Source organism: Tenebrio molitor, chromosome 1 (genome assembly GCF_963966145.1).
Source record: "Tenebrio molitor chromosome 1, icTenMoli1.1, whole genome shotgun sequence".
Taxonomy (NCBI): domain Eukaryota; kingdom Metazoa; phylum Arthropoda; class Insecta; order Coleoptera; family Tenebrionidae; genus Tenebrio; species Tenebrio molitor.
In genome coordinates, this window is record NC_091046.1 from 35489311 (window position 1) to 35619728 (window position 130418).

At 35.5% G+C, this 130418-nt stretch overlaps 8 protein-coding genes and 3 long non-coding RNA genes across 23 annotated transcripts; 6 read left to right on the forward strand and 5 right to left on the reverse strand.

The window, feature by feature from the left end:
• Positions 1–21097: 21097 nt before the first annotated feature.
• On the reverse strand, positions 21098–21670 carry LOC138127376 (uncharacterized). Its single transcript, XM_069043464.1, has one exon. The coding sequence runs from the start codon at positions 21668–21670 to the stop codon at positions 21098–21100; it is 573 nt and encodes a 190-aa protein (XP_068899565.1).
• Positions 21671–27967: 6297 nt separating this feature from the next.
• On the reverse strand, positions 27968–31174 carry LOC138134909 (uncharacterized). 2 transcript variants are annotated; one of them, XR_011160841.1, is made up of 2 exons: positions 30636–31174; positions 27968–28120 (listed from the first exon to the last, which is right to left on the reverse strand). It is a non-coding gene; the product is annotated as an uncharacterized lncRNA (long non-coding RNA). The 2 variants fall into 2 exon arrangements; XR_011160842.1 differs by lacking the exon at positions 30636–31174 and adding an exon at positions 28204–28528.
• A 301-nt stretch (positions 31175–31475) lies between these two features.
• Positions 31476–40189, forward strand: LOC138134797 (proton-coupled amino acid transporter 1). 4 transcript variants are annotated; one of them, XM_069053297.1, is made up of 9 exons: positions 31476–31634; positions 34116–34214; positions 34641–34778; positions 34974–35124; positions 38714–38923; positions 38985–39257; positions 39309–39487; positions 39547–39719; positions 39774–40189. In XM_069053297.1, the coding sequence occupies exons 2-9, from the start codon at positions 34117–34119 to the stop codon at positions 40016–40018; spliced, it is 1467 nt and encodes a 488-aa protein (XP_068909398.1). In that variant the 5' UTR covers positions 31476–31634; position 34116; the 3' UTR covers positions 40019–40189. The 4 variants fall into 4 exon arrangements, with proteins under 4 accessions (XP_068909398.1, XP_068909414.1, XP_068909405.1 ...); XM_069053313.1 differs by having other exon boundaries at positions 31580–31634; positions 34669–34778; XM_069053304.1 differs by lacking the exon at positions 31476–31634 and adding an exon at positions 32623–32643.
• A 156-nt stretch (positions 40190–40345) lies between these two features.
• Positions 40346–42715, forward strand: LOC138134880 (cilia-and flagella-associated protein 96-like). Its single transcript, XM_069053462.1, has 6 exons — positions 40346–40710; positions 40886–41028; positions 41079–41202; positions 41251–41490; positions 41539–41755; positions 41814–42715. Exons 2-6 carry the CDS (start codon positions 40899–40901, stop codon positions 42039–42041), a joined length of 939 nt encoding a protein of 312 aa, XP_068909563.1. The 5' UTR covers positions 40346–40710; positions 40886–40898; the 3' UTR covers positions 42042–42715.
• A 2918-nt stretch (positions 42716–45633) lies between these two features.
• Positions 45634–48757, reverse strand: LOC138134818 (proton-coupled amino acid transporter 1-like). The gene is made up of 8 exons (XM_069053352.1): positions 48607–48757; positions 47596–47652; positions 47378–47528; positions 47111–47323; positions 46767–47057; positions 46530–46711; positions 45958–46130; positions 45634–45903 (listed from the first exon to the last, which is right to left on the reverse strand). The coding sequence occupies exons 1-8, from the start codon at positions 48645–48647 to the stop codon at positions 45659–45661; spliced, it is 1353 nt and encodes a 450-aa protein (XP_068909453.1). The 5' UTR covers positions 48648–48757; the 3' UTR covers positions 45634–45658.
• Positions 48758–49621: 864 nt separating this feature from the next.
• On the forward strand, positions 49622–52022 carry LOC138134824 (proton-coupled amino acid transporter-like protein CG1139). Of its 3 annotated transcripts, none has more exons than XM_069053373.1 (8): positions 49622–50046; positions 50119–50172; positions 50255–50379; positions 50432–50644; positions 50730–51002; positions 51052–51230; positions 51285–51457; positions 51517–52022. In XM_069053373.1, the coding sequence occupies exons 3-8, from the start codon at positions 50287–50289 to the stop codon at positions 51765–51767; spliced, it is 1182 nt and encodes a 393-aa protein (XP_068909474.1). In that variant the 5' UTR covers positions 49622–50046; positions 50119–50172; positions 50255–50286; the 3' UTR covers positions 51768–52022. The 3 variants fall into 3 exon arrangements, with proteins under 3 accessions (XP_068909474.1, XP_068909466.1, XP_068909482.1); XM_069053365.1 differs by having other exon boundaries at positions 49626–50046; positions 50229–50379; positions 51517–52021; XM_069053381.1 differs by lacking the exon at positions 49622–50046 and having other exon boundaries at positions 50219–50379.
• A 12423-nt stretch (positions 52023–64445) lies between these two features.
• On the forward strand, positions 64446–67251 carry LOC138139362 (proton-coupled amino acid transporter-like protein CG1139). The gene is made up of 8 exons (XM_069059620.1): positions 64446–64721; positions 64775–64828; positions 64882–65032; positions 65085–65297; positions 66131–66403; positions 66454–66632; positions 66685–66857; positions 66917–67251. Exons 1-8 carry the CDS (start codon positions 64681–64683, stop codon positions 67165–67167), a joined length of 1335 nt encoding a protein of 444 aa, XP_068915721.1. The 5' UTR covers positions 64446–64680; the 3' UTR covers positions 67168–67251.
• A 2038-nt stretch (positions 67252–69289) lies between these two features.
• LOC138133843 (uncharacterized) lies at positions 69290–71987 on the forward strand. 2 transcript variants are annotated; one of them, XR_011160543.1, is made up of 2 exons: positions 69290–71764; positions 71816–71987. It is a non-coding gene; the product is annotated as an uncharacterized lncRNA (long non-coding RNA). The 2 variants fall into 2 exon arrangements; XR_011160544.1 differs by having other exon boundaries at positions 69290–71757.
• Positions 71925–72691, reverse strand: LOC138133852 (uncharacterized). Its single transcript, XR_011160548.1, has 2 exons — positions 72120–72691; positions 71925–72053 (listed from the first exon to the last, which is right to left on the reverse strand). It is a non-coding gene; the product is annotated as an uncharacterized lncRNA (long non-coding RNA).
• A 1228-nt stretch (positions 72692–73919) lies between these two features.
• LOC138122332 (proton-coupled amino acid transporter-like protein CG1139) lies at positions 73920–87263 on the forward strand. 5 transcript variants are annotated; one of them, XM_069036582.1, is made up of 8 exons: positions 73927–74140; positions 74209–74262; positions 74325–74475; positions 74527–74739; positions 75624–75896; positions 75947–76125; positions 76176–76348; positions 76400–76716. In XM_069036582.1, the coding sequence occupies exons 1-8, from the start codon at positions 74100–74102 to the stop codon at positions 76648–76650; spliced, it is 1335 nt and encodes a 444-aa protein (XP_068892683.1). In that variant the 5' UTR covers positions 73927–74099; the 3' UTR covers positions 76651–76716. The 5 variants fall into 5 exon arrangements, with proteins under 5 accessions (XP_068892704.1, XP_068892683.1, XP_068892700.1 ...); XM_069036599.1 differs by lacking the exons at positions 74209–74262; positions 74325–74475; positions 74527–74739; ... (2 more) ...; positions 76176–76348; positions 76400–76716 and adding exons at positions 84781–84834; positions 84894–85044; positions 85097–85309; ... (2 more) ...; positions 86752–86924; positions 86976–87263 and having other exon boundaries at positions 73934–74140; XM_069036601.1 differs by having other exon boundaries at positions 74104–74140; positions 74308–74475; positions 76400–76717.
• On the reverse strand, positions 87222–113504 carry LOC138122328 (uncharacterized protein PF3D7_1120000). 2 transcript variants are annotated; one of them, XM_069036558.1, is made up of 14 exons: positions 113243–113504; positions 112697–112759; positions 110403–110544; positions 109900–110064; positions 108561–109196; positions 108134–108250; positions 108014–108046; positions 102911–102998; positions 95876–96058; positions 91173–91370; positions 90911–91122; positions 90491–90851; positions 88047–88289; positions 87222–87903 (listed from the first exon to the last, which is right to left on the reverse strand). In XM_069036558.1, exons 1-14 carry the CDS (start codon positions 113314–113316, stop codon positions 87599–87601), a joined length of 2820 nt encoding a protein of 939 aa, XP_068892659.1. In that variant the 5' UTR covers positions 113317–113504; the 3' UTR covers positions 87222–87598. The 2 variants fall into 2 exon arrangements, with proteins under 2 accessions (XP_068892659.1, XP_068892670.1); XM_069036569.1 differs by lacking the exon at positions 88047–88289 and having other exon boundaries at positions 113243–113502.
• Between the last annotated feature and the right edge of the window lie 16914 nt (positions 113505–130418).

Consider the following 130418-nt stretch of genomic DNA (forward strand, 5'->3'; position numbering starts at 1 on the left):
ACTCGGTACTGAGGGTATTTGAGAGGTTTTGCTGCGACCTCGGTCCGTAACCGATGATACCACGGGTCTTTAGTATCGCTGAAAGACGGATCGAAGTCAGTGACGGCGGTGATCGGAACGGATCGCGACAGCATGTCGGGAACGACGTTGTCCTTGCCGGGACGATGTTTGATCTCAAAATCGTAGGGTTGGAGGCGTAAAGCCCATCTGGCGAGACGACCTTGAGGGTCTTTCAAGCGATTCAACCACAGTAAACTGTGGTGATCGGTGATCACAACGAAATGGACTCCCTCCAGATAATGGCGTAATTTTTCGACAGCCCAGATGACGCAAAGGCATTCTCGTTCCGTCGTGGACAGGTTCCGTTCCGCACGGGTTAGCGATCGCGATAGGTAGGAGATGGGTTTCTCCCCGTCATCAAAAGTTTGCGTCAACACGGCACCAAGACCGTACGAAGAGGCGTCACACTGCACAACGAACTGTCGCGAAAAATCTGGAGAAGACAGGATCGGCGCGGAAATGAGCAGTTCTTTCACCCGAACGAAAGCCGAAGAACACTCTTCCGTCCACGAAAATGGGACGCCCTTGCGAGTCAATTGCGCAAGAGGAGCGATAACGGAAGCGAAATGAGGTACGAAACGGCGATACCAACTGGCAGTACCGACGAAGCGACGGACGTCAGAGACGTTCTTTGGTTCCGGGATCTTGAGAATTGCTTCCACCTTAGCGGTGTCGGGTCTCACGCCGTTGCTATCGACCAGGTGACCGAGATAACGTAATTCGGCGCGACAGAATTGACTCTTCTCCCAGTTACACGTTATACCGGCGTCACGGAGACGATCGAATATCTGTCTTAGGACACGAATGTGAGTGTCGAAGTCGGAAGAGGTGACCACAATGTCGTCCATGTATACGAAGACGTAGGGCTGGAGGTCAGCACCTACGACGGAGTCGATGATGCGCTGCCAGGTGGCCGGCGAATTTATTAAACCGAACGGCATTCTTTTGAAGTGGTACAGTCCCCGTCCCGGGACAGTAAATGCGGTAAATTCCCGATTTTCTGGAGCGACCTCAACTTGCCAAAAGGCACTCTTGATGTCGAGCGAACTCATATAACGGCAATCGCGTAGCTGGTCCAAAATTGAAGATATGTACGGCAGCGGGTAAGCGTCTGGCTTCGTAACGGAATTTAATTTTCGGTAATCCACGCAAAAACGATACGATCCGTCCTTCTTGGGGACTAAACAAACTGGTGAAGACCAAGCGCTTCGTGAAGGTTCAATTATTCCCTCCCGCAACATTTCCTCAACTTCGGTGTCGATTATCTTTTGCTTCGCGGGCGAAACGGGATAATACCTCTGCTTTATGGGGCGGACGTCCGAAGATATTTCTATGCGATGTTGTACCTCTTTCACTTTCCCGATACGCGCAGGCTGTAGTTGCGACTGTGTCCGGATCAACGATCCCAGCACGGACTTTTGTTCCGGGGTCAGAGATGACTGGTCGAGCAATCCGGAGACGTCTCCCAGAGGTGCAACTCTTACGGTCTGGCTCAAGTCCGAGGAAAAATACCAGACGTCTTTGCTTAAGTCGGGGACGACCTCCATTGTCTTCCAGAAATCCTTTCCCAACAACAACCCTTCTGTCAGATCGGGTACTACGTGTATCTCTACGAGTCGAACTTTCCCCAACAGATCAATCGGAGCCCGAACAGAACCTAGGCTTTTGCAAATTCGACCGTCGGCGACCGTGCAGTCAACGACGCTTGGTTGGAGAGGTAAACCCAAGTTCTGCAATTTTCTCCAACCGACACCGCCCATGACGGTACGCGAAGCGCCAGAGTCGAGCAACCCGAGAAAAGGAGTTCCCGCGATTTTTACTCTTAGGTATGGACGCTCGTCGCCGTGTAAATGCGAGAGGACGTAGTCGAGGATGATTCCGGTGCGGTCGATATTAGAAGGAGAACCGGAGGAATGCTCACGACCATCTACTTCCTCCGTATCCCGTTTCCCGAACACTTACCGCACGTGGCAACGGTGCAATCCGGAGCACCACATCGGTAGCAAAACTTCTTCCGGGGTTCAGCGCACGAACGGAAAGAATGGTTGGGCTTGCCGCAGTTCCAACACTTTCCCGATATGGCCTTCACGGGCCGGACGTCGAGAGAATTGGGGGTGGAGCTCTTCGCCGAAGAGGCCTCCACTTGGACGTATGCGAGGTCAGGTTCTAGACAAATCTGTCCGCGGCGGCGCGTTGGCTGAACGTAGCACTCGACGGATGCTTTTCTGGCTTCCAATAGCCTACTCGCCTCGAGCAACTGCTCGCGAGACGTGATCGGAGAGAGACCCAGTTGATTTTGGTAATATGGGGCCAGATTCTTTAAGATGATTTTAAGACGCGTGGCCTCCGGAACTCTGACTGTCACCCGATCAAACATGTTGTCCATCACTGCAGCGAACATCGCGATGCTCTCATCCGGACCCTGAGTTCGGCGACGAATTTCCTCAAACAGTCTGTCGTTATAATCAGCGGGCTGAAACTGATTCCGCAACAAAGCTACCAAGGAGCGCCAGTCGTAAGCGTTTCGGCGAACGGAGCGGAACCACGTCAAAGCTCGTCCTTCGAATAAGTCATTTGCCGATTGGAATAATTCCTCCTCCGTGACGTTTCGCGAGACACGCAACTCTTCGACTCTCATTAGGAAAGCGCTTAACGAAAGGCGAGAGTCCTCACCGGAGAATTTGAGGTTCCACTTGTAAACCGGAACACTAGGTGCCCTAAACGAGGTGTCGCCTCGCGCGAAAGAAGTAGCGGCGGTAGGTGATGTCTCGACATCGGAGTCTTCTCCGCTATCAACGTTTAGCAAACTGACATCTAACGCTCCTAGAGACTGATCGGCGGTAGCATGTCTAACCTTGTATTCCATGTCGGAATTCGAGTTGAGTAAGGACACTACTATCTTCGAAATGGCTGACTGATTAACGGTCTCGGCAGACCTAACCGTATTCGCCCGTCCCAAAGCACACGCTAATTTTGACAGGATTTTCTTGCGACCGGTTTCTGAAATTCCGTCGAAATCGTCCACGAGAGCTTTAATTTCCTCCGCTTTCTGAGTGAGGGCGGCAAGATCTTCCGCGACGGTAAACGGATGAGCCGGATAACTGAGTGGATTGGGACCACGCTCCATACGCAACAAGTTCCGCAAGGTTTTCCGCATCTGTTCTACGGTTCCCACTTCGGTTAACCCTCTAACAGCTAATTCGTAAACCAGCTCGTCTTGAGCCAAACGGTTCACTTCGTACTGCAGACTAGCCATGTTCAACGGAAGTTTGGCTCCGTTTCCCGAACCGAAGTAAATAAAGTGACAGAGTCACGTCAGAGCCAAGAGAAAATGGAGATAGTTAGAAATCGAACTGAATATCAATGATAGTAAGTATCAAACACCCTATCAGCTCGTCACTTTTATTCGCCTGAAGTAAGGTAAATCAAAATTGAAAATCGAAAACTGAGAATAATCGCCTCGAGCCCCACGTTGGGCGCCAAAATATTATGCCACGGTTCAAACTGGCCAGAGGGCACAATACTTGGGCTAGCTCGATCTCAGGGCGCCACTTGCGGCGAAGTCGAGGGTTCTTTTGGTAGCAGGCCCCGCAAGTAGCCTGCTGACCTGGCCAGGAGAGGTGTTTGAAGTTCGCGAGAACGAAAAGAAACGCACAAAGTGTACGTGGCTGGACCTAGGCGCTATTCAAACAGGCGAAACCAAAAAATACAGACGGGCGAGCTGAGGGGGGTAGTATTGATACACACTATGTAAGTGAAAAATTGAATATAATTGAAATGACTGTAAATATTTGAATTGATAAATATATGAATGGATATAAATATATAAATGTGAATTGATATAAATATAAATATGAAAATGTACAATAAAAAGGGGTGGAAACTCGGTTCCAGCAATCCGGCCGAAATAGCTATTTCCGCAGAGCTTTACAACAAGCGAATCTCGCTGATGTCTACGCGGAGATGTTAACAAGGTTATAATGTGATATATTTTATATAACAAAAGTAAGTGAGCTATTTCACTTGCTAGATTGAGTTAGTTTGTAAATTATGATATGGTTAATAAGATGTTAAAAAAAGGTTAGATAAAATGAAATTGAGTCGAATAAGAGGGGTGGCTTGCCGGTCTCCAGGAGCAGTCCGCGCTCAGGGGCCGTAGAGGAGCGTGTCCTTTCCCAGTCGTTCGGGGATGTGGTGGCAAAGTCCTTTGAGCGGAGCTGACGGTTCTAGAGACGAGACTGGAGCCACAGAGGTCTCGGGCGCGTCGACGATGAGCCCGACGCACGGTTTTCTCTTGACCTCGACGTAAGACGGTTGAGGTCGAAGTCTAGGGGGTGGAGATGGAGGGTTCCCTAGAGGAGTACTACGTGTAGCACATTGTCTACATGAAGACTCACCTATACCCTCAGGCAAGGGAAATGCCTCGCAGAAGTCTACTTCGATTGCGTCACGAGCCTTAGCGTTTGGACCAAAATCCTCCCTAAGCGGAGTTGGAAGGGTGCGCTCAAATTTTCCACACGGAGACGATACAGCACACCATCCACAAGGTTTCGGCGAATACGAAGATCCCTGGCACCAGGTAATAAATTGATTTCACTCGAACGAAACGGTCCGCAAAGGCACGTGGCACGGTAGATTCAGAAGAGAAAAAAAACGTGAGTGAAGATTCTCCTGATAAGATGGAATATTCTCGAAGGAGTCGCGCGCGCGCTTGTCTTCGCGCCAGCAAAAAAGGGAATTTTGTAGGCAACCAACGATTCCTGAAGAGGTATGTTGGGCGAAAAACCAAGGGTGACATCTTTGCAATTTTTTCAGTTTTATACCTTCATTTGTTTTCGAGATACAAGGCTAACTTGAATTTTTTTAAATGGCAACAGGGGTTGATTTTATGATTTTTGAAAACAGGTTTTTTTTCTGAATTCAACGATGTATCACATGTAATAATAGTTTACATAAGAATGGGCAAAAACATTTTTTTAATTTTAATTCAAAAATAAATAAACAGTATATACAGGGTGGAACAAAAGTATCAAATATTGGCTGTAACTTTTTAATTTGACAATTTATGAAAAATTGTTTAATATAAAAGTTGATTGGTGTATTATCCTGCATCATCTGGTCTTTTTAGTTTGTTCCTATCTTCTTTTGTTTCCCACAATGGCAAAACTGTATTTATGAATACTGAAAGATACGCTTGTTTGAAAATCACACAAAAAATATATGGGTGCTATTTAAAAAACCAAAGTTGGTTGCCATAGCAGCGAAACAAAAGAAGATAGGAACAAACTAGAAAGACCAGATGATGCAGGATACTACACCAATCAAGTTTTATATTTTTTTCATAAATTGTCAAATTAAAAAGTTACAGCCAATATTTGATACTTTTGTTCCACCCTGTATATATATTCGTATGAAGAAGAAAAATACAATTAAAATTCGAAATTCACAAAATAATTATGGTAAATTATATGTTTTTAATTTGTTGTAGCCAATTTAGGGCGTCTTCGGTAAGTAGATGTAGTTTGGAGAAACCTTGCTGGAATTTAGTAAGGGGACATTCTTCCACAATGTGTTGGATGGTTTCTTTTTCTGCACCGCATTCACAAGAAGGGTTTTCACGAATATTCCAGTGAAACAGCATATTATTGCATTTGCCATGCCCGGTTCTAAAACGATTTAATTTACACCAGATTTTCCTGGGTAGGTGAAATCCCGGAATTTGTTTTGTAGGATCCTCAATTTTTATTGAAAATATCTACTTCTTGCCAGGCTGCTTTCCAATAGTCAGATTTGGAAAATTGTTGCATGAGAAATTCTTCTTTCCAAAGTGGTTTACGCGATTTTAATCTAAACGGTGGTAAATTTGCCATGTCTTGTGTTATGGAGTACATGTTCGGTGAATTTTGAAATTTATCCCAAATTCGTTTTGTGACGTAATTTCTTCTAATATCATACGGAATAATGTGCGCTAAGACATGTAGCCATGGTGTTGGAGTAGATTTTAAGGTACCCGTTATTATTCGAAGTGTATAAATAAACAGTTATCTTTGAAAACAGTTTCTATTATTTATTTTTCGTACCTCCACACGGCGGCACGGCAATTTTGCCGGAGTACATACACTATTACGGATATTACTATCAACTAATAGTGCAGTGCTTGTCAACATAATTACCGGCGTCTCGCCTCCACATTTTGACTTTGTTGTGTTTTATTATGTTCTGTGTCAATGTTAAGCAACTTCCTCACGATGTGACATGAGTATAATAATATACCTTTTTGAATTTCAACTACCAATGTGTTATCTAAATCCAGAATTTTTAAATTAAATTAAATTAAATTAAATCGAAATTTTTTCTAAACACCAAAGATTTCTCATAGCAACGGAGAGCTCTAAATATTTATTAATTTATTTATTTATTACTTATTTATTTATTATAAAAATGCCTTATTTAAGTGAAACCGAGCGGATAGAAGTTCTAATGATGATAGGATATGGTGATAGGAGACGAAGCTGTGCTGAAGTGATGACACTTTCGATGACACACAAAAAATGAAACGGTCATTATGTGATACAGTGTTGAATTAAAAAAAACACTCTTTATCATGAAATTAACCCCTGTTTTCATTTAGAAAAAGGATTTCCCAGAAACCATTCTCGAGATATTTAACTGTTGCCATACTTTGTAGCGACCTGTATATATAACTGAATGTCTGTTTGTTTGTATATTTTGTATGCAAATCTACAGTTTTACTCCGATCTTGATAAAATTTTGTACACTTGATCTTAAAAACAAGAAGAAAATTACTGTCTACTTTAATTTTACAAAAACCAACCCCTACTACCATTTTCAACCCTGTTAAGAAAAAAAGACAGTTTTTTCGAGTTGGAAATACCCTAACCTTCGCCGCTTCACCCCTATTTCATCCTCTGATTATATCGTCACCTTCGCCGCTTGACACCCACAAAAAGCAACCCCTATTATCATTTTTAAGCCTGTTAAGCACAAAAAAAGTTTTTTCGAGTTGGAAATCGCGTTTGCATGATATGTTCAGGTGTCATAGTTACATTTGGTTGTTTATAAAAGTAGCAATTTCGGAAAATGTGTTTGAATGATTGTGTTTTACCGGAAGATGTCTTAAATGAAGCAGAACAAGCTTCAAATAGCTTAATACCGGAAAAATCAAAAGGCAGGTATCTGAAATCAAACGAGACAATCAAACAATAGGAAGATCTAAATAAGGTTACAACTGAAAATAAAAGTGTTATGTTGGCGTATTTTCATGAATTGGTAAGTGATCATAGTGTTAGTTTCTTATCGTATTGATCTTTTTGTTTATACAGGCTGATTCACGTAGCCCGTTCATTAGAAACTTTCTGATTTCCCCAAATCATTTTAATATGAAAATTGGTAGTTGACTATAATCGACTACTCCAAGTTCAAATGAAATATTTTCAAAATGGTGGCACTTCCGGAAATACCGGAAATCGACGCCATATTTAAGTTTTTAAATGGAAAGGCCTCAGTTTGACTTCACATTTCGATTCTACGTTAAATTTTGAGTTTAGAACGTCTTTTTGTCAGCACTTATCTGTCATCGTTTTTGACCTATAGGCTCTGCCATTTCTATTGAAACACCACCTGTTGGATTTTTCCTAAAATTTAGCAATGTGTAACAGGTTCGGTTGGTTGTAAAACGGCTTTTAGTGAGAAATTTGAAATTTTGACATTTTCTAGTTCCTAAAACGTCAAAGCAAATCACTGTCAAAATAAGTATGATAAATTGATAAATCAATGATCTAACTACACATTTAGCAATTATTTATCTCGTCGACGCATCGTGCATTCTTAATATATATAATAATTTAATATAAATGTCAAAAGAAATCTAAAAATTTTACGCCTGCGAGTCCTACCACTACAAATGTGAGTGAGTGGTTATCTGTCGTGGTTAGTGTTTCTGCTGGAAGGTGGAAAGTAAAACCCAAGGGAAACTCAAAGAATTTTAATCGATGAACAAGGAAATTACAAAATCAAAGGATTGGCGCCAGTTTTGTAATCTTGAAGGATTTCGCCTCTTAGGTGTGATTGGATAATTCTGTAGACAGTAATATCAGATACCTATCTGGAAAAAGAAATTGGTATTATGGGGGTATATAGACAATGTAGGATAAGACTGTAAGGATTAAAAAATTAGGAGTTTGAGGAACTCATAATTGAATGAATTGGAGAAAAGTTTAAGTAAAAACATTATTTTGGTTTATTTCAATGTACTTATATGTATGTATTAAGTATTTTTTTAAACTACACTTGCTGAAATGCTTTTTTATTGAATATTTCTTATACTGAAACCACAGAGGATCGACGAAACTAACACGTAACCTCACTTTTCTGCTGTTAAAATTAAATGAGTTATAATAATTAATAACAAATAAAACTGCACTCAAAGTTTAGCTGAAGAGATGAAAATCAAAGTTACAATTAATTCCAATTTAGAACAATAATTTAAGGTGTCCCCTCAAGGCGCATGTGGCGTGTGATAAAAAGTGCGGGATTTAATTTTGATGTTATACCTAAATGTTAGCATTGTTAGCAAATGTAAATACGTTCTAAGCTGAAGACGCTGACGCTTTTTAGAATGATAGAAACACCTTTTTTAACTTACGGAAAAGATTTCTGAAATTTCAACACAAATTTTTCCAACTGACCACATTGGCTGACTTAAATGCAGTTTATCATATAATTTAATAAGAGTTCTCTTCATGTCAGCACCCATAAGGACTCGTTTTTTTTTTCTATTTTGCTCTATTTTCGCGAAAAAACAATAAATTCTTGATAATTATTGGGTTATAATTGAATGAAAGACGCGTTGAGACAAATATGACATGACATTCAACAAAAATCAAGATTGGCAATAATAGTCAAAAAATTACTAAACATATTTGCAGCGTTGCCAAATTGTCAATCAACAGGTGGTGTTTCAATAGAAATGGCAAAGCCTATATGTCATCTTTTTTGCAAAAAAGCGAGGTTGCAGGGCTTCATTAACAAATTTATAACTCTTAAACCATCGGAAATAAATAATTGATTTTTTTAAGTTGAATTCCTAAAGACCTGACCGATCTTTTCCGCCATTAGTGATTTTTTTAATGTTTCATACGCCTATTGAAATTTTTCAAAAATTGCTAATCAAAAAATGTCAAAAACTTTATTTTTTTAAATAGCAACAACAATTTTTGACACTAGATATAAATGTAAAATTTAATTCTAGTCCTACTTTTAGTAACATTGTGTATGCCTATTCCCAGCCGTTTTTTGCGTAATTTCGATTTTTTGGGTAAAATATTCTTTTTTTATCAAACAATTATTTTATTTGAATTTTTATTCAAAAATCACATGCAATAAACAGTAGACAACAACGAAATAATAAAAAATAAGCAAATTAACAAAAAAATATTTTCAATGAAATCATTTAGTACATTAAAATATTTTTTTGTTAATTTGCTTACTTTTTATTGTTTTGTTGTTATCTAATATTTATTGCAATGCTATTTTTGAATAAAAATTCTATAGTATTGCCGTTATAACTTTTTATCTGCTCCGCCCACATAAATTGACCAATGAGAATCGAAGCCAGATTCAATCTGTATAATTTTTCATCACATTTGCCGCGTAAAAAAGTTAAGGTTAGAATTCTGCTGTCAAGTCCACAATTATTGTTTTAGGTTTTAAAAAATAAAATGTCATTAAGGCAATTCGAATGTCAGAATTTTTTTTCTGTGTAAATGAGATTGTCTTAACAACCTATTTGATTGGTAACTAAGAAAATGCAATGGGCGGGGCAGATAAAATGTTACGTTGTCCTTAGTATAATAAAACAATTGCTTATAACAAAGAATATTTTATTCAGAAAATTGAAATTATGCCTAAACGGCTGCAAATAGACATACATAATGTTAATAGAAGTGGCCTTAAAATTAAATTTTACATTCATATCTAGTATCAGAAATGGTAGTTGCCATTTAAAAAAATAAAGTTTTCGACATTATTTAATTATCAATTTTAAAAAATTGCAGTAGGCGTATGAAACATAAAAAAAATGTCGTTGATAGCGCAAAAAAGCCGCCAAATCTTTGGCAAGTCAGTAAAGTAAAAATAAATTATTTATTTCTGATGGTTCAGGAATTATAAATTTTTTAATGAAGCCCTGCAACCTCATTTTTTTGCAAAAAAGATGACATAGGTCAAAAACGATGACAGATAAGTATTGACAAAAAGACGTGCTAAACTCAAAAGTTAACGTAGAATCGAAATGTGAAGTCAAAATGGGGCCATTCTATTTAAAAAAACAAAGACGGCATATATTTCCGGTATTTCCGGAAGTGCCACCACTTTGAAAATATTTCATTTGAACTTGGAGTAGTCGATTATAGTCAACTACCAATTTTCATATTAATATGATTTTGGGAAATCAAAAAGTTTCTAATGAACGGGCTACGTGAATCAGCCTGTATAGTCGAAGAAAAAAGTAGTCTACAGTAAAGTTTTAGTTATTCTTCGTAAAAAGACAAACTTTATATTGAAATTATTGCGTTTATAACAATACATGAAAATAAAAACATAATTTTAAAACATTCTGAAATTTGCGAGCAAGGCCGCGGGTAAAAGCTAGTTTTAAATAAACCACAAAAGCAAGCATATCTTTTAGATATAGCTGTTCCAAATTCACACAATATAACACAGACATACTCGTATAGCACAAAAATTAATAAATATTTAGAGCTCTTCGTTGCTATGAGAAATCTTTGGTGTTTAGAAAAAAATTCCATTTTACCACTTATAATTTCAACAACGGGAATAGTACCGCAATCTCTTTTTAAAAATTTACAAATTCTGGATTTAGGGAACACATTGGTAATTGAAATTCAAAAAGGTATATTATACTCATCTCATATCGTGAGGAAATACCTTAACATTGACACAGAACATAATATAAAAACACAACAAAGTCAAAATGTGGAGGCACTGCACTATTACTTAATAGTAATATCCGTAATAGTGTATGTACTCCGGCAAAATTGCCGTGCCGCCGGGTGGTGGAGGGTTAAAAAATATCATTTTTGCTTCAATTACTTCTGCCATTTTTAAGTAATGCAAAAATTCGTTTAGTGTTGCGACAATTTTTTGGCGCAGTATAGTTTCCAATAATTGCAATCAATCCCAGGAAGTTGAACTTGTCTTGTTTTAATTCAATCGTTGCAATGTCACCATTTTTTCAATTTTTGGTTCTGCGTCAAATAATGTGGCACAAATCGAGCACAAGCTTTTTCTTTACTTTAATTTTTGATGAAAATTGTATATAGATATGTTCAACTCCCTCTTATCCCATTTTATTAATGTTCATTATGTCCTTCATGTTCAGTATTTTTCGATGAATACGAGAACGTCTATGCACTTTATACCATATAAAAACATTTCCTATAAACTTATTTTACCATTTCGATTTCGTACATTTTTGTGGCGAAGTAGAGTGAGATATACTCGTATGTACTATCTAAGTATGTAATCTGAACCTAGACGCACAATGGAATGCATTCAGGAATGTTTCTTCAAAATACTTCAAGCACAACATAAATAGTATATTACGATACAAGTTTAGAAGGAAGCCGCGACGAGCGTAGCGGAGTGCTTTTAACGTCGCAAGTGCTTTAAAGGACCTTATAAACGTGTATCATCCGCTATTTTTTATTATACCAATAAATTGAAATAACTTTTCCGAAGTAATCTGTGACATTAATCGTTGATGTAGAAATGGTCAATTGTTGCTATCATAAATTGTGTATAAATATCTATGTATCATTGTTCAAAATGTAGGGGAATTTGTTGTTACCTAAGCAACCCTTAAAGCTTTAGTGTTTTAAAGGCCCTTTTTCGCACGCATTTTAGTGTCAAAAACAGGGATTATGATTCAGGTATAATAAAATAGTTATGAATGTATTATAAGCACGTAGTGAATATTTATTTAATGCAAAGTCCCAATCAAAATCTACCTTTATCAAAAGAAGAGGGCATTTGGAAAAGGAAAATAGGAGTATAAAATAAATTTTTAAACTGTCAGCTAAAATAGTGTCAAAAAAAATGACAATAAAGCTTGAACTACATCGAATTTTTCAAAACTGACAGAAATTTGATGTACCACTTTTTTTGCCCGCAATAGTTGTACCTACCTAGCGTATCTGTTTATTTTCCAGATTATATGATTGATCTACCAACTTGCTTTATTTAATTGGCTTTCATTTATCAATACCTTATTTCACTTTTGACACTTTTGACATTTGTATTTTGGTACAGTTTTACCTTTGTTTTACCATAAACATTTCATGATTAACTTTCTTACCTTAGCGAGAAAGTTGAATTTTCTCACCTCAATGAGGTATCCACAGCCTACGTTTCTAACCTGTAGGGAAAAAAACATTTTGTGATGTGTATTTTAAAATCTATGCATTAATAGTATATTATGCAACAAGATTTATAAACGGCACTTTAGACACGCGTTTTATGTTAGGCACGAGCGAAGCGTAGCGGAGCGAGTGTTTAATAAACAAGTGTCTAGAGAAGTTTATAAACGAGTTGAATACTATACTTTTTCTACGACCAAATTAACAAATGGAACACACAAACGAAACAAGCAACTTTTTTATTAAACGTTAATTTAAACATACAAACTAAATGAACATATACCAAATAGAAATATATATATTTCTCAGGATACAAACTGTTGGTGGCTTCAGGTCCATATTTGAAAAATACAACGAATTATTCCACTGCAATGACGTTTTCTTTCACGCCAGATGCGAAACTAATAAACGTCAAAATACCAACTTGATCTAGAGCTAAATATGTCCAAAAAATTCAAGCCGTGTTTAAAGAAACTTCGAGCGTGTTGAATATCCCGAAAACGCCCGAATGGACACCAAGTTGTGACTAATGAACAATCGTTTTTAAAGTGACGTTTTATACACTATTTATCAGTGCAAAATGTGACACTTTAGAGAAGGAAGTAGAAAAAAAATATTTTCAAATCTTTCTGCATAAGAATTGATCATAAATACTTTATTTGTTTATCTTATCTTTAAAAACAAAATAATGTGTCGATGTAGTATGTGTAAGCGCCAACAACAAATAGTATTCACATGTCGTTGAGTTGAACTAGATTTAAATTGATGTTAATTAAATGCCCTTCTGAGATTTACAACGTAAAATGTGCAGAGCAACATGGTAATTTTTTAAGTTATGATTAGGTATATGGTATATGTCAAAACGAGAATTGTCAAAATTTAAAAACACAGTTGGTATTATGTATATGTACTGTTATTTATTTTTTACAATCTGCGTCTCTAATAGGTCTATTGTTGTATTCAATTTGGAGTCGTTTATGGCTATCTCTTAAAGCACTCCTAGTTTAATAGATCTCTAAGAAAATTTGTTATCAATATTTTAGTGTACTACTGTCATTTACACCAAAAAACTTCCAATATTAATGTTCAAACTCTACTTTTTAACATATGTTGCAGATGTAGTTGCATCCGTTACCTTGAATTATCAATCAATACAAAATTCCCTAGAATTTGAAAATTTAATTTTTTTATTTAAAAATTAAAACAAGGGTGCAAATTCTAAAAAATAATATAAAAAACTCGTTTTATAAGGACATTGGCAGCACTCGTCCCATACAAAACTCCCCTACGGGTCGTTTTTTACACCTGGGACTCGTGCGCCAAATCAACCCTTATAAAACTCGTTCTTCAATATACATACTAATTCCCCTTCGGCGAAATTGTCCCAAAATAACAGACTTCAGGACTTCAGGTCGAGATCCACTGGAGAGCTCGAGAGTACAAACAAAATGTAAGGGTGGGTGGTGATAACCGGGAGAAGGAAAACTCCGAGTGGTTTAATACAATAGTATATTAAAACATGAGTTTTATAATAGTATATTAAAAGACAAGTTTCATAAGACCAGTCTTGAAGCACGAATTCAAGATTAAAAAACGAGTGGCGTAGACACGAGTTATTTTAAAGAATGAGTGCTTCATGGTCTTATGAAACGAGTTTTTTATAGTATTTTTTGTAATTTGCCCTTTTTGAGCCGTTTTTAAACAAAAATGTTTACTTTCCTCGATTTAGGGATTTTTGTGGCGGTTGGTAATGTCTTAATTTTAAAAGTGAAAATTTGATCAAGTCTTCAAAGTCGCCTTTTGTTTCATCCAAATTTTGTCACAAAACACGAATATGAAAGATAATCTTTCATGTACGCCCGCTGAAATACGTGAAATTGCCAAAAATACGGTCGCGAATTTGTTGTCTGATAAATCCTGATAAATAATTCTTTGCACATTTTGTAATTTAAACTGACACGCATGACGGATCAAGCAATGCCAACCTAAAAATTTTCGTAAAATGTTCCGTGAAATAATGGCTCTGAGGATATCCCAGATGATGACGTCGCGATCGTTAATATGTCTATTAGAGAATCAAAATGGAGGCAAATTACAAAAACTTATATTAAGACACGAGTCAGATTTGCAGCACTATTGCCGCAGGCTGTAAATGACGATGCTCTTAAGTTTTATAAAACGAGTTTTTATGCTATTTTTTCTAATTTGCATATTCAATACATGTTTTTTTACAAATAAAATCAATTTTGGTAATTTAGGGAATTTTGTGACAGTTGGTGACACTTAAAAAAAATTCTAAATTGAAATCTAGGCTAAACCGAGGGCTAAACATAATTGTCATTTTTCGTAAGGGAAATTACAATTAAAGATAAATTATCCAGAAATACGGCAAATAGCAGAAAATACCACAGTCAATTTGCTGCCAGCAATGTGTGTTACCAACTGAAAAAAGTTGCTAGATTTCGGATGTGTTAATAGCTTATTAACGCATTCAAAATGAATGAATGCGTTAACAGCTTTGTTAAAACAGCAAATTAGAAAAAAATATATTCTCACTCCTGCACATGTACTCATTTACAGACCTAATAACCACTTAAGGGGGGAACACACGAGCAAACATGTCTTTCATACATGCACGCGCGTAAAGTTCTCCCAGAGCTGCAGCGGTTTTATGGCAGGGCAATGTAATTATTACGCCTGTTGAAATGCCGATAAGCGACATAAACAGACCCCTGTCAATCATCATTTTCGTTCTATACCTGTCAGTTTACAGGGTAGTACTTAGACGAATTTACGATTAGGGGTTGTACTTGCGGTTTAAACCTATTGTCGGTGTTGTTAACGTTTATACAATGGTACCCTGCCATAAAACCGCTGCAGCTCTGGGAGAACTATACATGTTTGTCAAAATCAGCGTCAAACACTACCGACCTACACACGATCAAACATGTCTTAAGACATCATAGTCTGGATATTAATCAACCTGTTCACACGTTTTCTTTGCTGCCGAGTAAAACGATGTCTGAAGAGTTGTGTTTGATGTCAGTGGCGTGCGCTATTACCATAGTTAAACAAAAATACTGGAAAAATAAAAACCGTCGTAAAAAATGGTGTAAGGATTGGCTTTTAAACGGGAACAATTATCTCATGGAAACCTACTGGAAGAGTTAAGACTTGCCCCATTACACCATCTAAAATCAGGAACCTCTATAGCAGTGTGTGAGCGGTACGACGTACTGCCCTGAATAAGTCTGTGGCAAACAAGTGCGTTTGGAAAACACACGGTCAATCATGTACGTGCATACATCAACGCACGGACTTGTTTTCAGGCAAAGCCAGGTTGAGAAGTTTGACGGACTTTTTGTATGCGCGTACATGTTTGAGGCGTTTTCGGGCCAACACACGGACGTTCATGTTTGACAAACATGTACGCGCGTACATGTATGAAAGACATGTTTGATCGTGTGTTCCCCCTTTAAAAGGAAATTGAATAAAAAAATTCAAAAAAAAGGGGGAACCGAAAGCGAAGTCCGATATCGTCTTCGACGCTAATTTTCTATGCCGATCGGCGGGACCGTTCCCTCGGGCCTCATCTCGCTTCCCAAAAAAAGGAAAATTCGAATATAAAGGGCCCTATACACCTAGCGTTTTGTTTGCAGTACTTGTATGCGCATTCATGTTTCCAATACATATGATGATCACATACTACAGGATTTGATAAAACACTAACATTGTATTCATGCATGATGTCAAGTGTGTGGCTAATATATGTTCTTGTATACTTTATTTTGTATGGAAAGACAAGTGGATTTTTTAATATTAAAAACTCGACCACACACCCAGGAGCTGTCACTTTCAGCGAACATGTGTGACGAGAACGTCAAGCTCGCTTGTATTGCTATAATTATATACTTTGTCCAGAGGGAGATTGAGAGATTTTAAATTGTATTTATGTCAACCAATCTCTCGCTGGACAAACTTTAGCAGAATTAACTGATCAACACTCGAAAAAGTCGAAAAAGAAGAAAAGAGAAGTAGAATATCATATAATATACAATTAATGGAAGAACTACGAAGTTCGTCTAAAGATTATTGCAACTACTTGAGGATGTCTGAAGATAACGTTATAAGTTTGTTGGAAAAAATTAGACCCCTTATCGAAAAAGAGGATACAGTTCTGCGGACAGCTATTACAGCTGAAGAACGGTTAGCAATAACAATTCGTTTTTTGGCCATTGGACGATCATATGAAGATCTTACATTTTCTGCAATAATTTCTCCACAGGCGCTTGCCAAAATTCTTCCCGAAACGTGCAGAGCCATTTATTGAATATTGAAACTGTAGCGATGTTCAACGACTGAACCCGAAGTTAGGCCACACCGCAAAAATATCAGACACGTTTGATAGACTTATACTTGTATGAACATACATTACGGCACTCACTGTGATTTTACTAAATTTTGTTTGAGCAAACCGTGTGCTGTCATACAAATTTTCATTCGTGTGTGGACAAGACTTGTATCTCATACGAATTTACGCAATCAAGTTTGATAAACATGCCAGAAAGTGTGTGTTTCTGACAAACTTGTATCACATACTTGCATGCGCAAGCAAGTCCTGCAAACAAAACGCTAGGTGTATAGGACACAAAAGATAAATATGTACTACAATAAGAACAATTAAAAAAAAAACTGTTATCGGTCTGACCGGCCGTTTGCAAGCGAGGTCACCAGCAGACCGATAACACAAACCCGAACAAAAAAAAAACGTTCTGCTTGAAACGACGCGCTCGCTTCCCGAAAACTAAAAATTTACTTTTATCACGTATCACCTGGCTTTGATCGTCACGGGGCGGTCGACGTCTCTGGAGACCTGGACGTTCCTTGGGGACTTCCTCACTTCTTCGGGCCCACGGTGGACGACGAAATCCGGGCGGTGGAATGTGGAATCTGACTCCGCACTCCGGCGTTTGGTTCTCCGCGAACCTTCCGTCGGGGATCCGTAAATCCGCTCCTCGGCGTCTTGGTTTGGACATCCCGGACTCTTCTTCCAGTCTCACCCTCTTCGGACCCTCGACGTCTCCACACCCTTTCCTCGCCGCTCAACCACTCGCCCTTTCCGCCCCCTTCACAGTCCGCAACCGATCTGACCAAAGACCCAAGACCTCCCCCCTGATCCCTTTCTTTTATAGTTTCGCCCCTCTCAATTCGGATATACACACCGGCAAAATTAGCGGGACACGCAAAAAAATTTGATTTTTTTCCGAAAAAAAATGTATTTATTTCCAAATTTTACAAAAAATCAAAATAATGTCCCATTCTTCCAATAACATGGTTTGCAGCGCTTGAGTAGTTTGGGGCGCAGGAATTCTGGCCGTAACCCTTTTGCCCAACATGTCCAAGACATGTTCTATAGAATTCATGTCTGGAGACCTAGTAGGCCAGTCCATCTTGGTGATCCCTGTCTTGGTTAAAAAGTTTGTTACGCAGCGAGCGATGTGCGGACGGGCATTGTCCTGCATTAAGATGAAATTATCGCCAATATGTGGAGCAAAAGGTACCACATGATCTTGTAAAATGTTTGTTATGTACCGATCAGCATTCAAAGGGCCCCTGTCAACGATTACTAATGCTGTGCGCGCTCCTAAACTTATTCCGCTCCAGACCATAATTGAGCCTCCACCAAAAGGGACTTTTGGAATGAAATTACATTGGGAATATCGTTCTCCTCGACGTCGCCATATTCTTTCCCTCCAATCGATTGTGTTTACACAAAAACGGCTTTCGTCGGTGAACAAAACTTGACTCCATTGGTCAATATTCCAATTCTCATGTTCACGGCCAAAAGCTAGTCGCGCTACTTGATGACGTATCTCAAGTTTTGGAGCTTTTGCTGCTGTGTATGACCCCAGTAAAACTTCCTTGAGCCTTCTTCTCACTGTTCGTTCACATATATGGACCCCCCGGATCTCTTCTAAAGCACTTCTGGTCTGCACTGCTGTTTGACTTCTGTTCCTCAGAGTTTGCAACACTATGAAACGACCATCCCTGACTGTGGTTGACCGTTTTCTGCCCTGCCCTCGCCTTCCGTCATACGAACCAGGCGCTCTAGACCTCAAAACATTGCGATTAATGGTTGATTTTGATGCTCCGAGGGCTCTAGCCACTGCACGATACGTTCGACCACTTTCAATCAACACCACAGCCCTAGCAACATCTGTCGGGGCTAAATCTCTCATATCGTGTTCGTCTTCTTATAAAGTTCAACAGAGCAAATGAACTGACCTTTGATGGGGTACCGACGAAATTAAACCCAACTTTTTCGAAGTTACTGAGATGCCGAAATTCTTAATAAATATTCAAAGGACGCCATGACTTCGTCATGAACGGTTGACAGCTCTCAATTTGGTATCAAATGTTAGTAACAAGGCAACTTGATTTGGAAACAATATCAAACTCAACCGTGATCCAAAAAACCTAACAAAAATATTATTTTTTGTTCGACACTGTCAGAATTTGAGAATTTTCTCCTGTGTGAACGGATTTTGATAAATTTGACAACTTGTCAAAACGAAACGTCAAGCTAATTTTAAAGATTTTTAGCGATTTGGAGCCTTTAACGGGCTCGTCGAACAAAAAAACGTTGTATTCAACTCATTCTTGTGTAATTTGGGCTTTTTTTGGCACTCGTGGACCTTTAAAACTCTCATTCCACTCGAGTTTTAAACTGGTCCACTCATGCCAAAAAAAGCCAAAATTACACACGAACTCGTTAAATAAATAACTATTTTCTGCGTGTCCCGCTAATTTTGCCGGCGGGTGTAGATAGATAGATTGGTCAAAAATAATCATAGTAGAGTTTTTTGTTGTCATTTAATTCAAAATTAAGTTACTTTGACAAGAACCTCAATCTTAACCTCAAATTAAATCACAAATGGCTTTCACCAACCTGGAGAAAACGGATATCATTTTGATCTCTGGCCAATCGTTGTAAACGTAGTGCAGCCATCTTCGGGATTTTGGGCGTTTCGAAATGAATAAGCGCGATCTTGGCCGCTAACGAAAAAATCGTATTGTAGCTGCAGAAGAAGAAATTCTTCATGAAATTGAAAACCAGCTACGAACAAGTAGGTACTTGGCGTCTTGAAAATTACCTGGGAGTTTTTCAATTTGCTCAGGAAATTCGTCAAAACAGAGGCATTCTGAATCGAGTTCAGGTTTCTTGGGCGCGTCGTGCTGAAGTTTGCATTACAAATGATAACAAACGATGGTAAGCATTTTGAGCAAATCCTTTGATGTTTCGTTTTATACATTTACTCACAATTACAGTCTTCTTACTTTGTTGTTTTTAAGTTTGTTTAAGCTTTTGTTGTTTTCTGAATAAGTGGCAGGTACTATTTTATCATCACTTTCCAAATTTTATCAAAAATTCATGATGACACTCAAAAAACTTAAACGATAAAAGTCAAACATAACCTCGAATGACATAGAAACTTGACTTTTTAGGTTGTTCCCAAGGCGATCTACATTTACCAGGCCTGGACACTGGCTGTGTTGCCACATTCCCTGGTAGGCCATTCTATGACCTACGGTGTTCCAAAAATTATGAAACGAATTCGACATTTAAAATAAATTTTGACAAGTCCTTGGTCAAATTCGTCAAACTGAATTAAATGTCATTTAAGTGTTGCGTACCAAATTGCAACTCAAATTATGCGTCTTCTTCTTCAAATTACGTAGGTAGCTAAATACTTTTATTTAAGTTTCCATCAAATGAGGAAACGAAGCCAATTTGGAAGGTGATTTTAAAAATCGAAGAGTGAAGAATTCGCAAAAGTAGCCATGCTTGTGCTAAAGATTTTAGCGGAACAGTTATTTATCAATGGGGACAAAATGAAGCGACTTGTGCCAAACGCGGTTCCAATAACTTCTAATTACGAAGAAATTACACTTTGGGAAGAAATAATCAAAATTAGTAATGACGACACAATCACTCGAGAAAATCTTTTGGTTTTAACAACGAATATTGAAATGAGACTGGGAAGCAAGTTACAAGAAATGGGATGGGATTTAGGCAATGGGGAGAACAAATTGTTATATTTAAGTTGGAAATGCCCACTGAACGATTAATCACTGTTGGGTGGTGATATTAGCCGTTCAAATGATATAGTCGTCTTTGTATAACTACTTAAAAACTTTATTGTATGACAAAATGTTGATGTACAAGTGTTAAGTACCAAGGATAGTGGTAGACTCTGGTTTTTACCGCTATATCTCGACTTAAATAAGGGTGGGTGATTTCACCCCTCTCACAAAGAAAGTAGGCAGGACTACCTGCTACAGTACCTCTTTCTAACAATAACGTTCAAAATTGCATTATTTTGTACATATACCGCCCCCCTTGAAGGCACGGACTTCAAAAATATTGGAATTAGCAAAGATCGAACATGGTTATTAGAAAAAGGATTGTTACATAATAAACATGACAAAAAACATTAAAAAATACAAACATTGAAGTTAATTGTAAAAAAAGGGTTAATGCATAATTATAACAAATATTTACACGATACAAACATAGTCTATTCATTCGCTGGCAGAACGCACACCTTTCGCGTGGCTCTTTTGAAGATGCCTTTGACAGTCTTTACGGACACTACGCGCACAACACCGTCACTTCCGGGATGAAGTTCTACGATGCGTCCCAATTTCCATTGTAGTGGCGGCGTGTTGTCCTCAACTAGAATCACCATGGAACCAACTTCCAAGGCGGGGGTGGACGGTCTGGAACCGGAACCACGGAGCTGCTTGGAACGATTGATGTTTTGAACAAGGTACTCCCTTTGCCAGCGGTGCCAAAAGTGCTGCCTCATCTGTTCCACTCTTTGCCATTGCGTCAATCGGTTGATCCTCGTCGTCGTAAGATCTCTTTCGCTTATAGAAGTTAATGGCTCTCCGATGAGGAAGTGACCAGGGGTTATGGGATTAAGGTCATTAGGATCGTTACTCAAGGGACACAAAGGTCTGGAGTTTAGGACTGCTTCAATTCTTGTTAACAGGGTATACAATTCTTCGTAGGAAAGCACGACTTCTCCAATTGTTCTCTTTAAATGACCTTTAATGGATTTTACGTTTATTTCCCAAATACCGCCCATGTGCGGGGATCTGGGGGGAATGAAATGCCACGAGATACCCTTATTAGCCAGATTTTCTGTAATTTGACTAAATGAAGCTGACTTTAGAAATGTTCTTAGTTCCAGTAATTCTCTATTGGCGCCAACGAAATTTGTAGCATTGTCCGAATAAAGATGGTACACATGACCACGTCTTGATATGAAACGTTTTAGCGCATTCAAAAAGGTTTGAGTCGTTAAGTCACCAACTAGTTCTAAATGAACGGCTTTAGTTGAAAAACAGACAAAGACGCAAATATATGCCTTCACAGTACGCTTACTGCGACCACGACATTCCTTGATGTAAATAGGCCCGGCATAATCTACGCCACTGATTGAAAATGGTCTGGTTGGTTCGACACGGGATTTGGGCAAATTACCCATAATAGGATACATAACGCTTGGTTTGACCTTAAAACATTGCAAACACTGGTGCAAAATCTTGCGTACCACACTGCGTGGAGAAATTATCCAAAAATTTTGACGTAACGCGGCTAAAGTTCCCTGAACACCAGCGTGCAGTTGCTCAATGTGCACGTGTTTGACTAATGCCTTAATCAAATGGTGATCGTTTGGTAGCACGATGGGATGTTTGACATCGTAAGTTAAGGATGAGTTTTGCAACCTACCTCCCGCGCGCATTAAATTATCATTCTTGTCGAGAAAAATATTTAAGCACAGTAAACGTGATTTCTTGTTAATCGGTTTGTTTTGTTTAAGGCAAGCTAATTCATCGTTGAATGCAACTTCTTGAATTAAACGCATGATGGCCTTCATGGAATCTTTTAATTCTTCACATGTTAAAGAACTAGAGATTTGCCTTTGGTTTGGCTTCCTACAATTGTTGATGAACCGTAATACCCATGACATTACGCGTTCAGTTTTTTTGTAATTTGAAAATTTTGTAAGAAGCGGTAGTTGTCTTTCGCGAGAATGAATATTGGTCAGAGTGACAGTTCGCCGTTCTGGAATTTCAATATCCGAAAGATTTACGTTAGATACGGGCCAAGTGTCGTTGTTTTCTGACAGCCAATCAGGACCGTTCCACCACAGTTTATTAGTTTTGAGTTGACCAGGTAAAGCACCTCGGCTTAGTACATCCGCAGGGTTACTTTCGCTTTTGACATGATACCAATCTTTCGCATCCGTTAGCGTTTGAATTTCGGAAACTCGATTTCCTACAAATGTTTGTAAGTTTGAAGATGTAGCGTTTATCCATGCCAGAACGACTGTGGAATCTGTCCAGAGAAATTGCTGATCAATTTTGACATTTATCGTTCGTAAAACTGTATTAAATAATCGCGACAACGTTAAGGCGGCACACAGCTCCAAGCGTGGTAACGTAACAGCGCGAAGAGGAGCCACACGAGATTTAGCGCAAATTAAGTGAACTTGATGATTGCCACTATGATCAGTTGTTCTTAGATAGACAGCAGCGCCATATGCGATTTGTGATGCGTCACCAAAACCATGTAGTTGCACCTGTACGGGGCTTGATTTTATTATGTTTCTGGGAATTTCGATTTCGTTTAAGTGAGCGAGTTCTTGCAAGATCTTAACCCATGCACAATAAATAGTTTCAGGTAATAGATCGTCCCATCCAATTTTCAAACTCCAGCACTGTTGAAGGATTATTTTTGCTTTTACTACTACTGGCGCCACAAGACCCAACGGATCGAATACCTGGGCAGTTTTAGACAGGATTTCGCGTTTTGTTAGTCTTTTCGGAATGTCGCACTGTTTTACCTGATAGCGTAACGAATCGTGATTAGGATTCCAAAAAAGCCCTAACGTTTTAGTGTAAGCATCCTTATCGAAACTGACGTTGAGATTAGGCTCGTGACTATCTGGAATTAATGCAGGATGATTGGCGGCCCATTTACGTAATAAGAAACCACCATGAGCTAAAATTTGAATTATTTGATCTCGTAAAGTGATTAGGTTTTCAAGTGAGTCTCCTCCCGTCAGAAGATCGTCTACGTAAAAATCCTGTTGAATTGCTTTAGCGGCTTCCGGGTGCTGATTTACGTTTTGAAGAGCTAGTTCTTTAAGACATCTTGTTGCTAGAAAACTGGCCGGTTTTGTACCGTAGGTTAGAGTGGTTAATCTATACGTTTTTAGCGGATCTTCGGTGTTCTCGCGCCAAACAATTCGTTGATAGTCACTGTGATCGGGATGTATTTCTATCATACGGTACATTTTAGCTATGTCCCCGTTTACGACGTATTTAAAAGTTCTGAATCTCAACAAAATTGCAAAAAGCTCTGGCTGGATTGTAGGTCCTGCCATAAGATTGTCATTTAGACTTAATGCATCAGCTGAGCGAAATGACGCGTTAAAAACAACTCTTAACTTGGTCGATGTAGAATCCTTGAGTACCGCGTGATGGGGCAAATATGTACAGTTCGGTTTATTTAATTCGCAACCCGGAACTTCCTCCATGTGACCCAAAGAGATGTAATCCCGCATGAATTGCACATAATCTGATTTTAGTGTAGGCCTTTTGTTTAGGTTTCGTTCCAGATTGTTAAAAAACTTTACAGCACTATCGCGGTTTGACTTGAGAATTGGAGGATCATTTTTTAATGGCAGTTTAACAAGAAACTTTCCGTTTGTTTGTCTGCACGTATTTTGAATAAAATGTTGCTCGCACATAATCTCTTCATTTGAAAAGCATTTTTGTTCGGAAGGGCTGCTGCATTGTTCTAGTTCGAAGAATTTCTGCACCTGGTTCTCTAAAATGTCGGTTACCGACGTTAGAGAAAGCGAGCAGGTGCTTGAGCTATTGTTATTGTTCATATTTAGTGACCCACCCGCAATGAAACCTAAATGGGTATTTTGCAGCATTAGTTTGTTATGGTTCTTCAGTGTTATTTCCTTGCGGTCTTGACATAAAAGGTTCCAAAACAAATCAGCCCCGATAAGTAAGTCTACTGGTGCAGTTTCTAAGAATTTCGGATCGGCTAGCTGTAATTCCTTTGGAATATTTATTGCAGACATGTTTATGGTCACCAGGGGAAGATTTTCGGTTATTTTTTCCAGAACAAAACAACTTAAGTTCGCCGAAAACTTATTGTACTGAGACTTGATGTTTACCTGGACGGCCTGTTTGATGTTCGTCGAAATTTGACCAATTCCGCCAACGGTTATATTTACGGCTTTCTGCTGTAGACGTAATTTTTTGGAAAATGATGACGTAATATAACTGTTCATGGACCCTGCATCCAGGAGAGCTCTACATTTATGTGACTTATTATTACGATCTTCTATGAGAACGATCGCGGTTGATAACAAAATAATTGATGATTGGGACCTCATAGAATGAGCGTTTAAACTTTCTACCTGTGCTGGTGTTTCATTGGTTTGCGTGATTTGTCTTTCTTTGTGAAGCAGCGTATTGTGGCTTTGATTGCATTTACGGCATTTGAATTTGGACTGACAGTTGTTAACAAAATGATTGGTTCTTAGACAATTAAGACATAACTTCAGGTTTCGAGCTTGAGCGTTTCTTTCCTCTACATTTAATTTTGTAAATTCATTGCACTGAAAGATTGTATGATCGTCATTTTTACAAAATGTACAATGTAGTTTGTTTGTGGCAACATAAGATGTAGTGCTTCGTTTTTGTGACATATTGTTTTTTGCATTATTGTGATTCGGATTGACGTTCGATTTGGGGTGCAATAGATTTAAGGATTCCAACAACTGACATTTCTTTTCTAAAAATTCGATCGTTTGACCGTAAGTTGGAACCTCGTCGGTTAATGTAGCCTGCCATTCTCTTGCAAGATTGTCGTCTAATTTGTCCACAATTATTACGACTAGAAGAGCGTGCCAAGTATCAATCGGTACTTCTAGCTGTCTTAACGCGGCAACATTTGAATTCAACGTATCTAAAAAACACCTAAGTGACGAATGCGAGGCTTTAATTACTTGGGGTGCCTTTGTGATGGCTATTATGTGATCGTGGACGATCAGCCGTTTGTTGCAGAACCGTTTCTTTAAGATATCCCACGCTACATTATAATTTTCTGATGACACCGTTAATGACTCGACTGCTCGCAAAGCTTCACCAGATAAACATGATCGCAAATATTGGAAACGTTGACAGTTGTTTAGCATGTTGTTTTCGTCTTCAATAATGGATTTAAATGAATTTTGAAATGACAACCATTCCTTATAGCAACCAGTGAAAGATTTTAAATTTAAAGTTGGCAGATTCAATTTGATTGATTGATCACGATTAGAGCAATGTGAATTAGCGCTGGAACAACTACCGTTAGGATTCGCTGTGGCCGCAGTGTGCGGTGGAGGCGTCGTTTGTCTAATTTTTGTTTGAATTGATGATAATACATCGAGATACTTTAAATCAATTTCGTCGCGGTCCTGAGTCTGTGTCTCAATCGCCTCTGATGAAAGATCGAGTGATTCAATTTCAGTCTGTACCTCGTCATATTCTTTGAATATTTGTTCGATGAATGTTTTTCTAGTTTCTAGTGGAGACACATCATTATCATTTGATTGAAAATTAGACACAAAGTTCTGAATACGCGTAATTCTAGCTTTTAATGAGGTTCTTTTCCTTTTTAGAGCCTCTAATTTGGCAATTGATTCATCTAATAAGGATGTCTCGGGCATAATGATTGATTTGATTTACGTGGTCGAGATGAAAATTTGCGAAATTAGGAACAATAGAAAAAGTCGTACGTAGTAATGTAGTTTGGAAGGGAAATTGAAAGGATTGAGAGCCACTAACCTTTGTTGATGTCTTGAGTGATGATCGCTTCGCTGCTACCCAATTCGGTGACTATTCGTGCTGCCCTTTTGCCCTTGCTGAAGGTGACGAAATCGTTGCTGCCCTCTGGGTGTCGAAACTGTTTCTTGAATTGTTGTTGTATTACACTTGTTATTACACTAGACGACCGTCGTGTGATATGGATTTAATCATCCGGCTCGAAGGACCAAAATTATGAACGATTAATCACTGTTGGGTGGTGATATTAGCCGTTCAAATGATATAGTCGTCTTTGTATAACTACTTAAAAACTTTATTGTATGACAAAATGTTGATGTACAAGTGTTAAGTACCAAGGATAGTGGTAGACTCTGGTTTTTACCGCTATATCTCGACTTAAATAAGGGTGGGTGATTTCACCCCTCTCACAAAGAAAGTAGGCAGGACTACCTGCTACAGTACCTCTTTCTAACAATAACGTTCAAAATTGCATTATTTTGTACACCCACCTCGCGTCAGTTTATAACCAAACAGTTTCAATAGTCCGGAACACAGCAGAGCATCTGAAATATTATCACTTATCAGTAATGAGCACCGTTATTTTTCTGTCCCAAAGGTGGTTTTAAACTATATGTTACAATGCAATTACGCATTTTTGAAGTGTCTAAAATTAGATCACTCATATTTGACAAATGTAAATACAATGACAGGTTTAGTGGATTTCGATTTTTTTTACTAAATGTTGGTGAAGCAATGTTGTCAGACTATGGTAGGCCATTCCATAGCACACTGTTTTTAGTCAGTGTCATGGCCTGGTAAATGTAGATCGCCTTGTTGTTCCATATATGTATCTATTAACTACTATATAGGTAACGTGGATACGAGAGTGAAGCAAAGATCTCGAGATACAAAACGCAGTCCACTTATGCGCAGGCTCGTTTTCTGGAGCAACTGATTGGTGGAGGGTGGAGCTGTTTTTCCCACAATCCGCAGCGCGCAGCAGCAACATCCTATATTTAAATTCCTGCCATGCGCACATTATACTTGCTCTTAACAAAGTAGTTGAGAAGATATTTCTATACTGCTCCCACCCATGGCAATGTTTGCTTCACTCTCGAGCAAAGTAAAGATACGACGTTACCCATATAGTAGTTAATAGATATATGGGTTGTTCTTACCTCAAAACTGCCCGCCAAATTTGAAATTTTTCAGCGTTTCCCAAACAAAGTGATTCCATTGATTCTCTTGTAAACCATTAACATTTGTATAAGGCAAGATGGGTTATTCTGCCTTATTTTAACACGTACTATCGCAAGTTAAAATATCTGCACAACTTTCAAAATCAGACTATATGTATAATGAAATGACTGACTGATAACTCAACAAAAAAACATAGTTGATAGTTTCTGAATTTGTATTTCGATTGCGTCACTGCTGACGTTACGCACGATTAAGGTGCTTGCAAACTACCCAACCTCTTTACGCTGTAATAAGACCGTTACACGTCAATGAATGTTAAGAAGTTTGTGAAATAATACGTCGAATTGATAATTAATCTATAATTTATTAGCTGTAGCAGCTACCTGATAAATCACGAGCATCACCCGTGCTCTCCCAAGGCCCACCACAGCTTGGCTGATACTTTCTTCTGCAAATTAAATATCGCCATCGCAATTTGTTGTTACACCTTTTGTTACCTAGAACAAATGAATATAAGATAACATGTTTAGCAGATTAAACTATTGGTTAACAGTCGATAACAAACAGGGATTTTTCTAACCAATTAGATTTTCATGTCGCGAATGGTTTATTACTCTTAATCACCACTGACGACAGATTAAGTCCCAAAAATTCCGGACTCGGATTGGTATTCCTACAATAATATATCGCCAAGGACTTAAGGATATCATTGTAGACAGGTAGACACACGTATGTATAAACAAATTTTAGGTCGAGGTTTAGTCGTATGTTATTCTTTTATTTCAAGTATTTGTCCACACGTTGATGATATGATCAGCGATCGCTGTCAAGCTTTGGAGGTACATAGTACAAGTGAATAGATTATTTATTATTTCATTGTTTTGTCCATATCGTTCATCTTTAAATTTTCCTTACTGTTCCGACAAACGTCCGTTGATAATCTCAGTTAATTAGTGGGGTCCTGAATGACACTCTTAATGAAATACTTAACCACAACTTGGAATACTAAAATAGTCGTAAAATAAAACAAAAAAATTAAAATTTACATCACCTGGAAGGTGGGTGGACCATTAAGAAAGGCACGTTTTAATTCATCAGCTGTTCTGATTACTTATGCTAATCCCATGCTCATAAATGCGATAGTAAAAATTCAGTAAAATTGAAAAATAAAATTTTTAATGGAATTTTAGGAGGTTACATAACAATCAAGAAAAATTGTTCTAGTTCGGTAAATAAAGATAAAATAAACAGTATTTCAAGATTTGAGAAAAAATAATAGAAAAGTATAGTTTTCCCATTTATAATTTGGTTTTATGGCAGTGCAATTGTATTAGTAATTAGTAATTATTAGGAGCTGGGGTTGTGGTTTTGGCAATAGTGAAGATATTGTAACCTGGTCAGACAACAGACCTTCTTTTACAGTTCTAGGATTTATGGCGCTAGTTGCCTATTGTCGGGGTATTTAACTCCCTGACAACAGGGTTGGTAGTAAAACCAAATTAGAAATGGAAACACTATACTTTAACAAGGACTATTTTTTATATCTTTCCAGCCTCTTACTTAAGTACCTATACAGATATCAGGTGTTCATTTAAATGTATCCTCAAACTAGGCGTCGAAGTGTCGATTGCCAACGCACCACGGATTACGGATGATGGATCAGCCGTTTTAACCTCACTTTTTTGCGTTGTTTGTGTTTTTTCTATGTACTGTCGCGAGCAAAAAAAAACTGGTCGTCAAAATCATACTTTGACGCAATGGAAAATGCTCCATTGTAAAGCGGTCGTAAATACCATAACCTATCATCATGTTGTATGACATTAGTTGTCACTTTTTTCTCATATTTTTGACACTTTGTTGACATGGTCATAATCAGGCAGGGAATTTTTTTAATTTGTGACAATCTAACCAAATTTAGAAATGACATTGACGACCAGAATTTTTTGCTCGTGACAGTAGACTGACGAGTGGTTCGTTCACAATCGACTCTTCAACGCCAACTTTGAGGATAAATTTAAATGAACACCCTATATAAACACAAGTTTTTCCACTAAAATTTTATATACAATCAATGCAAAATTGTTGTAGAACAAATTTTTGTGGTGGTGATCTAAGTATGTACTCGTACTATCGGATAGCAAAAAAAAACTGGTACGTTACTATAGACACTTCCAAAACTCATTCAAACTCATTCAGTTTGGAAGTGTCTACAGTAACATACTGTACTATGGCGGCCAAAAAATGTTGGCCGTCACTTTCTTGACAGTCAAGTAAAGTGTAAATAAACCTTTAGGAATAGTAACCCCACTTTCGATTCTTGTCATTTTGACAATCAATTTAAACTGTTTGAAGCTCAGATATTCCAAAAATCCGACATGAATAAACAAAATTAGAGCAATCGTACATAGATAACCTGAGGTAAACGTTCTGTGTAGTAGAAATGACAAAATAATTTTGAGTTTTGAAATTTACCACCCAAAAAATAACGTTTATAATCAAGACGGTAATCATGATGACAATAAAGTACGGATTACAATTTTTTTTTTTTGAATTGACAGACAATGACGGCCAAAATTTTTTGGCCGGCATAGTACCAGTTTTTTTTTTTGCTATCCGATAGTACATATTATTATTCATAATAAAAATTCTTGGATAATCAAAATTTCAAGCGGTGTTGTTCAATACGTCCGTACTTTGTTTTGAAAATCCTACTAAAAATGATGTTTTCTTTTATAATCCGTCGTTAAGACTGTAGAGTGTCATTTAAAGTTTTTAAGTGGGGGCGGCTGGGGACGGGTAAAAGCTGAGTAAAGACGTGACGTTGTTTCCCTATGTGTTGACTCATTCTAAAATTTCAAATTTACAAAGTTAAGAATATCAGAAATAAAGTCATCCCCACTTTTCATTCGGACAAGAGCAATGTACTAAGATTAATTAAGTATTAATAATAATAAAAACTTAACATTAATTGTTGCAAGTTTTAAATTTTAAATTGTTCAAAAACATGATTACCTGTAAATGAAAGCCTATAGGTGTTGGCACAGAATCCTCCGAATATGAATCGCGTGCTGTATGTTTCATTTTCACTTGGAGCAAAACAAGAAACCAAAAAGTGTTTTCGGAATTTTTTGTCACTCGATGTTTTCAATTTACAATTGAAAAGATGGGTATTATTATTTTATTTATTATTTTTTTCCATTGGTAAAAATCGTCATATGGTATAATTGAATTTATAAACCTAAACAGCAAATGTAAAGTTTATTTGTCCATAGTTATTTAGTTGTTTGGTTACATGTAATGTTTGCTTCAGCTACCTATTGCATGGATTTCTATGACAATGGAACAACACCTACGGCCTTCGTTATATAAAAACGGTTCACAATTAAATTATCAAGAACAAACCAACCATGAAATATTTTTAGTAAAAAATATAAATTGAATTAAAAAACAACCGAAAACAGATACCGAAAATTGTTTTGAGCATTTTCATGAACTTTAGAAAACAAACAAATTATGCGAAACAACACTCTAAAGAGAACAACTGTTTCAGATGATTTTGCAAACACTCAATTCAGTTTTATCGAAATTATCATAAAAAACACAATTTAATAATGAAATTCGAGTCAAGTGCGATAAAGATGCGTACCCATTAGGTCTATTGTGTTTTTTTAATTATAGTGGAATATTTAATCCTACAGTGTCACACTAATCAATCACATGTTCTAATTATTTCGTAACTTCATGCACAGCCAGTCAGTCCCACACAGAATCTTCCAGGTTGTTATCAGTTTAAACAAATCATTAGTTTCATTTATAAAAAGGAATATTTTTGCAACAAAAAGTATAAACAATTTTGCGTCTGCATCTGACTTCTGTATCATGAGTAAGAGTAGGGATAGTTAAGCACGCTTTAGTATATCTTTAAAGTCGGCTTGCAAAGGTATGTGCCGTGTCAGTAGTGTGTGCATTGCAAGCAAGATCAGTAATAAATTGTATAACTCTTCTATACAGGTATGTTGATAAACACTGCCATGCGGTCTAGGTGGAACGGCTTTGCTTTTAATTTTTTTTTTCTTTAATTTTCTCAATATTATTTTAATTTAAAAAGTTTTTTTAAAATTTTTTCAAGTTCAATTATTTTTCACTACTGGGACGATGTTAATACTTTACACGCTTCACACATAAGTGTAATAGTGTAATAAGAAATTTCTCAATAAAAATATGATTTTTTCATACACATTTTTTTATAAAATAAATCATGTCAAATTGTACTAGGTATATATAATTATATATAAATATAAGCAATAAAATTAATTACGAGGAACTAATCTGGCTATCTCAAAGTCTAATTTAATCCGTGGTAACGTGCAAGAACATAATAGCTCCATTATTTAATTTATAAAAAAAAGAATAGCGTTATTTACGCAATTACAGCGTTGTTAATGCTATTTTACCTACAAAAATTAATTTATTGATAGCAGTAATTGTTGTCAGTTCATTTTCCTTTGACAATAAACAACTCGGTTATTTTTTATCGCTGCGATTTTCATTACCCCATCGAGATACCTGAGATACTTCTCGAGTGTTTTTTTCAAGTTTGTAACCCAATATTTCTTGATAACAGAAGAGCGGAAATTTTCTGGTATCTTTATGTTAATTCATATTAATAGTTTAGATAACATTTCACGATATGTCACGATATGAAGGTGATAATAAATTTTATAGTTGCCAACAGTACTAATAATTACCCGATTTTGGTACCAAACTTGACCATTTCAAATTGCTGATAAGAATTTTACGTTTAACCTTCACGTCGTTTTTCTGCTCTTCCAAAAAAGAAAACCCAGTAAATGAGTGTTAGTGTCGATTTAGCTGTCGGTGTAAACATCGAAAAATTTCTTCTTCACTATAAGCAGTTTTTCGAAAAATCTACAATAAATGTGCGTAAGTGGTAATTCTTTTTTATCACTTAACAGCGATTATTCATTTTAAGTCCGAAATAATTCCAAACCAACTTAAGGTTAGTAGTGGCAATAAAACATAATTTCTTTCTCTTATTCTTTTTAGTTTAAAAACACTCACTTATCTAAATCTTATTCATAAATGGCAGATGTTCACGCCTTTTGTATGCTGGCTGAATTAAATTAGATATATTAGCTAATTCAAAAAATAAATAAACGGCGAATAACACAGCACCTCGAAACAATGGACACGGTGGTCCTCATGTCTTGGCGTTTAGAGTCTTTTGACGTCATGTGTCTGCACCGGAATTTTATGAGCACCTTTCCGTGCATGTCACTAATTAATATGCTCAAGTTTTGTTGCAACGAGCCAGTTGTCTATGATTGTCATTAAAAAGGCACAGGCGAAACAAGTGGAATTTTGGCAGTTATCTTCTCAAAAAATATCGATTTAGTGCAGATTTGAAAACCATTAATTTTTCAATAATTAGAACAGTAATTTATGACTCAAGTTTCCATGTACATATATCGACTCATCAACCCGAATCCAACAAAAGTTTCCACAATGATTACCGTGTGTTTTAAAATTTCCGACACTTTTTTTTACATTTCTTCTCCATGAGATTGATAATAACGCAACTGCACTTGTGCATCCATTATATTGTTTAACTTAATCAATTAATTAACTTCCTCCAATTGGAAACACTGGACATTTCATGATTTAAGTTGTATATTCTTTATTTCTACGTGTCAGAGACTATTGAATAAATTAAATAATGTTTTATGCAATCTAATATATTGTTGGACCAGAGTTGGGACAGATTTAAAAATACTCTAGTCTACTTTTAGCCTACACGATTATTGCTTCATGAAGTTCCACTTCTTCTTCAAGTCTGGAAGAATGTTTAATGTTTTGATCAAGTTGTTTACGTAAAAAAATTAATATTACGATTAGATTTAGTTAATGTTATCTAAACTTTAGAACGATAAGTAAAATGAGATAACTCTTCAGCAACAAGAAAAAGATACGCTTTAATAATAGTACGGCTGTCCAACTACAAATAGAACAGAGAAGCGCATCTGAGTCGAGTTTATTGCAATTTATTTGTTATGGGAAACGTGGAAGAATAATATTGCATAATACTCAAAAATAAAATTCAAACATCACAGATATTTAGCTCTAGTTTTTTGATATCACTACAAAGACGGTCGAGTACTCCTTAAATGGTTAGCAACTCGTACAGTAACCATGAAGATGTTGAAGGTAATTTACCGACACGTTAGTACTAACAAGAATTGGTTAAATTCTTGGGCAATGTGACACTGACATTTTAGGCATTCCAGCTAGTGCAAATGTTTACATTTTCTGAGAACTTTTTTGATAAAACGACAATTTTATTGTGCATTTTTGTTGCAAAAGTAATGAACTTAAAATATTTGCTCAAGTAAATATAAACTAGTGCACTAGTTATTGCTAGTTATTAGTATGCAAATATGAAACAGTTTGTCCTTTAATATAAATTTTTTACAGTATGGAATTGCAAAACAATTCTAGTGTCCCTTCGAATAACGTGAAGCAACCATGGTATGGGTCAAAGTCAAGTTACCAAATCGACGGAAGAGATAAAAGGTACGAGCGAAATATTTTATTACTGAGGAGTGTTGAACTTGCTAGAATTCGGCAAATCATATATTTGTCAAATTCTCTTTGTAATTTATGCTGTAGACCAGTTCTGCGTAACTTTTGAGTGATCTGAAAAAAGTTTTGTTTACAAAGTATTCTACAGTTTTTTCAATTTTTCCGTTCATAAAGGAATGTCAATAGTTATCTGTGAAAAAAGTCGTCGTAAATAACTTATTGTTGTCGCAAATTGGCAAGCAATTATTAGTTCAATTCCTGGTACCCACCTGTTTACCTTGTGGTTCATTTTATTATGTTACTTTCAAACAAATTGTCGGATGAACGAGCGACCCAACAATGATCCACAAGGTGTCGTCCCTTGAAAATCCCGACTTGCGTCAAAATTTCAAATGACTTTCTATTTCTCTTTTGCAGCAATGAAAATGTATTTATGACTTTTCAGTCTAAGGAACCCATCATTTCCATACCCATGCAAGAAAAGCATCCCAAAGAGAAGGTTCCGGGGAGTGGAGGTGGCCACGGCCATGGTATTTCCGTTGAACATCCTACGTCGTAAGTACGAGGAGGTAATGACTTTCCGTTGATTACCTCTTATTTTCATTATAACTTGCATCAGTTTTTGCTTATTTGTTACAAACCGTCCTTGATAACATATATCCGACAAATACTCTCAAGAAATTCGATTGTGTAACACTTCTCGTGTTTCATGCGTTATTCCAAACTAATTTATGCACTTTTCTATGCAAGATATGGCGAGACCTTGATGCACCTGCTCAAGGGAAACGTCGGATCAGGAATTTTTGCCATGGGTGACGCCATCCGGAACGCCGGAATCCTTATAGGACCCGGGGTCGTCTTAATATTAGGGATCATTTGTGTTCACTGCCAACACTTATTGGTAAGCATCAATGTTACGACTGCGATTTATTCGAGACGTCATACATGAAAACGCCTCGATCGGGTTTGATGACTATCCTTGACAATCTGCACGTGCCAGAAACCTAATAGCACGTATCTATGTTTTAATGTGTATTTCCACGCGAATATTAAACCGCCGATACGATAAGAAACCGAAACCAAAGAGAAAGGTGCAAAGACAACTCGCAAATTTCTAAATACACAGAATCACGAAATTCATGCAAAAAATTATCACGAAGCGCATTATTACTTAATCACACATGACAGGCCTTTGGTACACCCACACCAGTCCAAACGCTAATTCTTTTGTTATTAACGTCGTTCTTGCGAACTAATAACGGGATGACGGCAATTTTGTTATAATTAAAATTAATCCTAAAAAACCAGCGTTCAAGACTAAGTTGTGCGATCTCGGATGTTCCAACGAATTTCACGCTTCAGTAATGTCACACCATACAAAACATGTTGACTACAAATAACTGATTTACTGGGAAGTGTTAAAAGTGAAACAATATATAGCCGACAGATGATGATTGCCGATGCAAATAAAGAGAATCGCTAGCGAAATCTCGCGGTAAAAGTGCAATGTTTAAACTTCGTTTTGTAATCGTCAGCCATAAAATTTTTGTCTTGTTATGAAAGTACCCACTTTATGTGTTTCCTTGTCCGAAAGTAACAATTGAAATAATTATTTTCAGACACCGATCGCATAAAGAAACAAGTCAACAGCGTCCATTTTTATCGGTTTTAGCGTTTAAAATTCGATGAGGGAAAGTTTCTCTTTTTTTATACTTTTATGGCAGAAATCTTGAGTTATTTCGACGTCATGCCTTCGGTATGGTAGCGAAAATCCAGATCGAACTGGATTGACCGCAGCACAATGGTAGCTGCCCCGTGGGCACGCACCTAATTCCACGAGTTAGTAGCAAAATGTATGGAAATCCTTCACCCACACACAATCTTCTCATTAATCAAATAATGATCTCGTTAAATGTTTCCGTGTGTGAATTTTTCTTGTAATTTGTTTGTTTTAGCAATTTTATATGTGACTTTACAACGAATTATGATGATTGCTAAAACACCGTGAAGAGAATACTGATGAGGAGATATCCGTTTTATGGGTCTAGGTCTCGCTTATTAACCAGAAATACTTGATGATGTTTTCCTGGTATTAAGACTAGTGCACACACGTCACATTATCACACCTCCATGCAAAGATCATAAAAACAATCGAAATTCGTTGCTAAAATTTTCGCTGATTTATGCTGTCAAGTGGCACAATATTCCTTGTCACAAAAGGAATGTAGGTATCAGCTAAGGTGTCAGATGTGTTCAATGATTTTTGAGTAGCTGTTTTTCTGTCAGAATTGTACGATAACAGGAATAATACTTATCACAGTACTTGTCTTATAATCAGTCACTGTTTTGATTTAAATGGCTGATTTGATAGACTAACTAAGGAAAAACACAAAGATTCTCTCAAAACCATAGATCTAGACGTGTTTTCGCTTCCTTCATCTAAATTAGAGATTAATTTTGAGTAATGAGATCATTAAGTCGGAAACGTGCTTCTATTTTACGTAAACGCAAATTATTACCAAGGATTAAAGATTTAGCATTGTTGTGGCTACATACAGTCATGGTTATTTTTTGTTTACCTACTTAAGTAGACAATGTCTGCAACCGCATCCTATGCCACATAAATTAGCAGTTTGATGATAATTGAGGTATAACCGAAATGTGTATTAGCAGAATCAAACAATATGTATTTAACATCATAATTGAGATATTTTGCATGGTTAACCGCAGTAAAAATGTTTGGAGGTGTTTTTATCACTACAAAATTATCAAACCAAGTTTTATTGATATTAATTTGTGTTTCAAGATTACCTACATATACCAGGTGATTTTAAATGATTGTAACTTTTTTTCTTAAGTTGGGAACATTTTTCATAAATTATTTTGGCAAACTTGATACCTTAATCAACACATTGGCGTACGTACGTCATTTTGACATTTTATGTATTGAGTCAAATAGGCGAGGACGCCTATGTTTATGTCAACTATCACATTAAAAAACAGAATAACCAACAATAATACAGCGTGATCAACAATGACTGATTCTGTTGGCAATGAAACACTGACCGGCACTGACCGGATTTTTTAACTTGAGACGACATTAAAAACATTTTTGGTTATGCCGGCTATATTTATGCTGTTACAAGAGAATGAACCGTTCTTGATCACACCGTATTACCAACTTATGAAAAAAAGTAACATTAATTTAAAATCACCCGGTATTAACATTTGCTATTTATCGCATTATATGGCTACTTGAAGTAGCTGAGCTAGACCAGTGTAAATCAGGTTAAACGAACTGTATGGTGTGATTTGCGATTTCGTACTTTCTCTTACACATGTTGCGAACAACATCGTATTGTCACGGTTTTAAAATTGTGATATTGCAGAACCAACTCGTTATTTCTTTTGCAAAAAATAATGACTTCATGTATCTTGAATATTTACAAGTCACATTATGTATCTAAGTTTTTAACTTCTTAACTTATAAATATCTAGTGTAGTCACTATTGTTCATCATGTTATCACTTACTTATTACTTACCACATAAATTAGGATTGTAATAAAAGAATTTTTTGTTTGTAATAACACTTGAAATATAATTACTTTTCAAATATCATTCTAATTTAATTGAGTAAAATGCGGTAGCTAAAATTGTCAAAATCTTACTTATTCATACCATAAATAATCTAGTACTAATTTTTATTGCTTTAGTCATGTTCTGTCGTGCATTAACAAACATAATATTAATTATAGCCCAATACATTATCCATGATTTATTTATAAGAGGTATGTACACTATTTTACTTGCCCAGATTGCTAGCAAATGTCAGTTATTGTTTTTTAGGTAACTCAACAAATAATATAACTTTTGATATGCATTTTCATTTTTACTTTTTACGTGCAGGTATAATATAATTGTGTAAGTTCAAGGTTAAGTATTATTTAGAAATTTGTATTTTGATTTAGATAAGGTTTCCACTATGTAACTTTTTATAAATGCATTTAAAATTAGTTAATAATGTAGTAAAATGCAAATTCTTGTTTATAACGTTAGTGATAACTGAAACATTTGGATTTTAGAATAGATCAAATCAGTGGCGGTCCTTAGAGATAAGATTAATGAATCAAGTGGAATCTTTAGAAAATTGGCTTGATTCGGCTGATTAAATTTGTGTGATTTAATTAATTTATTTTGCTAAGCAAGGTCAAGATATGTAAGATTAGGCCTAAGCTATATTTCTAAGATACATTTTTTTATCTATAGTGTTCATTGTTCTCAAAAACTTATAGCTCCTCCGGTATTACATGTTAATATTTATTTTAATTAAATTCGTAAACTTTATTATTTATAATAGAGATATGAAGATTAAAATTATTATTAATAATCACGGAGAGATGATGTGGACGTTTTATTATTGATGTAATTTAGAAAATTGTTTTTTAGTAAATACGAAAACAAGCAATATGCAATTTTTTTTTTATTTTAGCTGTCGGCGGCTAAAAAGATGAAAGCTAAGAGCGAAGTATCCGTCCCTCCCGACTTTGCTGAAACAGTTGAGCTTTGTTTTGCTACAGGTCCTCCAAGGATGCAAAAAATCTCAAAGTTCATGAAAACACTAGTGAATATCTTTTTGTGCGTCACCCAGTTAGGTTTCTGTTGTGTCTATTTTGTTTTTATTTCCGAAAACGCAAAACAGGTAAGGTCGACCAAGCAATTTGTCCGAGTACGTCAACAATACAGCTTTTCTTGACACGCAGGTCTTGGACTACCACGGGTACGATTTGGACGTCCATCTTCACATGGCAATAATTCTTTTACCAATCCTTTGTACGTCTCTCATACGTAATTTGAAGTATCTGGCGCCATTTTCCACCATCGCTAACATATTCATGTTGATGGGTCTGATCATCACTGTATATTACACATCGCAAGATTTGCCATCGATTTCTGAACGAACTTATGTGGCTCAGCCAACTCAATTGCCGCTTTTTTTTGGTACAGCCGTGTTCGCATTTGAGGGTATCGGACTTGTAAGTCAGAGCAAGCAATGGTGTCAATCAGGTATAAGAGACTGCTTGTAGGTTCTGCCATTGCAAAATGAAATGAGGAAACCATCAGACTTCAGAAGACCAATCGGAGTTTTAAACGTAGGAATGAGTGTTGTGACTATGCTGTATATTTTGATTGGTTCTCTTTCCTACTTGAAATATGGCGACGACATCAAGGGTAGCGTTACTCTGAATTTACCAGAAGGTGATATGTAAGTCGATTATACTGAAAGGTGAAGCAGGAGGAGATTGACATTCTTTTACGTTGCAGATTGGCTCAGTCGGTAAAAATAATTATCTCACTGGGAATCCTTCTGACTTATGCTCTTCAGTTTTACATTGCTGTTGAGATTATGTATCCTAATCTGCAAAATTGGTTGGGTCCTTTCAAGTATCCAGTTTTTGCAGAATTAACATTCAGATCAGTATTAGTTTTAATCACATGTAAGAACCATTTAATATTTCGCGTGATTATATCTAAATCGATGAATGTTTCAGTTATAATGGCGGAGGCTATACCCTTTTTGAATCTTTTTATCTCACTGGTGGGAGCCGTCAGCAGTTCAACGTTAGCTTTGCTGTTTCCTCCAATTTTGGACCTTGTTACGAGTTACAATTGTGGAGATTTGAAATTCATCACGGTTGTCAAAAATGTGATTATTTTATTGTTTGGAGTCGTCGGTTGCGTCACAGGAACATACGAAAGTATAAATTCGATAATTAGTGCTTTCAACAAACAATAACTCTAATTTTACACAAGACTGTTAGGCAGTAAGTGACGTTTTACCGGGATAGTGGTTGTATTTTAATTATTAATTTATTATGTACATGTGTATCATAGTCCAGATAAACATTTTACCATAAGTGATTATTTTTTTGTAATATTTGATTAGTGATAAAGATTTTTTCGAATATTTTCTAGTCTTTTACTTTCCCAAATTCCTTCTGTACACTGCAAGAGTGAAGTGTACACTTTTCTTGAGTTAATAGCTCAAAACATCAACATTACGTAATTAAGATTTTATTACTGTTGCGTAGCCGTCAACGCTAATTGTTAATGATACTTTTTGTGCCAAGTGAAACAACATAATGTTAAAAATTACTATTTACTGCTAAATGTTCCGCTAAATACTCTGCACTCTCTAAGAGAATAAATTAAAAATGATTACAACTAATAGTTAAATAATTAATATTTTATTTTGTATAATGATTTACATTCCTGGGTTTACTTACCCTAAATAGCTCACTAATTGTATTCTAATAATGAGCAAATGCCATAACTTGGAATGTTTGAAAGTTTCCTGAAATTGAATAAATGAAGAAATGCACTTACGAATACGTATCTTCGTTTTTTTTTGTGTTTTTTTAGGTTTCTTGTAAACAAAATTAATTAAAATGGCAAGCAATTGGTTTTTAGACACATTATACTAGTTAGGTATAAGAATATTCTGATCATTGTTAAAAACCGTATAATTTAGGTTTAATTAAAATAAAACATATTTGAAAAAATTAAGTTGGAGTTAATTAACCTCACTTAACGTTGTAGTCAAGTTGTGTCAAATTATTCGAACTTGTTTGTCAAAATTTGAAAAATACATAACTTTTTTCAGATCACACAAGAAAATGGCGAAAAAGAGGTCCAATTCACCCGACTTGGGTCACAAATTTGGAAGACCCGATATTGAGAGGATAGGCTTGTTCAGTGAAATGGCCTACTTAAGTGCCAAATCATTGCCAAAGAAGAAGACTCAGAGTATCACCTCTTTTACGCTCTTTACCAGATTTAACATCAACACTTTTTAGGAGAGGGAAGAAATATGTATTGTGAGGGCAGAAAAACGAAAAATGGAACGCAGCACGGATATTTCGAGCCCGTTTTTAAGAGAATTTTTTCTAAGGAGGCAATAAGGGGTCGAGGAAAGAAACCGTAGGTAAATGCATAAGTAAAAACGGTAATTTGCTTATGTCAATTAAGGGTACCATCAAAGTATAAAAATGTTTCGGAACGTCCATTTATGCCTCCAATTGGATTCAAACAACATGCTTGCCCAGGAGATTATTATGGAACTTTCAGCGGCATAATTGAAGCGTTTAGTAATAAAAGAAAACCTAATCCACCCCATAAAGTGGAAGGGAGAAACTTGTTAGGTGCTCCAGGGAAGTTAGGAGGCCCAGGATATGCTGATATAGCTTTAAGTCCTTATCCTGAACATAAGTAACAAATCTAACAAGTTTAAAGTCGCCATTAATACACTTTTTATAGACCTGACCGCTATGGATTGAAACCGAAGTACAAAGAATACGGAAAAAATTTGGGCGGTCCTATGTTAACAGTTCATTATCCCCAGTTCTGTTTCGATAAGAATCCGTATGGAGAGCCAGAAGGTATGAAACCGGGACCGACGTACATTAGACCAAAAGAGAAAGAAGAAAACATTCTGCCACCTGGATATATTGTCCCTACTGGGCCAGGAAAATGGGTAAAGTTGATTCTAGAAAAATCAATCAAATATTTTTTGGTAATACAATATTTAATAGCAAGGTGGATGCCATGATGGATGCTTTGATAAATTTCCTGAGTATAAGTTTGACAGATACGGCGTTCGTATTAAGAAACCTCACGAAGATGCTTTTTATCCTCCTTCGACTGCACTGAAAAGCTATTACAATACGTCAGTCCTCTTCCAAGGTGTTGATGTGAAAGTCAACAAGAAAAATTATAACACTATACAGCCAACTTACATCAAATATATTATTAACGACTAAAATTACTATTCTCAATATTTTATCGATATGCGAAGTGAAACTTATTAAATAGAAAAATTGTACCCAGGATATCTATAAGGCATTCACGATCTTTTTGGGACCGAGTTGGCTATGACCATCTAGTGATTTTATTGGCAGTACCTGGGTGATAACTAAATTCCCTAAAGGAAATTGACACTTTTTGTGTTAGGTTAGGTTGTTTTCAGTTTAGGGTTATATTTACTGAATAGGTACATTGTTGCCGGATCTCTTGAATCTGATTTGTTATTTTTAAATTAAATTAAATCGTTTAATAGAATTTTTTTATAGTATTAAATTATTTTGGCAATTTTGACTGTTCCTTTGACGGAAATTTAAATTATTTTTACATACGTAATAAATCATTTGGTTTCTTACGAATATTAAAATAATAAATCTGGCAATCCGGTGGCAAGAAAATGTCGAACAGACACTGACAGAAAAAAAAATGCATCCGTTGCATCACTGAGTCAGTTAGTCCCACAGACTAAAGATATATATTGGGTATTGGTTAGTCCAACATGAAAAGAAAAAATCATAGCCAACTCGGTCCCAAAAAGATCGTGAATGCATAATAGAAAGAATGGTATAGTAAATTCAAAAAACTCCTGGACTGTCAAAATTAAATTTTAAATAAAATGCTTGTTTTGACTGTACTTGGGTATAAAAAATTTTCACTAGAGTGTACCCACGTCAAAATCTATTTAGTTCCAAAATATATTTAGGTTATGTTTTCCGTTTTAATCATTGAACTAAAAATAAAAACAGACAAACTGAAAACAGATAAAAACTAAACAATAACCAAAATTGAAAATCGCTTCCCATACCTGTCTGTCAGATTCCGCTAAGGATATATTGGGTGGAACATCTCTAATACCCACATAGTTAACCAATCAGCTTTAATTAGGTTTTCATTTTCACAATGCAAAATGGTGTTTCTCCAGAGTTGGGTTAAAATCAGAAACGTTTTTGTGTTGAAGGTATGGCTTTATAATATAATAATTTGTTATGGCCCTCTTCTCTCGCGCCACCATAGTTCTTTTTGAATTTTCCATTTTTACCTTTTTACAAAATACCTATACTTAAATAATTTTGCAATTTATTTGACAATGTCAATTTAAACAAATGATTAGTGTGAAAAATCTAAAAAATCATAGATATCGACCGGGCAACATGAAAATAACTAGTGATTTAACCAACCTAACAACTCCAATTTTGATTTTGACAGTCCAGATGTTTTTTGCACGACCTGCTAGATAGTCAGAGTGTCTATAGCGGCCTGGGCGTAGACCGAAAAATCCTATGTTCTCATGATTCTGACGTTTAGGGTTGATTTCGGGGGTTGCTGTTAGCAACTAACTGTCATGCTATCACATCGTCATGTGCATCGTGACAATTTTGACATGCAGTCCACACACATGTATCTGCATGATGCATGCAGTCATGCGTAGTTGTCCAGTGATAAATGATACATTACTTTAATTGTAATTACAGTTTGGATATTCTAAATGGCAAAAGCAAAATGTTGCGCACTGGTTCGGTTGTGCGGGAGGGACAAAGTTTCGGCGCCGCGTTTTCTGAAAATATCTCGGTCAGTGGCGAGTGCAAATTCATAGAATAATAATTTGCCCAAAATGATATTATATTCAAAACTGTACAAAACGTAAAATATCCTTTCCACTCATTTCCACCAAGAATGGCACGGATTAATTAAGCAAATATAGGTAATTGTTTTGTTGTGGACCCATCTTTATCTGAAATGACCCGCTTAGGAAATAATGTAGGTACTGCAAATCCAAGAATGAGATTATAATTTTAATATTAATCTAGAAATAGGTTTACAACATTACAACTAACGGAATTTGTTGTTGCTGCATTTACCGCAATATCAGTTCTAATATGATAAAAAAGCCAGTTCATAAACACTAACAGCAAAATGCTAAAAACCAGAAACACCACACAGAACTAGCATCAACAAAATTAATAAAATTGTTGTTATTAAAGCTAATTTTAAACTGCGACACTCTGAGTCTTTGACACTGCATTTTGACAACTTCACTGAATTCATTACATTTTTTTATGAGGTTATGATTATTTAGTGACATTCCCCCCTAAAGTGGCGCCGTGGAGATCACAGGCGCTAAAGCTTCGCCCAGGCAGATGTATAGCGAAATATGTCAATCATCAAGACGGCGGTGGTTTTTTGAATAGACTTTATGTCAACTTATACCTGCAACCATGCAACTACGTGATTCAAAAACGAACGCCAGATGTGACATTTCGGGGACTGTCACTGAACTGTCAAATGTCAAATGGAACGATAAGAAAGTTAAATAAAATGTTAGTTTTTAATAACAATTGATACAATGAGTAAAGTTAAACAAGTTTTGCAAGCTTTGCCTCTTTTTGGCAAGAAAAACACATTCTTGTGCTTAAAAATTTCATAATTATTGCTTTCGTCAATGGTTTTTCATGTTCAGAATCAGAACATCCCACAGGACTATGAATTTAGGGTTGGTGGATTTTGAACAATAATTTTGTCCGCGCAAAGTTCCACCACCAAATGTCATATCTCAGCGCGGGTTTACTCTGCCAAAGCCCCAGTGTAGTTTTAAATTTTGTCAGTGCATACGTCCCTAGAAGGACACACAAAGGGATGAGACTTACAAGGATCTGGTATGTGAAAATAACGGGATGTTTTCTGTGGAAGGACCCGCACCCAAATGGGGCGTAGGAATGGCATTAGGTGCTAAGGTTCTTCGAATTAAATTTCACTTTAAAATGCTACCATTAATGTATCGGTCACAAAAATGTTGCATGCAGATAAAGTCTTTTGACCCTAATGTAGTTCCACAGGCTTTACTCCACACTTGGAGCTTTTCTAAGTTCTGTAAAGGAGAATTTTAAAAAAATTGGCTTGGTGTTGTCAGAATGCTGTCAGTTTGACAGTCCCTCGCTACTATGGCGACACCTGGCGACCTGGCACCGGTTTTGAACGGCAAAATGGCGTCGAGTTGCTATACCATTCTTTCTAGATATCTTGATTGTACCCTACAATCGAAAAAAAGATACTTACATCGAGTAAGCTATGCATTTTATGGTTCGCTTGGCAGCGCTGGTACTGCTGTATTTGACAACTGTCAAATTTCTCTATTAAAGGTTAGAGGACTTAAATATGTTTCTTTGAGAATCGCCCTCAAATGTCACATGATTTATATTGGCAAATCACAACTCCGAATTGTTTGAATAGCAACCAATCACAATTTAATTAAGCGGAAATTTTCCCTAGGATATAATTGCCCTAGGGAAAAATTTTTTCGGGCGATTCTCTTCCGAATATACCTCGGGACAGATATATATCGCCAGAAATTTTTTCTTGCAGTCCAACACTCGTGTTTGTCGCTCAAAATTACCCTCGGGCTGAAGCCCTCGTGTAATTTTCTTGCGACAAACACTCGTCTGTCAGGACTGCTCGAAAAAATTTCCGGCAATGTATCTGTCCCTTGGTATATTATATATGACAACAGTAATATTTAGACTAGGAATAATAATTGAAAGTAATCAAACAATCTGATTATAGCCAAGATTGGTAATTTAATTTATCCATATTCTTCTTTGAATTTCTCTACAATGTCGATTATACTCAGAATGGTTCCTGTTAGTGATCCGGTAATACCAATTATAATTATGAGAATGTCCTTCGCGATATAATACCAGGGGAGCTCACCCTGAAAAGCTATTAAATTAAGTATCGGAGGGAGTATAATAGCCAAGAAAGCCCCGGCGGAGGCTCCAATAAGTGATATAAACAGGCCCAAGAATGGAATGATGTTAGCCATTGTATCTACAAAATAAAATTACTTAAATATTTTCACTTGCAGTAAAATTTGTGACGTACATGTTAGCAAAACAGGAATAGATCGGCATATGCACACAATAAGTATACCATTCTTAAAGGGACCATATTTTCTATAGAACAAGGGGAAAGTAATTTCGAATGGTATGTACATATGAAGGGTGAAAGTGAACAATACCGCCACCGACATCATACCGTTTATCACATCCTTTAAACTAAAATATGAATATAATAGAAAAATTTGAAAATTTTGGACTTAGAGAACACATTGGTGGTTGAAATTCAAAAAGGTATATTATTATACTCATGTCATATCGTGAGGAAATTCCTTAACATTGACACAGAACATAAAACACAAAAAAGTCTAAATGTGGAGGCAAGACGCCGGTAATTATGTTGATAAGCACTGCACTATTACTTGATAGTATTATCCGTAATAGTGTATGTACTCCGGCAAAATTGCCGTGCCGCCGGGTGGAGGTGGGATACGAAAAATCCAACTACGCTGTAGAGATACATCTTAAGCTTAAGTGACAATGTTTGTGATTAAAGTGACATGTTTATTTAAAATATTTTTACGGTATATTTTGGACCCACACAGAGCGTCTACTCACCCTTGTACCTCTGTAGTTAAATTTAAGAAAACACTGCTCTCCACGTCGTCGCCATACTTCCAGTAACCCAAAATACCTACCAAAATGTACAATGATGCAACAAACATCATTCCAACATTTAAGACACCAAACGGAGTCATAAATTTTTCTGGTTCTTTCATTTCATTTCGGAGGGGGACTATCTAAATATACCTAAGTCACAAGTCATGATATTATTAAAAAATACAAAAGACAAACGAATGTGATTCCTTCAAATGCATACAGAGCTGTTCCAAAGAATAAAGGCCATGTTCTGTAAGAACTTATGTATTCTCTTTCAGTGGAGTCGGGAAGACCTTCGCATGTTGTGAAGTAAACTATTATCAATATTCCTGACCACATTAATATATTGGCTATCACCGTTAAAGGAAGCAACAATTTTAGATTTCCCAGAAATGTGGAGAGCCACATTGGCATTAAAATGATTGCTAACATTATGTGTTTGCTTGCGGGATCATCTTTAGACAACAAGTCATGATCACTGGCCATCTACAAGTGATTACTCTAATTACAAGAAGTAAATAAAAATGTTTTCAATCTACTTCAACTAAATGCTCAGCGATAAAGACGAAGTAGACACAACAAAATCCTAACTCTGTGCAGCAAAGAAATATATTCGTGACCCATCCAAGTTTTGCTGAATTATTCTTCAAACAAGCAATAGAACTTCCCTCCATCGTGTACTCAACAGCTTCCGCAAAAGTAGGTTTTACTTCATGAGTTTCTTGCCCGGCAATTTTAATAACTGCGTTAACCTTAATGAATTTTATAAATATATTTTAATGGGCATTGTTGGGGTGCCAGCTTACCAACATATGTTGACAGTTCAGATTAACTATAGCTAAGAGGAATAGCATTACTGGTCCGAAAACAAGTCCACTGTTTTTGAAGCCTTCACCCATTGCAAAAATTCCAGTTCCAACGTAACATTTTGCTAAGTGCATAATACTTGTCAAGTAACTAAAAAAATTACCCAAATATTTGTATTTATATTTAAATAAAATCTATATAATTATGAAAAAAATACCCAGTAGGTGGTTTTTTTCCAGTTACATCTTCCGTATGAGCTTCACTTGCAAACTGTCTAAAAATAAACAAAATTATTAATTATGTGCCAGTTATCAACAAGTTCACTAAGTACTTAATTTTATTAGTTATCTTTTCATACCGTACGAACAGTGCAAAACAGAAATGTCTAAAGTAATACTAATAACAGCATAGGAGCTAATTCATCAATATCTGTTGGGGTGCTAAATCGTAGGCAAGAGAGAGGCAGCAGACAAAAACTAAATGAAATGGTATCGACTTTACTGTTTTTTGATGTAAACCTAAAGTGTGAATCTGCAAGGATGGTGTTGGGGATGTCGTCAGCTTTGAAATTTCAAACAGCAAGGGAGGTCATGTGATGCAATCTTAATATTGATTTTTGAGGAAAAGAATTACAAGGGTGTGTGCCATCAATATTCCAGAAATAGTCGAGAATGTGCTTATGGAATGTCAAAATAGATTGTTTTATTGCCAAACTATTGCAGGAAAGATATTTTAAACAATTTAGCTATAGTGCCAAGTTAGACTAATAAACAATATCTATGGATGTTTGCTTTGTCTTCCAAATAAAAAACGAATCTTCATATCTACACTCATTCGTAATATAATTTTGTGATCCAAGACTCAGATTTATTGAATTACAAATTTAACAATACTAAATTTGAAGTTGTAATGCACCACAAATCTTGAAAATTGTGAACTCGTCTTTGTTGAATTTTTTTTACATAGCACACCACCATAACAGAAACAACAGGAAAATTTATATTTATAAAAACGAGCATCCGACGCATCTAAATAATGTATTAATATAAAATGATGCTCTACAGTACTCTGAAAACGTATGAATGAAATGGATTGCAAAAAAATATAGGTAAGTACTTGATGGTGGAAAACCTAAACTTTATAATTTTGAAGTTGTGTACAGAGAAAACAAGATCTGTGATCTGATAAAACGAATTTTTAAAAGTATTCTGATATTTCTAAAGCTTACCTATGGTGTTCTTCCTGGTCTTTGTGCTTTGGTTCTGCCATTTTCAATAGAAAATTTAAAAAGAATAAAATGAATCAATTTAAAAAAATATATGCACAGTTAATTCAATCATCTGTCCAAATGACAATTTTGTACGATTTGTTATGGTTACCATGATTTTTAATTGTCTATAAATTATAACTTCTCAACTTCTCTTTAAACATTTATGTATTTTCATATTTAAATTTAGGAATATTGAATTTTTTTCCCGTCAGCTCTTGAAGAAGAACAGATCAGTTTTATTTTTTTATTTTTCTGTCCCTTCCCATTTCCATATAATGACGTCGTTGCCATTGGTCTACTTGAGTCTTCCTATATATTTGAAAACCGTCTTGACTATGCATGTTACATTCGTTTCTGCGGAGCTCTTTGCGATGAAACCACGTTGAAAACTATCAAAGTTGGTTTTATAAACGTACGCATGCGTTTAGCGTTTGTATAATGTATTTTCCAGGGCAAATTTACACACTAAGGAAATTGGGTGATAATTATTATGAACGTCAGTTATATCTCTTTTTTGAGGATTTGCCATGTGATTGATTGTCTCCCAATTAAAAAGAAAGGTAGGGGCCTTTAGTATTTTGTGTTTGAGCATAGACGGTAGTAGTGTTTTCATTTTTACGTTTTGTTGTATTTTTGGTATGTGATTTTTATAGAAAAGATGCTGTGCAGAGATAGTCCTAACTCAGAAGTGTGTGTCATAACATGAAGACACGGAAAAGTTCTGGTTTTGAAGATATTTATTGTTTAAAAAAATTTATCTCAATCATGACTTTACAGATATGGTTCAATATGCCCCCCATTTTTACCATTTGCGCCAGTGTAGGTAGTGATGATTCCTTTAGTTGATTAATATCACGAATTCGTGTTCTATCGTCGTAGACCAATGGCGAAGACGATTAAAAATGGTAGCTAATAAAAATGGGGGAGCATATTGAACCATATCTGTAAACTTATAATTGAGATAATTTTTTAAAAACAATAAGTATTTTCAAAACCAGAATTTTTGTACGCCTTCATGTTATGACGCACAACTTTTGAGTTGGACTATCTCTGCACAGCAAGAGGGCTTTTCACTGGTATATTAATTATTTAAAAAACTTAATAACTCAAGAAGATATGAGCGTACAAAATTTGTACTGTTTTTTCGGCCCACTGTGTATATTTATAACACCTTATAAAAATAGCTGAATTATGACTTTTTCTTTATTACAAAATAATTATTGTAACGAGTAATTAAAAAATCTAGTCTGTTTTTCTAAAATGGCACGTTGTGAATTTTTGGTTTTATTGAGCACAAATTGTGATTTTCATATTTTAAAAATGTCAAATTTATAGATGCCAAAAATATTGTAAAATGAGAAACAATCCATCTCAAGTGCATTATCGCAGACCGACAAGGTTGGTGTCCAATTATAAATTACAATCGATTTGTCGATTTTATAGATTATTGATTTTTATAAACGTTTTTAGACGATTCCTTGTAGTCCGTGGAGCTGATGTGACAGGAAATAAAAAGCTGACAAAGTAAATATATTTTCAATTATGTATCTACTCAAATGTAACCTTACAGTATAATATAGTTATTTTGAAACTCTTGTACATGCAGTTAAGGGAAATATCGGATCAGGAATCTTCGCAATGGGATTGGCCTTCAAAAGCGGTGGAATGCTTTTGGGACCAATTGTGATGTTAATTATTGCTTTGATGAATTTCCACTGCCAACATCTTCTTGTACTAGGAATTAAAAACGTAATATATTTACCAATAACTGTGTAGTTTGCAGATTAGAGCTTGTATTAAAATAACTGACAAAGAACCCGTTGAGGTGTTACCGAGTTTTGCAGAAACGGTGCAATATACATTTGAAGACAGCAAATCGAAATGGTTACAAAAACATTCCAAATCACTCGCCATATGGACTGACGTGTTTCTCATTTTGGCAGAGTATGGATTTTGTGTTGTTTATTTTATATTTGTCTCTAGACATCTTGGAGAGGTAGAAATCAACTAGACTTTTTTAATATTCTTAATTGTTTACTATTAATGTTTACAAATGCAATACATAAATCTTAATTTTACAGATTTTAGCTGATTATGGATGGGATCCAGGCTATCGAGTAATAGTTGCCATAATCTTAATACCCATGTTGCTTTCTAGTTTTCTGGGAAGCTTAAAATTACTAATGCCAGTGTCACTAACAGCCAACGTAATAATGTGGATAGGAATTGTCTTGATCTTGTATTTTTCATCCATAGACCTACCACCCATAACTGACAGAGACTTGGTACCTTATGCCGACCGACTTCCTCTGTTCTTTGGTATAGTTCTCTTCGCTTTTGAAGGAATACCATTTGTTAAGTATTATGTAGGTGATCTGTTGTCATCTGATTGTTTGTTTGTAGATTATACCGCTACGGATGGAAATGAAAAATCCTGATTCTTTCACATCGCGATGGGGTATTCTCAATATTACCATGATAATCGTTATCAGCTTATTTTTACTTGTGGGCTTCTTTGCTTACTGGCAATGGGGCGACGAAGTACAAGGAAGCGCTTTTTTAAATATGCCTGAATCAGAACCGTAAAAATTTTGCTGTGCTTTTAAAAAGTCAAAAGACGACAAAATACTTTCTAGATTATCTCAAGCTACCAAAATTCTTGTATCTATTGGAATAATGCTGAGTTATGCTCTTCACATGTATATTTCTTTTGAAATTGCGTACCCAAGGTTTCATCAAAAATGGGGACCATTTAAGCATCCATCTCTGATAATATACATATACAGAACAGTTGCAGTCCTCATAACATGTATCTACAGTTACCAAAGTAAATGTTGATATTTAATTAATTTGTTCCACCATTTATAGACGCAGTCGCTAATATCAGTTCCAAGTTAGGAACGTTTATTTCACTAGTTGGAGCTTTAACTGGGGCCATATTAGCTCTTCTCCTACCGGCAGTTCTAGAACTAGTGAGCCTTTATGGTCAGCTGACGTATTACGTTATTATCAAAGACGTTTTTATAATCGTTGTTGCCATCATCACCGCAATAGCTGGAACAATTTTATCTGTAATAGACATCGTGAAGGATTATACTGAAGAAAACGAAGAAAAATGATTGAAACCTTTTCAATATATTAACATTAAAATTGAACCGTTTGTATTGTGTTATCTATTCAAAAGCTGTAGACACTTTGGCAAGTTTTAAAATTAATTTCATTTAATTAAAATACATATTCAATCCGTTCTCCAGAGGGAATTTATATTTATAAAATATGTTAGACACAATTAGGTATGTTAAAACTTGAAATCATAAATCATTGCCTGATTTAGGCGAAATGAAATCATAATAATACAACAAAAGCAAGCATATCTTTTAGATATAGCTGTTCCAAATTCACACAATATAACACAGGCATATAATACAAAAATTAATAAATATTTAGAACTCTCCGTTGCTATGAGAAATCTTTGGTGTTTAGAAAAAATTTCGATTTTACCATTTATAATTTCAGCAACAGGAATAGTACCGCAATCTCTTTTCAAAAATTTAAAAATTTTGGACTTAGAGAACACATTGGTGGTTGAAATTCAAAAAGGTATATTATTATACTCATGTCACATCGTGAGGAAATTCCTTAACATTGACACAGAACATAAAACACAAAAAAGTCAAAATGCGGAGGCGAGACGCCGGTAATTATGTTGATAAGCACTGCACTATTACTTGATAGTATTATCCGTAATAGTGTATGTACTCCGGCAAAATTGCCGTGCCGCCGGGTGGAGGTGGGATAGTACAACAATAATGGATAAAAAAATTTCCAACTTACGAGTTAATAGAAATCAGAGGTAGCCGAAGGTTTATGAAATGTGGCTGGTGACTGGTCTGTAATAATTTGGTCTCTTGGGGCAGTATTGTAATTTTATCATGCATTATATCTAATTGTTTGAGCTTAAAACCAGCGCCGGACACGATTATTTTCTTAACCCGTCCTAAATTGGAGATTATTAATATACCATAATCATAAATTTTGAATTGTAGTAGTACCTAAAAACTCGTCTTTCGACCATGTACACTAATGAACTGATATAAAATACCATAAAGCGTATGAAACAAATGTATTACAAATTAGATACAATATACTTAATATTTGCACACCTTATGTTAATAGTTTTGAAGTTATGTAGAGGGAAAACAAGATTTTAAATCAGAAAAAATAAAATTTCCAAAATAATCTGATATTTTAAAACTTACCGGTAAGACTCTACGTAGTTCTTCTTTTGAATTTTGTTCCGCCAATATTAGATAAATATGAAGTTTAAAAAAATTGAGAAATGTATTTATAAAAATATATCGCGGGTTCAAATGAAATCCTGGGCTGAGTAGGGGTTGGAAAAATTAAACCGTTTAGAACAGTGTAAAGTTTGAATTTCCCGCCGTTTGACACGAATGACATTTGTTTATGTTTAATCGCAACATAATTGAACATGTTTGTTTTCAGCAAAGGGCGCCCTTAGATATTTGCTTCGAGAATAGGAATCGTTACGTTATTCTATTTTTAATGTAAAACATTGTACATTGTCTCTAAATTTTAGGTTGGCTGTCAACATGCTCCAATTAATCTACGCTTTAAAAATGCACAACAATTGACGGTTTCCAACGCCTTCCCAGCCCAGGATTTCATTTGAACACTCGATATACAGTGCCTTTTTTTTAACGCTGGCCATAGGGATTTACATGACAAAAACTTTGGATCGTGTTAATAAGCTTTTTAGAAGAAATTTTTAAGTGAAATTTGACAGAATATTAGATTAGTATTTTATAAATCAATTTCAGTTTATTTTATACTACAGAATAAAATAATTATGGAATAAATTTAAAAAAAAAAGTACTTTTAATTTATTACATTTTTTTTTGCCCAGAAGGTTTTATAATCGTTAGACAGAAACAAAATGTTCGATAAAATTTTTATGATCGTCTTGGTTAATGTCTTACAGCCTGTGGAAGACAGTTTGAACAATTTATGAAATGAAAATTCAAAAATAATTAAAATAGTTTAATATTGTTGAAGTAGAATTTTATTTATTTTGATGTAATTATGATTTCCTATGTTTTATGTTTATGAAATAAAACTGCACATTTCTCAGTCTATCCCATTCAATAATTTCTTTATTTGAAAAGGTGTCCATTGAAAATTATTACTGTTTGACGTTTGTTGGATTTACATTACGTCAGCCTACTTGGCAAGCCACGTGGTAAATTTAATTAACCTATTTTTGCTCTAATTCCGTGATTATTTTGTTTTGTACGATGGGCCGAACTGAAATTGATTTATAAACTACTAATCTAATATCCTACCAAATTTCACTTAAAAATTCCTACTAAAAAGTTCATTAACAAACCCTAAATTTTTAGCATGTAAATTCCTATGGCCAGCGTTAAAAAAAAGGCACTGTATACTGTAAATTCAATCATATATCACGGTGACAATTTTGTATGATTTCTTCTGGTTACCATGGGGCTTACTATCCGTTTATTAAACTCCCGCACTGTCAGTGTCAAATTTTTGACTTTTTTTTTTGGAGTGTAGGTACTGTTACGTTATAAATTACGCTCCCGAAACTGGGCAACCCTGTTACCGGTTACAAATCCGGAATGTTCAGGGGTATAACGAACAAGTCGTGGCTTCGACTCGGTTTACAATGCGAACCACGAGAAACGCCGACTGAAGCTGAAAAATTGGTGAGAACAGCCCTGAGTACGGGAAATGATACACAATCTTCCAACTAATCGTTTATTCAGATATCAACAATGAAAACAATGATATAAATGAAAAAGGAAAACAACGAAGCCTGACTAGCCTAGTGGCGTGTACAAATTTTAATAACCCTAACTCCTCGGAGGGTCCTCCGGGTCGCAGACGTTCAACGAACGAGTACCGGCGAAACAGTAAAAAAAATCCCTTCTTTAGCGACAGAGGAAGGCCGACTGATCCTACGTAACGTCGCTATTCGGCTACGCCGCCCGCATAAGCGGAGAGGTCCTCCAAGTCTTTCTTCGCTCCAAAAAAAAAAATTGAAGTTAAGATTTTTTTCTTCTGTACGGACCGGTGAAGAACCACGCGCAAAAAAAATGATGGGTGAGCGCGATACACAATTCCTGGCGAGGTCGCTCACGGATTGATAATTGATGTGCGTAGGTCCGGGAAGGTGTTCGGGAGAGCGAAATGATTAACGTGCGAGTGCTGGTGAACGACTAGTTTATTCAGAGTACAGGTGCGCATGTGTGTATGTGATAACATGAATTTGACATATTCAACATCCCCCCCATCAAATTAATGTTCAACAAAAATAATAAAATAAAATTCGTCGATCATGGGTGGATTAAACAGCGTCACATAAATCGCGCAAGTAACTCTGAATTCTTTCATTAAAAATTTGCGAAACAAAAAATAACGCGCAACATAATTAAAAAAACACAATACAACAAATAAAATACAACATTACAAAAATGATTGGAGCGTAACACGGTTTTTCAGTTATTTACCAAACCATAGTGAGAAATACATGACTGAAATTTAGCAACGCATAAAGGTTTCGTCAGGGCGTCTGCGATCATGTCTTGGGTAGAGATGAGCTTGACTTTGATCTTCGCATCTTCGACCAGTTGACGTATGAAATGGTGTCTGAGATCGATATGTTTAGTTCGTTGACTGAATCCTGCGTCAGATGCTAAGTCGACGGCACCCTTGTTGTCGTTGTACAAGGTCGTAGGTTCCTCGACGGACGTGGGGTCGAGTTCTGACGCTAAACTCCGTAGCCAGATGAGTTCTTGACATGTGTAGCTCAGCGCCATGTATTCTGCCTCTGTTGTAGACAAAGCAACTGTTGGTTGTTTCTTGCTGGACCATGATACAGGATTTCGATTGTGGAAAATGATAAATCCTGTCGTAGATCTTCGATCTGCGAGGTCATTTCCCCAGTCTGCGTCGCAGTAGGCGGTGATCGTGTTTTCTTCAAGTGATGAGAATTCCATCTTCAGGCTGATTGTGGACTTGAGATATCGAAGTATCCGTTTCACGGCTCTCCAGTGTACAATATCGGGATTCTGATTGAAGCGGCTCAAACAGTTGACTGCGTGAGCGATGTCAGGTCTCGAAATTTGCGTGAGGTACAATAATCCTCCGATCGCTTCTCGATAGGGAAAAATAGGAGTCGTTTCGGTTTCGTTGGTGTGCAAGTCCAGCTTCTGATTCACATCTTCTGGGGTTCTCACCGGGTGACTATCTTCCATCTTGAAACGTTTGAGTAGATTGAGGATATGGTCTGATTGGTCGATGTGGATCGTATGTCGTTTCCAATCTCGAGTGAAATTTATCCCTAAACATTTTGATACTTGTCCTAGGTCTTTCATATGGAATTTTTCGTTGAGGCTGTTTTTCGTGCTCGAAGTTGCGAAGTCGTCGTTCGAAAAAATTTGTATGTCATCTACGTAGACTGCTAATAATTCCATTTTTCGTCCTGCTCGTTTCGTGTAAACACACGGGTCTGTTTGCGATCGTGTGAATCCAATTTTCGTAAGTACTGAGTTCAGCTTGGAGTTCCACGCTCTTGAACCCTGCTTGAGCCCGTACATGGCCTTTCTGAGCTTGCAAATTTGATTCTCCTTCCTTGGTTGTTCGAAGCCAGTGGGCTGCTGGATGTATAACTCTTCTTTAAGATCTCCATGAAGGAATGCGTTCTTCACGTCAAGCTGATGAATTTTCAGGTCGTATTTTGCAGCCATCGAAATGAGAAAACGTAGTGTTTCCATCCTTATCACAGGTGAGTAGGTCTCTTCGAAGTGGATACCTGGAATCTGCGTGCAACCTTTTGCTACGAGTCTAGCCTTGTACAAGGTTGGCTGATCTTTCCCCCTTTTAGTTTTAAAAACCCAACGTGTTTTTAAAACTTTTGCGTTCGGTTTGGGATCTGTCAGAGTCCAAGTGCCGTTTTCCATGAGGGCTTTGTATTCCTCCTCCATGGCAGATTTCCATAAGTGACTTTGCGGGGAATTGAGGGCCTCTTCGGGAGTTTGAGGATCCTCGTCTTCGTTTTCATGGGTGATTGCGTTTATCTTGTAGTAAACGTAATCGTCGTCTTTCTTGGGTTTCGGTTTCCTGGTGGTTTTTCGTAACATGTTCTGCGGTTCTTCTTCATTGATCGTTTCGGGAATCTTGGTCGTTGCCGTTGGTGATGCCGTTTGAGATTCTTCGTCGTCTTCGTCGTCTGTAGGAACAGCTAACTCGAAAGTTGCAACGTTAGTTTCGTTACGTTTCAGCTGGGCGAGAAATTCTGTTTCCATGAACACAGCATCTCGGCTCTTAAATACCTTGCGGGTTTGCGGATCGTAAAATCGATAGCCTTTGGATTCCTCGGGATAACCTATAAAGATGGCGTCTCGTGTGGGTGAATCCCACTTCAACCTAAGAGGTTTTGGTACGTAAACCATTGCTTTGCAGCCGAAAATTTTTAGGTGACTTATATCGGGCTTACGTCCGGTCCAGACTTCTTCGGGAGTCTTGAAGTTGAGGACCCTGGTGGGGGTGCGGTTGATGAGATAAACTGCCGTTGAGACCGCTTCGGCCCAATAAGCCTTGGGAAGACCTGCATCGGATAAGAGTGATCGAGCCTTCTCGACGATGGTTCTATTAGTCCTTTCTGCTACGCCATTTTGCTGAGGCGCGTACGGAATGGTCAGTTGATGTCGTACTCCAGTGGACTCGAGGTAGGCTTTCAACTCGTTGTTGACGTACTCTTTGCCGTTGTCGGATCTGAGGGCCTTCATTTTCCGTTCAAGCTGGTTTTCTGCAAAAATTTTGAAGTCTTTAATACACTTGGAAACTTCATTTTTATGGCGTAGAAAATAAACGTGTATTTTCTTAGAATGGTCGTCTATGAGGGTCAAAAAATATTTTGATCCTCCGAGAGAATCGTTTTCCATTGGTCCGCACAGATCGCTGTGTATCAGGTCCAGAAGGTTCTCGGCTCGTTTACCATCCTTGGGGAAGGGGCTTCGATGGTGTTTTCCTTGAAGGCACGGAACGCAGGTGCCCTCTGTGGCGGGAACGGAGTTGCAGCCGGTAACAGCTTCCTTGAAATGGACCGCAATGGAGTTTCCGGGGTGACCAACTCTTCGATGCCATAATTCGGGTGCGTGTGACGTCGTGGTGATGTTTGCTGACTGTTCAGCTGAATCGAGTTTGTAGATTCCTCCGTGATCATGTGCCGTTGCTAAAAGGTCTCCGTATTTCGATTTTATCTCGCATCTTGATCCTTTGAATTCCACGGTGTGGCCTTTTTCGATTATTTTACTGACCGACAGTAAGTTAGTTGAAATTTCTGGTGCGTAAACGACATTGTGGACCTTGATGAAGTCCGGCTTGTTGTCAATCTGGATTGGTATCAAGGTCGAGCCAATGGATTTGCTCTCAATTTTCGTATTATCCGCGAGCACGATTTTGGAATCAGACGTGCTAGAGACGTTGTCGAGCCAATCCTCACGATGAGTGAAATGCGCTGAAGCGCACGAATCCAGGTACCAAGCATCAGGATCCATAGCATGGGCGGTGGAGAAAGCTAAGAAGGCTTTTTCTTGCTGTTTCCTTTTTTGCTCGGCTCGAATTGTTGCGTCCGTCTTCGGTAACCTGCAATCTCGGCTGAAGTGACCAGGTTTATTGCAATTGAAACAATTTTTCGTTTTTTGAGCTCGTGCGTTTCTGTTTTGAAATTTACTCGCCATAGCAACATTATCATCTCGCGTTTTTTTGACGTTATCGTTTTTCATCGAATATTCTAGAAGGAGCTTCGTTTTTATTTCGTCGCCTGATAACGGTTTATCGGAGCTGGTGATACTCATTATCAGCGGATCGTATTCGGGAGTAAGGCCAGCAAGTAAAAAGGTTCCGATCCCTTCATCGTCTACTTTGAACTTGATTGCGTTGAGACGATTCGAGTACGAGATGATCTGATATACGTACTCTTCCATTGATTGACATTTGTCGAGCCTGGTGTCAGTTAATGCACGCATCAATGCTATCCTGTTGTTTTGGCCTGCATCCTCGAAAGTGCGAGCGAGGTTGTTCCACGCGTCCTTGGCCGTCGCTGCATCTTCTACATGGATATAGATGTGGGGCTCCGTGGCTAGCAAAATTCGGGATCGCGCCTTCATGTTTTTGCTTTCGTCGGTGACGTCGCCGGTCACACATTTCCATAGGTCTTCGAGATGTAACGCTGCTCGCATGGCGGACTTCCATGTATTATAGTTCTCTCGACCTCGAAGTTTTTCAAACGTAATTTGATTGTTCGTTGGCGGCATGTTGTTCGTGTTCCTTCACAAAGGACGTTTTCGTTGTTCGTTTCGCCGTTCGTTTCGTTGTTCGTCTCACCGTTTGTTTCGTAGTTCGTTTCGTCGTTCGTTTCGTTGTTCGTTTTGTCGTTCGTTTTGCACAATTTCCAATTTTCGTGGTTTTTTGGACACTCGTTTTTCTTGCGTTTTTTTTCGGTCGTTCGTGTGATATGGCGGCGTGCGTTCGATTCCGTGTCGTTACGTTCACGTTTTCGGAATTCAATGGATCGTGGGTCTCCACGAACTTACGTAGGAAGTGATCAGCGTTGTCTTTGGTCACTTTGCGGGCCCATAACCTGATGTGCGTAGGTCCGGGAAGGTGTTCGGGAGAGCGAAATGATTAACGTGCGAGTGCTGGTGAACGACTAGTTTATTCAGAGTACAGGTGCGCATGTGTGTATGTGATAACATGAATTTGACATATTCAACAATAATCGTTCGTGAATATAAAAACCCGACGGACTTGATAAGGAAAATTTTTCTTAAAATTACAGTGTTTTTCTTTTGCTTTTCTCCTTTTGTCAATTGTGCTTCACAATTTCTCAATTGATTTTCCCATTTATTTTGCTAGTAAGGGAACAAATTCCTTTTTCGTCAAATGTAATTCATTATTTGTCAATTGACTTTCCCATTGTGACAATGAAAATCAATTAAATTAATAAGAAAAGCATTTTGTATAAAGTGAAAGTGATTTGAGAAAAGGGGAATTTCATTTGACATTTCATTTTGACATTTAAAAAATTGGAAAGTCATTTGACAAATCGTGAAACACAACTGACAAAAGAAGAAAAGCAAAAGAAAAACACTGTAATACAATTATTGAAATCACGCGCCTTATAATAAAACTGTAACTTTAACAGTCGAACAAATTATAAATCCTAAACGCGATATACAAATTAAATGAATTTGATGGAAACTATTCACCCGTCGAAATAATGAGTCGTGACAATGGAAATTTGACAATAGTTAATTACAAACGCTCAATTAGTTCGACGGAGTGACAAAATACAACCGAAGACTTTGAGAAGCCACGGCCTGTAGAAAATGGGGTGTCACCACTGCTCCGGACTTGCTGGTGGGTAGATCCGGCACCTTCCGGTGAGTCCGGGGACGACCTGGACTGACAGGACCCGCGAGATCCTGATCCGCAAAAGCGTTCGGTCTGGAACCTTCCGTAGTGAAGTCCGTGTTCCGCTTGGCGATGTGGACGGTGGTACTTAGACGAATCGTCTCCAACGGCCCTCGTGAACTCCACTACGTCGCCTCGTCGGCCCTGCAAATTCCCTCGATCACTGTCCCCTTGACTCTCCCCAGGCACTCACAACACCACCGGCAAAAGGTCGTGAAAAAAATCCCGTTCCGTCTCTGGTTCCCCCGATTTATAGCTTCCACCCCCTCTATGCGCAGATTTTTCGGCGGAAGTCCGAGTACGTTTCCGTCGCGATGGATTCTAGAACATTCTAGACAATCGCGAAGATTTACAATCGCGCGACGATTTAAATCGTAACAGTACCTACGGTGAAATACAGTTTCAGTTGCCTGTACACAAAATCTACATAGTTATAAAAACGTCAACAAGAAAAGTTTGGTTATGTTAATGGAGTTAATTCTTTTCTTTCCAAACAATAATTAACAATACCGTGCTTCTCTCTGGCCGTTAACAGTATTCTTTTATGTTTCATATCTTTTTCTTGTTCATTTCAAGTAATACTTTGAATGAAAGAAAGCGAATTTATTAAACTTTACTTCAAATTTGAAGTTTAAAATTTTTGCGCCACCGTTAAAGTAAAAATTACTAGTCTCAGAACGGCAGTGCGGCAACTTGCAAACACTTTGACAGTGCGGGAGTAAATGGATAGTAAGTGTGAACTGTTTGAGATGGAAAAATTAATTTTATTTTTAAATGGTACAACTGGAGTGGATAACTTAAGTTGACAGGTTGTCACTTCTAGCCACATTATTGATGTAAAGTTCATTCAAAAATCAAATAACCACCAACGTCGCATTTTCCTCGATAATTACTATCGGCAACGCTGTTTAGTGTAAAATTTGGTGATAATTGTAATTTTGAGGTTAAGTGTTTATAAAATGTCTTGATTTTCTGGGCATGTTTAAGTAAAAATAATAAGAATCAATAAATAAATGAAACGTGCTGCTAATAAAACAATATGAACGAAATTCAAAGCAATTAAATTTTATTTTGAATCAAATAAATGTCATAATTTATAGTTACCAACATAGTATGAAAAAATATCTACCTAGGGTTTTTTTAATTTTACCAACCTAAAGCAACAGGTGGTGGTTTTTTGATTTTTGAATGGACTTTAGGTACAGTTGGATTAAAAAAAGGGACACGAAAAAAAAATTGACACAATTTTTTGGTTTTTTAGTGGTGTGAAACGTTCTTACAAGAGATATTTTAAGCTTATGGTCAAAATTCAATGACATAAAAATTATTTGATAGGTATTGTCACGTTGATAATAATTAATTGACAAATGGAGAAAACACGGCCTCCTAGATTCATAAGAGACTCGTCTCTTATCCGGCCTGTCGCATTCGATAAATGTCTGTTTTTGAAAATTCCCCATAGATAAAATAAGAACATATAGAACGCAAACTTCCTATACATTTTTTGGGCCCAAAGCGTTTACCGCCATCTATTATCCTGGTGACGGTGCAAAATCACAGCCTACTGGATGAGTTTACCTTTCCTTTGATTTTTTATTGACTGTAATTACACGAGAGGTCTTTTTTATCCGGATAAAATTATTTTTTTTACGATAATTTGGTTGTTTGGTAAATTGACGACACAAACCACCTGATAAAAAAACGAGTCCGAAGGATGAGTTTTTTTATCTGGTGGTTTGTGGAGTCAATTTACCAAAAAGAAATCAAATTAGAGTTTAAAAAATGAAATTTTATCCTGGACGAAAAAAACCTCGAGCATAATTCGATGAGATAATTTAATGAATAATAATAGGTACAGTTGGCTTCAAAAAAAACGGGAAATGAAATTTGACCTAATGTGAATTGGAAATTTAATTTGTCAATTTATGTCAATTTGTGTCTGTTTGACAGTAGTATTTGTATTTGCATAACAGACATTTCTGACACATAAGTGTAGTTTTTTAACCTAAATTCTAAAAGACCGTTCCAAACTATAAAAATTTAATAAAATCTGACAGAACTTTTTCTGACAGTTTCCGTCTTTTTTTGAAGCCAACCGCAGGTAATTATGAAAAATTGAATTTATTACAAGCTGTGTCAATGTTTAAGATTGTTGGTTTGTTATCATAACAACATAAACATTAATTATTTTACCAATAATTTCATCTTCAATTTTATTTTTAAGTGAACGAAAAATTAACATTAGGTACTTAAATTTTGCTTTTAATATTATCGGCCGAAGTTATGTTACTCAATCTTAACCCTCCACCACCCGGCGGCACGGCAATTTTGCCGGAGTACATACACTATTACGGATAATACTATCAAGTAATAGTGCAGTGCTTATCAACATAATTACCGGCGTCTCGCCTCCACATTTTGACTTTTTTGTGTTTTATGTTCTGTGTCAATGTTAAGGAATTTCCCCACGATATGACATGAGTATAATAATATACCTTTTTGAATTTCAACGACCAATGTGTTCTCTAAGTCCAAAATTTTTAAATTTTTAAAAAGAGATTGCGGTACTATTCCCGTTGCTGAAATTATAAGTGGTAAAATCGAAATTTTTTCTAAACACCAAAGATTTCTCATAACAACGGTGAGTTCTAAATATTTATTAATTTTTGTGTTATATGTCTGTGTTATATTGTGTCAATTTGGAACAGCTATATCCTAAAGATATGCTTGCTTTTGTTGTTTATTTAAAATAATAATGTTTGGTCTGTTATGCTGAATATAAATGTCAGTTAAAACTGTTCAATCAAAATATAATTTGTAATTGTCATTTTCCAAACAACTTTCTGGTTTATAAATATAATGTGGTTGTGTATCCTTTAATAAGTTGAATTTAACTGCTAAATTCATGTCTATAATTTTAACGAATATACATATAATGACGTTTCTTATATTCGCTTTGAGCCAAAACGGTGCAAGAAGAAATGATGTGTTCAATGGTTTCCCCTTCAGTTCTGCAAATCCTACATTTATGAATGATCGATTGCAAACCGCATATGTGTTTTTTATAATTTCTTGTATTTATAACACGATCTTGTATTGCAAATATAAAACCCTCAGTCTCAGGGTGAATATTTGATTTTTTAAGCCATGCATGAGAAGCCTGAATATTAATTTCTAGTTATTCCAGTTCTTTAAAATATCTCCCACGTAAAAGACTTCTGTTTTATATTTGCTATAGTGTCAGGTATGTTTGGCTCAACAATATCGAAATTATATTATCACTTATAATATCCCTAGTGCATTGATTATTTCCGGAAATTTTTTCGAATGCATTTCTAAAACGTATTAATTAGCCCGAGTGGAACACGAGGGCTAATTACGTTTTGGAAATGCATGAGAATAAAATTTCCGGATATTAATCAATGCACGAGGGCATATTCGGTAAGAAAATCGCAACGACACGGACATTATGCTTCTTAAATTATAAATTTTTAAATCGTACGACACTCATTAAAGACCAATAGAAAAATTAGTTCACGAGCCATAACCAAGACAACAACAAAATAAATGATTTTGATTGGCTGAAAAAATTTCCACTTATTAATCACAGTTAGGTTGGTCTACCTACAAAAAATTTCCAAGAAATTTTTTTGTTGCCATGGTTATGGCTCGTGAACTAATTTTTCTATTGGTCATTAATGAGTGTCGTACGATTTTCATTTAAATGTAATATAATTTTGAAAATATTATGAATCTTATTAACATTTTTTACTTTAGAACCAAACGGACTATCTCGTGATGACGGAAAACGCCCTGATGGGATGACTTTAGTACCGTGGAATAAAGGTCAACCTTTGGTTTGGGACGTTACTGTCGTAGATACACTTGCAGACAGTTTCGTATTGAAAACATCTGAAGTCTCAGGTTTTGCCGCTGAAATGGCTTGCAAACGCAAACATAACAAATATCGTTCAATTATTTCGTCAAACTACATATTTAAAGGTTTAGCCTTTGAAACCTTAGGCCCTTGGTGCAAAGAAACAATAGATTTCATTAATGTCATCGGAGACCGACTTATCGCGGAATCAGGGGATTCAAAATCTAAGAAATTCCTTTTTGAGAGGATTTCCCTTGCCATTCAACGTGGAAACGCTGCAAGCATTCGGGGCACTTTTCCAGATTCCGCATTATTATCGGAAATTTTCGCATTGTAAATTAAAAATGTTATTTTATGTTAAATTTTTTACAAACTCTAAAAAACTCACCCTAGCCACTTTCTGCTAAATTTTAGTATAAATCCAAAAATCCTTCCAATGTTTTCATTCAATTTTTTTTTTATGGAAGGAGGTGCTGTTTTTTTAATCCAAAAATTTTTCCACTCGTGAAATACCCTGTATAACACAAAAATCTAGTCTGCACTTGTCACAGTGTCACATTGCTTATATTGAGCACAATTTGTGATTTTGATGTTTTAAAAATGTCAAATCTTATACACACGAAATTTTTAAAAACATGATAGACACTCGATCTATAACGGATCAAGGAACGACAAGGTTAGTGCCCAATTATAAATAAATTGTTGTTACTATAGACTGTCGAGTTTTAGACCATTCCTTTTGGTTCGTGGAACTGATGTAACCGGACATAAGAAGCCCACGAAGTAAATATATTTACAAATTCTGTTTTTAATTTTAAATTGGAATTTTTATACAGTTATTTTGAAACTCTTGTACATGCGGTAAAGGCATATGTGGGATCAGGAATTTTCGCAATGGGATTCGCTTTCAGTAACAGTGGAATGCTTCTGGGACCAGTTACGATGTTAGTTATTGCTTTGATGAATTTACATTGCCAACACCTTCTTGTATCAGTAAATAAAAATGTAATATATTTTCTTATAACTGTTTGGTTTGCAGATTAAGGCATGTGTTAAAATAACTGATGAAGAACCCGTTGAGGTGTTACCTAGTTTTGCAGAAACGGTGCAATATACATTTGAAGACAGCAAATTGGAATGGTTGCAAAAACATTCCAAGGGATTTGGCATATTGACGGACGTGTTTCTTATTCTGGCAGAATATGGATTCTGTGTTGTTTATTTTATATTTGTCTCTAGACATCTTGGAGAGGTAGTAATTACTTTATAAAATTACTTTTATATTTTTAAACGTTTAGATACCAAAATAGTAGAGGAACTAATCCAGTTACAGAATATGCTCCTATTACGCAATTGCGATATATCTAAGAGAATAGGCAAGAGTTGTTTCTAAAAATTTTCCTCAATAGTCCCTCCGCATATGCAGCGACCAGTGTATCCTAATGGGTAAATCCCATGATTGTAGAGAGAAGAACATTTCTCGCGTTTTGATTAACAAATAAAATTTTCGGGAGTTCGTACATTAGCTTATATCGAGCGATCAAAGTAATTTGTAATCGAGTCATCCATGGATTTGAATCCGTATGTCTTTTGCAATGATCTATCGAGATCTAACCTGTGTTTCAAGCTGTCCTGTATTTATTGGAGCGTGGAGTTCAAGTAACGACATACGACTTCGGATTCATGGATAACTCGATTACAAATTAATTTGCTCGTTCGTTACATACTTTTATGTTTACAATAATATCTTATGTTTATAACCCATTGTCGAAAGTTTTAAAATTTATGTTTTTAGTTTTTTTTTTAATTTAATCTATTTAGAATATATAATTATTACATTTTTAGGTTAGATCTCGACATATCAATCGCAAAAGACATATTCAAATCCATCGATGACTCGATTACAAATTAATTTAATAGCTCGATTGAAATAATTCATGCTTTGAAAAATTATAATGTAAGAAATTAACAAATTGATTTTTTATATTTTCATTTGCGTTTTATTTTGTATTCCATAAGCAGATCATCCTCCCTACATAAGTATACAATTGTTGCCATTTAAAATATGATCTCTTCATTTTACAGATATCAGCTGCTCATGGATGGGATCCAGGTTATCGAGTAATACTTGCCATAATCTTAATACCTATGTTGCTTACTACACTTTTGGGAAGTTTAAAATTACTAATGCCAGTGTCACTAATCGCCAACGTAATAATGTGGATAGGAATCGTCCTGATCTTGTATTTTTCACTCTTAAACTTACCACCCATAAGTGACAGAGATTTGATATCTCGTGTAGAACGAATTCCTTTATTTTTTGGTATAGTTTTCTTCGCCTTTGAAGGAATAACATTTGTTAAGTAGTGTGTCAGTATTCCGCCATCATCTGATTGTTTGAGTTGTAGATTATACCGCTACGGATGGAAATGAAAAATCCTGATTCTTTCACATCTCGCTGGGGTATTCTCAATACCACCATGATAATCGTGATCACCCTGTATTTACTTGTGGGTTTCCTCACTTACTGGCAGTGGGGAGACGAAGTGCAAGGAAGCGCTTTCTTAAATATGCCTCAATCAGAACCGTATAAATTTTGCTGTGCTAAAAAGTCAAAAAAACAACCAAATAGTTTCTAGATTATCTCAAGCTACCAAAATTCTTATATCTCTCGGAGTAATGCTGACGTATGCTCTTCACATGTACATCCCTTTTGAAATTGCGTACCCAAGATTTTACAGGAAATGGGGACCGTTTAATCACCCCACAGTGATAATATACGTATATCGATCAGTTGCAGTCCTCATAACGTGTACACTTTTCAAAGTAAATGTTGAAACTTGAAATTTAATTAATTTAACTTACTTTTAGACGGAGTCGCTAACATCAGTTCCAATTTAGGAACGTTTATTTCACTAGTAGGAGCTTTAACTGGGGCCGTATTGGCTATGCTCTTACCTGCAATTTTAGAACTTGTGATGCTTTACGGTGAGCTGACGTATTTCGTCATTATCAAAGACGTTTTCTTAATCACAGTTGCGTTTGCATCCGCAATAACTGGAACAATTTTATCTATAATGGACATCTTGAAGGATAACACTGAAAAAAGCCAAGAAAAATGATTCAAACTGTTTAATATACCTATAGACATTAAAATCGAACACTTTGTATTGTGTTGCGAATAACAAGCACTCAAAAAGCAAGAACTAGTTTTTATTTATTCAGAAACTGTACGTATTTATGCTGACAATGTACCAGTATTTGTATCTATATGTTATGGGAAATGTGATTAACCAGCCATTATGAATAATAACCGGAGAGTATACATAATACCCAACAAGATTGGTTATTAAATTATAATTAAAATCTTGCAATTTATTAAATTTGCTATTATTTATAATCTCCAGTACTTATTGCTAAATTTAACAAGCAGTTGTAGAGTCACATCTTCCAAAAAGTCTTTATTGTTTTAAACAAAAAGATAAACGAACCAAACATCATAATATTTTAAAGTGATAAAAAAACATAATTTATTGTACTTAGCAAGATGAACTGCTATGCCATTTTGAGTTACATAGTTTATTATTATTTTTTCGACTACATTTCTTTGATGTACATTTACCCTTACAAAAGCATCTTTTATACCCTTGTCCACCACATACGAGTGGGGATGATTTCCTTATATACTCCCGCAAAGAGATTTTTACGTCAGGAACTTCCTCAAGTCGTAATATTTTTCTTCGCAAATAATAAATTCTTGAATTTTCCGTGTTTAGTTCCCAATTCAAAAAATTGATCTTCTTGCAGAGCTATTATGACAGCCAAACAAATTCCTTGAATCATTTCCAGCTCGATCAACGTCTGGAATGCGTACTCTGACATCGGGAAATTTTTCCACGCACAATTTTTTTCATTTTTGCCACTTGTATTTCAAGATTTGCCTGGCCATTTTTCGTTTTTCTAATTTGTATAAGTGATTTTTGATCCTACAACCGGGTAAACCACTAATTCCATCTTTGTCCTTGAATTTTAGTTGGATCTCTTCCTCATTTTCTTCTCTTGTATTCGAGTTACTGTCGTTATTTTGAAAAATTTCTATCATGTCGATATTTTCTGTATTGATATTACCATCTCCTCCATTATTCTTATTTATGCAGGGTGTTTTTTATACAGTGCTACTGAATGATAGGTATTGTAAGAAAGCAAACGTGTATTAACGATAAGTTTGCTGATTAACAACAGCTATGACAGTATTACCAGGTATGCTTGACCACAGTCGTTACGATCCGTCACTGTCGTCAGCGTATAATTGTCAATTGTGTATTTTTAAATTTAGAATTTCTAAATGGTTTACACAAACTGCAAATTAACCGATATGGTGTTGATGTATGAAAAAACGGATGGAAACGGTCGTGAAGCACAGCGTCTGTACAGTGAAGCATTTCCTGAAAGTAGAGTACCTAACCACCACAAATTTGCTGTTATTGTGCATCATCTTAGGGAAAAGGGCGAATATCGTCCCCGCACAAACGATCGTGGCCGACAGAGGACTGCAAGGACATTAGATGCCGAACCTGAAATTTAAAATATTGTGGAGGAAAATTCTGCGTCTTATAGAGTTGTTGTTTCTTCATTTATTGTGTGGAGAACATTGAAGGAACAAGGACTTCATCCACAACACGTGCAACGTGTACAGGCACTAAAAGAAGAAGATTTGCCCCGTAATATACAGAGTGTTTCTGAAATACGTGTGTTAATTTTAACCAGTGAAAGAACTCACCAATTTATGAAACTTTTCTCTATAACATTTTGTAAAATTCGTAAAAGTAGTCCCAAGATTTTTTGCCCCACAATTTTTACCAAACGAATCGTTTTGTATGATTAACTAGTTTCTATTTTTTGTAACCATGAGAATCTAAATTTTGATTATTTATTTTTTGAAGTGAAAACTTCTTTAGGCGCACTACATACATTTTATTCCCGGGGAGTGAATTAGTTTCATGCGACACGGTAAAATCGTAACGCAGATGAGCGCAAATCGTCCGCAGAACGGTTTTTTGCGGAGTGAGCGAAAAACAATCAACTGTGCGTCACTTGTCAGTTTTCAATTTTCAGTGATAATTGTGTTGTGATCTGACTGACCTCAGTGCAGAGCTGCAAGAGTAATTGTATATACCTATATACACAGGATATTTCTCGAGTGATAATGAGCCTGACGTAATTTAAAATGCAACCCACACTATACAGGGTCTCCCAGAACTGGCGGACCAAAATAACACGGTGAAATCATTATCTTCTGGCAATAATAGGAAAAATATTTAAAAAAATCCATCCTCATTGGATTTTAAAATAAGAACGTTTTTAATTGACTAATCGCGTGTAGATATAAAATTACCTTAAAAAATTATATTGGTAACTATCGAAACAAATTTGATTGTTGCAAAGACATTATAATTGAATATTATGTCATAATAAATTATTTCTGACAATTCTGACAAGTCATTAAAAACGCGTAATGTTTACCGCTTCAGAATATTTTGATATGCTTGTCTTATATGGACAGTGTGATGAGAGTGCCACAGTTGCTCCTTAGGAGTACGCAGTTCGTTTTCCCAATAGGGAACATCCTAGCAGAAATACTATAACCTGAAAAATACTATAACCTAAAAACGTCCGTCATTGCACAAACAATGCGGATACCCAACAATGCATATGCATCATTTGAAATGCATCCATAGTTACAAATAAAGCAGGAAAACTAATTAATAGGTAACTTAACATCAACAACAGCATTGGTCAGTTTAAATTGCTTCTTTCCTAATCATTATTTAAGATAGATTTTTTTGAACATTTTTCCTATTATTCCCAGAAGATGATGAATTCACCGTATTATTTTGGTCCGCCAGTGCTGGGAGACCCTGTATTTCCGAAAAAAGCTGGCTACTGAAATTAAAATGTCCGGATTTTTTTGAAAATGCATTGTGAGTTGAATTTATTATTCCGTCAGGCTCATTCTCCTGAAATACCCTGTATAGTTTTATACATATAATATAAACGATAAAGACACGACAAATATTGTAAGTTTACAGATGGATGTAGGATTTAATACGTAATTCTCAATTATATGGCTTCAACAAAATTTGAAGAGGAAAATGGACAAATTATCATAATACAGGGTATTGGTATTGCTATGAAAACTTGTGTTGTGTTCAATGTCATCGTCAAGAAAATAAAACTTAAACATCCAAACCTAACCTCACAAATTTTGCTAGAGTGTACCTTTAAAAGCCGACGTATTTGCAGTTTCTATTGAAAAATACAGATAAAAAATCTGTATAACATAAAAATGTTTATTTAAAAACAGCATTGGATTTAAATAATATTAATTATTTATACCTTGCTCCTTATTCCTCCAAGTCATCCATAATGATACATTTTTTATAGAATAGGTACATATTACTTAAAATTAGTAACGAGCATCATAGAAGTTTTCACTTCTGTCGTGGGGTCTTAAGCACCCACTCTTTTCTTTCTATAACAATGTTTCTATCACAACAGAAAATTTTCGCCCTTCCCCATAGGCAGGTATACCGGGACGTTTTTTTAACATTGAACATACAGGGTTATTATAAATGTTTGTAGTCCAAGTAGGTCATGAATTTGTGCCGCCTTGTTTCGATTCTGCACTGTATCTAGTGGGATATTGGTATGAGTGAGCTCCTGACCAACTGAAACGGTAAAAGTCGTTGTTAATGTCAAATCACTTGATTACCGCATTTTTTTCCTTCGAATCAAAATAAGTCTTTAGTAAAAGTTAAGAGTAAGAGTGTTAAGACCACAGACGACGACGATGAGTATACAACAGTGATCAAGGTTAGGTTAGTAAAATTCTGTAAGTTTCAAGTAAATTTATTTTCAGGTTAACTGTTCTCTTCCAAATTCTCTCTTCTAATTATCAGTTTCTCCTAAACACATTTTTTAGAATAAAAAGGATTTTTAGGATTGCAATGGGGTACACCGTGGAACAGACTACTTTCATTATTATTTCATTTTATTAAAATGGTGTACGAGATGAAAACAGAATGCAATCATGTAAGGATCAATATCTCGCAAAGTTTCCTAATTAAGAGATAGAGGAACAAGCTTTAATGACCCACATTCGATGGATTGTGAATAGACAAAACTAGAGATGCTTCAAAGGAAAAGTCATCGAGAAGGCTTCAAGTTGGTGAAGTTTTGAGAGAGAGAATGGAACAAAATCCCAGAACATCATTGCTGTCAGCACAGTCAGGTGTAGCACTGAGCACATGTCAGAAAATTGTGAAGAAAAGATTAAATTTGCACCCTTATAAAATGTCATTGTTTCAAGAACTGAAACCAGCAGATTATCCACGTCGTGTTGCATATTGCAGCTGGTTTTTAAACAACCTAAATGATAACAGAACTTTGGATTTGTCATTCTTTTCCAACAAGGCATGGTCCTGCAAGGGCGTAGCAATGATTTTTTGCTGGGGTGGGCCAGACTTTAAACCAGACAGATGATAGATAGATATTGCAGATGTATCTTGTTTTTAATGTGTTTTACTTTTATTCTGGAGTGGGCCAGAAGGATTCTGGGGTGGGCCGGGCCCACCTGTGGCCTCCCCCTTTACTACGCCCTTGTGGTCCTGCTGTAAGTTCATAACCTGATTGTACTTAGGGAGACGTTAGAAGTAATAAGTATACCTCCTCTTCCATATTTGTTGCTGATTTCATTAACAACTATTCCAGATTGGATCAACACATGCCCCTGTCTGACGTCGCCCATCTTGTGTATCCTGCTCCTCCACATAACATTGGAAATCATTTAATGCACATTAACAACAATAAAACCTTGCTGGACAGTTAAATAGCTTTAATTTGTTGCCATATAACACATAAATAAAATGTCTATTTACAATGATTTCATTCTCTCATTTTCCATCAACAGTTTTGGAATCTTGTGGTACTTAACATTGTTTCCTCAAAACTTTTAAAACAAAAATGATTCAGTACCCATTGAATAATTTAACAGCAACAATTCAGTTCTACACACCTGTGGTTAAACACCAGTGGATAAGTTTACAAAACTGAAATAGAGAAAATTAAATTTTATTGTCCGTATGAGATGGATTGAACCATATGAACTTTAAAGTTCACTTTGATAACAAATCCCGTCTTGATGGATTTAAGTCACTGTTACTCACGGTATTAAAACGTTGGAACAATCTCTTTAAACGAATCTTCACTGTTGTGGTTAATAATTCAAAGAATTTTTTGAAGGTAAACATAACCTCCTAATGTCAAGAATAATAATCTACTTCGTATCATTTTCGTATTGAACTATGGAACGGCAAAAGAAAAAATTTCATTTGTTTTCATGGGCTCGTTGACTACAAACATTTATAATAACCCTGTATAAGGCATTCACGATCTTTTTGGGACCTAGTTGGCTGAAACAAATGAAATTAAACAGCCAATAGGAGAAACGCCAGATTTGGCGCAATAAATGACGCGTGCGCACTAGCCACATTTCCTTCGTCATTACCCCCACTTTTGCGTTCTAATGGCCGACAAACAAATGTCATTTGAATTGCGAGTTAGGCAATACAACTTTCACCCCCATGGTTGGCTATGACCATCTAGTGATTTTGTTGGCAGTACCTCGGTGATAACTAAATTCCCTAAAGAAAATGGACACTTTTTGTGTTAGGTTAGGTTGTTTTCAGTTTAGGGTTATATTTTCTGAATAGGTACATTGTTGCCGGATCTCTTAAATCTGGTTTGTCTTTTTTAAATTAAATTAAATCGTTTAATAGAAATTTTTTATCGTAATAAAATTATTTTGGCAATTTTGACTGTTCCTTTGATGGAAATTAATTTTTTTTTACACACTTAATAAATCATTTAGTTTCTTACGAATATAATAAATAATAAATCTGGCAAGTGGGTGGAAAGAAAATGTCGAACAGACATTGACAGAAAAAAAAATTGCATCCGTTGCATCCGTGGAGGGAGAAAAGACTGGAGATGGCATTTCCTATGCTTCCCATGTTAAAAATCCGAACCCTCTAAAAGCACGTGCAACAACCTTTTATGACCCAGTTCACAATGCGCTAGATAAAGAAGCACAATGCGCTTGGAAGGAAGGCGAAGGAAGCCATTGGCCTAGCGTCTATATTCAGAAACCTTTTATGACTCTGTAGTTTTCGCGGGCCGGGTACACTTATTTGAATTAGTGCCATCTCCAGTCTTTTCTCCCTCCACGGTTGCATCACTGAGTTAGTTAGTCCAACATGAAAAGAAAAAATCATAGCCAACTCGGTCCCAAAAAGATCGTGAATATAATAGCTCATACTTATTCCCTATGTTCAGTTTTAAAAAACACAGGTCAATGCATGTATGGAATCACGTAACCAAGGTAACGAAAATATGTACTTGACAGTTTAACAAAATGGTCAAGTTGTTTGAAGAAGAAATACACATAATGCAGTTATTCTATGCCAATCAGAGCATTAGAAATGTGCGTGACATTTCCAATGCAACACATGATAGACCAATTCCATCAATCGGAACAATTTTTAACATTATTTCAAAATCTCTGGTGTTCGGTATAGTTGGTTACATAGCAACTCACAATGCATTGATCTGTGTTTTTTAAAATTGAACATAGTGAATAAGTATGGACTATGTTCAGAGTTAAAAAAAATGTCCCGGTATACACATTGATGGTTAATTTATACCAAATTTTAAATCAATTTTTATTGCTTTTTCGTTAAAATGTTATAGAGAAAAGTTCCATGATTTGGCGCGTTCTTCCACTGGTTAAAATTAACACACGTTTTCAGAAACAGCCTGTATAGTGTGGTGGTAAAGTAAGGAACAAAATTCATAATAGCGTTATCTGATATTTATAAGAAAATCGCTAGGATAGGTCGATTTTATTTCGAAAAATGCCATCATCTGACGTGCAATTTGTTTAAATTTTGATATTTTAAAATGTCAATTTTTTTTATATGTGAATTTTTTTTTTTAAATGATGGACAATCGACCTCCAACGGATCAAGGAACAACAAGGTTAGTGTCCACGTTATAAATATATTATGTATTGCTCGTACGGTGAATCGAGTTTACATTTTTTTTAGACCATTCCTGTTGGTTCGTGGAACTAACGTAACCGGACATAAGAAGCCCACGAAGTAAATATACTTATAAGTTATAATAACTATATATTCAAATTTAAGCTTGAATTATAATACAGTTATTTTGAAACTCTTGTACATGCAGTAAAGGGATATGTCGGTTCAGGAATCTTCGCAATGGGATTAGCTTTCAGTAGCAGTGGAATCCTTCTAGGACCAGTTATGATGTTAGTTATTGCTCTGATGAATTTACATTGCCAACACCTTCTTGTACTAGGAATTAAAAAAAAAAATATTTCCTTATAACTCTATCGTTTGCAGATTAGGGCATGTATTAAAATAACTGATAAAGAACCTGTTGAGGTGTTGCCCAGTTTTGCTGAAACGGTGCAGTATACATTTGAAGACAGCAAATCACAATGGTTGCAAAAATATTCTAAAGGATTTGGCATATTGACGGACGTGTTTCTTATTGTGGCGGAATATGGATTCTGTGTTGTTTATTTTATATTTGTCTCTAGACATCTTGGAGAGGTACTAATTACTTAAAAATTACTTTAATATTTTTAAACATTTAAGTATCATTAACGTTTTGAAAATATAATACTCTAAGTAAGTGATTCGATTCTGGAATATGCTCCTAATACGCAGAAGCGGCATATTTTAGAAAAAAGATTGGTTCTAGAAATTTTACTCAAGACTCTGCCTCTCTCCACATATTCAGCGGCAAGTATGCCATTATGGGCAAAGCTTCTGGAAGTCCAGTAGGACGCAGAAAAGTTTACACGCTTAGGATATGTAATATTTAGGGAAGTTACTCTTTTTTCTATATTTACATATTTTTATTTTAAAAACAATATCTTGTAGTTATAACCCATTGTCGAAAGATCTAAGTTTATGATTTTTATTCAGGATTTGTAAATTAAATCTATTTAGAATATGTAGGTATTTTTTGACGTCGTTCTAAAATCTGACTCGTCTTCGTCAGAAGTTCATCAAATTTTATTGTCATTGAAATTTTCTAACATTGTTCCATCTGTGTGCTTTCTTATTCTGGACTACAGTAAGGATAAAAGAACAAAGAATAGATTCAATGTATTGTTTGTCCCAAATGACCCCACTTAGTGTGTTCGGGATCTCATTCCATATGCAATTGTTCTTTTAAAATTAATATTTTTATTATAATAGCGATTATTCCAAAACAAGAGCTTTTTTTAGAAAACATATTGTCCTACTTTTTTATGTTTAAGTAAGTATTAGCAAATCTATCTTTATATTGAAGTTTTTGTTGCGGTAAATTTTAAATAAGTCATATTTCCAAAGATTTTGATTAACATGTTGATCTTCTTTGTTATTCGATAATCGGGTCATCTCGTTCATTAATTGTGGGGTCAAAGGATGATCTCTTAATTTTACAGATTTCAGCTGCTCATGGATGGGATCCAGGTTATCGAGTAATACTTGCCATAATCTTAATCCCTATGTTGCTTACTACATTTCTCGGAAGTTTAAAATTACTAATGCCAGTGTCACTAATCGCTAATGTAATAATGTGGGTAGGAATCGTCCTGATTTTGTATTTTTCATCTTTAAACTTACCACCCTTAAGTGAGAGAGATTTGATATCACATGTCGACCGACTTCCTCTATTTTTTGGTATAGTACTCTTCGCCTTTGAAGGAATAACATTTGTTAAGTAGTGTGTTAGTTTTGTGTCCTCATCTGATTGCTTGATTTGTAGATTATACCGTTACGGATGGAAATGAAAAACCCTGATTCATTTACGTCGCGATGTGGTGTTCTCAATATGACCATGATAATTGTGATCAGTCTGTATTTACTTGTCGGTTTCCTTGCTTACTGGCAGTGGGGAGACGAAGTACAAGGAAGCGCTTTCTTAAACATGCCTGAATCAGACCCGTAAATATTTTCTTGTGGTAAAAAGTGAAAAATGAGAAAACGGTTTCTAGATTATCGCAAGCTACCAAAATTCTTATATCTCTCGGCGTAATGCTGACGTACGCTCTTCCCATGTACGTTGCTTTTGAAATTGCGTACCCAAGATTTTACAGAAAATGGGGACCTTTTAATCATCCGACAGTGATAATATACATATATAGAACAGTTGCAGTCTTGGTAACATGTACAGTTACAAGGGAAATGTTGAAACTAAACTAATTTGATTTGCTCTTAGATGGAATCGCTAACATCAGTTCCAATTTAGGAATGTTTATTTCGCTGGTTGGAGCTTTAACTGGAGCCGTATTGGCTATACTTTTACCTGTACTTCTCGAACTTGTGATGCTTTACGGTGATCTGACCTATTTCGTCATTATCAAAGACGTTTTCATAATCGTGATTGCCATCGCCGCTGCAGTAACTGGAACAATTTTATCAATAATGGACATCGTGACGGATTATACTAAAGAAAGCGAAGAAAAATGATTAAAACTTTTTAAAATATATTAACATTAAAATTGAACACTTTGTATTGCATTGAGAATAACAAGCACTCAAAAAGCAAGAACTAGTTTTATTTATTCAGAAACTGTAGGTACTGTCGCGAGCAAAAAAAATTGGTCGTCAAAATCATACTTTGACGCAATGGAAAATGCTCTACTGTAAAACGGTCGTAAATTTCATAACCTATGTTATGTTGTATGACATTAATTGTAATTTTTTTAATAACAATCAAGGCGGTCGATTTTATTTCGAAAAATGCCATCATCTGACGTGCAATTTGTTTAAATAACTTCATTCGTTTTTACGCAATGACGTCATCACCAATTTTTTTAAATGACCCCCACTTTTTTCTTCTTTTTCTCATATACCTCCTACTAGCTACAAGACGAATGAAAAAAAATTGGTACCTTACATAACAATTTTTTCGAGAAAATCACAAATTTTATATACTTCAAATCTAATTTTTACTGTAAAAATTTTATTTGAGCTCAAACAAGAACAAATAAACATCTAAGGTTAACTATAAAATTTAACGCTAATGTTGAGTAGAAATTATTCCCCACCAACCATTTGACATTCAACAACACGAGTGTACACTGCGCTCAATATTGTCAGGGTTGATTTGTTCCATTTTAGCGCGAATTCTCTGCCGTAAATGTTCTAAATTATTTGGTGCATTAAAATAAACCCTCGATTTTAAATGACCTCATTGAAAAACAATTTTACGTTAAAAATAAAATTAAATTTTTTGAAGTAAAATTTGTTATTTTCTCAAAAAAATTGTTATGTAATGAACAATTTTTTTCATTCGTAGTGTAAATAGCTTATATTATACATAACCTCAATAAATATCTAGAATACGAGTATGTTGGATCAAAATATTTGAAACGATCACTTTTAATTATATTAAATAAGAATGGCAGTATTACCACTTTTTGTTTTTAAAAGAGGTAAACTTATAAGTTATAATGCTAAATCCCAGCGTATGCTGACCGGCACAAAAAACGACTCATTATGATTTCTTTAGTAAATGATCTTGAAATTATATTTGTGCTTATTTTTCTTTATTATAGTTAAATTGGGATATTTTGAATGATCGGGAGTGCTATGGTCACCATGGCAACCGAATTGTTTTGTTTAAATAAATTATTAGAAAATTTGCGCTACTGTCATGTTGTGTTTTTGTCGGTTGATTTACGTGTTAAAATATTTAATTTGACATTACGAGATACTAATTCAAAATTCTCTTCAAATTTTTGCAATTTTTCATAATAATATTTAATATAATTAATAATAATTTTATATTTAATAATATACACTACTCAAAAAATAAAAGTAGTCACTTTTTTGAACTTCGATATTTTTTTTTATATTTTAAGAGATTTCGTTCAAACTTGGAATATGTAAGGAACCATTAATAATTGAACTTATTTTAACAAATTAAAAACAGAGAGACACTGGAGCAACCTAATACTAACTTTAATGTACTAACATGTGCAAAAATAAAGAGTTTTAAATCAAATTGGATTAAAAAAAGTCTGACAACTTGGCTAATTTGTACCAATTGTGATGTTAATATCTGGTGTGGCTTCCTCTTGCTTGCCAAACGTCGTTGCAGGCTTCGAATAAGCCTTCGCAACCCATCTTGGGGAAAATTGACCCGTTCTACAACTAAAGCCTATGCCAACTGTTCAGTTGTAATTGGAGGATTTGGACGTCCTCGAACACGTTTCCCTAATTGTTCCCAAACATGTTCGATTGGATTTATGTCTGCGCTGCATGCGGGTCAATCCATTTTACGGATATTGTGATCATCAAGATAATCAGTGACGATGTGAGTAATGTGGTGTCTGGCATTGCCTTGCATAAAAACAAAATTTTCTCAACAACATTTGCTCTTGGGATCACTTGACGTTCTAAAATCTCATCAATGTACCTTAGAGCTGTTAGGCCACCATTGCGAAGAAAATCAAGGTCCTTGCGAGTGTTTATTGTTATTCCACACCACACCATTATGGATACACCACCGAAAGGGACGGTTTCATGCACTGTATTTGACACGAAATGTTCTAAAGCCCTCCTCCAGACTCTTACACCTTCACCATTAACTGACAGAACAAACTTGGACTCATCACTAAATATGACAGGAGTCCAATGACGAAGTTGCCAGTTTAAGTGTTCTCTTTCAAATTCAAATCTTCTTTAACGATGTTCTCTGGTCAATTTTGGAAATTTTGCAGAACGTCTTGCTCTCAATTCAGCCTCTCTTAACCTATTGCAGACTGTTTGATCGCTAATTCTTGTTCCTCTTGTCCTCACTAGATGTTTTTGCGCAGTATGTGTGCGATTTCGAATGGCTTGCAATCGCAGAAAACGCTCATCACCTATCGTAGTTTTACTCTTTGGACCTGTACCTGCTCGCCTTGTTACGGTACCTGTTTTTCGGTATTGTTTCCAAAGCTTCCACACAGTTTCCTGCACAACCCCGAGCTGTTTGGTAACATAAAGTTGTGAATGTCCTTCTTCGCGTAACATTACAGCTCTATTAACTTCTGTCGACGTTAATTGCTGAACCATTGCTTATTTTAAATGTTAGTGAACTGTCAGAATGATCTAATATTGTTTAAGACTAAAATGGTCCAAAGTCTGTTTAAACATTTTTTCTTAAGTGATTTTTTTCATTTTAGTTTTTGTATTGTTCGAACATTTGAGGCTCTAAGTTGATTATAACAAGGAGCATTCGCGTACAATTTTGTAATTACTTTAATAAATGACGGTTCAATATACAGTCCAAGTTTGATTCAAATCCCTTAAAATATAAAAAAATATCGAAGTTCAAAAAAGTGACTACTTTTATTTTTTGAGTAGTGTATAATAATAATAATAATATCCGTAATAGTGTATGTACTCCGGCAAAATTGCCGTGCCTCCGGGTGGCGGAGGGATTTTTTAATAATTTAATAAATATAACAATTTTCAATTTGTTTGTGACGAATGTCTTGCAATTGAGGGTTCATCTAAGCTTGACCTGTTGACTGAATCCGTAAATAAATGTGTGTCAATTGTTGAAGAACAGAGTCAAATTATTACAGTTCAAAATGATAAAAGACTTAAAGAATACCAACACGGTTGAGCTCGGAGCAGTTGCCAATGATCTACCTCTTTCTTACTCGGAAGTCACTAAAAAGTCATCTGTCATTCTAAAACCGAAAAATGAAAATCAGACTGTTTTCGACATCAAGAAAGATTTATTTACTAATATTGACCTCATAGCATCCAAGATAGCGATTTCTAACATTAAGGGGAACCGAAGTGGTGGAGTGATTATTACTTGTGATAGTCTGGAAGATTCCACCAGGATTAAGGGCTTGATATCTGACAGATTGTCAGGTTACAACGTGAAGGACCTACCTCTGCCGCATCCGAGAATTAGAATTTCTCACATTGATTCCTCTGTATCCCAAGATAAATTGCTAGAGTATATATTGACTCAGAACAAATCCCTCTTCAGCAAAAACTTTAACTGTGTTCTGAAAAAGTTTTCTCCACTGCGCAACAATACCACCCTTAATCAGGCGTTGTTGGAGGTGGATGTTGCGTCTTATCGTAACATTTTTGCTGCGGGTAAACTTCTCATTGGGTATGATTACTGTAGAGTGTGGGATGTTGTTGATCTTAGGCGTTGCTTTAATTGCTCGGGCTTTCATCACCTTTCGCGACAATGTCGTCTGACTAAACCGATTTGTCCCAGGTGTGCCGGTCATTATTGTGTTAGGGACTGTACTTCCACAACTTTAAAGTGTATTAACTGCTCGGCGCTTCGAGATGAACATCCGGACATTGACTGTACCCATGCGGCATGGGATAATTCCAAGTGTACAACTTACAAATCACAACTTGCTACTTTCAAAGGCAGGGTCCTTAGTCTCGAATAGCAACCACTGCATTCGTATCATCGAGGGAGAGATGTTTCCAGTTCCCCCATATCACTTTCCCACAATCCATATGAAACTCATACAGTCAGTTCTCTAGTTTGCTATTATCAAAATGTTAGGGGGCTGGGAATCAAAACTCACATTTTTTATCTCTCTACGATTGCTGCTTCGCATTATAACATCATAGCTCTTACCGAAACTTGGCTCCATGAAGGCATCAGCGATGGTGAATTGTTTGATTTGTCAACCTTCACATTCTTTAGACACGATCGTATTACTGTTCCTGAGGGGCCTAGGCGGGGAGGTGGAGTGTTGATGGTAGTCCGGAATGAATTTAATGTTGAGAGGTGCGAAGTGGTTTGTGATGTTCTGTCCAGAATCGATTTCTTGCTAATCAAGATTAATTTTAATTATCGTGCTGTGTACGTCCTGGTGCTTTACACTCCCCCGAACTCATGATTCTACGTACAAGGTCTTCTAAGTTGTTCCGTGATCGACTCAGGTGATCCTTTGGTGGGAGTCGACGATCATCATCCATCCCTTGAGGTGGGCGTCACCGTTGGTGATGTGTTCAAGAGATTTCCAATCGGCCGAAGTAGTGCGTTCAATTTTAGAAGATGTAACTTTGTTGCTCTCTACGATGCTTTGAACGGTGTTGGGTCCCGTTAGTCGGTACCGCTCGGGAATTGTCGGACGGTACCGCTATCCACCCTCACGAGGGGGTTGCGAAAGTTGCGAGAGTCTTGTGACGCGACACTCTCATCTCATTCAGTAAGATAAGTAGTCATGTAATAGCACGAAGTAATAGTCAGTACCGAGAGTACTACTCGTATGTACAGCAATGTAACAAGTAACAATAATTACACGTAGTACCTATATAAGTAAACTACAAGTGCAGTTTAATTGTTCCCAATTGCGGGAACTGGTCCTTCGAGAAATTAAAACGGTGTGGACTGGTCGTTTCTCTCTGCTTATGCAACTGTTGAGTGTGCTGTGTCTGATTTTTATTTAGTGTTGAATGAGGTGTTTCGCTGTCATGTGCCGCCGAGGGGTAGGTTCAATAGGAACTTGATTACTCTGTTGAAAAAGAAGAATAGGGCATGGAGGCGTTATAAGACAACCGGATCTGTCTACAGCTTTGAAACTTTTAAATCCTTAAGGCGGTGCTTTAAGGTGGATGTTGCCGCGGTGTATAGAGAATATGTCAGGCGAGTTAACAATGACATCAAAACAGATCCAAAGAAATTCTGGTCATTCCTGGATTCCTGGATTATGACAATGCTACTATAACGGATCCCCAAATCATAGTTGATAGTTTTACTTCTCTTCCCTATGAGAATCTTACTCTGACGAGTGTTTCACACGATGATGTACTTAAAGCCATAAATTGCCTTAAACCTAACATGACTAGTCGATCTGATGAGATACAAAGCCTTGTGATAAGGGATTGTACGGCGGTCTTCGCCGAGCCTTTGTGTTTCCTATTCAACCTAATATTAAAAACTAGTTGTTATCCTATGAGATGGAAGACTTTGGCTGTGCGCCCCATTCACAAAAATGATGACAAATCGGAGATTACCAACTACAGGCCTATTACCTTAATCAGTAACTTTGCGAAGGTCTTTGAATATGTCCTGTATAATTCCTCACTCCATTATGTCTCTCACAAGCTATCTCCCAATCAGCATGGCTTCACAAAGTGTCGGTCTACCGAACGAACCAGGTGTCGATCAGTCAGTATTTATCTGATGCATTAGATAACCATTCCCAAGTTGATGTAGTTTACACGGATTTCTCGAAGGCCTTCGACAGGATTGATCATGGTCTTTTCTTGATCAAATTGGAGTCATTCAGTTTTTCGGATAGTCTTGTGAAGCTAATAAGGTCTTATTTAAGCGATCGATTTATGTACGTGGGAGTGAATGGGTATGGGTCTAAGTCGTTTAAGTAGGAGTCCGGTGTTCCGCAGGGTTCGGTTTTGGGTGCGCTGTTTTTTAATATCTTTACGTACCGAACCTCTTGTTTGCTGATGACATGAAGATTTACCTTACGATAGACTCGATTGATGATGCTCTTCGACTTCAGGGCTATATTGAGGAGATCTCTAGAAGGTGTAAGTTAAATAATTTTGTTCTCAACCATCTTAAGTGTAGCAGTAGCATAGTTACATTCACAAGGAAGACCAAGCCTCTCCTATTTGACTATAAAATCAACGGCTCCATTCTAACAAGACGTGAGTCAATTAGAGATCTGGGTGTCATCTTCGACTCCAAATTATCCTTCGGCGAACACATTCGGACCATTGCGGGGACTGCTTTCAGGGCACTGGGTTTTGTTTTGCGTGCTGGTAGGGAATTCTCTGATGTCGCGACCCTGAGCTTCTGTATATCACCTATGTCAGTTCCCGGCTCGAGTATGCTTCCCTTGTATGGTCGCCGATATATGATGTTCACTCTTCTCTTCTGGAGCGAGTGCAACGCAGATTCCTGAAGAATGTAGTCTTCATGTTGAATGGTGCATATCCGCCTCGTCCACAAGGTCTTCTGCTCGGTGAGGTTGGTCTGCAGTCTCTGCTCGATAGACGCATGGAGCATTCAGTGATCTTTTTGTTCAAATTGTTCAGAGGGCTGCAGGAATGTCCTCACGTTCTGGAGAGGATCAGTTTGAGGGTTAGCCGGTCGGGATCTAGGGTAAGGAGTGTTTTCTACATCGGTCAGCGCCACACGGACATCTGGCTCAAGTCACCTGTCACTCGATGCTGCGAAATTACCAGTGTCGAGGCCCACATCGATATTTTTTGTTGCAGCATTTCGCAGATCAAAGAATTCTTCTCCATCTCCTCGTGAACCAGGACGATCCTACTCAGATGAGTGCTCGGTAGTTGTAGCCTGGGTGTTGGGATGCTCTGTGTGTAATGGTTGATGTGTTGTGATTGTGTTTTGTGTATCATTTTCTTTTTGGCAGGGCTTCTAATTGGGCGTCAACAATAATAATAATAACATATACAGTGCATTTTTTTTAACTGTTGCCATAGGGAATTGCATGGTAAAATTTATACCCCCTGTTAACTTTTGTTCTGATGAAAATATTCAAACCATTTTTGGAACAAAGTTGGAAGATTTTTTAAACTATCGGATAGATTACAATTCAATATCCTAAACTGTCGAAAAAGTTGTGAAAAAAATATTTGAAAGCACGCCGGAATAATAGTACGTCGAGCGGCCGCCAGAATAGCGTCCTTGTCGGCTTAACCAGCAACTGCCTATCCCCACTTTTGATTTTTGTCAGTTTCATTTAAAAAATAAATAGCGAGATCTTCTCGTGGCTATGATTAAATATGTTTATAAAAAAAACCAAACGTAAAAACGTTAACGCACAAATAATTCAACAAATTAACAGAAATTATTATCAAAGGAATTGTTCGAAATGTTTTTCTTCGACTATTTTGTAAGTGTCGCACTGTAATGGAATTTGGTCAGGTCATGGGTCAGGTGCTGGTTGAGTTGAGCCGACAGGGACGCTATTCTGGCGGCCGCTCGACGCACTATTATTCCGGCGCGCTTTAAAATTTTTTTTCACAACTTTTTCAACAGTTTAGGATATTGAATTGTAAACTATCCGATAGTTTAAAAAATCTTCCAACTTTGTTCCAAAAATGGTTTGAATATTTTCATCAGAACAAAAGTTAACAGGGGGTAAAAGTTTTACCATGCAATTCCCTATGGCAACAGTTAAAAAAAATGCACTGTATTTTTTTCTAAAAAATGACTTTTTTTTTCATTAAAATTTTATTTGCTGTGTTTAATGTTTTGTTTGTCGGATATTCTTTGGCAAAGAATAACTTAAATAACACTTGTCAATACAACAAAAAATTCTAAGACAATGAATTACTTAATTATATTAATAAAATTCAAAGTGAGTCGTTTTTTGTTCCGGTCAGTGTATAATTAAAAAATCTAGTATGTCTTTCATCAATGTGACATTGAGAATTTTAGCTTTTATTGAGCACAATCTGTAATTTTGATATTTTAAAATGTCAATTTTTTTTATATGTGGAAATTTTTTTTTAAATGATGGAAAATCGACCTCCAACGGATCAAGGAACAACAAGGTTAGTGTCCACGTTATTAATATAGTATGTATTGCTTGTACGGTGAATCGAGTTTAATTTTTTTAGACCCTTCCTGTTGGTTCGTGGAACTGACGTAACCGGACATAAGAAACCCACGAAGTAAATATACTTATAAGTTATAACTATATATTCAAATTTAAACTTGAATTATAATACAGTTATTTTGAAACTCTTGTACATGCAGTAAAGGGATATGTCGGTTCAGGAATCTTCGCAATGGGATTAGCTTACAGTAGCAGTGGAATCCTTCTAGGACCAGTTATGATGTTAGCTATTGCTCTGATGAATTTACACTGCCAACACCTTCTTGTACTAGGAATTAAAAAAATATATTATTTCGTTATAACTCTATCGTTTGCAGATTAGGGCATGTATTAAAATAACCGATAAAGAACCTGTTGAAGTGTTGCCCAGTTTTGCTGAAACGGTGCAGTATACATTTGAAGACAGCAAATCACAATTGTTGCAAAAATATTCTAAAAGATTTGGCATATTGACGGACGTGTTTCTCATTGTGGCAGAATATGGATTCTGTGTTGTTTATTTTATATTTGTCTCTAGACATCTTGGAGAGGTACTAATTACTTAAAAATTACTTTAGTATTTTTAAACAATTAAGTATCATTAACGTTTTGAAAATATAATACTCTAAGTAAGTGATTCGATTGTGGAATATGCTCCTAATACGCAGAAGCGGCATATTTTAGAAAATAGATTGTTTCTAGAAATTTTACTCAAGACTCTGGCTCCCTCCGCATATTCAGCGGCAAGTATGCCATTATGGGCAAAGCCTATGGAAGTCCAGTAGGACGCAGAAAAATTTACACGCTTAGGATATGTAATATTTACGAAGTTACTCTCTTTTCTATATTTACATATTTTTATTTTAAAAACAATATCTTGTGGTTATAACGTGGTTATAACCCATTGTCGAAAGATCTAAGTTTATGATTTTTATTCAGGTTTTGTAAATTAAATCTATTTAGAATATGTAGGTATTTTCTGTGACGTTGTTCTAAAATAACACTAAAATCTGACTCGTCATTGAAATTTTCTAACATTTTTCCATCTGTGTGCTTTCTTATTCTGGACTACAGTAAGGATAAAACGACAAAGAATAGATTCAATGTATTGTTTGTCCCAAATGACCCCACTTAGTGTCTTCGGGATCTCATTCTATATGCAACTTTTCTTTTAAAATTAATATTTTTGTTATAATAGAGATTATTCCAAAACAGTAGCTTTTTTTAGAAAACATATTGTCCTACTTTTTTATGTTTAAGTAAATATTAGGAAATCTATCTTTATATTGAAGTTTTTGTTGCGGTAAATTATAAATAACTCATATTTCCAAAGATTGTGATTAACATGTTGATCTTCTTGTATATTTTTATTTTGTTATTCGATAATCGGATCATTTCGTTCATTAATTGTGGGGTTAAAGGATGATCTCTTAATTTTACAGATTTCAGCTGCTCATGGATGGGATCCAGGTTATCGAGTAATACTTGCCATAATCTTAATCCCTATGTTGCTTACTACATTTCTCGGAAGTTTAAAATTACTAATGCCAGTGTCACTAATCGCCAATGTAATAATGTGGGTAGGAATCGTCCTGATTTTGTATTTTTCATCTTTAAACTTACCACCCTTAAGTGAGAGAGATTTGATATCACATGTCGAACGACTTCCTCTATTTTTTGGTATAGTACTCTTCGCATTTGAAGGAATAACATTTGTTAAGTAGTGTGTCAGTGTTCTGTCCTCATCTGATTGCTTGATTTGTAGATTATCCCGTTACGGATGGAAATGAAAAACCCTGATTCATTTACGTCGCGATGTGGTGTTCTCAATATGACCATGATAATTGTGATCAGTCTGTATTTACTTGTCGGTTTCCTTGCTTACTGGCAGTGGGGAGACGAAGTACAAGGAAGCGCTTTTTTAAACATGCCTGAATCAGAACCGTAATATTTTCTTGTGGTAAAAAGTGAAAAATAAGAAAACGATTTTTAGATTATCGCAAGCTACCAAAATTCTTATATCTCTCGGCGTAATGCTGACGTACGCTCTTCACATGTACATTCCTTTTGAAATTGCGTACCCAAGATTTTACAGAAAATGGGGACCTTCTAATCATCCGACAGTGATAATATACATATATAGAACAATTGCAGTCTTGGTAACATGTACAGTTCCAAGAGAAATGTTGAAACTAAACTAATTCGATTTGCTTTTAGATGGAATCGCTAACATCAGTTCCAATTTAGGAATGTTTATTTCGCTGGTTGGAGCTTTAACTGGAGCCGTATTGGCTATGCTTTTACCTGTACTTCTAGAACTTGTGATGCTTTACGGTGACCTGACCTATTTCGTCATTATCAAAGACGTTTTCATAATCGTGGTTGCCATCGCCGCTGCAATAACTGGAACAATTTTATCCATAATGGACATCGTGAAGGATTATACTGAAGAAAGCGAAGAAAAATGATTAAAACTTTTTTTAATATATTAACATTAAAATTGAACAGTTTGTATTGTGTTGTGTATAATAGCACTCAAAAAGCAAAAACTAGTTTTATCTATTCAAAAACTGTAGACACCTGCTTTGGCAAGTTTTAAAATGTATTATTCAATCCGTTCTTGAGACCGAACAATGTCTGTTATAAATTAATCTGCATTACATTTTTAATATTAGTACCAATCATTTATATACATAAAATATGATGAACATGATTATGTTATGTTAAAATAATAAATTCACACATTTCAATTCTACAATTCCCAAGGGATTGAGGCGAAATGAAATCATGATAACAGCAATAAATTATAACAAAAAATCTGCTCTGCTCCCGCTGAGTTATTAGAAATCAGAGTAGGATCCCGAGGGTTTGTCAAATGTGATTGGTCTGTAATAATTTGGACTTTGACCCCAGCCTCTTGGAGCAGTATTGTAATTTTGCCATGCGTTGTAGCTGCTTCTTGGAGGTGGTTGCGGTGGGGCAACGGAGGGTTCGGCGAATGCGGTTTGTGCCTTATATGCCGGAGTGTTGAAGTCCGTCAATGGACTGTCAGTTTCCTTAGGAACAAACACCTGCGGAGCTACGTTTGGTTTATAACTTGGAGATAGTGGTGGTTTTGGTTTTGATCTTGGAAGAGTATTAGAGCCTAAAAGAATCAGCGCACATTAGATATGCAAAAATGATGTTTTGAATTATAAAAAATGAAATTAATATACACATGGATGTGATTATACAATGAGGGAAAATTAATCAAACAAGATAACATTCAGGGAACACTAGCTTGCTTGCCTTCTTCTCCGTTCTCGTTAATGTGAACTATATTCTCTTCTCGAAAAGCAGATGATGACTGAAATTGGGACTTTTGGGAGGTGTATTTACAAAAGGAACTGTTTTCGGATTGTTGCAAGTTTGTTATTTGTTCCAAAGGGTAATATTGTGTTTCTACTTTTGCGTTCGCTATGTAGTACAAATTGTCAAATTCTTGTTCGGCAACTTGCAAAATTTCCTCCTGGTTGGTGGAAAGTTTTTGCTCTGAAATATTGTGTGATGAGTCTGAATGTTCAATATATTTGCTGCTTAATTTTTCTACAACAGTCGGTGATGGCTCTCGTATTTGTTTGTAACGGAATACCGGCATGGACGATTGTTCAAAATTCTTTATCAACGACTTAACGGGAATTTTTTGATAATCTTCTTCCTGGCTTAGTAAGGTTACTTCGCCGTTCTGACTGATTTCCACACTTGATTGGCTCAAGTTAGACTTTGCCTCCATTACTTGAGAGTTAAATTTGTTATCGCTATTGTTAGAAACGAAACACTTCGAAGTGTAATAATTGGTTTCGTTGTCTTTAGGATAAACAATTTCTTCTTGAACGGTTTGATAGTCAACGTGGTATTCTCTTTCTTGCTGATAGAAAACTTTTTCGACTTCTTCATTTTTGCTGGGACGGATAGTTTCAACTTGAGCTACCTCATTGTTTAAAAATTGTGTCGATAATTTTGACTGATCGCTTGATTTTTCCTCAAAAACTTTTTCTGTTTTTTCAAGTTTAAACTTAGGCTCCAGCCCAGATGTCTTATCAATTTGTTTAGTGACTTCCCTTGATCTTTTCCCTTGAATTGATTTTTGACGCCCTGAAAGAGCTTTCTGAAGTTCATTATTTATATTTGCTTGACCAAAGATTGGACGAGCACCAATTATAGTTTCAGGTGGTTTTTTGCGTTTTTGTGAATTTTCTTGTTCTTCTTCTTTAGTTTCAACCTGTGTAATGGTTTTACTTAGACATATATTTTTACACTGCACAGTATTTTGTATGTCAACATCTCTTACATCATTTACATTTTCATTAGATATTTGCCTACTAGAGATATCTTCATTTGTTGCTACAAATGTCTCTCTTTGCTCTTCTTTTACTCTTTCTTCCGTAAAATTATTACATTTTGAAAGAGACTCGTCTTTTTGAGATATTATCAATGTTTCTCCTTCTCTGGCTTTTTTCATATTTTGTAATATTTTAGTAACTTCACTTTCATCTTGTTTAATTCCACTCTGAACAGATTGTGTAAATTCCACCAATTTTTTGTCAGCTTCATCATACGCTGTCTGAATCCCTTGTAGTTCCGTAAAGCAACTCTTCTGAGATTTAATCACTTCCGATTTTTCTTTGTTTCCTAGAAGCGTTATTTTTCTCATTTGCTCTTCATGTTTAGGATTTTTTGGTTCTTCTTCAACTTCTCTGAGAAGAATGACTTTCTTTGGAAGTTTAGTTCCTTCAGTGTCTGTTAAAGGTGTTTCGCTTCTCGATTTAGGTACGTATACAGGAAATGGAGAACAGGATCGACTTGCATTAAAGTGTCCTTGACTTTCAAATATCTCTGATTGCAAAGTTCTAACGTTGCTTGCAGTAGCTGAGAAAAAACTATGCTCGACAACTTTGTTTTCGGTATCGGGTAGTGCATATCTAAATTCCGGTTTTACAGCTTGTTGAGGAACTGTTGAAGGTAATTCGTGAAGTTTGTATTTCTTATCCATAGTTACAGATTCGTATTTGGACAACGTAGATGATTTAATGAACGATTCTTCACTTTTTGCTAAATATTTGGAGATATTAGGAATACTTGGAAAGGGCAAAGGTGTTTTGTTTTTGTCTTCTACAACTGCACTTTCTTGATAACTCGTAGAACTAAAGTCTACTTCTTTGCTGCTTGTTGATAAGTTTTTATCATCTATAGTGACCTGAAATGGTTGTGGACTAGTTCGTAATTTAACAACATCTTGTTCTAATATTTCAGGATTAAACGTAACGTCAGGAATTGCTGGAAATGGAGAAACAGGTCGAAGAGATTGTTGCTGCTGAACCTTAACAACATCCGATTCTAATAATTCTTGTTCTAGTGATACATCAGGTATCGCAGGAAACGGTGAAGCAGCTCTTTCGGCTTTTTTCTGTTTTAATAAATCTTCTGCTTCTGCTTTAGAATCTGTTTTTGGTAATAGAAAGGATGGAGTTATGGGACGTATTACTTTTGGATCTACAGGAGTATCTATTAAAACATCTGGGTTAGTTGATACGTCTGGAATATCGGGAAAAGGCGATTTAGACCTCTCTTCTGTTGGAGCAGATGATTTAATGATGTTAGTTAGAGCAACATTGATGCTACCTGTATCAAAGCATAAGCATTAAATCATTTGCGAAGCCTACTAACTATTATTACCAGTATTAATCACTTACCGTATGTTTGTTGCTTCGTTGCTGCAGAAGAATTCCAAGCTTGCGGTAAGGCGGGTTTGTACAAGTCAACATTGCTTACTCCTTTTTGTAGATTATCAACAATTCGGTTTATGCTACTGCTGTTGTAAGCAGGATTATGCGAAAAAACTTTTTGATTAGATTCAGCCTTTGGTGCTGTCCAAGATGTCAAGGCATCGTTTTTGAGAGCGGCTTCATAAGAATCAACGACAGGTGCCACGTAATTTCCTCGAGTTGGCCACGCTGGAGGTAAGTCTTGGAAGGCTGCGTCCACTGATCCCGTTTCCAGAGCCGCATCCCACGGCGACTTTACCAACTTGACGCGGGGACGCGTAAATTTCTCCTGTTTAATACGAGTATGAATGCGAATGTTATTCGGTATTAACAAAATCAGTCGTTTACTTGAATCTCGTCCAGTTTTTCCTTATGTTGTATCCTTTGCGCCGTTTCCGGTAAATAGCTTGGAGGCGGGAAGCTACTAATAGGAGGCAGAGGTGACAGTATTGGTGTGGGCGATGGTGCTATATCTGGTATTGATGACGGCCGTGTCCCGTTTGTCTCACCCACAACCCATTTTTCCGAGCGCTTACGTCGCTTTGCAAACAATTCGGCACCTATTATTTGTACTGTTAAAACAAGTGAATGCCAAAAATGCGGCTTATACCTTTTCCTTTGGGTGAATTCAGATCTTTTACGATATTGAGGCACACATCTGGTGAGAGTGCAGGTTCGATGGTGTATCCTTGTCGTCTTAAAGAGTTGATATCTTGAATTTGGCCATGAGGATTCATTACCAACTTTAAAGGGTCCTTTGACTCAGCACTTTCTGAGATGTATTCAGAACTGTTTTCGGTTGTTATTCCTGCATAACAGAAAACACTAATTTATTAAATTCTTTTTTTTTTTGCTAATTCACTAATGCTTTTAAGTAGTATTTTGAAATCTCTTTTATTAAATACCTTTATCCAAATAGGCAAACATTAGCGCATATTTTTTTCAAATAAATTTCAGCTATTTCAATCCAAGAGTGATACTAAAAATTTTCCAGGAAAAAACGTTACAAAAGTACAAGAGTAATTTCAACAAACATCGCAGATAAAATAGTCCAATCAATAGGTGGGTTTACCTTCCAAGAGGTACAGAAAAGTTTATACTCGGCAGGTATCTTCAGATCGGCATATTATTAAAATTTCTGAGTTTGCGACCGTGAGGGGTTGCCGTGGGGTTGCCGCTTGCGCCGCCATATTGGAGAATGGGGGTGGAAAATCACTTTTTTGCGATTATTTCATTATCGATGCGAGATACGTCCATTTATGAAAATTATAAAGAAATGTAGAGCATCCGATTATCTACATATTTTCTTGTTTACATTTTTATTTCAGATCAATAGTTTTTTAATTACAGCATGTAGAAATTGAGCTTTTTTTGTACTTTTTACACTTTTCCACACCACCATAGAGTAGCATGCAATTTTAATCGCTTTTGACAGATGACAGAGTAGCAAGACGATTTATTCGCGATAAACATTTTTGATTGGATGAAAGCAAGCGCTCTGATTGGCTGAATACGCACGTTTGATGTACGCGGGAATTAATCGTAAAAGTGATTTGTTGCATATCGTAATTAAAATACCTACCACTGTTTTAAACGAAAAATCTCATTCGCTTGATTAATTCGGGCTACGCCCTCGTAATCAAACTGCAAATTCATGAAAAAAAGTATGACTTTCATAACTAGTTGTACGAATAACTATTTCCACCCCATTTGCAATAAGGCGGCGCGAGCGGCAACAAGGTCGCAAACTCTACACATGTAAATATCAGAAATGTATCAGAAATTGAAATCCCAATCATCATTACTGTAGTAATAGACAGCTTCAACTCTCTGGCGAGATTTGGATTACTTGAACATTCTAACGGTGTTATTCCCGAAAAATATCAGTCCATCCAAAATTTTGCATGTTTAGAATTTACCTACTAAGGGGGTCATTCACGAAACTCGGTAAGGCTCGATAAGGCGTTGCAAATTCAAAACCATGACAACCGACATTGTTGAAGCATTGTATTTGCCGTTTCGTTAACGATTTGCAAATTTACAAAGTTTCGTGAATATCCCCCTATGATATAAAAACAATTTTTGTTATCTAAACCCCTTGTCCACTGGATCACATAAGTCGCTTTAATTCTTATTAATTATTTTGATTTTCGCTTTCCTGTTTTTATTATACCATCATTACCATCTGTTGTAGTAGACACTAGCTCAGTATAAATGACTGAAGCAGTGGATTCGCATTTTGAACAAGTTAGCGTTTTCGAAATTTAGTGTTATTGTGAATAGTCGACATTGTAAACGGGATTTTACAAAATAATGATGAAACAAGTTATACTAATGACTAATGGGAATTAATTTTGTAATCCATTTCGAAAATAAGTTGTCACAATAAATGTATTTCAGTAGTAAAAATCAATTTTAAAAATAAAGCGTGATAATGACAACTTTGTTTTATTTGACTTTTGGTTTGGCATATTTGAATTTGTAAATCGGGTAAATCGTAAAACTTAAAATATGTTGCCAACCTAACTAAAAAAAATGACAAATATTTATAGTAACTGGCACATTACTAGCATTTTAAATTGCTCTTCCAAGTTGTAATCTATACAGTTCAATTTTCATTTTTCTTTTTTTATCTGATATCTGTTTTGGAATCACTATTACCTCTACTTGTAGCGATTGTTAAACCGTATTTTAATCAACATTTTAATGAATTTCAATTTCTGTTTCTGTTCAAGCATTTTCTTCTAATTTGTGTCGATTTTATTTAAATGTATTATCATGTAAGTTACTGTATATTCATTGCACTTACGCTTCATTAGAAATCCCCTCTAAAACTTCTCAATTTTTTTCTTGTTTCGTAGTTTTAACAGTCATGCGATTTATAAGCAAAAATTGTAATTTTTTAGAATATCAGGTGGTAAGAAAAAAGGAGGCGTGTGTTAAACTATAAGCGGACTACAAAACATCAATTAATAAGTTTAACATTTGAAACCTGAAATAGTAGATATATTATTATACGAGACGCTTTATTATCATATTAGTGTGTTTAAAGCACGACGAGCCTAGCGAGAAGTGCGTTAATGGAACGAATGATAATACGTCTTATTAAACGAGTGTAATATACTATTTTATCTACTTTGTTTGACTAATTCCTGAAATTTCAGGTGCTCAAATTTTCATATTAGGTAGACTAGGGACTTTCGCGTGGGTTGGTAACAGACATTTTTCACAAAAATGTAAGGTTATATTTACTAAATTTACTTCGTAGCTTCACTCGTTACCTTGACTCCTGACGTCAACGGCTGATGTTGCCAGTATAACATAAGCTAAAAGTTACCAAAAACAGTTTAATAATATGATTTTCGATATAATGATGAGCGTATTTGTAACGCAAAGTAGATAAATTTTAGCACATTTCATGATGCTATGACAATACAAAGTTGTGTTTTCTTTAATTGATTTGTTAAATTTTTTTAAAGAAAATCAAGAAATCTTTCTATCTATGTTGTTCTATACAGGTGCTTCATTAAAAAGTTATTCAACTTATTGTGAATAATTAAATACATTTTGTAAATAAAGACTTTTTATTCAAAATTTGAGACAAGCTTCATAGTTTTTTAGTCAATACCATGACTCCACTTATTTGTCTATTGTAAGTGTCAAAGATAGAGTGAATTTTTGAAAAGTTTCATATTTTTTTCTTTTAAACAGAAATACATAACTAAGAAGAGTTGAGCGTTGTGTATAAAATCAGAAAACGGAATAAGTGAAATGTTTCATTTAAAAAAACATGACTTTGTATTGTCACAGATTTATGAAACAATCTATAAACGCAAATATTTTAAGTCAAGAGTCTACCGCTTAAAAGAATGGTTTCATAGTGGTAAGACCTAACACGCAGTATTTAGTACGTATATAAATTAATAGAACCTGTCGATGTAAACTAGAATACTTTGTTCTATCGGTATTTTAATATTTAGTTTTTAATATTCAATACTTTAATTATTATGTTTTACACACAAAAAATGTCTCATATCGTCACTATTCTGGTCAAACATATTGGATAGTTTTCAAATTGCGGACCAAATTTCAATGGCAAACATCCAGATGCCATAATTCGGAAAAAATCCTTGTGGAGAGTTAAAAAAACATAAAATCGTCCATTACTAATATGTATAATCTTACACAAGCCATTACTTTTCACTCAGTGTTTTGAATACATACATATTTTCTGTGTTTTTACTAAAAATTTTCGAAGCCGTAATCAAGACGAATGTATTTTTTGAAATTAAAAAGAAATGTTTTGAAATATTTTATTCAAGCAGGAAAATCATTTAAGTAACTAGAATATTCCAATGCCTTAACCCATCGAAATTACTACCATGAAAAATGAGAAATTACATTTTTTAAGCAAATTGCACATTGGTTGAAAGAACGTTACAAAGGAAAATCTGGTACGAAATTTATGCCAAACCGCCTACAACATACATCACGACTGGAAGATGAGTTTGTGTTTAGTTGAGTTGGATTGTCCTAATAACGTTTTTATTTATATCCAGACAAATATTCGGTGTGCAAATTCTAAGGATGTTTCGCACAACGACGCGTCAGCAAGGTTTCAGCTGGCCAATTTTTGTTGAAAGCGAGACGTCCTTTTCAATTTGGATGCAACAATTAAAAACGACATTCATATAAACACTCAAACGAACATATCATGAACGATTTACAGAACTCCACATCAAAAGAACTAACCTTCAAAGCAAAGATTAAAAATTGTTTGAAACGAGAACCGCAACGATCGTCTTAAATTAGAATCGATGCGATCCTTCGAATAATAATCGATGTCCGAAGCGACGCAATATTCCCCGGTTTCCGTGTGGATCTAACTGTTTGTATAAACAGCTACACATTATCTGAAGATATTTTGGTACGGACACGGAGGCAGGGTTACGCAACCGTGATGGATATGGCAGAGTGCCAGATTTGCTCATTTGTTTTTTACTTCCGGACTGCCACGATATGCCTTCGCGCGGCGAGGTGTTGCAAAGATCGACGAGAAATTAGCTTCCACACGCTCCTCTCCTCGTCCACTTGGAACCGGAGGAAATGTTCCACAAAACACTCTCCCGGACGGATATATGTAGAATGCAGTCCTGCTCCATTCTGCACGGATTTATCTCTTGCACCGTAAAAATACCCCGATCGCGAGCTGAACTTCAAGCTAATTTATGAACCAATTTGTGATGCTACTTATTTTGAGCGCAAGAGATCACAGGAAATCGGGTAAACATCGATCGCTGCTAAAATTATTACCATCTCCTTCGTGAACCCATTTGACCGATCGCTTCTTGCGGTTGACGTACATCGACTGGCCCTTGCTGCTCTGGTTGCTGATGTCGCTCAAGGAGCTCGATATTCGCTTGGCCAATTCTACCTGTTCTTCCACCGTAGGGTGGACACCTTTGGCGTAGAACGCAGAGGAGGCGAACATTTTCCCTTAAAAAAAATCATACGTTAGTTGCGGTGGTGACTTGCACCAGAGAATTTATGACGGCACCAAACAGCTTAAAATAAAATTCGAAATATTACGCCTCATTTATTAATGTGAAGCTACTGTGGCAAATGTTTCTTGCAAGTCGCACGTGAAATTATTAATGAATCTAATGTTTAATGTTGTCCTAATTTTAAATTAATCCTAATTTATTATGTCAGTTGTTCGCCATCAAAACCCTACAAGTGAAATGTAACTGAAGAAATAAAATATCTTTCAGGGGTTATAATTTATGTTTAAGCTATTTCTAACAGATGTATTTAAACTTTTTGCGGAATGTAAAGATTAAATAAATATCTAGGTATACTCCGTCCAGCGAGAGATTGGAAGATTTTAAATTGTAGACTTGTAACCCAACACTACAAAATTAGAGCATAATTTCAGGGCAAAAAAATGTTACTCCTTGAAGGTAAATACCTAAATGAATAATTTACGCAAGATATAGTCCAATTTTTACCCTTTTGCGATGACGTCATTGTCTAGTAACTTTACGTATGTTTGAGCTAGGATCAGAAACAAATTTGAATTGATCATAAATAACTATAAAGGTGTCAAATTTGTTGACAATTGCTTCGAAAGGTTATGTTTATAATCAATGTAATAAGTGAAAGAAATTAAAAATTGTCAAATTGACAGGAGCATAAAACAACCTCAAAGTGACCATCAATAAATAAACGTGCCTTTTTTTTGTTTTTTTTTCTGTTTCTGTCGTTTCAATAAAAGGAAAGCGAGGAAGGAAATCGTGACGTCACCTCAAAAGGGTAAAAATTGGACTATAGTACCGTGAGATCGAAAAAAAAATTAGAGTTGGCCGTGACCAAAAATTTCAGTTGACAATTCGTTAAAATTTTCATTATCAGATGTCAGTCTTAAAAGTTAGGTCAGTGATTTTGAGAACGTTGAAATCTTGATTTTCGTAAAGATGTGCATTATGTGTGAGCTGTCGGTTGTAAAAGCATCATAAGGAGCTCCAATCGTATTTACGAACTAAAATAAATGTTCGAAATGTCTGCCTTCAGCTTCCAAACATACTGCTACTCTCTTCGCTTTATGTTTTCAAATGACCTTCGCAAAGTCAGGACATCAATTAAATTGCAGTTATCAGTGATTATTTGCATTAATTCGGGAATTGTGCCAGGCCTGTTTTTGAACACGTTGTTTTTCAGATATAGAAAAACAAAATAATCAAGGCAAGTTGTTGGTAAGTGCCTTGAAAGTCCGGAATGACAAGTACTATTGTAATTAATGGCATCTGATGACATTTGAATTAAATTTTTACGTGCTGCCAACTGAAGTGTATTAATCATGGCCATCTCAATTTTTTTTTATTTTCGATCGCACGGTACTTTCTGTGTGTAGAATTTAGTGATTTTTATGTCAACCAATCTCTCGTTGGACAAACTATAACTCTAATTGTGGTGACAGGAACAGTATTCGTGTATCCTTGTTGATTTTTGTAAAACATTTACGTCACGTCAAAATCTTTGTCGAATAAAATTTACGTCGTTAATTTTGACAAAAACCTAACGGATGTTTGGCTAATTTGGAGTTTTCGCAATTACACATAATAAATAAACTTCTAAAATGACGCCAATAAACGGTCGTATTTGTTTTCACTCGTTACTATTTCTAGTTTAAGACATGAGAATTACATGCTCAAATAACGGACAAATGAGTCATTTATAGCCGATACAAACGACTTGTGTGTAATTCGCCTTTAAGTACTAAATAATGTTGACGAAATGAGGAAGGGTAAATTTAACAATACGAAGAAAAAAAAATCAAACACCCGAAAGGAAGACAAATATTTTTCTTGTGTTTATATTAGTCGTATCATTAATGCAGCAGGGGTTCTTACTATTCCTTCACCCCTAGTGCCAATTTTACCAAACTGTATGATCTAAGTCGTGATTCGGTCAAAATCTGTCAAAGTGTCAAAAACTATACTTTTTATATTTCTTACATAAAACGTAACAGTACCTAATCGAAACATGTAGGTAAATGTAATTGCAATAATTCTCACGAACACAAGAATTAGTTGAATGTCCCCCCGAACAAAGATCAAAGCTGCCAACCGTATAAAACAGGAAGTACTAAAAGGAACCTCTGCCAACTTTATTTTGTGTCTAGTGGGCCAATTGTCATTTAGTTTAAAATTTCACCTCGTAGTAGGCGTTGAAGAGTTGATTGTGAACGCACTACTCGTGAAAAACATAAGATTTAAACAGCTGATCCGTGATTCGTAACCTGTAGGTATAGTGCGTTCACAATCGACTCTTCAACGCCTACTATGAGGTAAAATTTAAAAAAACACCCGATACAACCGGGCCATACCATTTTAGAGGGAAAAATAAGGAGTTTCAATTATTTGCTCTCCTAACAATTTTACGGCAAAATAGTTAAAATGAAATTTGGAGAGAATTAAAATGACTGTCTCATTTCAGTCTTAGTTTTTTCTAAGATCTTGTGGTACGTACTGTAAGAAAGGCAAGAACGGTGTTAAGAGACAAAAATACTAAAAAGTAGTACCAGCCATGAAATTTGACTTATTCGGATGGTTTCACTATAATTTAATTTTCTTTTAATTTGCCCTTCAAATGAACTCGTATAGGACTACAGGACGATAATGAAAAGGTATCTTCCATTAAATGTTCAAACTTCTCTACAATTTTTCGAATTGTTTCTATGTATGGCCGGAATTGGTCGGTCTGGGAAACCTGAAGCAAATGTTGCTTGGAAGTTTCTTAAAGAAGATCCTCCATAATACCATTTAAAGAAAGAAATAAAATTTCATGCCTAGTACCTACTATCTACTTTTTAGTCTCTCGCCTTTCTTTCAGTACCACAAGGTAAATTGCCAAATTAGGAAATTGCAAATGACTAAACTGAAACAGCAAGTGATGCCAACATACTGTTTCATATACAGTGTGGAAACTACTTATGGAATAAATTCAGTAATGTCGAAACAAATGATATTTGTAGAAAACGCTGAAACAGGTCAATTTTTATTTCTTATAGTGCTTATTTTAAGTTGCTTCACTTGTTCATGACGTCATCGATTTTTGAGTTATGATGTCATCACCAATTTTTTTAAATGGAAACCCACCACTTTTTTCTTCTGTTTCTGATAGACCTTCTTACTACCTAAACGATGAAAGAGAAAAATAGGTACCTTACATAACAATTTTTTTGAGAAAATGACAAATTTTACTTCAAAAATTTGATTTAAATTTTAATGTAAAAATTTTAACTGACCGCAAACAAAAACAAACAAACATCTAAGGTTAACAATCAAATGTTACGCAAATGTTGAATTTGTCCCCCGCCAACTATTTGGCACTCACCCACACTTTGGACACTGCCATTGCCATCTAGAACACAAAGCCTTAAGGCAGCAATTGTTTTTGATCGTGACGTCACAGTAAAGCCTTTATCGAAAAATGCATTAAACCTCCAGAATTCAATAAAAACAGTAAAATTTTTGGTTAGCACTCTATTTTTTAGTAGAACGATGTGTTTAGGCTTTACAATTACTGCCTCGTGGAGTAAAATGCCATTAATGATGCGAAAATTGTCATTTACAAGTGAGGTTAAGTTTGTGTATTTATTGTTTTTGCGTAATTTTTACTTTGTGAATCATTTAAATAACACCAAATCACAACAAATGCTTTTTACATCTTAATTATATGTGCAGCAAATATAGTTTCAACTAAATTGCCCTTACAACGACTTGTAATCACGAAAATGTTGATAGGGTATAAAAATACTTCCCAGGTTTCAACGTCTCTTGCGACGTTCGATGAACAGTAAATACCCTGGTATCAACTGAAACTATTATATACACTTGCCACCAAGCTTTTGCTTATCTCACAATTTTCCATAAGAATGATTAAAACACCGTATTTGATCCTTTCTGAAAATGTAATCAAATGTCAAATTTTGACGTTTGGCCTTCCTCGTGACGTCACACGCTGTCTGGCTTAAGGCCTGGAGTTCGAGATGGCAATGACACTGCGCTCAATAATGTTAGGGCTGAGTTGTTCTATTTCAGCGCAAATTCTCTGCCGTAAATCTTCTAAATTGTTTGGTCTATTCAAATAAATCTTCTATTTTAAATAAACCCATACAAAAAAAAATTTAAATTAAAAATTACATTAAATTTTTGAAGTAAAATTTGTCATTTTCTCAAAAAAATTGATATGTCAGGTACCAATTTTTTTCTTTCATCGTTTAGCTAGTATGAAGGTCTATCAGAAAGAGAAGAAAAAAGTAGGGCTTGTCATTTAAAAAAAAATGAGTGTGACGTCATAGGTCAAAAATGGATAACGTCATGAGCAAGTGAAGCTACTTAAAATAAGCATTATGAGAAATAAAAATTGACCTGTTTCAACGTTTTCGACAAGTGTCATTAGTTTTGAAATTACAGAATTTATTCCATAAGTAGTTTACACACTGTAGGTATATTTTAACCAGTGACAGATTCCGATCTCAAAAGGCTCTTAACAATAAAACATTGAGTCATACATCAAAAATTGGCAAAAATTACCATATCGGTCTTTTCACTATTAGTAAATGCCACTCTTCTCTGATTTTACGTCCAATGTATAACAATGTCATGAATGTCATAATAGAAGCAAACAATTGTTGCTATAGAGAAAATATTGGTATTATAAAGGTCGCCTTAGTTTTATTTTGACAACAATTCCTTCGAATCACCCCGGGGGCAGCTTGTTTCAAAGTTAAATATTTTCATTTATCTGCGGTTCTTAACAGATGGTAGTACACTCTTCAACATGCTTTATTTTCAACAATTTTAACGTTAAAACCTAGACATTTTTGTAAGAGTGTCAAGGGGTTGGAATCTACCACCGGTTAAAGTTTGTATGATACTGTATGAATCACCCTGTATATGATTAGGCGTACCAATTGTCAGGAGAGCCAACCCACTAAATTTGTCACTCGGTATAATAAAACTTCCATAAATCAATTTACAAACATCCAAGGATGTCTTATTAAATTTGTATTTTTTTCATCTATTAAGTGCCATAACCCATAATATGTATGTACTCCGTCACAGATGTTATAGATAAAGAAAAAGAGATCTACTTCTACATGCCATACTATACGCAAGAATAAAACAAGAGAAACAAAGCGGCTATCGAAATTAAATTTCTGAAAACGTACACTTCTATTCAAAAAAAAAAAGCGTACACGTATTGAGAGCTAATGTAAATGGGGATAAAATTAATTAATCGTTTCCAAGAAAACGTATTACGGTATTACTGACATTTTGTATGTATGTCAAATGTGTGAAAATTGCTTTTTATAAATTTTTAAATTGTTGTTAGATTGTTAAGAGTTGCCTTTTTCTATAAATTTACGAATAAAAGTTTGAGTTGTGTTTGTAGGAATTCAGTAATTGGTAATACTTGCCTAATAAATAAGGCAAAACATTTACACACATTAAAATCTCTGAAAAATACATCGATAAAATCCGGATATCAGCATGGGTTTTGTTACAGGTTTCTAAGTAACAACAATTAAAGGATAGGTTTACAATATGGCAATCTAGCCAAAATTGTGCTCACTACTTGTACGCTTTTTTTTTTAATAGAAGTGTACGTCGTAACTTAATAAACTGTCACTTGCCAATTGTGACATTTATTTGGAGTTTTTATGTTAATTTATTAAAAAAAAAAGTGTTTTCATTCTAGAACACAAAATATTCATAATAATCAAGGTACAACCTTGTTTGTTGGAGTTTCGACAAAATCTTCCTTCATCATCGCTATTATTATAATTGAGGCTACGCCATATGTTTTCGTCCCTTATCTTTTTTTGTGTTGATCATATTATATTAGAAATACAATTTTTGTAATCATAGATAATAAGATAACTTGGAATTTTTCAATTAAATCTAATGGCAGTTTCCATCACTTAATTCTGCTAAGTGCGTTTGTTTTGTTGACGAATTTTATAAATGATAAAACCTTAGAAAAAAAACAAAAACCGAAAATACATATATAAAGGTCGCTCCCCAAGAAGGAATATTTTAACGTTTATATATAAAAAGAAAAACAAGTATAAGAATATGTGTAAATACAGTCGCGGACAAAAAAAAGGAGGACAAGTCTTATTAAGAAATTTAGCCAAAATTGAGTTGAGTAAACCGGGGTTACTATAATAAATAAATAAATATTTTCATAGTAACCATAGAAAGGGCAAGCAAATTTACATTAGCGAAAAAACATTGTCGTACTTTTTTTTGTCCGCGACTGTACATATAAAAGCATTTGTCACAAAAAAGAAACCACCCACTGAAATATTTAGTACCTTTGAAGTTAAGTAATAAAACTTGGGTAATATAAACTATTACATTGTTGGTTATATTTAAATTGACATGTATTTTGAGTTTGAGAAGTTTTGAAACTTTGTTTCTGTTGTAGTTATTGTTTACTTTTTATTTCTATTTTTTTACTCTTTGTGTATTATTAAAGGCAGATTCATAAAATCAGTTAAAATAAAACTGTCAGATACGTATATGAAAAATGTAAGTTTTTAAAAGCCAGACAAGAAACAGTTTACACCCACTCATAAAATTGCTTAACTAAACTCAAACTAAAAATAACAGTTTTTCAAATTGGAGATTACGTTCTTTCTTTTTCCATGCTCAACAACAGAGGAAAACGTTAAAATTTAACGTTACATTAAAGTTTAAATACATGTATCCCGTGTATGAAATTTGTTATGCACTATTATTGCAGACAACGTTAAATAAGGGCCGACACGTTACTTACTGTTTTTGCTAGGTTGTATCTGTTCACCATCGGCGGGAGTAAAAATTTTTTCCAAATTGATCGGTTTTGGTGGAGGCGCATTTTCATCCTGCAATCAAATCAAAACATAAAATGCATACAGTGCAGATCGGTGTGAATAAATACTTCAAAGTGAACGCGCTTTTCCGACTTTTTAATGTGGTAATGTTCGCTTTTATTATACACAACTTTTTCTTCTCTTTTATTGTCATGAACAAAACAAATTTGACCTCCAAGGAACATTCTGATTTATCTGTACAAAAATATAAAAATAAACTACAACTAATCGTCTATTGGCATATATTCAAAGCAACAAATGGGTTATTTTCGTGAAAAATGAAATAACTATATATTCGTAAATCGCGCTGCTGCTTTGGAATGTTTCAGGAACGGACCGAATGAAACTGAACGAAATCTGGAGTCATGAAACGGCGAGCCACTGGTTTAACGCAAGCTCTGATTAAAGCCAGACGCAGTTTTATGATTGTTTAAAGATGAACCACTCACCAAGCCAACCTTGAAAACCCTCTGGGTCAGGTTTTGCAGAAACTCCCTCTTTTGCGGATCTTTGCGATCTGAAGGTTTGAACCCTCTCTGCGATTCTACGTCTGTGATACTGTGCGATTTTTGTAAACGAAAATTTGATCCTGGACAGGGCCAGGACGGGGTCGTAGGCGCAGAAGAAGGTATAAACTTTGAACTAGCACTTTTTGTCAAACTGTAGGTCTTTCGACTCATGGAATACATGCTATCACTTTTGGAATCCACTATTTTACTTAACAGCCTCATCTTCACGACTTGTTCAGTTTTTACGAATTAATTAGATTTTGGCAAAGGAATTCTGTAAAATTAAATATCGTCATTTGCCAAACAATACAGTCATAATCATTTTTATAGCATCGATTCACACACGCTAACAGTTAAAAATACAACAGTTTAGGGTATTTTTGAATGCACAAATACCATGAATAATTTATATAACTAAAACAATAAATGAAAAATATATTTGCCTGCGAAGACGCAAGAGAAAATAAACGGCTGCATGTGTGTTGGTGCTATTACTTTCCGCCAAATAATGTATTTACATGTTATGGTGATGCAAGTAGAGTAAATATATTTAGTTTGTCCTAAATGTTACGAAAAGTTTTCATTGATTCCTTTGCCAAATCAAATTTACTAATTAACTGGAATTCTTGAGAAGTAACTGCAGCAGAGCGCGGTCGCACTTACACAACACAAGATATCAACACTTTACGAACGAACTATCGAGATAAAAGAAACATTATAAACTAAATTTCAAGTTGATAAGACGTTGTGCATGAAATTACAACAAAGTACACGTCTAGAAATAATCTGCTAGGAGAGAGAACGAATTTGGTAAGTATCTGGATCACATCCAAAAATATCGGTTGTGCTTATCAACGATCAACGTTATTTAATTTAAGTACCTGTTAGAAAAAGTAATGGCGAGAAGAAAGAGTTGTCTATTTGTCGTTACTCAAACGCAATTTTGGCAGGTTAATGGTGTAATAATAAATCATTTGGTGGTTTTTCACTTCGCGCTTTTTCTAATAAAAATCACTAATTTTTTGTGATAAATTTTACTACAGAGTTAATTAAAATATTACTTTTTTATAACATGTAAATTATGTTTAAAATTAATCGTGGCTTTTTCACTTTGAAATATCTACTGTTTCTTATGCATATGCAACCAACATTACACCAAGTTCATTTATTTGAAATTGAGATCGATTATACGCAATCAAAATGATACGAATACAATGGTGACAGTATTTTTACATTTTATAATTTAATTTTTCTTAATTTATCCCTACAAATGATAAAATTACTTATCAAGATTTGGACGTTTATATTTCATTTGTTATTTGTGTGGTTTTTAAGAAGGAATAAATGTTAGGATGTAAGCCAGGCAACGGTTTTGTGTTATTCATAGAATTTCACAAATTTAATTTTACGAGATTATTTGGTTGCTTTGTGCTATTTATTAACTTTCATTAGGTATTGTTAGTTAACAACAGTTCAGTTCAGTTGTAAAAAAAGGCGCGACTTGGGTGTACTTTTTGTGTACTTATAACAACAAAATTAAATAAAAGCAAGACAACAATGGCCGTCTAATACTTGACAAGTGGTTGCTTTACCAATTATTCTCAAGCCCTGTAATTATAAGTTGCATTTATTCATAACCTTATGACCTCATACTTGTGTTGCTAAGTACCTACATATACTTAGTAGTGCTTTCGGTGATTGCAAAAATTTAACACGATTTTTGCAGCCATCCATCACAAACGTTATCAGCACTTTTTTACGGATCCTTTTTCGACCAATATTCCTATTAGCAATCATATCTTTAAACAGATGTCGCACAATCGTGTTGGTACTAGCTACTTACCATTGTTGTTGACACAATCTGTAAGTTAAACTTACCGCCTTAATGCGGTAAGTACAAAATAGTCCTGTCAAAAAAATTACTTCAAAGTAATTCTTTTCGTATAAGCGATTGTGCGAAAAACGTTATGGATTGACTATACAGTTATAAAGTGCCATAACAGAATTTCGGAAGTTTGAAAATCTCAACTAACACTTCCTCGATTCTGTTATAATGCATTTACTAACCTTATATCCCGATATACTATTTCAAATAAAGTCTCTTACATGCCTTGCTGAATTTATTGGAGGAGAATTTCTGGATGTGGAGAAAATAATTTGTGCAAAATGTTTTTTATTAATGCTCCGATGGAATAAATCTATAAAAAGAAAAGTACTTCCATCTAGCACTTCCTCCACAACTATTACACTCACCGGCAAAAAAAAGAGAAACACTAATTAAACAACAAATCTATTCCCATAATAGGTACCTATTTTGATGTATTTTGAACAGGATGATAGCAAACATAATCTTGAGCATTAGCTTAGGCTATTTTCGCATAAAAACAAAAAAAAATCTCCTTTTCTTGTAGAACCTAAAAGAATGCCTCTAGCTGGTGTAAATATTGCCCGAGCATTAGCTTTGGTTGAAGACGGTCGTAGCATTCGTTATGCAGCTAATGCTATTGGGGCTCCTCTTACTACTGTTCACAGAGCTATTAGAAGGTTTCAAGAGACCGGTCAGTACACAAGAAGACCTGGATCTGGTCGAAAAAGAGCAAATACACACCGCACACGATAGATTTTTAAATAATAATGGTGTCCGCTTTTTCTGCCGGTGGGTGTAAATGAAATTAAAGAAGTGGTAACTACGTAATTTAGGAAATGAGGCTCACAGTAAACTAGATAACTTATAGAGAAAATTTTGACACACCCAGAGTTATTACCAAATTAGATCTATCTAAGGAAAAAGGAATTGCCTTCAGTAGACAGCTTTAAGTTCGTTAATGATATAATAAATAAACTGGTAAAGTTTGTCCAGCGAGAGATTGGTTGACATAAAAATCAGTAAATTCTTCGTAGAGAAAATAGTACCTAGCGCAAGTAAAATTTGAAATAAATCCTTCACTCAGTAACATTTTTGCCCTGAAATTATGCTCGAATTGATGTATTTTAGTGCATTTTGTGGTGTTGGGTTACAAGCCTACAATTTTAAATCTGCCAATCTCTCGCTGGACGAAGCATAGTGTATGAATTTAGGTGTCCTTTTAGCAAAATTCATTTTAAAACTACAGTTTTAGCAACTTCAAAAACATTTAATTTAGATGAATATGCAGTGAATATGAAGTCTTTGAACGTACCTACTTCTGCCACTAGTTGTGATGTTCAAAGGTCATTTTCAAAGTTGACATCGTAACCTTCGTGAGGCATTCGTTGCTCCAAATAATTTAGTAAGGCATGCCGTTATTTGTTACAATAAGTAACATAAATCATGTAATAAATATTTCACAAGACCTTTATATTATACCTAAAGACGTCAGTTCAACTTTAAACAAAAGAAATATCGGGTCGCCCAAATTAAGATTCGTCGTCCGATTTAATTTTCAGGATATATTATCAGTTATTAAACTTTTTTGATTTACCGGACAATTACTGATTTTTACAGTAAATCGATAACTAAGGATTTCAATTTATTTCGAGCAGCTGCAGAGATCATTAATACCATGGGCACTAAACTAAACTGTTGTTAAAAAAGAAATATCTTTTTTCAATTTTGCACCTTTAGCATAGTCATTATAACACTCAAACAGGTTTCGAAAAAGAGTTCTTTTCGATACCGGTTTCAGGAACATTTACTTAAATTTTTAATGTAAACTTTTGGCTTGGTCCTTTCAGGGAAGTTAACTGAAAATATTATTGCACGACTGAATCGATCATGCACCGGTTAAGTTCTTTAAATAAAAATGGTGCACATATCCACAATTAGTCATAATTAATACATAATTCTTACTTATCCGTATTGAGATTGTATTAAAAATAAATTTAAAGAAAAATACAAATTGTTTAGCTGATTTTTCGCTCTGTAAAGCTATAAGTTTACGTAAGTATTTTAATTTCGAACCAAGATTTTAAAATTCCGTCAGTTCTCTGCAACAGAAAATGATAAATGAGTGCACAACGCAAAAACAACTGCTGTAAATTTAATCTTTAAGTGTGTCGTAAATGACGACAGATTGAAAATCGCTAACTTGCAATACCCCTAACTTATCTATTCTAAAACCGTTTGGATATTTTTAAAACCTTCTCAATAAAGAAAACCTATTTTTGAAATATGGAATTTGCTAGATTTAGAGAAATACAAATTTTACATGCTCATTTATAATGCCATAATTGCCATAAAATGTTATTTATTTAGCAGTTATAGATAAATCACTTTAATTTTAATTTTATTGTTTGTGTAATTGTTTAATTAAAGGACAACACTTATGATTTATCATCTATTTGTCCTTAAGAGAGTAGATATTATTTTTGTAGATCTACCTATTTTTATTTGGTGTCATCTAATTTTCCATTTTATAGAAATGATCTTATTTTACAAAGAAATTCAACTATGTAGTGTTATAAATGAGAATTATTCATTGAAAAAATGTTAAATATGCGTAAAAGATAATTGCATACCGAATTTGAATACAAACTTACTTGAAAATGCTGTCCACTAAGTTCCTGCGTAATCTGGAATTAATTGTTGGATTAGATACTTTTCCGCACAGAAGAAAAATGGATTATTGGAAAGTTTAATGAAATGTATTAAATGTATACCTTCGAGAAATCGATGTAATTGAAAGAGTTTTCAAGGGGCAAAGACAGGGGACGTTGTTTGGGCAACACTGAAGGTAAATGGGCAATCCAATTGTCATTGTTGGATCGCTTTCCATTCTACAACACTTACATGCAAAAAGACCACAACACAAATTGAAGGCGCTGTGATTGTACAGAAGTGGCCAACACATAGAAAACGAACACAATGTTTAATCGAAAATATAACTCGTTATTTGTTTTCAATTTTAATTCAAATGTTTTTATTGAACAGGTACTTTTTCGAAATTTGTTCTTTAGATTTAGCAGATTAGGTTATTGAGAAGCCACGTTGCGGCAGTATTAATAATTTGACTGACCAAGGCTGTACAATAAAACTGTATTAAAAAAGCTATGTTTTGTAAATGTGATCAACACCAACAAGACAAACCTCTTTGACGTGGGACTGCGATTCCAAAACTTTCTCATAAGAATACGTTGTACTATTGCTATCAACTTTCTTCTCTTCATAGTAGGATTCTTTCAATTCTTTATCCTTCTCGGCGTAACTGTCTAAGTCAGATATAATTTCCTTCAGTGAGTTTTTGATCTTTTCTTCCTTTATTTCCGCTTTAAGCGAGGCATCATTGTTGTTGCCAAATCCATTTACTTGTAAACCAGTTAATTCTAGTGGGGGAAATGGTTGCAACGGTTCTAACGCTTCTACAGGTATGTAATCAGGAGGAAATCCATTATTAACCATCGTTTCTTCCCTAACTTCAACTTCCTCCTGAATAACGTTTTTCTCAATTTCATTGCCCCCTTCTTTCCCTTCTGTTTCAATTTCGTCATTTAGTTGTGATTCTAAAACTGTTTTTTCTGCCTGTCGTGTTAACTCAAAAGATTTGGGAGGCTCGAATGGCTTCAAAGGTTCGAAAGGTTTCAAGGGCTCGAAGGGTTTTACAGGCTCAAAAGATTTGATGGGTTCCAAGGGTTTGTAATAGTTACTTATTGCTGACGTTTCTGACGCTGTTGTTTCTGTTTTCTCGTCTGACTGAGCTGTTGACTCAACTGAGGTTTCCGTTTCCTACGAGTTATTGCCTCATAATTTTTTTTTTAAAGAATTAAATTCAAGGCTTCAGTCAGTAATTGTTATGTGCTCACTTAATTTTCTACATTTTAGGTGTGGGTGAAACAGTTTAACTGAAGCTTCAAAACGTTATGTTTTTGTTTATGTGTAATGATGAGAAGCTATATAGAACTGAGCGCCTGAAAGCTCGTGAGATAACATTTTGAAGCTCAGTGCCTGGAAATAAACGAACAAACAGGTTTAAAATCAGTTTATTGTAAAACTTCATTTATACAGTAAGTAAAGACAACGATGGCAAAAAACAATCCTAGTGATACTGCCAAAAAAAAAGCGTCAGTTCTATATAACTCTCAGTTACCTAGGCAAAACATCTAATTTAGTGTCTTTTCCTCTTGTATCACATGGTTGCTACATGCTATGGATAGTGTAATGTATTTAATAAATGCCTCAAAAGTCAAAACCCTCGTAAGAAAATAGTTTCTACCGAAGTAGATAAAAAATTAATTCTCGTTTCAAAAAAATTTTGAGAATGTTATATAGATTTAGGTAAGTAAAGAGTAATTTTGGAAATTACCCACGTTTTAGGTAACATTTGAAAGTGCTGAGCAATTGCTTAAGAGAAGGTTTAACCTTCGATTACATATTCCTCCGTTTCTTCGGATGAAAAGCTTTGGGAGGAAGAAAATGAAGATGTTGTTACCTTGCGGCTCTCGCTAACAGACTGCGATAGAGACTGTGCTTGAACCACATTGCAACTGCTTTGGATGTTCTTAGACGCATTCTCTTCAACAATGGACGTATTTGAAGTAGCTTCGAACTGGGCCGATTTCTCAGACATTTTAGTATGTCCAAGATCTTTCGATACCTAAAATGAACAAAAATTCCAAATGAATACAAACACGAACGTGGCGATAAATTGATTGCAGTGTTGCCCGCAATCGTTTCAATAAAACATACGCATAATCAGACCAACGTGAAATTATGTAGCATCTGGCACGTGTAAATCACAAGCTAAACAACTTAAATAGCAATGAATCTTGAATTCAAAACCCACAACATGAATCCTCAAGTTGACACATTAACGCACCTTTTAATTGGCTCTTACTACCTGTGCCAACGCAAGTGTTGCCTGCATTAATAAGGTGATGGAATATGAAGCAGATTGTCTCGTTGTAACAAATTATCAAACGGCTCCCGACCTACCTCAGAGAGCGTCGTTTCTTCGGTGGACTCTTGTTCTATTTGTCGACTGCCGGAGCCGGCAAGTTGCAACTGAGTGTCAGACATTTTATTAGATGTTAGGCTGCCTCCGGGTGTCTTACTGCCTCTCTCAGCGTCAGGATTTCTGCAAATTGAAGAGTGTATGAACAACACTACTGTATTTGTTTAAGGCGAGTTCGTTGACTCAAGTTATGTAGGAAATGAGCTTTGGTTTTAATCCTAATTACACTTTGCTAAGAATAGTTTTTTTCAGACGTTTTAACCATACGAAAAAACACTTAAGGTATATCTACAACTGTCCATCTGGCAACTTTCCAGACTGGATCCAGCTCCGCCCGTAAATAAAACTGGGTAGTGGCTCTACTCTGTCCATACCAGATTCAAACGGAGTTGCCAAAAGTTTAAAAACATTTTAAAGTAACTTTTGCTTTTAATCCGTCATTAATACAAATAAATTCTTTTGCAACAACTGTAACCTTAAAAATAAGTCTCTGAAATAGTATTAAAACCTGTTGAAAATCATACAGCCAGTTCACAAGAATTATTAAGGAACTGTGATGAACTGATGAATAACGTTTTTAAACACAATATAAAATTATATTTGTTGAATTAGACAAGCAAGTCGAACTAATCACTTTATTTCTTCTTACATTCAATTCTAAAATTATCTTATTAATGGAAAAACTGCGAAAGAACTGCTAATTTAGACAGATAAAAAGGTAACTTTAATTTTGTATCTTATCTTTTATCTTATTTTTTCTATCAGCCCACAGTGTTCCATTAAAAATATTTAAAAGTTATTTCTTCAACTGCTAAAACTGTACTGACGTATTACAAATCTCTTTAATAATTTTATTAATAACGTCCATTTATTTTCAAGCAGATGTGTCCAAAAACATGTCAAATAAAAAGTGAACGTTACATCACATCCGCTGCACCCGCGAAAATTATTTTCAAAACAATAAACGCCAGAAAATGTGTTCGATAATATTGGCAAAACTGCAAGAATACTCATAAAAATAACTTAGACTTGGTCGTAAACTATTAGTGAAAGTTACGAGGACTACGACAGGTTTTAATTGAAATATTCGTAATGCGTGGAACTAGTGATAATAGTTAAATCCGAAAACGTAAGCTATTACAAATCCGAAAATAAAAAATCCGCTTTAATAATGCGTTTATTTACCAAATTGGACCAAATTAGCCAATAGGTTTATCGTAGTTTACTGATTATTTTTATAGATGTTTTATTTGTTATTCTTTGTTATAAATTATTAGTCGAAAACAAGTTCTGTATGTACGATAGTGGATGGAAAATAAATAAATCTTTCAATGCAACCCACATTACATTTGCAAAGTTAATGTGGATATTTGTTTCTTGATTTAAAAAACATAAAACATAGTTAGCTGTGCAGTTTCGTAAATTTTGACATAAACGTCATTCGCTTGGTTAAATGAAATTATGAAAAAACGAAGAGATTTTGGGAAAATGTTTATTGTCTGCATAAAGGCACAACGGGAGAAGCATTTTTATTACATTCGCCATAAATCAGGATCATGTCTGTTTTCTCATTGTTCGAATACATTTTAGTCGTTCTATTTTAACTTTTTCGTCAATGTCAGTTGTGACAAATAAAATTATTGGAAGCAAAGCTATCATGGATTCATAATTTCATTCTAAAACAATGCGATATTTAAAATGACCACGTTTTGAAATGTATTGTGGGCCGCATTTTCAATTCCGCCGGGCTCATTATCTATCACTTGTGAAATACCCTGTATAGTATAAGATGATTTTTCAAATTTCACAACTATGACTACATTATATTATAATGAATTTAAAAAATCACCCGGTACCATATGTCTTACCAAAAAGGCATGTTGGTAATATAAAGAACGTCAACTTAATATTCAACGTTTTTTTCATGGTAAGAAGATAATAATTACTAGGTTGTGTACCCATATTTTTACTCACTAGCTTGCCACGTAAAACAAAATCAGAATAGTGTGTAAACCATTGGCATAAAAGCGTCCGTAATGAAGTTCTTTTAGCATCAAACTAGACTCTTAAATTAAGTTGTTATTCATGGTCTAGAAGCCCACATGACTAGATTGCGTTGTAGCATCTGTCTTTACTAAACGTTAATTATTTCACAGTTAAGTGAAACGGAAAATATGAAAATCGAAATAAACTTGAAAATGCTTGGACGTCACTGAAAGTAAGACCAACACATGGAAACGATAAGATGGTAGATGGGTACAAAAATAGAATTTACCTTGTCAAAATATCCCATAAGAAATAAGTAAGCACAAAAACCGCTGAAAATCTGTCATCGTTTCTGTAATAACAAAAACCAAGCTATTAATTATGGAGTGGCTGTTAAAGAAAAATGGCCAAATAGGTTTTATTTCCGTATACCAAAATATCTCGCAAATGGACTATATCTAAAACGAACGTTGACAGAAAGTCACAAACAGAATGAAATTTATGTGTCGAAAATAGACACGGTTTCTAATGTTTTGACTTCAACTTTTCACGGAGCTTAACACAAGGACGTGGACAAATTGCAATCTATTCCGTATTAGAACCTAGAGACAAACTGCATCTTAGATCACATTACGGCGACGAATGTTAATTGGCACGGATCGCACAAATAAAAGACGATTCAACACCCGATACGTTCTATTTTTAATTTGCATTTAAGCGAATAACTGACTGATTTATTTGGTGAGTTTTCAACCGGAGCAACCACAAATGTAACCAACGAAATGGATTCGCAGATAGATTAATGGACGGTGGCAACTGAAACGAACGAACTTACCCTTTTACGGCATTGACACCAAAAAACAGTTTATAAAACAAAAGTTTAAAGTACTCGAACCATTGCCTCAACATGTTGCCATTTTTTCACCTAGAAAAAGGGACACTTAAAAACATAAATGCGACAATCTCCGCTAGAGTAAGAACAACGACTTGAGTCAGTTCTTTCAAAAGAATCAGACAGTCGTGTTTCTTACACATAATAAGAAAGAGAAAAAATCACGCCCCAACAATCATTGTTCAAGTTTTTACACACAACTACTCCAGGTGTCTATCGCAGCCTCCCGATGTAACCGGGGGGAACTGGGAGCCAAATCGGGAACCCACAGGAAGCGCATGTCACGAGTGTTACAACAGAGACCACAATAAAACATATTCATGTTTTTTTTTGCCGATGATAAATGTTGAAAGTTAAAGAAGAGTGACGCCAAACAATCAAGTGAAAATATCAGTTTCGTGCGTGTTTGCCAAAACACTTCTCATTTGAGTAGATTCGTGTTTTAAGGAAGTAGAATGAGAATCCTGGAAATGATCAGCTTCAGTTTGAATCAAAAATAGGCGGCGAAAATAAACGAGTTAGTTTGTTCTCTAAGCAAAGTCGATTTACTTTTAGAAACCATCTCAAAATATTTCTTGCATTTATTTGCGTCATTAACGACTCTATTAATTGTCTGTCATTTATGGTGATGGGCAAAATGCTTGTTCACCAGACAGTTTGACAAATTAAGTCGTTCGTTTACTGATTTCGCTTAAAGAAAGTGGAGTTTAATTAAAATAATCCGCACCCCAAATGTACCAAACAAAACACCGAGCATACTTCTTGGACAATAAATATGTCACAGCTGGTACGTCACAGGTAAACACTACCTGCTTGCCAAAAATTTTGGTAAAGGTTAATGTAATTGGAACAAAACCCAGATAAGATTCGCATTCTTGTGTCGATCCCCGAAAACATTTGCAGGACGATAATACCTGACTTTGGACAAGTAATCTTCTGCAAGGAGCGCGACAAATAAAATTTTTCATTGTCGGCAAATATTTATATTTTTAGCAAGGAATTCTTTCGCCAACACATGTGTTCTTGGGAATCATGGCCAAGTGCCAGGCTGGCCTATCTGTCAGAACAATCTGCTAAAAGAGATACCTTCAATTCGAGCTCAAGCTTGATGGACAACTTTTTCCCTGAGGATTAACAGTACTGCAGGTTTATTTGCTCAGTCGTTAGCTGCACCTATAGCAGTCTGTAAATATCCAGCAGGAATAATAGATGACTAAAGTCACGGTGTAAAATGTTTAGATTCATCAGAATGGTAGTTGTATGTTCGTCCCAATTAAAATAACATTTGGCGGGTAAAGAAGCCGGTGTTCTATTTCAGCCGACGAGGTCCGTTGTTGTATTCGCTCAGTACTCTGCCAACATTTTATTGTAGGCAAATGAAATAGTTATAAAATTTTCAAGGTAAATGCAGAAGTTTTTTAAATATGGGAAAATATTTTTTGAATATTACAGGCAGATATCAAACTGCCCTTTTGCATTAGTTAATCAAGTTTCATTACAAACCGTCAACACCTCTTCGGTGATTTTAAACACGTCAACTTACTCGTTGAGTTAAATCAAAGCATCTAGAAACAAATACGGATGATGACATGTGCATTCAAAACGAATTTCAAAATTAGGACAGTTTATTAAAAACGCAGAGTAAAACATGCACGCAACACATTTATAAGTGTGTGCATTTTGTGTCAGAAACATGATTCACTCGTTTCTAAATTTTGGATTAAAATAACCTACGTGCATTATTTTGTTTGGAAAGAAGATCGCAATTGATATTTGTACTTTTTTCAAAAATGGAAAACAATAAAAATCTGTAAATATAATTATGTTAAGTGGAAAACAATTGAACAAAATCTCGTTCGCTTAAACAGTTAAAAAAAAATAAAAAATGTATTTTAGCGCTTTCTGCTGTTGCAACCGAAAAGTGCGTTAACTGGCCGATTGGCGAACAGCAGTTTGGCCAAAGCTGGTTTAAGGAGTGGTTAAGCAGCGTTTCAATCCAGTGGGACTTACATTGTTCGAAAGGGACACAGTTGCGATTTTGTCGGTGGTCTAAGCTAAGTTTAAAGAGGCCGGCGGATGACTAATTTCGTGAACGCGTCGGTGCTGACCGACGTCCAAACCGATCGACGCCGATACCACCCGCAAACGACCGACAACCGACAATATTTTCAGCAATTTTGCAGCTTTTATTGTTTTACTTTCTGAAATATCCGCAAATAAAACGAAACAGACGTCGCTACTTGTGCTTTCCAGTTATTTTAGGACACTCAATCACTGTTGCGGGGCTGTTCGCAACATTTGCATGCGATAATTACTCTGATTTCTTGTTTAAAATTCTAGATGTATCTGTTTTGCAGCCTAAAAACAACAACACATGTGCAAAATAAGTAAGTAAAGAACGAAATCAGACGACGATTTGAATAATAGATGTTTTGCTTAAGATTTTTGGATATTATTCAAGGCTTCACGGCTAAACTGAAAATAAAAAACATGTAAATTGACCAAAACTCTTCCACTTTAACTTAATAATTATGATCAATTATAACTAGAAATCAACTTCTTTTAAAGTCAAACTACATTTTATACATATGTTATGTTTATTAATAAACTGAATGCTACCGTAACTTGCTAAAAGCATATACAAACACTTCCCAATTACAATTATTGTTTAGTGCATCCTTATGAAAATATTATCGAATTTTGATTGTCAAACCTACTGCAACGATATGACACGTTTTATTCTCCTGATGTTAATGCAATTTAAAATGGTTTTAACAAGAGAAGGATTCGAAAGTATAGTGTTCCCATTTCTAATTTGATTTTACTACCAGCCCTGTCAGGGAGTTAAATACCCCGACAATAGGCAACTACCGCCATAAATCCTAGGACTGTAAAAGAAGGTCTGTTATATGTATATCTGTTGTCTGACCAGGCTACAATATCTTTACGTCTATTGCCAAAACCACAACCCCAGCCCCTAATAATTACATTGGACTGCTATAAAACCAAATTATAAATGGGAAAACTTAAGTCGAATTCAGACTAAATATTCAGCATGCCCCACCGACGACCTTTATAGAAACTTTAAACTAAAAATGTTAATATACATACATGTGAAAAGACAAAAGTTTTGAAAGGGCCCTAAAGAAATTTTATAGGAAAATTTTCTTTTGTCAAAGTCACTTAGTGTCTAGGTTAAATAACGAAAGATAAATATTAGCTTTTATACATTACATATTAATAAAAGTTTGGGGCATGCTGAAATAAATTTTACAAATTTTATCTGAAATTCTGACAATACGGCACCTACATCCACAAATAAAGAGCGATCAAATTAATTTGTAATCGAGTTAACCACGAATCCGAAATCGTATGTCGTTGCTTGAACTCCACGCTCCAATACACAGCTTGAAACACAGGTTAGATCTCGACAGATCAATCGAAAAAGACCAAAATTTTTGCTACATTTAACCAGCGTAATAATTGATTCATTGATTCATGGTCGCCGGTTTAAAAGCAATTATGAAAACCAAATAATATAAAAGATTCTCAACAAACCATTTATTTACAAAAAAAATATATACAAACTACAGCTTTTTCCGTGCTTCCACAATTTCGGAATTTAAAATTTTCGAAAATTACAAGAATCTTGCCACGTTCACTAAACATCTTCTCCATTGTAGCGTTTGTTCCAGCGATCACTTGAATATTGTTGGACGAAACTAATGATTTTAGTAAAACGCTGTCCGAATATTCCCAACTACCCCTACTTTATTTGCAAACAGGTACAGCTACCTTCCTAATTACCCTTCCCGTTAAGGGATTAAATTTAGTACCGGCGCAATCGTACCTGTGGATTACAGGTAGTTAGAGAGACCCCGGATTATAGCAGGTCATATCGGCGCAATCGTCCTCTGCCCCAGTATACAGGGTATCTATAAATAATTATCTCGTCCACCTCCCTATGAAAAGTTGTCAAATTTTGAATGTGCCGCTTTACGAGTATATGTAGAATAAATTCGACACTGAATGCCACATTTTCAGGTTACGTTGTTGGCTTTTAACCAGAAACAAATTTCAACTGTATTTTGCTCCCGCTAACATTAATATATCGTGTGTTCCACAAAAAACTCACTCGCAGCAAGCCATGACAAAAGTGAAGTATATCGTAGTACCAGATGTGAAATGAACTACTAAAGTAAATTTATAGGTTATCTGTCACAACTCACAATATGATGAAAATTTGTAAGTAACAAATGAACTACTTCCAATGATCCTAAAATCGACATGACCACTCTATCTATCTCTATAGTCATGGCTTACTGCGAGTGAGTTTTTATTGGAACACACGATATTTATTTAATATTGATATCACCAACAGGAAAAAACTGATACTGCCATACAGTGTATAGTACTCCCAGAACTCTAACGTTTTATGGTAGGCAATATCGTTATGAAGTTAAACAGCTTAACAAAGAATTAGCAAATGGCCGTAAATAAACAGACCTTTAACGGTGGGTCTTTACCCTGAGGGCTCTGAATTTAGAAAGAGGGCAGACGGTACCAGATAGTCTCTCTTGGACGAAGTGCTCCTCTTCTCACTGTCAAATACTAATTCCCTCGTTATTAGTATCGCCTATCATAAAACGTTAGAGTTCTGGGAATACTATACCTACAGTGCGTCCTAAAAATGGCGCACTACGGTGTAGAAGAGATTACTGTAAATGTGAGAAAAATGTTTAAAAAATTCTATCGGACTTATTTGCTGATTTGGAGGTCTTGAAAGTGGCACTTAACAGGACAATTTTTTTCGAAATTTAATTTATTAAATTGTCATGAAAACTACCATGAATCGTAAAGTGGTCGTCCAGAAATAGTCAATTTTGATTTAAATCGTAAATTATTTTACAATAGGAGAGAAAACCGTCTTATGACACAGTGAGTTTTTTTTAAGACTGGCCATAAGGTTTTACATGCTATAGTATATAACCGTATTAGGCCGTTATGGGTTATATAACAGATGAGGTTGAGATATTGTAAAATCGAGGCGGAGCCGAGATTTTATAATCAACCGAGTCTGTTATATCCATATCGGCCGTATGTTGTTTTATAGTTTTCTTTATACCAATAATACTTAACATTTAACGATGATTTATTTGTAAGACTGACATTTTTCTTTACTTCAAAAATTAAATTTAGTTGTCATTTGTGCCGTAACCGTAGCAACGGCAGCAAAAATAACGGCCTCGGTCTGATAATTTTGAATAACGGCCTAGTCTGTTATAGGTGTGATATCAATCGAGCATTGAGTACTGATAAATCCTAATAACAGTATGGTATAAAGAAAATTAACTTTTGTCCTCATGAAAATATTCAACTCAGTTTTATAGTAAAGTTGTGGGTTATGATAATGTATTGAAACAATTTCAATTTAATAACCAGAAGCAAGGAATAAGTTAGCAAATAGTATATTATGATACAAGTTTATAAGGAAGCCTTTAAAGCACGCGCAACGAGTTTAAGAGCACGACGCAAGTGCTTTAAAGGCCCTTATAAACGTGTATCATACGCTATTTTTTATTATACCTGCACTAAAATCTGAAAATTATAAAAAAAAAAAGCAAGTTGAAATACCTTTTCCGAGGTAATTTGTGTCATTAATCGTTGATATAGAAATGGTCAATTGTTGTTGTTTCGTTGCAATCATAAATCGTGTATCAATGTCTATTTATCATTGTTCAAAATGTAGGTGAATTTGCTGTTCCCTAAGCAACCCTTAAAGCTTTAGTGTTTTAAAGGCCCTTTTTCGCACGCATTTTAGTGTCAAAAACAGGGATTATGATTCAGGTATAATAAAAAAGATGTTTTTTGAATTCCGTTTGCTTCCATTTTAAATTTTCAGTAGGTAATTTACTGCGTAATTGTTTAACTTCATATGGAGGGCATTTTGAACATTTCATTTAATTTTTATTGAAGTAAAGAACTTTGTTATAACATAAAAAATGAACCTATCGTTATTGAAGTAATGTTCAGACTATTTTTTGCAAATAATATTTTGTTTGTAAGTTGTCTATTACCACCATTTTGGTATCACAAAATGAAGTAAATGGTGGTAACTGACTAGATAATAAATATTATTGTTTAATCTAAAAACAGCGCTAAGCTTTGTAATTTTCACAAAAATAAAAGTTAACAGGGGGTTGAAAAATTAGCATGTAAAACCCTATGGCCAGTCTTAAAAAAAACTCACTGTATAAAAATATCATTAAGAATTCCATTATATCCTCTAATTTTATTGCCCATTTGTTGTGCAGTGCCGACTCAAGGAAGGACAAACATAAGGTACCTAAATAATCGTTTTTGCTGTGTTTATTTATGGTAGTTACAACTTATAAGATGATCAATTTAAGTCAAAATTGACTATTTCTCGATGACCACTTTACATTCCAAAGCTGGTTTGACACGACAATCATTTATAGATACCCTATATTTAATGGTGCAGAGAACAGAACACGTATTATGCGTATTACATTACATGCACAGAACATGTGATGATGATTGCTGTTTCCGTTTTTGTGTGCACATAGCTAGATGTTGTGCGGAGGTCGAACAGTTGCTATTTTATATTTACGTGTAATAAAAAATTAACCATATACATCTGCAGAAGAGTTCAAATTTAGCACACATATTTTTAGCGAAACCACGATTGAAGTACCTACAGTAAACAAGAATTTTAAAAACTGAATAAGGCAAGTTTATGTTGTATTTTTTTCATTAAATTAAATATAGCTTTTATTTTCGGTTATGAATTGGAGTTTAAATATTAAAACCTCCTGATTCTACCAGCTTCTAAATACAAAAGTAAACAAAATATTGATTGATGTTAAAATGGTGTTAAATTTTAAAAAATCAGTTGGTTATTGGCATCGACTTTTGTTTGCCAGTTATAATTACGGAACGTTTTTAGACGAAACTGAATCGCCAATTCTCAAAGACGACTCGAGGGTGTAACCTTTGTATAACTCAGAAAATAAATCAATCAATCAGAATTATATTACTTTCCGCAATTCTAAAGTTGTTTACTTAAAATTATTTTACCTTACCGTAATAATTTAGAGAGATACTAGAGAGTTTTCGCGTTACGTTCCGTTAAAATAACCGGTACGCTATTCGCAAGAAATTACCGTAATCGCTTATTGTAATAATGAATCGGTTACGCTATTGCCTAGCAACACCGGCGTTAGCGTACACGGTTATCTGAAAAACGTAACGCGAAAACTCTCTATTGCAGTGTCATATAACGGTTAGCAGTATGTATTTAGAAAGACGTTATTTTAACATCTAAGTGTCAATTTTTAGCACGTAGACGGTCATAACGATTGCGCTTTACGTAAATTGCGAACGTATACCGCAAGACGTTAACGTTATTTTTCACATTTCTCATATGTCAACAGTTTGACAATTCAAAAAAGTTTGAGTGCGATTTGACCGAAATAAGTTAGAAATAAAGTGATGAACTGATTCTTCAGTATCATCGTCATTTGCACCACCTAAAATTGCAGCTTTGAACATTTCGTTCATTTTTGACACTACTTGTCAACTTTGCATTGTCTTTTAATAACGTTAATGCCTTGATAAATTGCAATAACTTTAATTCACTAAAGCGTAGCGTTATTTCATAGCGCATGTATTTATTAACCTAATACTTAAATAAAGGTTGAATGCAATATCTCTCTAATAAGTAAGGTGTATACAGTAGGTACTTACCAAAAAGTTCGCGCTACCATTTAATATCAGATGGCTAATTATTAGCTTTCCTTCCCGATATATTTCCGTTTCAGTTGCAATATTTCGTATGGTGTTAATGTAGGTATGTATTTAATTTTCTTCTCTCCATTCGCGGGCCTTTTGGTCCGATCTTTCCACCTATTACAAAACTTATGTTGTTGTTTATTATATTTATAAGTTATAATCACTTTTTGTTCAAAGTATACCTGTATTATTGGTTATTGGTGATTTGTCATCTTAACATAATACTTTGCTGATAAAGAAAATTTTATGCGCGACCTAAATATTGCCCCGTTGAATTTTTTGAAAAGAACTCATATCAGTTTAAATTTTTATCCAACACATCCGACCCTAACGAAATTTAAATGCAACCAATAATACGTTATTTAGTCATAACTTGATACCTTCATTTACTATGAAATCTGGACACTCCTGGTACTATTGACAATCACTTGACAGTTCCTTTTTTTATAATTCTGAAATAATTTTTCTTAATTAAAATGTGCTCAATTGACGAAAGGATCGATATGATATTGATATATGATGAATCAGTTTCTTAAATAAACAAAAATATTGTCGATTACTCCCATTTTAGAATTTTTGTAATTGAAACTTTTGTAAGGGATGTCCAAACCATACAAAACTTTCAAATAATTCATGCTTTTGGATCAAGTTATAAAAGAAAAACGTATTGCTGGATGCATTTAAATTTTGTTAGGGCAAGGCGATCTTCATTTACCAGGCCATGACACTGACCAAAGACAGTGTGCTATGGAATGGCCTACCACAGTCTGACAACATTGCTTCACCAACATTTAGTAAAAAAATTCGAAATCCACTAAACCTGTCATTGTATTTGTATTTGTCAAATATGAGTGATCTAATTTTACGACAGTTCAAAAATGCGTTATCGCATTGTAATATATAATCTGTTTCAAAATCAAAAATCCACCAACAGTGCATTCTACCTGGAAAATACAACCGACAACGTCGCCGACTTTTGTTTTTAGTGTGTCTGCAAGTGTCAGAAAAAAGTGGGGTTATGAGAGAAAACTGTTGGACAGTCGTTTTGGTCGTAGTTCATCATGTTTTTTTATTCTCATTTTATTATTTCATTCAAAAAGTATGATATGGTAGCTAAAACCTTTTTGTACATAATAATTATTTTGTGTTTCAATGTCAAATTTTAGTGAGAGGTTGAGTCAACCCAAAAAAATTAAACTTTTTCTAGGGATTTCTTTTTTTCTGCCAACATAATTCAACAGGTGGTGGATTTTTGATTTTGAAACAGATTATATAGTTTAGAACCATCTTGGGGACAGAAAAATAACGGGGCTCATTACTGTTATAATAATAATATATAATAATTATAATATATAATAATATATTTTACACCAGAAAGTTGTTTGGAAAATGACAGTTACAAGTTATATTTTGATAGAACAATTTTAACTGACATTCATATTAAGCATAACAGACCAGACATTATTATTTTAAATAAACAACAAAAGCAGGCATATCTTTTAGATATAGCTGTTCCAAATTCACATAATATAACACAGACATATAACACAAAAATTAATAAATATTTAGAGCTGTCCGTTGCTATGAGAAATCTTTGGTGTTTAGAAAAAATTTCGATTTTACCACTTGTAATTTCAGCAACGGGAATAGTACCGCAATCTCTTTTTAAAAATTTAAAAATTCTGGATTTAGATAACACATTGGTAGTTGAAATTCAAAAAGGTATATTATTATACTCATGTCACATCGTGAGGAAGTTCCTTAACATTGACACAGAACATAATACACAACAATGTCAAAATGCGGAGGCAAGACGCCGGTAATTATGTTGATAAGCACTGCACTATTACTTGGTAGTAATATCCGTAATAGTGTATGTACTCCGGCAAAATTGCCGTGCCGCCGGGTGGAGGTGGGATAGTCTAATATATTATAATTACTGTTATATACTGATAATACAGCGTGATCAACAAGGACTGAAGCTGTTGGCAGCAAATGACAGCAAAATATTCCTAAAGTATGAAAATTTTGTGTGTGTCAGTGTTGGCACTCGCTACAAGTTGTGAATGTCAAAAAATTTAGGTTATGTTTCGAGTTGGTAGTTTTAAAACACGATACGTACAAAACGACCAAAAACATTATAAAAAGTAATTAGCCGTACTCGCCGTACTTAATTAAATGGTCCACTGTTTCGATATTCATAAAAGCGACAGGCCGTGCCCTCATGCCCCTCCTGAGAAACAGAAACATGTTTCATGTTTTATGCGTTATTATTTTCGAGCTAAAAGTCTGCGGGATGCAGGGATTCGATCCGGGAAAATTTGTAAGGGTGGAAGTTTAATTTCTTCTTTAAAATGGTTAGGCAACTTCCATATGACAAGCCTGTAAAGTAAGGAAAAGGAATGACGGGATTTTTAATGGTAAGGATTATTAGGCCCTGCATTAAACGTGCCCAACAAAGAACTTTGAATGCGTGTGTTTTAGATAAGAATTACACCTGTTTGGAGTGAAAGCTTTCGCACTGACTTTCGAGGGCTTTGTTCCAATTTACCTCGACCATTCTCGACTACATCTGTAAGTGTAGAGGTTCTACCCGTAGGTTTTGCCTTTTTCACATCACCTGTTTGTAGGTAACGTTGCACCAATCTCGTGCAATGCTGCCTAAACGCAACTAAGGTAACAACTGGCTCGGGGAACATTTGTTGAAATGGTGAAATGCATCGTCCGTGTTCCGTGGAATACTGCCAACCGTTAGCAGCATCAAAATTTCCAGTCCGAAAGTACGCCATACCAATAAAAATGTCTCTCTCTAGTGTAAAAACCATTTTAATTAATAAATTGATAAAGAAATGACACTTGATTTTGAAGTTTGAATTTGCCCGTCAAAATTGACAACTGAAAATGTAATGCTACCAACTTCACTGAAATTTTCATCATGTTGTCATTGTTGCCAACAGCTTCAGTCCTTGTTGATCACTCTGTATTTCAGATGCTCTGCGGTGTTCCGGGCTATTGAAACTGCTTGGTTATAAACTAATGCGAGGTGGGCATTTCCAATTTAAATATAACAATTTTGTTCTCCCCATTGTTTCATTTCAATATTCGTTTTTAAAGACAAAAGACTTTCCCCAGTGATTGTGTCTTCATTACTAATTTTGATTATTTCTTCCCAAATTGTAATTAGAAGTTATTGGCACCTCGTTTGGCACAAGTCGCTTCATTTTGTCCCCATTGATATCTGTTCCCATAAAATGTTTAGCACACATGGCTACTTTTGCGAATTCTTCACTCTTCAATTTTTAAAATCTCTTTCCAAATTGGCTTCATTTCCTCATTTAATGGAAACTTAAATACAGGTACCTACGTAATTTGAAGAAGAAGACGCATCATTTGAGTTGCAATTTGGTACGCAACACTTAAATGACATTTTTAATTCAATTTGACGAATTTGACCAAGGACTTATCAAAATTTATTTTAAATGTCGAATTAATTTCAAAATTTTAGGAACGTCGTAGGTCATAGAATGGCCTACCAGGGAATGTGGCAACGCAGCCAGTGTCCTGGCCTGTAACTTGAGACCGCCTTGGTTAGGGTCGGAAAGTTATGTGAATCAGTCTGTATGTATAAAAGGACAGTAACTATGGCGATTTTAAACAAATACAGTGGCATATAAGTCACTAGTGATCTAAAAACCACTTAACAACAATAAGTCGATACTGAAAAAGAAACAATTGCTATGGTAATCCGAATCATAGCTTTAACTGATTCTCGCACCGTCGATCAAATTAATTTGTCAAATAAAAATGTCACTCCCTTCTAACACATTAGTACCATAAATGAGTTGTTGTGGTTATATTGACAAAAAACTGACATTGACACTGTTTCTTCTCGTTCACGTTGAAATGGCAGTTATGAAACGATCCCATGAAAGTGATATTACCGGAAGTAAAACTTAATTATCTAATATTCGCAATCCTCTCCTTAGACTTAGAATTCCAGTAGCATTTGTAAGAATTCCTTCAGGAATTACACAACATGGGCATTACTTGATATTTATACCTCTAGGGCTACTTACACACCCTCGGGCTAGAGACTCTCAGGCTTTCAAACTGGTCTGTTGTCACCCTCGGACATAAACATCTTCATAATTCCGCACCCAAGGAGTGAAGTGCATGATTTTTCTACGTTCTACATGGTTTGAGACTACAAAGGGAGTGAGACAGGGCTGCCCGCTCAGCCCCCTGCTGTTCACGATATACGTGGTGAACGTGGACGAAATGTTGAGGAGAGGAAAGCACAAGCGGGAGCTTGGCGTTTGCGGACGATATGGTGATTGTGGGCAAAGAGTGAGAGAGAGATGAAAGAAATGATGAGGAACCTGGGAAAGTATGTGAGAACGAAAAGGCTGGAAGTGAATGTTGAGAAGACGAAAATGATGGTGTTCAACAAGAGAAACATAAAGAGTGAGGAGAGCGAGTGGAAGTGGGAAGAAAGCAATTTCTATCTTGCTATCTTGACTGAGCGAATTTAGGTACTTGGGCTACACCTTCAACGAGAGAGCCATAGACAAGGCGCAAGTGAGAGAGGTAGTGAGGAAGGCGAATATTTTAGTTGGATGCGTTTGGGGAATAGGAGAAAGAAAGCGGGGAGGTGAGTTCGGGAGGAGAATGATGATGTTCGAGAGCATGGTGGAGAGCGTGCTGATGTACGGAGCAGAGATCTGAGGATGGAAGGAACAGGAGCAGGTGGAGAGAGTGTAAGAGAAATATTTGAGATGGGTGCTAGGAGTGGACAAAGAAACACCAGGGTACATAGTGAGAGAAGAGTGCAATAGAAGCAGGTTGAGAGTGAAAGCGGAAAAGAGAGCCGCAAAGTTCGAGGAGAGAATGGGCGAAAGGGAAGAGTGCAGGATACTGTCTGAGTGCTATAGAGAAAAGAAAAAAGACGCGGAGAATAAGGAGGAACGGGTATGCCAGCGAAGAAATAGAAAGAATGAGAGCGGAAGGAAGAAGGATGAGTGTGGAGCTGAGCGAGAGGGACAGAGACACCGACAATCAAGAGAGAAGGGAGAGAATCAGAGAATGTACGTACAAATGGGAGTATGAGAGATGCATGACAGAGGATGTTCCGGTGTACCTGGGGAGAGAGAGCGTTCAGATGTGGGAACGAAGAGAGAGAGAACAGGTATTGGACGGAAGAAGAAGAGAGAAAGTCCAGGATGTGCCGCGAGGAGAGACAGAGACGATCGAGCACATATGGAGCGTATGCGGTGAAATGAGAGAGAGAGGAGGCAAAGTAACGGGAAGAAATACTGAGCGAAGACGGAAGGAAGATAGGATGGATGAAAGACATATGGAAGAGGAGAGAAAAGATAGAAAAAGAAAGGGGTGGGGGATAGGAAAAAATGTTAATTTTTTGGAATTGTATTTTTATGTTTGCAATCAGGAATCGGAAAGCCCGCAAGGCAAATAAAGCATTTTCGAGTGTTCAGTCTAATATTTCTAATACATACATACTAACAATATACACTACGTGCCAATAAAAATGCACCACCAAGAAGGGATCAGATTACAAAGTTAAAATTTTCACAGTTTATTTCTCTTAAATAAAGAAGTAGCTTACTTCATTTTGGGAAAAAAATTACTGAAATTAAAGGAAAAAAATTGTCACTTCACCATGGTTAAATCGCTGGGGCATGCCCCGAATAAGATAATCGATCTCTTATGGAAGTTTCTCATCCCAAGCTGTTTGCTTGTTGAGGAAAACGTCTTAAACGTTGACCCATGATGTTCTATGGGATTTAATTCCCAAGAACGAGTTGGCTAAGGAAGAATTTATACCTCTGCAATAGGTACATCGCTAAATGGTTGTTCGGCTTGACACCCTTACCCAATCTACTTCAATTGCAGCTGTAGGGCATAACCTATCTCTTAGAGCCAATTGACTGTCTCAGTCGGTGATCTTCATGTTCGTTCGTTCTTTTTTCTAGGGCGTCCACTTCCTGGTCGATGGTGTTGCATGCCTTCTTCAGACCACGATGACCCTGCTCGAAGAACCGCAGTTCAAACACCGCGCTATTTCACGGAACGAGAAACCCGCTTCGTACATGCCGACAATCCACGCCTTTCAAAGTCGAACAGTTGAAAATGCTGGCTTTGGGCAATTCCAGGCAATGTTGGCGATTAACACTTTATGCTTTCGTAGAAATACAGACTATTCTGACACTCCAGTTTTAGTTTAAAAAATTACTGATAAACCGATGGTTTACGGTTTTTTGTTCTGTCGTTTTTATCATCACGTAGTTTATCTTTATTCTTCGGTTTGCGATCCGTTTAAAAACTTCTCTCTTCCCATTAATTTAGAGAAACTTGGTCATCTGACCAATTTTTAAAAAAGAAAATACTCGTACATATCTTTTGCTTTTCAATATGGTTATAGGAAGAGATAAACAGTAACTAAAGTCCATTCAAAAATTTAAAAAACCACCACCTGTAGGTTTAGGTTGGTAAAATTTAAAAAACCCTAGGTAGTTATTTTTTCTTGCAATGTTTGTAACTATAAATTATGACATTTGATTCAAAATAAAATTCAATTGTTTGGAATTTCGTTCAAATTGTTTTATTATTGCTCAGTACGATTGAGTTATTTATTAATTTTTATTATTTTTGCTTAAACATGCCCAGAAAAACAAGACACTTAATAAAAATACTTAACCTGAAAATTACAATTCTCACCAATTTTTACACTAGACAGCCTTGCCGATAGTAATTATCGAGGAAAATGCGACGTTGGTGGTTTTTTGATTTTTGAATGGACTATATAATCTGTTTCAAAATCAAAAATCCACCAACACTGCATTCTACCTCGAAAATACAACCGACAACGTCGCCAACTTTTGTTTTTAGTGTGTTTGCAAATGTTGGAAAAAGTGGGGTTATGAAAGAAAACTGTTGACAGTCGTTTTGGTCGTAGTTCATTGTGTTTTTTTAATTCTCATTTTATTATTTCACTCAAAAGGTGTGATATGGCAGCTACCACCTTTTTGTACATAATAATTATTTTGCGTTACGTAATAAATTCAACAGTTCGATGTCAAATTTTGGCGGAACGTTGGGCCAACCCAAAAAAATGAAATTTATTCTAGGGATTTCTTTGTTTCTACCAACATAATTCAACAGGTGGTGGATTTTTGATTTTGAAACAGATTATAACTTAAATCGTTTCCTACAACACGTTTCTAAAATATGTATTAATTAAACCAGTTCGTCTTAAAGGATTTTCAAATTTGCAACAATTTTCGTTCGAATGTAAAGAGCGATCAAATTAATTTGTAATCGAGTTATCCATAAATCCGAAATCGTACGTCGTTACTTGAACTCCACGCTCCAATAAATACAGCCTGAAACACTGGTTAGATCTCGACATATCAATCGCAAAAGACATACGGATTCAAATCCATGGATGACTCGATTACAAATTATAAATTAATTTGATCGCTCGATAGTTTAACGTGAACAATATGTAAAGTATGGGAACTACTTATTGAAATAAATTTTCCGAACATCTACATGGAGAGTGTCAGGAACAGTTGCTGTTTTTTATTTAATTTTATTTAAATTCAATTTAATTTAAAGTACCAGTACACAATAATAAAAGAGCCATGGACGTATCAAACACCAATAAGGTTTAATTTTGACTTAAAAATAATACAATGTTATTTCTAACAAATTCTTTACAGTGGTTCTAATTATTAATTATTTACAGAAAACATTTTTAAAAAACAAATTTCATATTTTGTTATTCTTGACAATATCTTTACAAGCAATACACAACTCCATGTAATTTCCATATTCTGAGAAAAATTTATTTTTAATAATAAGTAGAATTAAGAAAAAAATGTAATGTCAATTGTCAACAATGTTTTCAGAAGAATTTCTGTTTTGTAGTTTAAATTCTTGGTAGTTTTTAGTAGTTTGTAGTAATGTTTAGGAGTTTGTGATATAGCTGAAAAAAATTGATCTAACATTTCTTCCTCGCTTTATGGTTTTACGCTGTATGCAACCCGCTATACGACCGGAGTTTTAAATTGTGTATAAGTACATACCTGTGATCAACTAGCTGCTGCAAGTAATTTTTTAAAAAAATTACATAAAATGTGTACGTGCTTTCGCATAACATTGTTACATTTGTTTGAAATATGTATTGGGTGATATTAATAAAAATAAGCAAATGCTTCCAAGCATTTGCTACTTAGCATTAGCATCTGCTTTAAAGTAAAAGCTTTTGCTTCTAGCAATTGCTTGTTTAGGTATTAATAAAGAAATCCTCTTGACGAAAGCATATGCTAGCGACTTGACAAGTAATTGCTTGCCGTTCAACGCAGGGCGCCAGGAAAATGTATTATATCTAAAGTGGTGCCTTGTCTATTATTTTTCCCGTGACAAATTTTACAACATTCGATACAATTGGTTGACTTATTTCCATGAGTTCAGCTTCTCCAATCTGAAATCCTATAAATAGTTTAACACTATTTATTACTCTATGAATAATTTTATTTTTTATACCTGAATCAGCCACATATCGCAACAATATTTTTATTTTCATCACCGAAGATAAAACACCACCACGCGTTTCTTCATCGTCATTCCCAAGAAAATCAGCAATCCACTGAACACTTTCATTTCGGAAATGAAACAATTTTACATCATCTTCTCTTGTAATGGTATTGTCTTTCCTTTCTTTGTAAAATTTACGGTTTCTTGGCACTTGGAACATACTTTTATGGTGCTTTAACAGTCGATTTATAACTACTAGTACGACACGAAGAAGAATGTCATTTATCCTAGCAATTGCTTATTATTTCAAGTAAATGCTAAACTTTATTAATAGTAAATGAAGCAAATCCTAATATCGTCAAGCAAATGCTTTCTAAAACGAGCAAAAGCATTTACTAGCCAGGTCTCACTAGCATTTACTACACTTTTATTAATATCACTTAAAGCAATTGCTTATAAAATAGCTAGCAAAAGCATTTGCTACCTTTTATTAATATTGCCCATTGATATAAAAATTGTGTTCTTTATTTAAACGTTTCTTTAAAGATTGAAAATGCTTTTTATAAAACAAAAATTTTAAAAAAATTCAGATAATGTTATTTATGTTATTAAGTATCTAAAATTTTAAAAATTTTGTTGTATATAAAATGAATCTAAAAAAATCTTATTTTACAAATTTAAATCTAAAATGATTTCATATTTAAATAAAATTTCAATTAACGCATACTCTTATTGAACATTCTCTGCTAAA

Coding starts and splice junctions, on each gene's coding strand:
- LOC138134818 (XM_069053352.1), bottom strand. CDS start 48,647: ATGGCAGAACCAAAGCACAAAGACCAGGAAGAACACCATAG. Junction 47,324..47,377: donor TGAACTGTCAACATATGTTG/GTAAGCTGGCAC, acceptor AAATTCATTAAG/GTTAACGCAGTTATTAAAAT. Junction 45,904..45,957: donor TATTCCTGTTTTGCTAACAT/GTACGTCACAAA, acceptor TTTATTTTGTAG/ATACAATGGCTAACATCATT.
- LOC138127376 (XM_069043464.1), bottom strand. CDS start 21,670: ATGGGCGGTATTTGGGAAATAAACGTAAAATCCATTAAAGGTCATTTA.
- LOC138134797 (XM_069053297.1), top strand. CDS start 34,117: ATGGAATTGCAAAACAATTCTAGTGTCCCTTCGAATAACGTGAAGCAA. Junction 34,215..34,640: donor ATCGACGGAAGAGATAAAAG/GTACGAGCGAAA, acceptor TCTCTTTTGCAG/CAATGAAAATGTATTTATGA. Junction 38,924..38,984: donor TTTCCGAAAACGCAAAACAG/GTAAGGTCGACC, acceptor CTTGACACGCAG/GTCTTGGACTACCACGGGTA.
- LOC138139362 (XM_069059620.1), top strand. CDS start 64,681: ATGATAGACACTCGATCTATAACGGATCAAGGAACGACAAG. Junction 64,722..64,774: donor ACGGATCAAGGAACGACAAG/GTTAGTGCCCAA, acceptor GTCGAGTTTTAG/ACCATTCCTTTTGGTTCGTG. Junction 66,858..66,916: donor AGTTGCAGTCCTCATAACGT/GTACACTTTTCA, acceptor ACTTACTTTTAG/ACGGAGTCGCTAACATCAGT.
- LOC138122328 (XM_069036558.1), bottom strand. CDS start 113,316: ATGTTGAGGCAATGGTTCGAGTACTTTAAACTTTTGTTTTATAAACTG. Junction 110,545..112,696: donor TTATGGGATATTTTGACAAG/GTAAATTCTATT, acceptor TTCAATTTGCAG/AAATCCTGACGCTGAGAGAG. Junction 108,251..108,560: donor CGCAGTCCCACGTCAAAGAG/GTTTGTCTTGTT, acceptor TAAGTGTTGTAG/AATGGAAAGCGATCCAACAA.
- LOC138122332 (XM_069036582.1), top strand. CDS start 74,100: ATGATGGACAATCGACCTCCAACGGATCAAGGAACAACAAG. Junction 74,141..74,208: donor ACGGATCAAGGAACAACAAG/GTTAGTGTCCAC, acceptor CATTTTTTTTAG/ACCATTCCTGTTGGTTCGTG. Junction 74,263..74,324: donor GGACATAAGAAGCCCACGAA/GTAAATATACTT, acceptor ATTATAATACAG/TTATTTTGAAACTCTTGTAC.
- LOC138134824 (XM_069053365.1), top strand. CDS start 50,003: ATGAGAAACAATCCATCTCAAGTGCATTATCGCAGACCGACAAG. Junction 50,047..50,118: donor CATTATCGCAGACCGACAAG/GTTGGTGTCCAA, acceptor AAACGTTTTTAG/ACGATTCCTTGTAGTCCGTG. Junction 50,645..50,729: donor TCTCTAGACATCTTGGAGAG/GTAGAAATCAAC, acceptor TTAATTTTACAG/ATTTTAGCTGATTATGGATG.
- LOC138134880 (XM_069053462.1), top strand. CDS start 40,899: ATGGCGAAAAAGAGGTCCAATTCACCCGACTTGGGTCACAAATTTGGA. Junction 41,029..41,078: donor GCCAAAGAAGAAGACTCAGA/GTATCACCTCTT, acceptor AACACTTTTTAG/GAGAGGGAAGAAATATGTAT. Junction 41,203..41,250: donor AGGGGTCGAGGAAAGAAACC/GTAGGTAAATGC, acceptor ATGTCAATTAAG/GGTACCATCAAAGTATAAAA.